Genomic DNA, 141,807 nt, shown 5'->3' on the forward strand with positions numbered 1-141,807 from the left:
GTCGCGGGCGCTAGGCCTACCCACACAAGTGAGGTACCATTTTTATTGGGAGACTTGGGGGAATGCTGGGTGGAAGGAAATTTGTGGCTCCTCTCAGATTCCAGAACTTTCTGTCACCGAAATAACAGGATAAAGTGGGTTTTTTGCCACATTTTGAGGTTTGCAAAGGATTCTGGGTAACAGAACCTGGTCAGAGCCCCACAAGTCACCCCATCTTGGATTCCCCTAGGTATCTAGTTTTTAAAAATGCGCAGGTTTGCTAGGTTTCCCCAGGTGCCGGCTGAGCTAGACGCTAAAATCCACAGCTAAGCCCTTTGTAAAAAACAGCTCTGTTTTCTTTCTGAAAATGTGATGTGTCCACGTCGTGTTTTGGGGTATATTCTGTCGCGGGCGCTAGGCCTACCCACACAAGTGAGGTACCACTTTTATCGGGAGACTTGGGGGAACGCTGGGTGTAAGGAAATGTGTGGCTCCTCTCAGATTTCAGAACTTTCTGTCACCGAAATGACAGGAAAAAGTGTTTTTTGGCCAGATTTTGAGGTTTGCAAAGGATTCTGGGTAACAGAACCTGGTCAGAACCCCACAGGTCACCCCATCTTGGATTCCCCTAGGTGTCTAGTTTTAAAAAATGTGCAAGTTTGCTAGGTTTCCTAAGGTGCCGGCTGAGCTAGAGGCCAAAATCCACAGCTATGCACTTTGTAAAAAACAGCTCTGTTTTCTTTCTGAAAATGTGATGTGTCCACGTCGTGTTTTGGGGCATATCCTGTCGCTGTCGCTAGGCCTACCCACACAAGTGAGGTACCATTTTTATTGGGAGACTTGGGGGAATGCTGGGTGGAAGGAAATTTGTGGCTCCTCTCAGATCCCAGAACTTTCTGTCACCGAAATGACAGGAAAAAGTGTTTTTTTGCCCAAATTTTGAGGTTTGCAAAGGATTCTGGGTAACAGAACCTGGTCAGAGCCCCACAAGTCACCCCATCTTGAATTCCCCTGGGTGTCTAGTTTTCAAAAATGCACAGGTTTGCTAGGTTTCCCCAGGTGCCTGCTGAGCTAGAGGCCAAAATCCACAGCTAGGCACTTTGTAAAAAACATCTCTGTTTTCTTTCTGAAAATGTGATGTGTCCACTTCGTGTTGTGGGGCATATCTTGTCGCGGGCGCTAGGCCTACCCACACAAGTGAGGTGCCATTTTTATTGGGAGACTTGGGGGAATGCTGGGTGGAAGGAAATTTGTGGCTCCTCTCGGATTGCAGAACTTTCTGTCACCGAAATAACAGGAAAAAGTGTTTTTTGGGCCAAATTTTGAGGTTTGCAAAGGATTATGGGTAACAGAACCTGGTCAGAGCCCCACAGGTCACCCATCTTGCGTTCCCCTACGTGTCTAGTTTTTAAAAATGTGCAAGTTTGCTAGTTTTCCTCAGGTGCCGGCTGAGCTAGAGGCCAAAATCCACAGCTATGCACTTTGTAAAAAACAGCTCTGTTTTCTTTCTGAAAATGTGATGTGTCCACGTCGTGTTTTGGGGCATATCCTGTCGCGGGCGCTAGGCCTACCCACACAAGTGAGGTACCATTTGTTATTGGGAGACTTGGGGTAACGCTGGGTGGAAGGAAATTTGTGGCTCCTCTCAGATCCCAGAACTTTCTGTCAACGAAATGACAGGAAAAAGTGTTTTTTTGCCCAAATTTTGAGGTTTGAAAAGGATTCTGGGTAACCGAACCTGGTCAGAGCCCCACAAGTCCCCCCCATCTTGAATTCCCCTGGGTGTCTAGTTTTCAAAAATGCACAGGTTTGCTAGGTTTCCCCAGGTGCCGGCTGAGCTAGAGGCCAAAATCCACAGCTAGGCACTATGTAAAAAACATCTCTGTTTTCTTTCTGAAAATGTGATGTGTCCACTTCGTGTTGTGGGGCATAGCTTGTCGCGGGCGCTAGGCCTACCCACACAAGTGAGGTACCATTTTTATTGGGAGACTTGGGGGAATGCTGGGTGGAAGGAAATTTGTGGCTCCTCTCAGATTCCAGAACTTTCTGTCACCGAAATAACAGGATAAAATGGGTTTTTTGCCACATTTTGAGGTTTGCAAAGGATTCTGGGTAACAGAACCTGGTCAGAGCCCCACAAGTCACCCCATCTTGGATTCCCCTAGGTATCTAGTTTTTAAAAATGCGCAGGTTTGCTAGGTTTCCCCAGGTGCCGGATGAGCTAGACGCTAAAATCCACAGCTAAGCCCTTTGTAAAAAACAGCTCTGTTTTCTTTCTGAAAATGTGATGTGTCCACGTCGTGTTTTGGGGTATATTCTGTCGCGGGCGCTAGGCCTACCCACACAAGTGAGGTACCACTTTTATCGGGAGACTTGGGGGAACGCTGGGTGTAAGGAAATGTGTGGCTCCTCTCAGATTCCAGAACTTTCTGTCACCGAAATGACAGGAAAAAGTGTTTTTTGGCCAGATTTTGAGGTTTGCAAAGGATTCTGGGTAACAGAACCTGGTCAGAACCCCACAGGTCACCCCATCTTGGATTCCCCTAGGTGTCTAGTTTTAAAAAATGTGCAAGTTTGCTAGGTTTCCTCAGGTGCCGGCTGAGCTAGAGGCCAAAATCCACAGCTATGCACTTTGTAAAAAACAGCTCTGTTTTCTTTCTGAAAATGTGATGTGTCCACTTCGTGTTGTGGGGCATATCTTGTCGCGGGCGCTAGGCCTACCCACACAAGTGAGGTGCCATTTTTATTGGGAGACTTGGGGGAATGCTGGGTGGAAGGAAATTTGTGGCTCCTCTCGGATTGCAGAACTTTCTGTCACCGAAATAACAGATAAAAGTGTTTTTTGGGCCAAATTTTGAGGTTTGCAAAGGATTATGGGTAACAGAACCTGGTCAGAGCCCCACAGGTCACCCATCTTGCGTTCCCCTACGTGTCTAGTTTTTAAAAATGTGCAAGTTTGCTAGTTTTCCTCAGGTGCCGGCTGAGCTAGAGGCCAAAATCCACAGCTATGCACTTTGTAAAAAACAGCTCTGTTTTCTTTCTGAAAATGTGATGTGTCCACGTCGTGTTTTGGGGCATATCCTGTCGCGGGCGCTAGGCCTACCCACACAAGTGAGGTACCATTTGTTATTGGGAGACTTGGGGTAACGCTGGGTGGAAGGAAATTTGTGGCTCCTCTCAGATCCCAGAACTTTCTGTCAACGAAATGACAGGAAAAAGTGTTTTTTTGCCCAAATTTTGAGGTTTGAAAAGGATTCTGGGTAACCGAACCTGGTCAGAGCCCCACAAGTCCCCCCCATCTTGAATTCCCCTGGGTGTCTAGTTTTCAAAAATGCACAGGTTTGCTAGGTTTCCCCAGGTGCCGGCTGAGCTAGAGGCCAAAATCCACAGCTAGGCACTATGTAAAAAACATCTCTGTTTTCTTTCTGAAAATGTGATGTGTCCACTTCGTGTTGTGGGGCATAGCTTGTCGCGGGCGCTAGGCCTACCCACACAAGTGAGGTACCATTTTTATTGGGAGACTTGGGGGAATGCTGGGTGGAAGGAAATTTGTGGCTCCTCTCAGATTCCAGAACTTTCTGTCACCGAAATAACAGGATAAAATGGGTTTTTTGCCACATTTTGAGGTTTGCAAAGGATTCTGGGTAACAGAACCTGGTCAGAGCCCCACAAGTCACCCCATCTTGGATTCCCCTAGGTATCTAGTTTTTAAAAATGCGCAGGTTTGCTAGGTTTCCCCAGGTGCCGGATGAGCTAGACGCTAAAATCCACAGCTAAGCCCTTTGTAAAAAACAGCTCTGTTTTCTTTCTGAAAATGTGATGTGTCCACGTCGTGTTTTGGGGTATATTCTGTCGCGGGCGCTAGGCCTACCCACACAAGTGAGGTACCACTTTTATCGGGAGACTTGGGGGAACGCTGGGTGTAAGGAAATGTGTGGCTCCTCTCAGATTCCAGAACTTTCTGTCACCGAAATGACAGGAAAAAGTGTTTTTTGGCCAGATTTTGAGGTTTGCAAAGGATTCTGGGTAACAGAACCTGGTCAGAACCCCACAGGTCACCCCATCTTGGATTCCCCTAGGTGTCTAGTTTTAAAAAATGTGCAAGTTTGCTAGGTTTCCTCAGGTGCCGGCTGAGCTAGAGGCCAAAATCCACAGCTATGCACTTTGTAAAAAACGGCTCTGTTTTCTTTCTGAAAATGTGATGTGTCCACGTCGTGTTTTGGGGCATATCCTGTCGCTGTCGCTAGGCCTACCCACACAAGTGAGGTAATATTTTTATTGGGAGACTTGGGGGAATGCTGGGTGGAAGGAAATTTGTGGCTCCTCTCAGATCCCAGAACTTTCTGTCACCGAAATGACAGGAAAAAGTGTTTTTTTGCCCAAATTTTGAGGTTTGCAAAGGATTCTGGGTAACAGAACCTGGTCAGAGCCCCACAAGTCCCCCCAATCTTGCATTCCCCTGGGTGTCTAGTTTTCAAAAATGCACAGGTTTGCTAGGTTTCCCCAGGTGCCGGCTGAGCTAGAGGCCAAAATCCACAGCTAGGCACGTTGTAAAAAACATCTCTGTTTTCTTTCTGAAAATGTGATGTGTCCACTTTGTGTTGTGGGGCACATCTTGTCGCGGGAGCTAGGCCTACCCACACAAGTGAGGTACCATTTTTATTGGGAGACTTGGGGGAATGCTGGGTGGAAGGAAATTTGTGGCTCCTCTCGGATTCCAGAACTTTCTGTCACCGAAATAACAGGAAAAAGTGTTTTTTTTTTGCCACATTTTGAGGTTTGCAAAGGATTCTGGGTAACAGAACCTGGTCAGAGCCCCACAAGTCACCCCATCTTGGATTCCCCAAGGTGTCTAGTTTTTAAAAATGTGCAAGTTTGCTAGTTTTCCTCAGGTGCCGGCTGAGCTAGAGGCCAAAATCCACAGCTATGCACTTTGTAAAAAACAGCTCTGTTTTCTTTCTGAAAATGTGATGTGTCCACGTCGTGTTTTGGGGCATATCCTGTCGCGGGCGCTAGGCCTACCCACACAAGTGAGGTGCCATTTTTATTGGGAGACTTGGGGGAATGCTGGGTGGAAGGAAATTTGTGGCTCCTCTCGGATTGCAGAACTTTCTGTCACCGAAATAACAGGAAAAAGTGTTTTTTGGGCCAAATTTTGAGGTTTGCAAAGGATTATGGGTAACAGAACCTGGTCAGAGCCCCACAGGTCACCCATCTTGCATTCCCCTACGTGTCTAGTTTTTAAAAATGTGCAAGTTTGCTAGTTTTCCTCAGGTGCCGGCTGAGCTAGAGGCCAAAATCCACAGCTATGCACTTTGTAAAAAACAGCTCTGTTTTCTTTCTGAAAATGTGATGTGTCCACGTCGTGTTTTGGGGCATATCCTGTCGCGGGCGCTAGGCCTACCCACACAAGTGAGGTACCATTTTTATCGGGAGACTTGGGGGAACGCTGGGTGGATGGAAATTTGTGGCTCCTCTCAGATTCCAGAACTTTCTGTCACCGAAATGACAGGAAAAAGTGTTTTTATGGCCAAATTTTGAGGTTTGCAAAGGATTCTGGGTAACAGAACCTGGTCAGAGCCCCACTAGTCACCCCATCTTGGATTTCCCTAGGTCTCTAGTTTTCAAAACTGCACAGGTTTGGTAGGTTTCCCCTGGTGCCGGCTGAGCTGGAGGCCAAAATCCACAGCTAGGCACTTTGTAAAAAACAGCTCTGTTTTCTTTCTGAAAATGTGATGTGTCCATGTCGTGTTTTGGGGAATATCCTGTCGCAGGCGCTAGTCCTACCCACACAAGTGAGGTACCATTTGTATCGTGAGACTTGGGGGAACGCTGGGTGGAAGTAAATTTGTGGCTCCTCTCAGATTCTAGAACTTTCTGTCACAGAAATGACAGGAAAAAGTGTTTTTATGGCCAAATTTTGATGTTTGCAAAGGATTCTGGGTAACAGAACCTGGTCCGAGCCCCACGGGTCACCCCATCTTGAATTCCCCTAGGTGTCTAGTTTTCAAAAATGCGCAGGTTTGCTAGGTTTCCCCAGGTGCCGGCTGAGTTAGAGGCCAAAATCCACAGCTAGCCACTTTGTAAAAAACAGCTGTTTTCTTTCTGAAAATGTGATGTGTCCACGTTGTGTTTTGGGGCATATCCTGTCGCGGGCGCTAGGCCTACCCACACAAGTGAGGTACCATTTTTATCGGGAGACTTGGGGGAACGCTGGGTGGAAGGAAATTTGTGGCTCCTCTCAGATTCCAGAACTTTCTGTCACCGAAATGACAGGAAAAGTGTTTTTTTGGCCAAATTGTGAGGTTTGCAAAGGATTCTGGGTAACAAAACCTGATCAGAGCCCCACAAGTCACCCCATCTTGGATTCCCCTAGGTGTCTAGTTTTTAAAAATGTGCAGGTTTGCTAGGTTTCCCCAGGTGCCGGCTGAGCTAGAGGCCAAAATCCACAGCTAAGCCCTTTGTGAAAAACAGCTCTGTTTTCTTTCTGAAAATGTGATGTGTCCACGTCGTCTTTTGGGGCATATTCTGTCGCGGGCGCTAGGCCTACCCACACAAGTGAGGTACCACTTTTATCGGGAGACTTGGGGGAACGCTGGGTTGAAGGAAATTTGTGGCTCCTCTCAGATTCCAGAACTTTCTGTCACAGAAATGACAGGAAAAAGTGTTTTGATGGTCAAATTTTGATGTTTGCAAAGGATTCTGGGTAACAAAACCTGATCAGAGCCCCACAAGTCACCCCATCTTGGATTCCCCTAGGTGTCTAGTTTTTAAAAATGCGCAGGTTTGCTAGGTTTCCCCAGGTGCCGGCTGAGCTAGAGGCCAAAATCCACAGCTAAGCCCTTTGTGAAAAACAGCTCTGTTTTCTTTCTGAAAATGTGATGTGTCCACGTCGTCTTTTGGGGCATATTCTGTCGCGGGCGCTAGGCCTACCCACACAAGTGAGGTACCACTTTTATCGGGAGACTTGGGGGAACGCTGGGTTGAAGGAAATTTGTGGCTCCTCTCAGATTCCAGAACTTTCTGTCACAGAAATGACAGGAAAAAGTGTTTTTATGGCCAAATTTTGATGTTTGCAAAGGATTCTGGGTAACAGAACCTGGTCAGAGCCCCACGGGTCACCCCATCTTGAATTCCCCTAGGTGTCTAGTTTTCAAAAATGCGCAGGTTTGCTAGGTTTCCCCAGGTGCCGGCTGAGCTAGAGGCCAAAATCCACAGCTAGGCACTTTGTAAAAAACAGCATTTTTCTTTCTGAAAATGTGATGTGTCCACGTCGTGTTGTGGGGCATATCCTGTTGCGGGCTCTAGGCCTACTCACACAAGTGAGGTACAATTTTTATCGGGAGACTTGGGTGAACGCTGGGTGGAAGGAAATTTGTGGCTCCTCTCAGATTCCAGAACTTTCTGTCACAGAAATGACAGGAAAAAGTGTTTTTTTTGGCAAGATTTTGAGGTTTGCAAAGGATTCTGGGTAACAGAACCTGGTCAGAGCCCCACAGGTCACCCCATCTTGGATTCCCCTAGGTGTCTAGTTTTAAAAAATTTGCAAGTTTGCTAGGTTTCCTCAGGTGCCGGCTGAGCTAGAGTCCAAAATCCACAGCTATGCACTTTGTAAAAAACAGCTCTGTTTTCTTTCTGAAAATGTGATGTGTCCACGTCGTGTTTTAGGGTATATTCTATTGCGGGCGCTAGGCCTACCCACACAAGTGAGGTACCACTATTATCAGGAGACTTGGGGGAACGCTGGGTGGAAGGAAATTTGTGGCTCCTCTCAGATTCCAGAACTTTCTGTCACCGAAATGACAGGAAAAAGTGTTTTTTGGCCGACTTTTTGAGGTTTGCAAAGGATTCTGGGTAACAGAACCTGGTCAGAACCCCACATGTCACCCCATCTTGGATTCCCCTAGGAGTCTAGTTTTAAAGAATGTGCAGGTTTGCTAGGTTTCCTCAGGTGCCGGCTGAGCTAGAAGGCAAACTCCACAGCTATGCACTTTGTAAAAAACAGCTCTGTTTCCTTTCTGAAAATGTGATGTGTCCACGTTGTGTTTTGGGGCATATCCTGTCTCGGGCGCTAGGCCTACCCACACAAGTGAGGTACCATTTTTATCGGGAGACTTGGGGGAACGCTGGGTGGAAGGAAATTTGTGGCTCCTTTCAGATTCCAGAACTTTCTGTCACCGAAATGACAGGAAAAATATTTTTTTGGGCCAAATTTTGAGGTTTGCAAAGGATTCTGGGTAACAGAACCTGGTCAGGGCCCCACAAGTCCCCCCATCTTTGATTCCCCTAGGTGTCTAGTTTTAAAGAATGTGCAGGTTTGCTAGGTTTCCTCAGCTGCCGGCTGAGCTAGAGACCAAACTCCACAGCTATGCACTTTGTAAAAAACAGCTCTGTTTTCTTTCTGAAAATGTGATGTGTCCACGTTGTGTTTTGGTGTATATCCTGTCGCGGGCGCAAGGCCTATCCACACAAGTGAGGTACCATTTTTATCGGGAGACTTGGGGGAAAGCTGGGTGGAAGGAAATTTGTGGCTCCTCTCAGATTCCAGAACTTTCTTTCACCGAAATAACAGGAAAAAGTGTTTTTTTTGCCACATTTTGAGGTTTGCAAAGGATTCTGGGTAACAGAACCTGGTCAGAGCCCCACAAGTCACCCCATCTTGGATTCCCCAAGGTGTCTAGTTTTTAAAAATCCGCAGGTTTGCTAAGTTTCCCCAGGTGCCGGCTGAGCTAGAGGCCAAAATCCACAGCTAAGCCCTTTGTAAAAAACAGCTCTGTTTTCTTTCTGAAAATGTGATGTGTCCACGTCGTCTTTTGGGGCATATTCTGTCGCGTGCGCAAGGCCTACCCACACAAGTGAGGTACCATTTTTATTGGGAGACTTGGGGGAACGCTGGGTTGAAGGAAATTTGTGGCTCCTCTCAGATCCCAGAACTTTCTGTCACAGAAATTACAGGAAAAAGTGTTTTTTGGCCAAATTTTGAGGTTTGCAAAGGATTCTGGGTAACAGAACCTGGTCAGAGCCCCACACGTCCCCCCATCTTGGATTCCCCTAGGTGTCTAGTTTTAAAGAATGTGCAGGTTTGCTAGGTTTCCCCAGGTGCCGGCTGAGCTAGAGGCCAAAATCCACAGCTAGGCACTTTGTAAAAAACAGCTGTTTTCTTTCTGAAAATGTGATGTGTCCACGTCGTGTTGTGGGGCATATCCTGTTGCGGGCTCTAGGCCTACTCAAACAAGTGAGGTACCATTTTTATCGGGAGACTTGGGGGAACGCTGGGTGGAAGGAAATTTGTGGCTCCTCTCAGATTCCAGAACTTTCTGTCACCGAAATGACAGGAAAAAGTGTTTTTTGGCCGACTTTTTGAGGTTTGCAAAGGATTCTGGGTAACAGAACCTGGTCAGAGCCCCACAGGTCACCCCATCTTGGATTCCCCTAGGTGTCTAGTTTTAAAAAATTTGCAAGTTTGCTAGGTTTCCTCAGGTGCCGGCTGAGCTAGAGTCCAAAATCCACAGCTATGCACTTTGTAAAAAACAGCTCTGTTTTCTTTCTGAAAATGTGATGTGTCCACGTCGTGTTTTAGGGTATATTCTGTTGCGGGCGCTAGGCCTACCCACACAAGTGAGGTACCACTATTATCAGGAGACTTGGGGGAACGCTGGGTGGAAGGAAATTTGTGGCTCCTCTCAGATTCCAGAACTTTCTGTCACCGAAATGACAGGAAAAAGTGTTTTTTGGCCGACTTTTTGAGGTTTGCAAAGGATTCTGGGTAACAGAACCTGGTCAGAACCCCACATGTCACCCCATCTTGGATTCCCCTAGGAGTCTAGTTTTAAAGAATGTGCAGGTTTGCTAGGTTTCCTCAGGTGCCGGCTGAGCTAGAAGGCAAACTCGACAGCTATGCACTTTGTAAAAAACAGCTCTGTTTCCTTTCTGAAAATGTGATGTGTCCACGTTGTGTTTTGGGGCATATCCTGTCGCGGGCGCTAGGCCTACCCACACAAGTGAGGTACCATTTTTATCGGGAGACTTGGGGGAACGCTGGGTGGAAGGAAATTTGTGGCTCCTTTCAGATTCCAGAACTTTCTGTCACCGAAATGACAGGAAAAATATTTTTTTGGGCCAAATTTTGAGGTTTGCAAAGGATTCTGGGTAACAGAACCTGGTCAGGGCCCCACAAGTCCCCCCATCTTTGATTCCCCTAGGTGTCTAGTTTTAAAGAATGTGCAGGTTTGCTAGGTTTCCTCAGCTGCCGGCTGAGCTAGAGGCCAAACTCCACAGCTATGCACTTTGTAAAAAACAGCTCTGTTTTCTTTCTGAAAATGTGATGTGTCCAGGTTGTGTTTTGGTGTATATCCTGTCGCGGGCGCAAGGCCTATCCACACAAGTGAGGTACCATTTTTATCGGGAGACTTGGGGGAAAGCTGGGTGGAAGGAAATTTGTGGCTCCTCTCAGATTCCAGAACTTTCTTTCACCGAAATAACAGGAAAAAGTGTTTTTTTTGCCACATTTTGAGGTTTGCAAAGGATTCTGGGTAACAGAACCTGGTCAGAGCCCCACAAGTCACCCCATCTTGGATTCCCCAAGGTGTCTAGTTTTAAAAAATGCGCAGGTTTGCTAAGTTTCCCCAGGTGCCGGCTGAGCTAGAGGCCAAAATCCACAGCTAAGCCCTTTGTAAAAAACAGCTCTGTTTTCTTTCTGAAAATGTGATGTGTCCACGTCGTCTTTTGGGGCATATTCTGTCGCGTGCGCAAGGCCTACCCACACAAGTGAGGTACCATTTTTATTGGGAGACTTGGGGGAACGCTGGGTTGAAGGAAATTTGTGGCTCCTCTCAGATCCCAGAACTTTCTGTCACAGAAATTACAGGAAAAAGTGTTTTTTGGCCAAATTTTGAGGTTTGCAAAGGATTCTGGGTAACAGAACCTGGTCAGAGCCCCACACGTCCCCCCATCTTGGATTCCCCTAGGTGTCTAGTTTTAAAGAATGTGCAGGTTTGCTAGGTTTCCCCAGGTGCCGGCTGAGCTAGAGGCCAAAATCCACAGCTAGGCACTTTGTAAAAAACAGCTGTTTTCTTTCTGAAAATGTGATGTGTCCACGTCGTGTTGTGGGGCATATCCTGTTGCGGGCTCTAGGCCTACTCACACAAGTGAGGTACCATTTTTATCGGGAGACTTGGGGGAACGCTGGGTGGAAGGAAATTTGTGGCTCCTCTCAGATTCCAGAACTTTCTGTCACCGAAATGACAGGAAAAAGTGTTTTTTGGCCGACTTTTTGAGGTTTGCAAAGGATTCTGGGTAACAGAACCTGGTCAGAACCCCACATGTCACCCCATCTTGGATTCCCCTAGGAGTCTAGTTTTAAAGAATGTGCAGGTTTGCTAGGTTTCCTCAGGTGCCGGCGGAGCTAGAAGGCAAACTCCACAGCTATGCACTTTGTAAAAAACAGCTCTGTTTCCTTTCTGAAAATGTGATGTGTCCACGTTGTGTTTTGGGGCATATCCTGTCGCGGGCGCTAGGCCTACCCACACAAGTGAGGTACCATTTTTATCGGGAGACTTGGGGGAACGCTGGGTGGAAGGAAATTTGTGGCTCCTTTCAGATTCCAGAACTTTCTGTCACCGAAATGACAGGAAAAATATTTTTTTGGGCCAAATTTTGAGGTTTGCAAAGGATTCTGGGTAACAGAACCTGGTCAGGGCCCCACAAGTCCCCCCATCTTTGATTCCCCTAGGTGTCTAGTTTTAAAGAATGTGCAGGTTTGCTAGGTTTCCTCAGCTGCCGGCTGAGCTAGAGGCCAAACTCCACAGCTATGCACTTTGTAAAAAACAGCTCTGTTTTCTTTCTGAAAATGTGATGTGTCCACGTTGTGTTTTGGTGTATATCCTGTCGCGGGCGCAAGGCCTATCCACACAAGTGAGGTACCATTTTTATCGGGAGACTTGGGCGAACGCTGGGTGGAAGGAAATTTGTGGCTCCTCTCAGATTCCAGAACTTTCTTTCACCGAAATAACAGGAAAAAGTGTTTTTTTTGCCACATTTTGAGGTTTGCAAAGGATTCTGGGTAACAGAACCTGGTCAGAGCCCCACAAGTCACCCCATCTTGGATTCCCCAAGGTGTCTAGTTTTTAAAAATGCGCAGGTTTGCTAAGTTTCCCCAGGTGCCGGCTGAGCTAGAGGCCAAAATCCACAGCTAAGCCCTTTGTAAAAAACAGCTCTGTTTTCTTTCTGAAAATGTGATGTGTCCACGTCGTCTTTTGGGGCATATTCTGTCGCGTGCGCAAGGCCTACCCACACAAGTGAGGTACCATTTTTATTGGGAGACTTGGGGGAACGCTGGGTTGAAGGAAATTTGTGGCTCCTCTCAGATCCCAGAACTTTCTGTCACAGAAATTACAGGAAAAAGTGTTTTTTGGCCAAATTTTGAGGTTTGCAAAGGATTCTGGGTAACAGAACCTGGTCAGAGCCCCACACGTCCCCCCATCTTGGATTCCCCTAGGTGTCTAGTTTTAAAGAATGTGCAGGTTTGCTAGGTTTCCCCAGGTGCCGGCTGAGCTAGAGGCCAAAATCCACAGCTAAGCCCTTTGTGAAAAACAGCTCTGTTTTCTTTCTGAAAATGTGATGTGTCCACGTCGTCTTTTGGGGCATATTCTGTCGCGGGCGCTAGGCCTACCCACACAAGTGAGGTACCACTTTTATCGGGAGACTTGGGGGAACGCTGGGTTGAAGGAAATTTGTGGCTCCTCTCAGATTCCAGAACTTTCTGTCACAGAAATGACAGGAAAAAGTGTTTTTATGGCCAAATTTTGATGTTTGCAAAGGATTCTGGGTAACAGAACCTGGTCAGAGCCCCACGGGTCACCCCATCTTGAATTCCCCTAGGTGTCTAGTTTTCAAAAATGCGCAGGTTTGCTAGGTTTCCCCAGGTGCCGGCTGAGCTAGAGGCCAAAATCCACAGCTAGGCACTTTGTAAAAAACAGCATTTTTCTTTCTGAAAATGTGATGTGTCCACGTCGTGTTGTGGGGCATATCCTGTTGCGGGCTCTAGGCCTACTCACACAAGTGAGGTACAATTTTTATCGGGAGACTTGGGTGAACGCTGGGTGGAAGGAAATTTGTGGCTCCTCTCAGATTCCAGAACTTTCTGTCACAGAAATGACAGGAAAAAGTGTTTTTTTGGCAAGATTTTGAGGTTTGCAAAGGATTCTGGGTAACAGAACCTGGTCAGAGCCCCACAGGTCACCCCATCTTGGATTCCCCTAGGTGTCTAGTTTTAAAAAATTTGCAAGTTTGCTAGGTTTCCTCAGGTGCCGGCTGAGCTAGAGTCCAAAATCCACAGCTATGCACTTTGTAAAAAACAGCTCTGTTTTCTTTCTGAAAATGTGATGTGTCCACGTCGTGTTTTAGGGTATATTCTGTTGCGGGCGCTAGGCCTACCCACACAAGTGAGGTACCACTATTATCAGGAGACTTGGGGGAACGCTGGGTGGAAGGAAATTTGTGGCTCCTCTCAGATTCCAGAACTTTCTGTCACCGAAATGACAGGAAAAAGTGTTTTTTGGCCGACTTTTTGAGGTTTGCAAAGGATTCTGGGTAACAGAACCTGGTCAGAACCCCACATGTCACCCCATCTTGGATTCCCCTAGGAGTCTAGTTTTAAAGAATGTGCAGGTTTGCTAGGTTTCCTCAGGTGCCGGCTGAGCTAGAAGGCAAACTCCACAGCTATGCACTTTGTAAAAAACAGCTCTGTTTCCTTTCTGAAAATGTGATGTGTCCACGTTGTGTTTTGGGGCATATCCTGTCTCGGGCGCTAGGCCTACCCACACAAGTGAGGTACCATTTTTATCGGGAGACTTGGGGGAACGCTGGGTGGAAGGAAATTTGTGGCTCCTTTCAGATTCCAGAACTTTCTGTCACCGAAATGACAGGAAAAATATTTTTTTGGGCCAAATTTTGAGGTTTGCAAAGGATTCTGGGTAACAGAACCTGGTCAGGGCCCCACAAGTCCCCCCATCTTTGATTCCCCTAGGTGTCTAGTTTTAAAGAATGTGCAGGTTTGCTAGGTTTCCTCAGCTGCCGGCTGAGCTAGAGACCAAACTCCACAGCTATGCACTTTGTAAAAAACAGCTCTGTTTTCTTTCTGAAAATGTGATGTGTCCACGTTGTGTTTTGGTGTATATCCTGTCGCGGGCGCAAGGCCTACCCACACAAGTGAGGTACCATTTTTATTGGGAGACTTGGGGGAACGCTGGGTGGAAGGAAATTTGTGGCTCCTCTCAGATCCCCGAACTTTCTGTCACCGAAATGACAGGAAAAAGTGTTTTTTGGCCAAATTTTGAAGTTTGCAAAGGATTCTGGGTAACAGAACCTGGTCAGAGCCCCACATGTCCCCCCATCTTGGATTCCCCTAGGTGTCTAGTTTTAAAGAATGTGCAGGTTTGCTAGGTTTCCTCAGGTGCCGGCTGAGCTAGAGGCCAAACTCCACAGCTATGCACTTTGTAAAAAAACTGCTCTGTTTTCTTTCTGAAAATGTGATGTGTCCACGTTGTGTTTTGGGGCATATCCTGTCGCGGGCGCTAGGCCTACCCACACAAGTGAGGTACCATTTTTATCGGGAGATTTGGGGGAACGCTGGGTGAAAGGAAATTTGTGGCTCCTCTCAGATTCCAGAACTTTCTGTCACCGAAATGACAGGAAAAAGTGTTTTTATGGCCAAATTTTGAGGTTTGCAAAGGATTCTGGGTAACAGAACCTGGTCAGAGCCCCACAAGTCCCCCCATCTTGGATTCCCCTAGGTGTCTAGTTTTAAAGAATGTGCAGGTTTGCTAAGTTTCCTCAGCTGCCGGCTGAGCTAGAGGCCAAACTCCACAGCTATGCACTTTGTAAAAAACAGCTCTGTTTTCTTTCTGAAAATGTGATGTGTCCACGTTGTGTTTTGGGGCATATCCTGTCGCGGGCGCAAGGCCTACCCACACAAGTGATATACGATTTTTATCGGGACACTTGGGGGAACGCTGGGTGGAAGGACATTTTTGGCTCCTCTCAGATTCCAGAACTTTCTTTCACCGAAATAACAGGAAAAAGTGTTTTTTTGCCACATTTTGAGGTTTGCAAAGGATTCTGGGTAACAGAACCTGGTCAGAGCCCCACAAGTCACCCCATCTTGGATTTCCCAAGGTGTCTAGTTTTTAAAAATGCGCAGGTTTGCTAAGTTTCCCCAGGTGCCGGCTGAGCTAGAGGCCAAAATCCACAGCTAAGCCCTTTGTAAAAAACAGCTCTGTTTTCTTTCTGAAAATGTGATGTGTCCACGTCGTCTTTTGGGGCATATTCTGTCGCGGGCGCTAGGCCTACCCACACAAGTGAGGTACCATTTTTATTGGGAGACTTGGGGGAACGCTGGGTGGAAGGAAATTTGTGGCTCCTCTCAGATCCCCGAACTTTCTGTCACCGAAATGACAGGAAAAAGTATTTTTTGGCCAAATTTTGAAGTTTGCAAAGGATTCTGGGTAACAGAACCTGGTCAGAGCCCCACATGTCCCCCCATCTTGGATTCCCCTAGGTGTCTAGTTTTAAAGAATGTGCAGGTTTGCTAGGTTTCCTCAGGTGCCGGCTGAGCTAGAGGCCAAACTCCACAGCTGTGCACTTTGTAAAAAAACTGCTCTGTTTTCTTTCTGAAAATGTGATGTGTCCACGTTGTGTTTTGGGGCATATCCTGTCGCGGGCGCTAGGCCTACCCACACAAGTGAGGTACCATTTTTATCGGGAGATTTGGGGGAACGCTGGGTGAAAGGAAATTTGTGGCTCCTCTCAGATTCCAGAACTTTCTGTCACCGAAATGACAGGAAAAAGTGTTTTTATGACCAAATTTTGAGGTTTGCAAAGGATTCTGGGTAACAGAACCTGGTCAGAGCCCCACAAGTCCCCCCATCTTGAATTCCCCTAGGTGTCTAGTTTTCAAAAATGCACAGGTTTGCTAGGTTTGCCCAGGTGCCGACTGAGCTAGAGGCCAAAATCCACAGCTAGGCACTTTGTTAAAAACATCTCTGTTTTCTTTCTGAAAACGTGATGTGTCCACGTCGTGTTGTGGGGCATATCTTGTCGCGGGCGCTAGCCCTACCCACACAAGTGAGGTACCATTTTTATCGGGAGACTTGGGGGAATGCTGGGAGGAAGGAAATTTGTGGCTCCTCTCAGATTCCAGAACTTTCTGTCACCGAAATAGCAGGAAAAAGTGTTTTTTTTGCCACATTTTGAGGTTTGCAAAGGATTCTGGGTAACAGAACCTGGTCAGAGCCCCACAAGTCCCCCCATCTTAGATTCCCCTAGGTGTCTAGTTTTTAAAAATGCGCAGGTTTGCTAGGTTTCCCCAGGTGCCGGCTGAGCTAGAGGCCAAAATCCACAGCTATGCACTTTGTAAAAAAACTGCTCTGTTTTCTTTCTGAAAATGTGATGTGTCCACGTTGTGTTTTGGGCCATATCCTGTCGCGGGCGCTAGGCCTACCCACACAAGTGAGGTACCATTTTTATCGGGAGACTTGGGGGAACGCTGGGTGGAAGGAAATTTGTGGCTCCTCTCAGATTCCAGAACTTTCTGTCACCGAAATGACAGGAAAAAGTGTTTTTTTTAGCCAAATTTTGAGGTTTGCAAAGGATTCTGGTTAACAGAACCTGGTCAGAGCCCCACAAGTCCCCCCATCTTAGATTCCCCTAGGTGTCTAGTTTTTAAAAATGCGCAGGTTTGTTAGGTTTCCCCAGGTGCCGGCTGAGCTAGAGGCCAAAATCCACAGCTAAGCCCTTTTTAAAAAACAGCTCTGTTTTCTTTCTGAAAATGTGATGTGTCCACGTCGTGTTTTGGGGCATATTCTGTTGCGGGCGCTAGGCCTACCCACACAAGTGAGGTACCACTTTTATCGGGAGACTTGGCGAAACGCTGGGTGGAAGGAAATTTGTGGCTCCTCTCAGATTCCAGAACTTTCTGTCACCGAAATGACAGGAAAAAGTGTTTTTTTGGCCAAATTTTGAGGTTTGCAAAGGATTCTGGGTAACAGAACATGGTCAGAGCCCCACAGGTCACCCCATCTTGGATTCCCCTAGGTGTCTAGTTTAAAAAAATGTGCAGGTTTGCTAGGTTTCCTCAGGTGCCAGCTGAGCTAGAGGCCAAAATCCACAGCTAAGCCCTTTGTAAAAAACAGCTCTGTTTTCTTTCTGAAAATGTGATGTGTCCACGTCGTCTTTTGGGGCATATTCTGTCGCGGGCGCTAGGCCTACCCACACAAGTGAGGTACCATTTTTATTGGGAGACTTGGGGGAACGCTGTGTGGAAGGAAATTTGTGGCTCCTCTCAGATCCCAGAACTTTCTGTCACCGAAATGACAGGAAAAAGTGTTTTTTGGCCAAATTTTGAGGTTTGCAAAGGATTCTGGGTAACAGAACCTGGTCAGAGCCCCACACGTCCCCCCATCTTGGATTCCCCTAGGTGACTAGTTTTAAAGAATGTGCAGGTTTGCTAGGTTTCCTCAGCTGCCGGCTGAGCTAGAGGCCAAACTCCACAGCTATGCACTTTGTAAAAAACAGCTCTGTTTTCTTTCTGAAAATGTGATGTGTCCACGTTGTGTTTTGGGGCATATCCTGTCGCAGGCGATAGGCCTACCCACACAAGTGAGGTACCATTTTTATCAGGAGACTTGGGGGAACGCTGGGAGGAAGGAAATTTGTGGCTCCTCTCAGATTCCAGAACTTTCTGTCACCGAAATGACAGGAAAAAGTGTTTTTTTGGCCAAATTTTGAGGTTTGCAAAGGATTCTGGGTAACAGAACCTGGTCAGAGCCCCACAAGTCACCCCATCTTGGATTCCCCTAGGTGTCTAGTTTTAAAAAATGCACAGGTTTGCTAGGTTTCCCCAGCTGCCGGCTGAGCTAGAGGCCAAAATCCACAGCTAGGCACTTTGTAAAAAACATCTGTTTTCTTTCTGAAAATGTGATGTGTCCACGTCGTGTTGTGGGGCATATCTTGTCGCGGGCGCTAGGCCTACCCACACAAGTGAGGTACCATTTTTATCGGGAGACTTGGGGGAATGCTGGGTGGAAGGAAATTTGTGGCTCCTCTCAGATTCCAGAACTTTCTGTCACCGAAATTACAGGAAAAAGTGTTTTTATGGCCAAATTTTGAGGTTTGCAAAGGATTCTGGGTAACAGAACCTGGTCAGAGCCCCACAAGTCCCCTCATCTTGGATTCCTCTAGGTGTCTAGTTTTTAAAAATGCGCAGGTTTGCTAGGTTTCCCCAGGTGCCGGCTGAGCTAGAGGCCAAAATCCACAGCTAAGCCCTTTGTAAAAAACAGCTCTGTTTTCTTTCTGAAAATGTGATGTGTCCACGTCGTGTTTTGGGGTATATTCTGTCGCGGCGCCAGGCCTACCCACACAAGTGAGGTACCACTTTTATCGGGAGACTTGGGGGAACGCTGGGTGGAAGGAAATTTGTGGCTCCTCTCAGATGCCAGAACTTTCTATCACCGAAATGATAGGAAAAAGTGTTTTTTGGCCAAATTTTGAGGTTTGCAAAGGATTCTGGGTAACAGAACCTGGTCAGAACCCCACAGGTCACCCCATCTTGGATTCCCCTAGGTGTCTAGTTTTAAAAAATGTGCAAGTTTGCTAGGTTTCCTCAGGTGCTGGCTGAGCTAGAGGCCAAAATCCACAGCTATGCACTTTGTAAAAAACAGCTCTGTTTTCTGTCTGAAAATGTGGTGTCCACATCGTGTTTTGGGGCATATCCTGTCGCTGGCGATAGGCCTACCCACACAAGTGAGGTACCATTTTTATTGGGAGACTTGGGGGAACGCTGGGTGGAAGGAAATTTGTGTCTCCTCTCAGATCCCAGAACTTTCTGTCACAGAAATGACAGGAAAAAGTGTTTTTTTGGCCAAATTTTGAGGTTTGCAAAGGATTCTGGGTAACAGAACCTGGTCAGAGCCCCACAAGTCCCCCCATCTTGGTTTCCCCTAGGTGTCTAGTTTTAAAGAATGTGCAGGTTTGCTAGGTTTCCTCAGGTGCCGGCTGAGCTAGAAGCCAAACTCCACAGCTATGCACTTTGTGAAAAACAGCTCTGTTTTCTTTCTGAAAATGTGATGTGTCCACGTTGTGTTTTGGGGCATATCCTGTCGCAGGCGCTAGGCCTACCCACACAAGTGAGGTACCATTTTTATCGGGAGACTTGGGGGAACGCTGGGAGGAAGGAAATTTGTGGCTCCTCTCAGATTCCAGAACTTTCTGTCACCGAAATGACAGGAAAAAGTGTTTTTTTTTGGACAAATTTTGAGGTTTGCAAAGGATTCTGGGTAACAGAACCTGGTCAGAGCCCCACAAGTCACCCCATCTTGGATTTCCCAAGGTGTCTAGTTTTTAAAAATGCGCAGGTTTGCTAAGTTTCCCCAGGTGCCGGCTGAGCTAGAGGCCAAAATCCACAGCTAAGCCCTTTGTAAAAAACAGCTCTGTTTTCTTCATGAAAATGTGATGTGTCCACGTCGTCTTTTGGGGCATATTCTGTCGCGGGCGCTAGGCCTACCCACACAAGTGAGGTACCATTTTTATTGGGAGACTTGGGGGAACGCTGGGTGAAAGGAAATTTGTGGCTCCTCTCAGATTCCAGAACTTTCTGTCACCGAAATGACAGGAAAAAGTGTTTTTATGGCCAAATTTTGAGGTTTGCAAAGGATTCTGGGTAACAGAACCTGGTCAGAGCCCCACAAGTCCCCCCATCTTGGATTCCCCTAGGTGTCTAGTTTTAAAGAATGTGCAGGTTTGCTAGGTTTCCTCAGCTGCCGGCTGAGCTAGAGGCCAAACTCCACAGCTATGCACTTTGTAAAAAACAGCTCTGTTTTCTTTCTGAAAATGTGATGTGTCCACGTTTTGTTTTGGGGCATATCCTGTCGCAGGCGCTAGGCCTACCCACACAAGTGAGGCACCATTTTTATTGGGAGACTTGGGGGAACGCTGGGAGGAAGGAAATTTGTGGCTCCTCTCAGATTTCAGAACGTTCTGTCACCGAAATGACAGGAAAAAGTGTTTTTTTGGCCAAATTTTGAGGTTTGCAAAGGATTCTGGGTAACAGAACCTGGTCAGAGCCCCACAAGTCCCCCCATCTTGAATTCCCCTAGGTGTCTAGTTTTCAAAAATGCACAGGTTTGCTAGGTTTGCCCAGGTGCCGACTGAGCTAGAGGCCAAAATCCACAGCTAGGCACTTTGTAAAAAACATCTGTTTTCTTTCTGAAAATGTGATGTGTCCACGTCGTGTTGTGGGGCATATCTTGTCGCGGGCGCTAGGCCTACCCACACAAGTGAGGTACCATTTTTATCGGGAGACTTGGGGGAATGCTGGGTGGAAGGAAATTTGTGGCTCCTCTCAGATTCCAGAACTTTCTGTCACCGAAATTACAGGAAAAAGTGTTTTTATGGCCAAATTTTGAGGTTTGCAAAGGATTCTGGGTAACAGAACCTGGTCAGAGCCCCACAAGTCCCCCCATCTTGGATTCCTCTAGGTGTCTAGTTTTAAAAAATGCGCAGGTTTGCTTGGTTTCCCCAGGTGCCGGCTGAGCTAGAGGCCAAAATCCACAGCTAAGCCCTTTGTAAAAAACAGCTCTGTTTTCTTTCTGAAAATGTGATGTGTCCACGTCGTGTTTTGGGGTATATTCTGTCGCGGCGCCAGGCCTACCCACACAAGTGAGGTACCACTTCTATCGGGAGACTTGGGGGAACGCTGGGTGGAAGGAAATTTGTGGCTCCTCTCAGATTCCAGAACTTTCTATCACCGAAATGATAGGAAAAAGTGTTTTTTGGCCAAATTTTGAGGTTTGCAAAGGATTCTGGGTAACAGAACCTGGTCAGAACCCCACAGGTCACCCCATCTTGGATTCCCCTAGGTGTCTAGTTTTCAAAAATGTGCAAGTTTGCTAGGTTTCCTCAGGTGCTGGCTGAGCTAGAGGCCAAAATCCACAGCTATGCACTTTGTAAAAAACAGCTCTGTTTTCTTTCTGAAAATGTGGTGTCCACATCGTGTTTTGGGGCATATCCTGTCGCTGGCGATAGGCCTACCCACACAAGTGAGGTACCATTTTTATTGGGAGACTTGGGGGAACGCTGGGTGGAAGGAAATTTGTGGCTCCTCTCAGATCCCAGAACTTTCTGTCACAGAAATGACAGGAAAAAGTATTTTTTTGGCCAAATTTTGAGGTTTGCAAAGGATTCTGGGTAACAGAACCTGGTCAGAGCCCCACAAGTCCCCCCATCTTGGTTTCCCCTAGGTGTCTAGTTTTAAAGAATGTGCAGGTTTGCTAGGTTTCCTCAGGTGCCGGCTGAGCTAGAAGCCAAACTCCACAGCTATGCACTTTGTAAAAAACAGCTCTGTTTTCTTTCTGAAAATGTGATGTGTCCAAGTTGTGTTTTGGGGCATATCCTGTCGCGGGCGCTAGGCCTACCCACACAAGTGAGGTACCATTTTTATCGGGAAACTTGGGGGAACGCTGGGTGGAAGAAAATTTGTGGCTCCTCTCAGATTCCAGAACTTTCTGTCACCGAAATGACAGGAAAAATAGTTTATTTGGCCAAATTTTGAGGTTTGCAAAGGATTCTGGGTAACAGAACCTGGTCAGGGCCCCACAAGTCCCCCCATCTTTGATTCCCCTAGGTGTCTAGTTTTAAAGAATGTGCAGGTTTGCTAGGTTTCCTCAGCTGCCGGCTGAGCTAGAGGCCAAACTCCACAGCTATACACTTTGTAAAAAACAGCTCTGTTTTCTTTCTGAAAATGTGATGTGTCCACGTTGTGTTTTGGTGTATATCCTGTCGCGGGCGCAAGGCCTACCCACACAAGTGATATACGATTTTTATCGGGAGACTTGGGGGAACGCTGGGTGGAAGGAAATTTTTGGCTCCTCTCAGATTCCAGAACTTTCTTTCACCGAAATAACAGGAAAAAGTGTTTTTTTGCCACATTTTGAGGTTTGCAAAGGATTCTGGGTAACAGAAGCTGGTCAGAGCCCCACAAGTCACCCCATCTTGGATTTCCCAAGGTGTCTAGTTTTTAAAAATGCGCAGGTTTGCTAAGTTTCCCCAGGTGCCGGCTGAGCTAGAGGCCAAAATCCACAGCTAAGCCCTTTGTAAAAAACAGCTCTGTTTTCTTTCTGAAAATGTGATGTGTCCACGTCGTCTTTTGGGGCATATTCTGTCGCGGGGGCTAGGCCTACCCACACAAGTGAGGTACCATTTTTATTGGGAGACTTGGGGGAACGCTGGGTGGAAGGAAATTTGTGGCTCCTCTCAGATCCCAGAACTTTCTGTCACCGAAATGACAGGAAAAAGTGTTTATTTGGCCAAATTTTGAGGTTTGCAAAGGATTCTGGGTAACAGAACCTGGTCAGGGCCCCACAAGTCCCCCCATCTTTGATTCCCCTAGGTGTCTAGTTTTAAAGAATGTGCTTGCTAGGTTTCCTCAGCTGCCGGCTGAGCTAGAGGCCAAACTCCACAGCTATGCACTTTGTAAAAAACAGCTCTGTTTTCTTTCTGAAAAATGTGATGTGTCCACGTTGTGTTTTGGTGTATATCCTGTCGCGGGCGCAAGGCCTACCCACACAAGTGATATACGATTTTTATCGGGACACTTGGGGGAACGCTGGGTGGAAGGACAGTTTTGGCTCCTCTCAGATTCCAGAACTTTCTTTCACCGAAATAACAGGAAAAAGTGTTTTTTTGCCACATTTTGAGGTTTGCAAAGGATTCTGGGTAACAGAACCTGGTCAGAGCCCCACAAGTCACCCCATCTTGGATTTCCCAAGGTGTCTAGTTTTTGAAAATGCGCAGGTTTGCTAAGTTTCCCCAGGTGCCGGCTGAGCTAGAGGCCAAAATCCACAGCTAAGCCCTTTGTAAAAAACAGCTCTGTTTTCTTTCTGAAAATGTGATGTGTCCACGTCGTCTTTTGGGGCATATTCTGTCGCGGGCGCTAGGCCTACCCACACAAGTGAGGTACCATTTTTATTGGGAGACTTGGGGGAACGCTGGGTGGAAGGAAATTTGTGGCTCCTCTCAGATCCCCGAACTTTCTGTCACCGAAATGACAGGAAAAAGTGTTTTTTGGCCAAATTTTGAAGTTTGCAAAGGATTCTGGGTAACAGAACCTGGTCAGAGCCCCACATGTCCCCCCATCTTGGATTCCCCTAGGTGTCTAGTTTTAAAGAATGTGCAGGTTTGCTAGGTTTCCTCAGGTGCCGGCTGACCTAGAGGCCAAACTCCACAGCTATGCACTTTGTAAAAAAACTGCTCTGTTTTCTTTCTGAAAATGTGATGTGTCCACGTTGTGTTTTTGGGGCATATCCTGTCGCGGGCGCTAGGCCTACCCACACAAGTGAGGTACCATTTTTATCGGGAGATTTGGGGGAACGCTGGGTGAAAGGAAATTTGTGGCTCCTCTCAGATTCCAGAACTTTCTGTCACCGAAATGACAGGAAAAAGTGTTTTTATGGCCAAATTTTGAGGTTTGCAAAGGATTCTGGGTAACAGAACCTGGTCAGAGCCCCACAAGTCCCCCCATCTTGGATTCCCCTAGGTGTCTAGTTTTAAAGAATGTGCAGGTTTGCTAAGTTTCCTCAGCTGCCGGCTGAGCTAGAGGCCAAACTCCACAGCTATGCACTTTGTAAAAAAACAGCTCTGTTTTCTTTCTGAAAATGTGATGTGTCCACGTTGTGTTTTGGGGCATATCCTGTCGCGGGCACAAGGCCTACCCACACAAGTGATATACGATTTTTATCGGGACACTTGGGGGGAACGCTGGGTGGAAGGACATTTTTGGCTCCTCTCAGATTCCAGAACTTTCTTTCACCGAAATAACAGGAAAAAGTGTTTTTTTGCCACATTTTGAGGTTTGCAAAGAATTCTGGGGTAACAGAACCTGGTCAGAGCCCCACAAGTCACCCCATCTTGGATTTCCCAAGGTGTCTAGTTTTTAAAAATGCGCAGGTTTGCTAAGTTTCCCCAGGTGCCGGCTGAGCTAGAGGCCAAAATCCACAGCTAAGCCCTTTGTAAAAAACAGCTCTGTTTTCTTTCTGAAATGTGATGTGTCCACGTCGTCTTTTGGGGCATATTCTGTCGCGGGCGCTAGGCCTACCCACACAAGTGAGGTACCATTTTTATTGGGAGACTTGGGGGAACGCTGGGTGGAAGGAAATTTGTGGCTCCTCTCAGATCCCCGAACTTTCTGTCACCGAAATGACAGGAAAAAGTATTTTTTGGCCAAATTTTGAAGTTTGCAAAGGATTCTGGGTAACAGAACCTGGTCAGAGCCCCACATGTCCCCCCATCTTGGATTCCCCTAGGTGTCTAGTTTTAAAGAATGTGCAGGTTTGCTAGGTTTCCTCAGGTGCCGGCTGAGCTAGAGGCCAAACTCCACAGCTGTGCACTTTGTAAAAAAACTGCTCTGTTTTCTTTCTGAAAATGTGATGTGTCCACGTTGTGTTTTGGGGCATATCCTGTCGCGGGCGCTAGGCCTACCCACACAAGTGAGGTACCATTTTTATCGGGAGATTTGGGGGAACGCTGGGTGAAAGGAAATTTGTGGCTCCTCTCAGATTCCAGAACTTTCTGTCACCGAAATGACAGGAAAAAGTGTTTTTATGACCAAATTTTGAGGTTTGGAAAGGATTCTGGGTAACAGAACCTGGTCAGAGCCCCACAAGTCCCCCCATCTTGAATTCCCCTAGGTGTCTAGTTTTCAAAAATGCACAGGTTTGCTAGGTTTGCCCAGGTGCCGACTGAGCTAGAGGCCAAAATCCACAGCTAGGCACTTTGTTAAAAACATCTCTGTTTTCTTTCTGAAAACGTGATGTGTCCACGTCGTGTTGTGGGGCATATCTTGTCGCGGGCGCTAGCCCTACCCACACAAGTGAGGTACCATTTTTATCGGGAGACTTGGGGGAATGCTGGTAGGAAGGAAATTTGTGGCTCCTCTCAGATTCCAGAACTTTCTGTCACCGAAATAGCAGGAAAAAGTGTTTTTTTTGCCACATTTTGAGGTTTGCAAAGGATTCTGGGTAACAGAACCTGGTCAGAGCCCCACAAGTCCCCCCATCTTAGATTCCCCTAGGTGTCTAGTTTTTAAAAATGCGCAGGTTTGCTAGGTTTCCCCAGGTGCCGGCTGAGCTAGAGGCCAAAATCCACAGCTATGCACTTTGTAAAAAAACTGCTCTGTTTTCTTTCTGAAAATGTGATGTGTCCACGTTGTGTTTTGGGCCATATCCTGTCGCGGGCGCTAGGCCTACCCACACAAGTGAGGTACCATTTTTATCGGGAGACTTGGGGGAACGCTGGGTGGAAGGAAATTTGTGGCTCCTCTCAGATTCCAGAACTTTCTGTCACCGAAATGACAGGAAAAAGTGTTTTTTTAGCCAAATTTTGAGGTTTGCAAAGGATTCTGGTTAACAGAACCTGGTCAGAGCCCCACAAGTCCCCCCATCTTAGATTCCCCTAGGTGTCTAGTTTTTAAAAATGCGCAGGTTTGTTAGGTTTCCCCAGGTGCCGGCTGAGCTAGAGGCCAAAATCCACAGCTAAGCCCTTTTTAAAAAACAGCTCTGTTTTCTTTCTGAAAATGTGATGTGTCCACGTCGTGTTTTGGGGCATATTCTGTTGCGGGCGCTAGGCCTACCCACACAAGTGAGGTACCACTTTTATCGGGAGACTTGGCGAAACGCTGGGTGGAAGGAAATTTGTGGCTCCTCTCAGATTCCAGAACTTTCTGTCACCGAAATGACAGGAAAAAGTGTTTTTTTGGCCAAATTTTGAGGTTTGCAAAGGATTCTGGGTAACAGAACATGGTCAGAGCCCCACAGGTCACCCCATCTTGGATTCCCCTAGGTGTCTAGTTTAAAAAAATTTGCAGGTTTGCTAGGTTTCCTCAGGTGCCAGCTGAGCTAGAGGCAAAATCCACAGCTAAGCCCTTTGTAAAAAAACAGCTCTGTTTTCTTTCTGAAAATGTGATGTGTCCACGTCGTCTTTTGGGGCATATTCTGTCGCGGGCGCTAGGCCTACCCACACAAGTGAGGTACCATTTTTATTGGGAGACTTGGGGGAACGCTGTGTGGAAGGAAATTTGTGGCTCCTCTCAGATCCCAGAACTTTCTGTCACCGAAATGACAGGAAAAAGTGTTTTTTGGCCAAATTTTGAGGTTTGCAAAGGATTCTGGGTAACAGAACCTGGTCAGAGCCCCACATGTCCCCCCATCTTGGATTCCCCTAGGTGACTAGTTTTAAAGAATGTGCAGGTTTGCTAGGTTTCCTCAGCTGCCGGCTGAGCTAGAGGCCAAACTCCACAGCTATGCACTTTGTAAAAAACAGCTCTGTTTTCTTTCTGAAAATGTGATGTGTCCACGTTGTGTTTTGGGGCATATACTGTCGCAGGCGATAGGCCTACCCACACAAGTGAGGTACCATTTTTATCAGGAGACTTGGGGGAACGCTGGGAGGAAGGAAATTTGTGGCTCCTCTCAGATTCCAGAACTTTCTGTCACCGAAATGACAGGAAAAAGTGTTTTTTTGGCCAAATTTTGAGGTTTGCAAAGGATTCTGGGTAACAGAACCTGGTCAGAGCCCCACAAGTCACCCCATCTTGGATTCCCCTAGGTGTCTAGTTTTAAAAAATGCACAGGTTTGCTAGGTTTCCCCAGCTGCCGGCTGAGCTAGAGGCCAAAATCCACAGCTAAGCCCTTTGTAAAAAACAGCTCTGGTTTCTTTCTGAAAATGTGATGTGTCCACGTCGTGTTTTGGGGCATATTCTGTTGCGGGCGCTAGGCCTACCCACACAAGTGAGGTACCACTTTTATCGGGAGACTTGGCGAAACGCTGGGTGGAAGGAAATTTGTGGCTCCTCTCAGATCCCAGAACTTTCTGTCACGGAAATGACAGGAAAAAGTGTTTTTTTGGCCAAATTTTGAGGTTTGCAAAGGATTCTGGGTAACAGACCATGGTCAGAGCCCCACAGGTCACCCCATCTTGGATTCCCCTAGGTGTCTAGTTTTAAAAAATGTGCAGGTTTGCTAGGTTTCCTCAGGTGCCGGCTGAGCTAGAGGCCAAAATCCACAGCTATGCACTTTGTAAAAAACAGCTCTGTTTTCTTTCTGAAAATGTGATGTGTCCACGTCATGTTTTGGGGCATATACTGTCGCGGGCGCTAGGCCTACCCACACAAGTGAGGTATCATTTTTATTGGGAGACTTGGGGGAACGCTGGGTGGAAGGAAATTTGTGGCTCCTTTCAGATTCCATAACTTTCTGTCACCGAAATGACAGGAAAAAGTGTTTTTTTGGCCAAATTTTGAGGTTTGCAAAGGATTCTGGGTAACAGAACCTGGTCAGAGCCCCACAAGTCCCCCCATCTTAGATTCCCCTAGGTGTCTAGTTTTTAAAAATGCGCAGGTTTGCTAGGTTTCCCCAGGTGCCGGCTGAGCTAGAGGCCAAAATCCACAGCTATGCACTTTGTAAAAAAACTGCTCTGTTTTCTTTCTGAAAATGTGATGTGTCCACGTTGTGTTTTGGGCCATATCCTGTCGCGGGCGCTAGGCCTACCCACACAAGTGAGGTACCATTTTTATCGGGAGACTTGGGGGAACGCTGGGTGGAAGGAAATTTGTGGCTCCTCTCAGATTCCAGAACTTTCTGTCACCGAAATGACAGGAAAAAGTGTTTTTTTAGCCAAATTTTGAGGTTTGCAAAGGATTCTGGTTAACAGAACCTGGTCAGAGCCCCACAAGTCCCCCCATCTTAGATTCCCCTAGGTGTCTAGTTTTTAAAAATGCGCAGGTTTGTTAGGTTTCCCCAGGTGCCGGCTGAGCTAGAGGCCAAAATCCACAGCTAAGCCCTTTTTAAAAAACAGCTCTGTTTTCTTTCTGAAAATGTGATGTGTCCACGTCGTGTTTTGGGGCATATTCTGTTGTGGGCGCTAGGCCTACCCACACAAGTGAGGTACCACTTTTATCGGGAGACTTGGCGAAACGCTGGGTGGAAGGAAATTTGTGGCTCCTCTCAGATTCCAGAACTTTCTGTCACCGAAATGACAGGAAAAAGTGTTTTTTTGGCCAAATTTTGAGGTTTGCAAAGGATTCTGGGTAACAGAACATGGTCAGAGCCCCACAGGTCACCCCATCTTGGATTCCCCTAGGTGTCTAGTTTAAAAAAATTTGCAGGTTTGCTAGGTTTCCTCAGGTGCCAGCTGAGCTAGAGGCCAAAATCCACAGCTAAGCCCTTTGTAAAAAACAGCTCTGTTTTCTTTCTGAAAATGTGATGTGTCCACGTCGTCTTTTGGGGCATATTCTGTCGCGGGCGCTAGGCCTACCCACACAAGTGAGGTACCATATTTATTGGGAGACTTGGGGGAACGCTGTGTGGAAGGAAATTTGTGGCTCCTCTCAGATCCCAGAACTTTCTGTCACCGAAATGACAGGAAAAAGTGTTTTTTGGCCAAATTTTGAGGTTTGCAAAGGATTCTGGGTAACAGAACCTGGTCAGAGCCCCACACGTCCCCCCATCTTGGATTCCCCTAGGTGACTAGTTTTAAAGAATGTGCAGGTTTGCTAGGTTTCCTCAGCTGCCGGCTGAGCTAGAGGCCAAACTCCACAGCTATGCACTTTGTAAAAAACAGCTCTGTTTTCTTTCTGAAAATGTGATGTGTCCACGTTGTGTTTTGGGGCATATCCTGTCGCAGGCGATAGGCCTACCCACACAAGTGAGGTATCATTTTTATCAGGAGACTTGGGGGAACGCTGGGAGGAAGGAAATTTGTGGCTCCTCTCAGATTCCAGAACTTTCTGTCACCGAAATGACAGGAAAAAGTGTTTTTTTGGCCAAATTTTGAGGTTTGCAAAGGATTCTGGGTAACAGAACCTGGTCAGAGCCCCAAAAGTCACCCCATCTTGGATTCCCCTAGGTGTCTAGTTTTAAAAAATGCACAGGTTTGCTAGGTTTCCCCAGCTGCCGGCTGAGCTAGAGGCCAAAATCCACAGCTAAGCCCTTTGTAAAAAACAGCTCTGGTTTCTTTCTGAAAATGTGATGTGTCCACGTCGTGTTTTGGGGCATATTCTGTTGCGGGCGCTAGGCCTACCCACACAAGTGAGGTACCACTTTTATCGGGAGACTTGGCGAAACGCTGGGTGGAAGGAAATTTGTGGCTCCTCTCAGATCCCAGAACTTTCTGTCACGGAAATGACAGGAAAAAGTGTTTTTTTGGCCAAATTTTGAGGTTTGCAAAGGATTCTGGGTAACAGACCATGGTCAGAGCCCCACAGGTCACCCCATCTTGGATTCCCCTAGGTGTCTAGTTTTAAAAAATGTGCAGGTTTGCTAGGTTTCCTCAGGTGCCGGCTGAGCTAGAGGCCAAAATCCACAGCTATGCACTTTGTAAAAAACAGCTCTGTTTTCTTTCTGAAAATGTGATGTGTCCACGTCATGTTTTGGGGCATATACTGTCGCGGGCGCTAGGCCTACCCACACAAGTGAGGTATCATTTTTATTGGGAGACTTGGGGGAACGCTGGGTGGAAGGAAATTTGTGGCTCCTCTCAGATTCCATAACTTTCTGTCACCGAAATGACAGGAAAAAGTGTTTTTTTGGCCAAATTTTGAGGTTTGCAAAGGATTCTGGGTAACAGAACCTGGTCAGAGCCCCACAAGTCACCCCATCTTGGATTCCCCTCGGTGTCTAGTTTTCAAAAATGCACAGGTTTGCTAGGTTTCCCCAGGTGCCGGCTGAGCTAGAGGCAAAAATCCACAGCTATGCACTTTGTAAAAAAACTGCTCTGATTTCTTTCTGAAAATGTGATGTGTCCACGTTGTGTTTTGGGCCATATCCTGTCGCGGGCGCTAGGCCTACCCACACAAGTGAGGTACCATTTTTATCGGGAGACTTGGGGGAACGCTGGGTAGAAGGAAATTTGTGGCTCCTCTCAGATTCCAGAACTTTCTGTCACCGAAATGACAGGAAAAAGTGTTTTTTTGGCCAAATTTTGAGGTTTGCAAAGGATTCTGGGTAACAGAACCAGGTCAGAGCCCCACAAGTCCCCCCATCATGGATTCCCCTAGGTGTCTAGTTTTAAAGAATGTGCAGGTTTGCTAGGTTTCCTCAGCTGCCGGCTGAGCTAGAGGCCAAACTCCACAGCTATGCACTTTGTAAAAAACAGCTCTGTTTTCTTTCTGAAAATGTGATGTGTCCACGTTGTGTTTTGGGGCATATCCTGTCGCAGGCGCTAGGCCTACCCACACAAGTGAGGTACCATTTTTATCGGGAGACTTGGGGGAACGCTGGGAGGAAGGACATTTGTGGCTCCTCTCAGATTTCAGAACTTTCTGTCACCGAAATGACAGGAAAAATTGTTTTTTTGGCCAAATTTTGAGGTTTGCAAAGGATTCTGGTTAACAGAACCTGGTCAGAGCCCCACAAGTCCCCCCATCTTGGATTCCCCTAGGTGTCTAGTTTTTAAAAATACACAGGTTTGCTAGGTTTCTCCAGGTGCCGGCTGAGCTAGAGGCCAAAATCCACAGCTAAGCCCTTTGTAAAAAACAGCTCTGTTTTCTTTCTGAAAATGTGATGTGTCCACGTCGTGTTTTGGGGCATATTCTGTTGCGGGCGCTAGGCCTACCCACACAAGTGAGGTACCACTTTTATCGGGAGACTTCGCGAAACGCTGGGTGGAAGGAAATTTGTGGCTCCTCTCAGATCCCAGAACTTTCTGTCACGGAAATGACAGGAAAAAGTTTTTTTGGGGCCAAATTTTGAGGTTTGCAAAGGATTCTGGGTAACAGAACATGGTCAGAGCCCCACAGGTCACCCCATCTTGGATTCCCCTAGGTGTCTAGTTTTAAAAAATTTGCAGGTTTGCTAGGTTTCCTCAGGTGCCGGCTGAGCTAGAGGCAAAAATCCACAGCTATGCACTTTGTAAAAAACAGCTCTGTTTTCTTTCTGAAAATGTGATGTGTCCACGTCATGTTTTGGCGCATATACTGTCGCGGGCGCTAGGCCTACCCACACAAGTGAGGTACCATTTTTAATGGGAGACTTGGGGGAACGCTGGGTGGAAGGAAATTTGTGGCTCCTTTCAGATTCCAGAACTTTCTGTCACCGAAATGACAGGAAAAAGTGTTTTTTTGGCCAAATTTTGAGGTTTGCAAAGGATTCTGGGTAACAGAACCTGGTCAGAGCCCCACAAGTCACCCCATCTTGGATTCCCCTAGGTGTCTAGTTTTCAAAAATGCACAGGTTTGCTAGGTTTCCCCAGGTGCCGGCTGAGCTAGAGGCAAAAATCCACAGCTATGCACTTTGTAAAAAAACTGCTCTGTTTTCTTTCTGAAAATGTGATGTGTCCACGTCGTGTTTTGGGCCATATCCTGTCGCAGGCGCTAGGCCTACCCACACAAGTGAGGTACCATTTTTATCGGGAGACTTGGGGGAACGCTGGGTAGAAGGAAATTTGGGGCTCCTCTCAGATTCCAGAACTTTCTGTCACCGAAATGACAGGAAAAAGTGTTTTTTTGGCCAAATTTTGAGGTTTGCAAAGGATTCTGGGAAACAGAACCTGGTCAGAGCCCCACAAGTCCCCCCATCTTAGATTCCCCTAGGTGTCTAGTTTTAAAGAATATGCAGGTTTGCTAGGTTTCCTCAGCTGCCGGCTGAGCTAGAGGCCAAACTCCACAGCTATGCACTTTGTAAAAAACAGCTCTGTTTTCTTTCTGAAAATGTGATGTGTCCACGTTGTGTTTTGGGGCATATCCTGTCGCAGGCGCTAGGCCTACCCACACAAGTGAGGTACCATTTTTATCGAGAGACTTGGGGGAACGCTGCGAGGAAGGAAATTTGTGGCTCCTCTCAGATTCCAGAACTTTCTGTCACCGAAATGACAGGAAAAATTGTTTTTTTGGCCAAATTTTGAGGTTTGCAAAGGATTCTGGTTAACAGAACCTGGTCAGAGCCCCACAAGTCCCCCATCTTGGATTCCCCTAGGTGTCTAGTTTTTAAAAATGCACAGGTTTGCTAGGTTTCCCCAGGTGCCGGCTGAGATAGAGGCCAAAATCCACAGCTAAACCCTTTGTAAAAAACAGCTCTGTTTTCTTTCTGAAAATGTGATGTGTCCACGTCGTGTTTTGGGGCATATTCTGTTGCGGGCGCTAGGCCTACCCACACAAGTGAGGTACCACTTTTATCGGGAGACTTGGCGAAACGCTGGGTGGAAGGAAATTTGTGGCTCCTCTCAGATCCCAGAACTTTCTGTCACGGAAATGACAGGAAAAAGTTTTTTTTTGGCCAAATTTTGAGGTTTGCAAAGGATTCTGGGTAACAGAACATGGTCAGAGCCCCACAGGTCACCCCATCTTGGATTCCCCTAGGTCTCTAGTTTTAAAAAATGTGCAGGTTTGCTAGGTTTCCTCAGGTGCCGGCTGAGCTAGAGGCAAAAATCCACAGCTATGCACTTTGTAAAAAACAGCTCTGTTTTCTTTCGGAAAATGTGATGTGTCCACGTCATGTTTTGGGGCATATACTGTCGCGGGCGCTAGGCCTACCCACACAAGTGAGGTACCATTTTTATTGGGAGACTTGGGGGAACGCTGGGTGGAAGGAAATTTGTGGCTCCTTTCAGATTCCAGAACTTTCTGTCACCGAAATGACAGGAAAAAGTGTTTTTTTGGCCAAATTTTGAGGTTTGCAAAGGATTCTGGGTAACAGAACCTGGTCAGAGCCCCACAAGTCCCCCCATCTTGGATTCCCCTAGGTGTCTAGTTTTAAAGAATATGCAGGTTTGCTAGGTTTCCTCAGCTGCCGGCTGAGCTAGAGGCCAAACTCCACAGCTATGCACTTTGTAAAAAACAGCTCTGTTTTCTTTCTGAAAATGTGATGTGTCCACGTTGTGTTTTGGGGCATATCCTGTCGCAGGCGCTAGGCCTACCCACACAAGTGAGGTACCATTATTATCGAGAGACTTGGGGGAACGCTGGGAGGAAGGAAATTTGTGGCTCCTCTCAGATTCCAGAACTTTCTGTCACCGAAATGACAGGAAAAACTTTTTTTTTGGCCAAATTTTGAGGTTTGCAAAGGATTCTGGTTAACAGAACCTGGTCAGAGCCCCACAAGTCCCCCATCTTGGATTCCCCTAGGTGTCTAGTTTTTAAAAATGCACAGGTTTGCTAGGTTTCCCCAGGTGCCGGCTGAGCTAGAGGCCAAAATCCACAGCTAAGCCCTTTGTAAAAAACAGCTCTGTTTTCTTTCTGAAAATGTGATGTGTCCACGTCGTGTTTTGGGGCATATTCTGTTGCGGGCGCTAGGCCTACCCACACAAGTGAGGTACCACTTTTATCGGGAGACTTGGCGAAACGCTGGGTGGAAGGAAATTTGTGGCTCCTCTCAGATCCCAGAACTTTCTGTCACGGAAATGACAGGAAAAAGTGTTTTTTTGGCCAAATTTTGAGGTTTGCAAAGGATTCTGGGTAACAGAACATGGTCAGAGCCCCACAGGTCACCCCATCTTGGATTCCCCTAGGTGTCTAGTTTTAAAAAATTTGCAGGTTTGCTAGGTTTCCTCAGGTGCCGGCTGAGCTAGAGGCAAAAATCCACAGCTATGCACTTTGTAAAAAACAGCTCTGTTTTCTTTCTGAAAATGTGATGTGTCCACGTCATGTTTTGGGGCATATACTGTCGCGGGCGCTAGGCCTACCCACACAAGTGAGGTACCATTTTTATTGGGAGACTTGGGGGAACGCTGGGTGGAAGGAAATTTGTGGCTCCTTTCAGATTCCAGAACTTTCTGTCACCGAAATGACAGGAAAAAGTGTTTTTTTGGCCAAATTTTGAGGTTTGCAAAGGATTCTGGGTAACAGAACCTGGTCAGAGCCCCACAAGTCACCCCATCTTGGATTCCCCTAGGTGTCTAGTTTTCAAAAATGCACAGGTTTGCTAGGTTTCCCCAGGTGCCGGCTGAGCTAGAGGCAAAAATCCACAGCTATGCACTTTGTAAAAAAACTGCTCTGTTTTCTTTCTGAAAATGTGATGTGTCCACGTCGTGTTTTGGGCCATATCCTGTCGCAGGCGCTAGGCCTACCCACACAAGTGAGGTACCATTTTTATATGGAGACTTGGGGGAACGCTGGGTGGAAGGAAATTTGTGGCTCCTCTCAGATTCCAGAACTTTCTGTCACCGAAATGACAGGAAAAAGTGTTTTTTTGGACAAATTTTGAGGTTTGCAAAGGATTCTGGGTAACAGAACCTGGTCAGAGCCCCAGATGTCCCCCCATCTTGGATTCCCCTAGGTGTCTAGTTTTGAAGAATGTGCAGGTTTGCTAGGTTTCCTCAGCTGCCGGCTGAGCTAGAGGCCAAACTCCACAGCTATGTACTTTGTAAAAAACAGCTCTGTTTTCTTTCTGAAAATGTGATGTGTCCACGTTGTGTTTTGGGGCATGTCCTGTCGCAGGCGCTAGGCCTACCAACACAAGTGAGGTACCATTTTTATCGGGAGACTTGGGGGAACGCTGGGAGGAAGGAAATTTGTGGCTCCTCTCAGATTCCAGAACTTTCTGTCACTGAAATGACAGGAAAAATAGTTTTTTTGGCCAAATTTTGAGGTTTGCAAAGGATTCTGGGTAACAGAACCTGGTCAGAGCCCAACAAGTCCCCCCATCTTGAATTCCCCTAGGTGTCTAGTTTTCAAAAATGCACAGGTTTGCTAGGTTTGCCCAGGTGCCGGCTGAGCTAGAGGCCAAAATCCACAGCTAGGCACTTTGTAAAAAATATCTCTGTTTTCTTTCTGAAAATGTGATGTGTCCACGTCGTGTTGTGGGGCATATCTTGTCGCGGGCGCTAGGCCTACCCACACAAGTGAGGTACCATTTTTATCGGGAGACTTGGGGGAATGCTGGGAGGAAGGAAATTTGTGGCTCCTCTCAGATTCCAGAACTTTCTGTCACCGAAATAGCAGGAAAAAGTGTTTTTTTTGCCACATTTTGAGGTTTGCAAAGGATTCTGGGTAACAGAACCTGGTCAGAGCCCCACAAGTCCCCCCATCTTGAATTCCCCTAGGTGTCTAGTTTTCAAAAATGCACAGGTTTGCTAGGTTTGCCCAGGTGCCGACTGAGCTAGAGGCCAAAATCCACAGCTAGGCACTTTGTTAAAAACATCTCTGTTTTCTTTCTGAAAACGTGATGTGTCCACGTCGTGTTGTGGGGCATATCTTGTCGCGGGCGCTAGCCCTACCCACACAAGTGAGGTACCATTTTTATCGGGAGACTTGGGGGAATGCTGGGAGGAAGGAAATTTGTGGCTCCTCTCAGATTCCAGAACTTTCTGTCACCGAAATAGCAGGAAAAAGTGTTTTTTTTGCCACATTTTGAGGTTTGCAAAGGATTCTGGGTAACAGAACCTGGTCAGAGCCCCACAAGTCCCCCCATCTTAGATTCCCCTAGGTGTCTAGTTTTTAAAAATGCGCAGGTTTGCTAGGTTTCCCCAGGTGCCGGCTGAGCTAGAGGCCAAAATCCACAGCTATGCACTTTGTAAAAAAACTGCTCTGTTTTCTTTCTGAAAATGTGATGTGTCCACGTTGTGTTTTGGGCCATATCCTGTCGCGGGCGCTAGGCCTACCCACACAAGTGAGGTACCATTTTTATCGGGAGACTTGGGGGAACGCTGGGTGGAAGGAAATTTGTGGCTCCTCTCAGATTCCAGAACTTTCTGTCACCGAAATGACAGGAAAAAGTGTTTTTTTAGCCAAATTTTGAGGTTTGCAAAGGATTCTGGTTAACAGAACCTGGTCAGAGCCCCACAAGTCCCCCCATCTTAGATTCCCCTAGGTGTCTAGTTTTTAAAAATGCGCAGGTTTGTTAGGTTTCCCCAGGTGCCGGCTGAGCTAGAGGCCAAAATCCACAGCTAAGCCCTTTTTAAAAAACAGCTCTGTTTTCTTTCTGAAAATGTGATGTGTCCACGTCGTGTTTTGGGGCATATTCTGTTGCGGGCGCTAGGCCTACCCACACAAGTGAGGTACCACTTTTATCGGGAGACTTGGCGAAACGCTGGGTGGAAGGAAATTTGTGGCTCCTCTCAGATTCCAGAACTTTCTGTCACCGAAATGACAGGAAAAAGTGTTTTTTTGGCCAAATTTTGAGGTTTGCAAAGGATTCTGGGTAACAGAACATGGTCAGAGCCCCACAGGTCACCCCATCTTGGATTCCCCTAGGTGTCTAGTTTAAAAAAATGTGCAGGTTTGCTAGGTTTCCTCAGGTGCCAGCTGAGCTAGAGGCCAAAATCCACAGCTAAGCCCTTTGTAAAAAACAGCTCTGTTTTCTTTCTGAAAATGTGATGTGTCCACGTCGTCTTTTGGGGCATATTCTGTCGCGGGCGCTAGGCCTACCCACACAAGTGAGGTACCATTTTTATTGGGAGACTTGGGGGAACGCTGTGTGGAAGGAAATTTGTGGCTCCTCTCAGATCCCAGAACTTTCTGTCACCGAAATGACAGGAAAAAGTGTTTTTTGGCCAAATTTTGAGGTTTGCAAAGGATTCTGGGTAACAGAACCTGGTCAGAGCCCCACACGTCCCCCCATCTTGGATTCCCCTAGGTGACTAGTTTTAAAGAATGTGCAGGTTTGCTAGGTTTCCTCAGCTGCCGGCTGAGCTAGAGGCCAAACTCCACAGCTATGCACTTTGTAAAAAACAGCTCTGTTTTCTTTCTGAAAATGTGATGTGTCCACGTTGTGTTTTGGGGCATATCCTGTCGCAGGCGATAGGCCTACCCACACAAGTGAGGTACCATTTTTATCAGGAGACTTGGGGGAACGCTGGGAGGAAGGAAATTTGTGGCTCCTCTCAGATTCCAGAACTTTCTGTCACCGAAATGACAGGAAAAAGTGTTTTTTTGGCCAAATTTTGAGGTTTGCAAAGGATTCTGGGTAACAGAACCTGGTCAGAGCCCCACAAGTCACCCCATCTTGGATTCCCCTAGGTGTCTAGTTTTAAAAAATGCACAGGTTTGCTAGGTTTCCCCAGCTGCCGGCTGAGCTAGAGGCCAAAATCCACAGCTAGGCACTTTGTAAAAAACATCTGTTTTCTTTCTGAAAATGTGATGTGTCCACGTCGTGTTGTGGGGCATATCTTGTCGCGGGCGCTAGGCCTACCCACACAAGTGAGGTACCATTTTTATCGGGAGACTTGGGGGAATGCTGGGTGGAAGGAAATTTGTGGCTCCTCTCAGATTCCAGAACTTTCTGTCACCGAAATTACAGGAAAAAGTGTTTTTATGGCCAAATTTTGAGGTTTGCAAAGGATTCTGGGTAACAGAACCTGGTCAGAGCCCCACAAGTCCCCTCATCTTGGATTCCTCTAGGTGTCTAGTTTTTAAAAATGCGCAGGTTTGCTAGGTTTCCCCAGGTGCCGGCTGAGCTAGAGGCCAAAATCCACAGCTAAGCCCTTTGTAAAAAACAGCTCTGTTTTCTTTCTGAAAATGTGATGTGTCCACGTCGTGTTTTGGGGTATATTCTGTCGCGGCGCCAGGCCTACCCACACAAGTGAGGTACCACTTTTATCGGGAGACTTGGGGGAACGCTGGGTGGAAGGAAATTTGTGGCTCCTCTCAGATGCCAGAACTTTCTATCACCGAAATGATAGGAAAAAGTGTTTTTTGGCCAAATTTTGAGGTTTGCAAAGGATTCTGGGTAACAGAACCTGGTCAGAACCCCACAGGTCACCCCATCTTGGATTCCCCTAGGTGTCTAGTTTTAAAAAATGTGCAAGTTTGCTAGGTTTCCTCAGGTGCTGGCTGAGCTAGAGGCCAAAATCCACAGCTATGCACTTTGTAAAAAACAGCTCTGTTTTCTGTTTGAAAATGTGGTGTCCACATCGTGTTTTGGGGCATATCCTGTCGCTGGCGATAGGCCTACCCACACAAGTGAGGTACCATTTTTATTGGGAGACTTGGGGGAACGCTGGGTGGAAGGAAATTTGTGTCTCCTCTCAGATCCCAGAACTTTCTGTCACAGAAATGACAGGAAAAAGTGTTTTTTTGGCCAAATTTTGAGGTTTGCAAAGGATTCTGGGTAACAGAACCTGGTCAGAGCCCCACAAGTCCCCCCATCTTGGTTTCCCCTAGGTGTCTAGTTTTAAAGAATGTGCAGGTTTGCTAGGTTTCCTCAGGTGCCGGCTGAGCTAGAAGCCAAACTCCACAGCTATGCACTTTGTGAAAAACAGCTCTGTTTTCTTTCTGAAAATGTGATGTGTCCACGTTGTGTTTTGGGGCATATCCTGTCGCAGGCGCTAGGCCTACCCACACAAGTGAGGTACCATTTTTATCGGGAGACTTGGGGGAACGCTGGGAGGAAGGAAATTTGTGGCTCCTCTCAGATTCCAGAACTTTCTGTCACCGAAATGACAGGAAAAAGTGTTTTTTTTTGGACAAATTTTGAGGTTTGCAAAGGATTCTGGGTAACAGAACCTGGTCAGAGCCCCACAAGTCACCCCATCTTGGATTTCCCAAGGTGTCTAGTTTTTAAAAATGCGCAGGTTTGCTAAGTTTCCCCAGGTGCCGGCTGAGCTAGAGGCCAAAATCCACAGCTAAGCCCTTTGTAAAAAACAGCTCTGTTTTCTTCATGAAAATGTGATGTGTCCACGTCGTCTTTTGGGGCATATTCTGTCGCGGGCGCTAGGCCTACCCACACAAGTGAGGTACCATTTTTATTGGGAGACTTGGGGGAACGCTGGGTGAAAGGAAATTTGTGGCTCCTCTCAGATTCCAGAACTTTCTGTCACCGAAATGACAGGAAAAAGTGTTTTTATGGCCAAATTTTGAGGTTTGCAAAGGATTCTGGGTAACAGAACCTGGTCAGAGCCCCACAAGTCCCCCCATCTTGGATTCCCCTAGGTGTCTAGTTTTAAAGAATGTGCAGGTTTGCTAGGTTTCCTCAGCTGCCGGCTGAGCTAGAGGCCAAACTCCACAGCTATGCACTTTGTAAAAAACAGCTCTGTTTTCTTTCTGAAAATGTGATGTGTCCACGTTTTGTTTTGGGGCATATCCTGTCGCAGGCGCTAGGCCTACCCACACAAGTGAGGCACCATTTTTATTGGGAGACTTGGGGGAACGCTGGGAGGAAGGAAATTTGTGGCTCCTCTCAGATTTCAGAACGTTCTGTCACCGAAATGACAGGAAAAAGTGTTTTTTTGGCCAAATTTTGAGGTTTGCAAAGGATTCTGGGTAACAGAACCTGGTCAGAGCCCCACAAGTCCCCCCATCTTGAATTCCCCTAGGTGTCTAGTTTTCAAAAATGCACAGGTTTGCTAGGTTTGCCCAGGTGCCGACTGAGCTAGAGGCCAAAATCCACAGCTAGGCACTTTGTAAAAAACATCTGTTTTCTTTCTGAAAATGTGATGTGTCCACGTCGTGTTGTGGGGCATATCTTGTCGCGGGCGCTAGGCCTACCCACACAAGTGAGGTACCATTTTTATCGGGAGACTTGGGGGAATGCTGGGTGGAAGGAAATTTGTGGCTCCTCTCAGATTCCAGAACTTTCTGTCACCGAAATTACAGGAAAAAGTGTTTTTATGGCCAAATTTTGAGGTTTGCAAAGGATTCTGGGTAACAGAACCTGGTCAGAGCCCCACAAGTCCCCCCATCTTGGATTCCTCTAGGTGTCTAGTTTTAAAAAATGCGCAGGTTTGCTTGGTTTCCCCAGGTGCCGGCTGAGCTAGAGGCCAAAATCCACAGCTAAGCCCTTTGTAAAAAACAGCTCTGTTTTCTTTCTGAAAATGTGATGTGTCCACGTCGTGTTTTGGGGTATATTCTGTCGCGGCGCCAGGCCTACCCACACAAGTGAGGTACCACTTCTATCGGGAGACTTGGGGGAACGCTGGGTGGAAGGAAATTTGTGGCTCCTCTCAGATTCCAGAACTTTCTATCACCGAAATGATAGGAAAAAGTGTTTTTTGGCCAAATTTTGAGGTTTGCAAAGGATTCTGGGTAACAGAACCTGGTCAGAACCCCACAGGTCACCCCATCTTGGATTCCCCTAGGTGTCTAGTTTTCAAAAATGTGCAAGTTTGCTAGGTTTCCTCAGGTGCTGGCTGAGCTAGAGGCCAAAATCCACAGCTATGCACTTTGTAAAAAACAGCTCTGTTTTCTTTCTGAAAATGTGGTGTCCACATCGTGTTTTGGGGCATATCCTGTCGCTGGCGATAGGCCTACCCACACAAGTGAGGTACCATTTTTATTGGGAGACTTGGGGGAACGCTGGGTGGAAGGAAATTTGTGGCTCCTCTCAGATCCCAGAACTTTCTGTCACAGAAATGACAGGAAAAAGTATTTTTTTGGCCAAATTTTGAGGTTTGCAAAGGATTCTGGGTAACAGAACCTGGTCAGAGCCCCACAAGTCCCCCCATCTTGGTTTCCCCTAGGTGTCTAGTTTTAAAGAATGTGCAGGTTTGCTAGGTTTCCTCAGGTGCCGGCTGAGCTAGAAGCCAAACTCCACAGCTATGCACTTTGTAAAAAACAGCTCTGTTTTCTTTCTGAAAATGTGATGTGTCCAAGTTGTGTTTTGGGGCATATCCTGTCGCGGGCGCTAGGCCTACCCACACAAGTGAGGTACCATTTTTATCGGGAAACTTGGGGGAACGCTGGGTGGAAGAAAATTTGTGGCTCCTCTCAGATTCCAGAACTTTCTGTCACCGAAATGACAGGAAAAATAGTTTATTTGGCCAAATTTTGAGGTTTGCAAAGGATTCTGGGTAACAGAACCTGGTCAGGGCCCCACAAGTCCCCCCATCTTTGATTCCCCTAGGTGTCTAGTTTTAAAGAATGTGCAGGTTTGCTAGGTTTCCTCAGCTGCCGGCTGAGCTAGAGGCCAAACTCCACAGCTATACACTTTGTAAAAAACAGCTCTGTTTTCTTTCTGAAAATGTGATGTGTCCACGTTGTGTTTTGGTGTATATCCTGTCGCGGGCGCAAGGCCTACCCACACAAGTGATATACGATTTTTATCGGGAGACTTGGGGGAACGCTGGGTGGAAGGAAATTTTTGGCTCCTCTCAGATTCCAGAACTTTCTTTCACCGAAATAACAGGAAAAAGTGTTTTTTTGCCACATTTTGAGGTTTGCAAAGGATTCTGGGTAACAGAAGCTGGTCAGAGCCCCACAAGTCACCCCATCTTGGATTTCCCAAGGTGTCTAGTTTTTAAAAATGCGCAGGTTTGCTAAGTTTCCCCAGGTGCCGGCTGAGCTAGAGGCCAAAATCCACAGCTAAGCCCTTTGTAAAAAACAGCTCTGTTTTCTTTCTGAAAATGTGATGTGTCCACGTCGTCTTTTGGGGCATATTCTGTCGCGGGGGCTAGGCCTACCCACACAAGTGAGGTACCATTTTTATTGGGAGACTTGGGGGAACGCTGGGTGGAAGGAAATTTGTGGCTCCTCTCAGATCCCAGAACTTTCTGTCACCGAAATGACAGGAAAAAGTGTTTATTTGGCCAAATTTTGAGGTTTGCAAAGGATTCTGGGTAACAGAACCTGGTCAGGGCCCCACAAGTCCCCCCATCTTTGATTCCCCTAGGTGTCTAGTTTTAAAGAATGTGCAGGTTTGCTAGGTTTCCTCAGCTGCCGGCTGAGCTAGAGGCCAAACTCCACAGCTATGCACTTTGTAAAAAACAGCTCTGTTTTCTTTCTGAAAATGTGATGTGTCCACGTTGTGTTTTGGTGTATATCCTGTCGCGGGCGCAAGGCCTACCCACACAAGTGATATACGATTTTTATCGGGACACTTGGGGGAACGCTGGGTGGAAGGACAGTTTTGGCTCCTCTCAGATTCCAGAACTTTCTTTCACCGAAATAACAGGAAAAAGTGTTTTTTTGCCACATTTTGAGGTTTGCAAAGGATTCTGGGTAACAGAACCTGGTCAGAGCCCCACAAGTCACCCCATCTTGGATTTCCCAAGGTGTCTAGTTTTTGAAAATGCGCAGGTTTGCTAAGTTTCCCCAGGTGCCGGCTGAGCTAGAGGCCAAAATCCACAGCTAAGCCCTTTGTAAAAAACAGCTCTGTTTTCTTTCTGAAAATGTGATGTGTCCACGTCGTCTTTTGGGGCATATTCTGTCGCGGGCGCTAGGCCTACCCACACAAGTGAGGTACCATTTTTATTGGGAGACTTGGGGGAACGCTGGGTGGAAGGAAATTTGTGGCTCCTCTCAGATCCCCGAACTTTCTGTCACCGAAATGACAGGAAAAAGTGTTTTTTGGCCAAATTTTGAAGTTTGCAAAGGATTCTGGGTAACAGAACCTGGTCAGAGCCCCACATGTCCCCCCATCTTGGATTCCCCTAGGTGTCTAGTTTTAAAGAATGTGCAGGTTTGCTAGGTTTCCTCAGGTGCCGGCTGACCTAGAGGCCAAACTCCACAGCTATGCACTTTGTAAAAAAACTGCTCTGTTTTCTTTCTGAAAATGTGATGTGTCCACGTTGTGTTTTGGGGCATATCCTGTCGCGGGCGCTAGGCCTACCCACACAAGTGAGGTACCATTTTTATCGGGAGATTTGGGGGAACGCTGGGTGAAAGGAAATTTGTGGCTCCTCTCAGATTCCAGAACTTTCTGTCACCGAAATGACAGGAAAAAGTGTTTTTATGGCCAAATTTTGAGGTTTGCAAAGGATTCTGGGTAACAGAACCTGGTCAGAGCCCCACAAGTCCCCCCATCTTGGATTCCCCTAGGTGTCTAGTTTTAAAGAATGTGCAGGTTTGCTAAGTTTCCTCAGCTGCCGGCTGAGCTAGAGGCCAAACTCCACAGCTATGCACTTTGTAAAAAACAGCTCTGTTTTCTTTCTGAAAATGTGATGTGTCCACGTTGTGTTTTGGGGCATATCCTGTCGCGGGCGCAAGGCCTACCCACACAAGTGATATACGATTTTTATCGGGACACTTGGGGGAACGCTGGGTGGAAGGACATTTTTGGCTCCTCTCAGATTCCAGAACTTTCTTTCACCGAAATAACAGGAAAAAGTGTTTTTTTGCCACATTTTGAGGTTTGCAAAGGATTCTGGGTAACAGAACCTGGTCAGAGCCCCACAAGTCACCCCATCTTGGATTTCCCAAGGTGTCTAGTTTTTAAAAATGCGCAGGTTTGCTAAGTTTCCCCAGGTGCCGGCTGAGCTAGAGGCCAAAATCCACAGCTAAGCCCTTTGTAAAAAACAGCTCTGTTTTCTTTCTGAAAATGTGATGTGTCCACGTCGTCTTTTGGGGCATATTCTGTCGCGGGCGCTAGGCCTACCCACACAAGTGAGGTACCATTTTTATTGGGAGACTTGGGGGAACGCTGGGTGGAAGGAAATTTGTGGCTCCTCTCAGATCCCCGAACTTTCTGTCACCGAAATGACAGGAAAAAGTATTTTTTGGCCAAATTTTGAAGTTTGCAAAGGATTCTGGGTAACAGAACCTGGTCAGAGCCCCACATGTCCCCCCATCTTGGATTCCCCTAGGTGTCTAGTTTTAAAGAATGTGCAGGTTTGCTAGGTTTCCTCAGGTGCCGGCTGAGCTAGAGGCCAAACTCCACAGCTGTGCACTTTGTAAAAAAACTGCTCTGTTTTCTTTCTGAAAATGTGATGTGTCCACGTTGTGTTTTGGGGCATATCCTGTCGCGGGCGCTAGGCCTACCCACACAAGTGAGGTACCATTTTTATCGGGAGATTTGGGGGAACGCTGGGTGAAAGGAAATTTGTGGCTCCTCTCAGATTCCAGAACTTTCTGTCACCGAAATGACAGGAAAAAGTGTTTTTATGACCAAATTTTGAGGTTTGCAAAGGATTCTGGGTAACAGAACCTGGTCAGAGCCCCACAAGTCCCCCCATCTTGAATTCCCCTAGGTGTCTAGTTTTCAAAAATGCACAGGTTTGCTAGGTTTGCCCAGGTGCCGACTGAGCTAGAGGCCAAAATCCACAGCTAGGCACTTTGTTAAAAACATCTCTGTTTTCTTTCTGAAAACGTGATGTGTCCACGTCGTGTTGTGGGGCATATCTTGTCGCGGGCGCTAGCCCTACCCACACAAGTGAGGTACCATTTTTATCGGGAGACTTGGGGGAATGCTGGTAGGAAGGAAATTTGTGGCTCCTCTCAGATTCCAGAACTTTCTGTCACCGAAATAGCAGGAAAAAGTGTTTTTTTTGCCACATTTTGAGGTTTGCAAAGGATTCTGGGTAACAGAACCTGGTCAGAGCCCCACAAGTCCCCCCATCTTAGATTCCCCTAGGTGTCTAGTTTTTAAAAATGCGCAGGTTTGCTAGGTTTCCCCAGGTGCCGGCTGAGCTAGAGGCCAAAATCCACAGCTATGCACTTTGTAAAAAAACTGCTCTGTTTTCTTTCTGAAAATGTGATGTGTCCACGTTGTGTTTTGGGCCATATCCTGTCGCGGGCGCTAGGCCTACCCACACAAGTGAGGTACCATTTTTATCGGGAGACTTGGGGGAACGCTGGGTGGAAGGAAATTTGTGGCTCCTCTCAGATTCCAGAACTTTCTGTCACCGAAATGACAGGAAAAAGTGTTTTTTTAGCCAAATTTTGAGGTTTGCAAAGGATTCTGGTTAACAGAACCTGGTCAGAGCCCCACAAGTCCCCCCATCTTAGATTCCCCTAGGTGTCTAGTTTTTAAAAATGCGCAGGTTTGTTAGGTTTCCCCAGGTGCCGGCTGAGCTAGAGGCCAAAATCCACAGCTAAGCCCTTTTTAAAAAACAGCTCTGTTTTCTTTCTGAAAATGTGATGTGTCCACGTCGTGTTTTGGGGCATATTCTGTTGCGGGCGCTAGGCCTACCCACACAAGTGAGGTACCACTTTTATCGGGAGACTTGGCGAAACGCTGGGTGGAAGGAAATTTGTGGCTCCTCTCAGATTCCAGAACTTTCTGTCACCGAAATGACAGGAAAAAGTGTTTTTTTGGCCAAATTTTGAGGTTTGCAAAGGATTCTGGGTAACAGAACATGGTCAGAGCCCCACAGGTCACCCCATCTTGGATTCCCCTAGGTGTCTAGTTTAAAAAAATTTGCAGGTTTGCTAGGTTTCCTCAGGTGCCAGCTGAGCTAGAGGCCAAAATCCACAGCTAAGCCCTTTGTAAAAAACAGCTCTGTTTTCTTTCTGAAAATGTGATGTGTCCACGTCGTCTTTTGGGGCATATTCTGTCGCGGGCGCTAGGCCTACCCACACAAGTGAGGTACCATTTTTATTGGGAGACTTGGGGGAACGCTGTGTGGAAGGAAATTTGTGGCTCCTCTCAGATCCCAGAACTTTCTGTCACCGAAATGACAGGAAAAAGTGTTTTTTGGCCAAATTTTGAGGTTTGCAAAGGATTCTGGGTAACAGAACCTGGTCAGAGCCCCACATGTCCCCCCATCTTGGATTCCCCTAGGTGACTAGTTTTAAAGAATGTGCAGGTTTGCTAGGTTTCCTCAGCTGCCGGCTGAGCTAGAGGCCAAACTCCACAGCTATGCACTTTGTAAAAAACAGCTCTGTTTTCTTTCTGAAAATGTGATGTGTCCACGTTGTGTTTTGGGGCATATACTGTCGCAGGCGATAGGCCTACCCACACAAGTGAGGTACCATTTTTATCAGGAGACTTGGGGGAACGCTGGGAGGAAGGAAATTTGTGGCTCCTCTCAGATTCCAGAACTTTCTGTCACCGAAATGACAGGAAAAAGTGTTTTTTTGGCCAAATTTTGAGGTTTGCAAAGGATTCTGGGTAACAGAACCTGGTCAGAGCCCCACAAGTCACCCCATCTTGGATTCCCCTAGGTGTCTAGTTTTAAAAAATGCACAGGTTTGCTAGGTTTCCCCAGCTGCCGGCTGAGCTAGAGGCCAAAATCCACAGCTAAGCCCTTTGTAAAAAACAGCTCTGGTTTCTTTCTGAAAATGTGATGTGTCCACGTCGTGTTTTGGGGCATATTCTGTTGCGGGCGCTAGGCCTACCCACACAAGTGAGGTACCACTTTTATCGGGAGACTTGGCGAAACGCTGGGTGGAAGGAAATTTGTGGCTCCTCTCAGATCCCAGAACTTTCTGTCACGGAAATGACAGGAAAAAGTGTTTTTTTGGCCAAATTTTGAGGTTTGCAAAGGATTCTGGGTAACAGACCATGGTCAGAGCCCCACAGGTCACCCCATCTTGGATTCCCCTAGGTGTCTAGTTTTAAAAAATGTGCAGGTTTGCTAGGTTTCCTCAGGTGCCGGCTGAGCTAGAGGCCAAAATCCACAGCTATGCACTTTGTAAAAAACAGCTCTGTTTTCTTTCTGAAAATGTGATGTGTCCACGTCATGTTTTGGGGCATATACTGTCGCGGGCGCTAGGCCTACCCACACAAGTGAGGTATCATTTTTATTGGGAGACTTGGGGGAACGCTGGGTGGAAGGAAATTTGTGGCTCCTTTCAGATTCCATAACTTTCTGTCACCGAAATGACAGGAAAAAGTGTTTTTTTGGCCAAATTTTGAGGTTTGCAAAGGATTCTGGGTAACAGAACCTGGTCAGAGCCCCACAAGTCCCCCCATCTTAGATTCCCCTAGGTGTCTAGTTTTTAAAAATGCGCAGGTTTGCTAGGTTTCCCCAGGTGCCGGCTGAGCTAGAGGCCAAAATCCACAGCTATGCACTTTGTAAAAAAACTGCTCTGTTTTCTTTCTGAAAATGTGATGTGTCCACGTTGTGTTTTGGGCCATATCCTGTCGCGGGCGCTAGGCCTACCCACACAAGTGAGGTACCATTTTTATCGGGAGACTTGGGGGAACGCTGGGTGGAAGGAAATTTGTGGCTCCTCTCAGATTCCAGAACTTTCTGTCACCGAAATGACAGGAAAAAGTGTTTTTTTAGCCAAATTTTGAGGTTTGCAAAGGATTCTGGTTAACAGAACCTGGTCAGAGCCCCACAAGTCCCCCCATCTTAGATTCCCCTAGGTGTCTAGTTTTTAAAAATGCGCAGGTTTGTTAGGTTTCCCCAGGTGCCGGCTGAGCTAGAGGCCAAAATCCACAGCTAAGCCCTTTTTAAAAAACAGCTCTGTTTTCTTTCTGAAAATGTGATGTGTCCACGTCGTGTTTTGGGGCATATTCTGTTGTGGGCGCTAGGCCTACCCACACAAGTGAGGTACCACTTTTATCGGGAGACTTGGCGAAACGCTGGGTGGAAGGAAATTTGTGGCTCCTCTCAGATTCCAGAACTTTCTGTCACCGAAATGACAGGAAAAAGTGTTTTTTTGGCCAAATTTTGAGGTTTGCAAAGGATTCTGGGTAACAGAACATGGTCAGAGCCCCACAGGTCACCCCATCTTGGATTCCCCTAGGTGTCTAGTTTAAAAAAATTTGCAGGTTTGCTAGGTTTCCTCAGGTGCCAGCTGAGCTAGAGGCCAAAATCCACAGCTAAGCCCTTTGTAAAAAACAGCTCTGTTTTCTTTCTGAAAATGTGATGTGTCCACGTCGTCTTTTGGGGCATATTCTGTCGCGGGCGCTAGGCCTACCCACACAAGTGAGGTACCATATTTATTGGGAGACTTGGGGGAACGCTGTGTGGAAGGAAATTTGTGGCTCCTCTCAGATCCCAGAACTTTCTGTCACCGAAATGACAGGAAAAAGTGTTTTTTGGCCAAATTTTGAGGTTTGCAAAGGATTCTGGGTAACAGAACCTGGTCAGAGCCCCACACGTCCCCCCATCTTGGATTCCCCTAGGTGACTAGTTTTAAAGAATGTGCAGGTTTGCTAGGTTTCCTCAGCTGCCGGCTGAGCTAGAGGCCAAACTCCACAGCTATGCACTTTGTAAAAAACAGCTCTGTTTTCTTTCTGAAAATGTGATGTGTCCACGTTGTGTTTTGGGGCATATCCTGTCGCAGGCGATAGGCCTACCCACACAAGTGAGGTATCATTTTTATCAGGAGACTTGGGGGAACGCTGGGAGGAAGGAAATTTGTGGCTCCTCTCAGATTCCAGAACTTTCTGTCACCGAAATGACAGGAAAAAGTGTTTTTTTGGCCAAATTTTGAGGTTTGCAAAGGATTCTGGGTAACAGAACCTGGTCAGAGCCCCAAAAGTCACCCCATCTTGGATTCCCCTAGGTGTCTAGTTTTAAAAAATGCACAGGTTTGCTAGGTTTCCCCAGCTGCCGGCTGAGCTAGAGGCCAAAATCCACAGCTAAGCCCTTTGTAAAAAACAGCTCTGGTTTCTTTCTGAAAATGTGATGTGTCCACGTCGTGTTTTGGGGCATATTCTGTTGCGGGCGCTAGGCCTACCCACACAAGTGAGGTACCACTTTTATCGGGAGACTTGGCGAAACGCTGGGTGGAAGGAAATTTGTGGCTCCTCTCAGATCCCAGAACTTTCTGTCACGGAAATGACAGGAAAAAGTGTTTTTTTGGCCAAATTTTGAGGTTTGCAAAGGATTCTGGGTAACAGACCATGGTCAGAGCCCCACAGGTCACCCCATCTTGGATTCCCCTAGGTGTCTAGTTTTAAAAAATGTGCAGGTTTGCTAGGTTTCCTCAGGTGCCGGCTGAGCTAGAGGCCAAAATCCACAGCTATGCACTTTGTAAAAAACAGCTCTGTTTTCTTTCTGAAAATGTGATGTGTCCACGTCATGTTTTGGGGCATATACTGTCGCGGGCGCTAGGCCTACCCACACAAGTGAGGTATCATTTTTATTGGGAGACTTGGGGGAACGCTGGGTGGAAGGAAATTTGTGGCTCCTCTCAGATTCCATAACTTTCTGTCACCGAAATGACAGGAAAAAGTGTTTTTTTGGCCAAATTTTGAGGTTTGCAAAGGATTCTGGGTAACAGAACCTGGTCAGAGCCCCACAAGTCACCCCATCTTCGATTCCCCTCGGTGTCTAGTTTTCAAAAATGCACAGGTTTGCTAGGTTTCCCCAGGTGCCGGCTGAGCTAGAGGCAAAAATCCACAGCTATGCACTTTGTAAAAAAACTGCTCTGATTTCTTTCTGAAAATGTGATGTGTCCACGTTGTGTTTTGGGCCATATCCTGTCGCGGGCGCTAGGCCTACCCACACAAGTGAGGTACCATTTTTATCGGGAGACTTGGGGGAACGCTGGGTAGAAGGAAATTTGTGGCTCCTCTCAGATTCCAGAACTTTCTGTCACCGAAATGACAGGAAAAAGTGTTTTTTTGGCCAAATTTTGAGGTTTGCAAAGGATTCTGGGTAACAGAACCAGGTCAGAGCCCCACAAGTCCCCCCATCATGGATTCCCCTAGGTGTCTAGTTTTAAAGAATGTGCAGGTTTGCTAGGTTTCCTCAGCTGCCGGCTGAGCTAGAGGCCAAACTCCACAGCTATGCACTTTGTAAAAAACAGCTCTGTTTTCTTTCTGAAAATGTGATGTGTCCACGTTGTGTTTTGGGGCATATCCTGTCGCAGGCGCTAGGCCTACCCACACAAGTGAGGTACCATTTTTATCGGGAGACTTGGGGGAACGCTGGGAGGAAGGACATTTGTGGCTCCTCTCAGATTTCAGAACTTTCTGTCACCGAAATGACAGGAAAAATTGTTTTTTTGGCCAAATTTTGAGGTTTGCAAAGGATTCTGGTTAACAGAACCTGGTCAGAGCCCCACAAGTCCCCCCATCTTGGATTCCCCTAGGTGTCTAGTTTTTAAAAATACACAGGTTTGCTAGGTTTCTCCAGGTGCCGGCTGAGCTAGAGGCCAAAATCCACAGCTAAGCCCTTTGTAAAAAACAGCTCTGTTTTCTTTCTGAAAATGTGATGTGTCCACGTCGTGTTTTGGGGCATATTCTGTTGCGGGCGCTAGGCCTACCCACACAAGTGAGGTACCACTTTTATCGGGAGACTTCGCGAAACGCTGGGTGGAAGGAAATTTGTGGCTCCTCTCAGATCCCAGAACTTTCTGTCACGGAAATGACAGGAAAAAGTTTTTTTGGGGCCAAATTTTGAGGTTTGCAAAGGATTCTGGGTAACAGAACATGGTCAGAGCCCCACAGGTCACCCCATCTTGGATTCCCCTAGGTGTCTAGTTTTCAAAAATGCACAGGTTTGCTAGGTTTCCCCAGGTGCCGGCTGAGCTAGAGGCAAAAATCCACAGCTATGCACTTTGTAAAAAAACTGCTCTGATTTCTTTCTGAAAATGTGATGTGTCCACGTTGTGTTTTGGGCCATATCCTGTCGCGGGCGCTAGGCCTACCCACACAAGTGAGGTACCATTTTTATCGGGAGACTTGGGGGAACGCTGGGTAGAAGGAAATTTGTGGCTCCTCTCAGATTCCAGAACTTTCTGTCACCGAAATGACAGGAAAAAGTGTTTTTTTGGCCAAATTTTGAGGTTTGCAAAGGATTCTGGGTAACAGAACCAGGTCAGAGCCCCACAAGTCCCCCCATCATGGATTCCCCTAGGTGTCTAGTTTTAAAGAATGTGCAGGTTTGCTAGGTTTCCTCAGCTGCCGGCTGAGCTAGAGGCCAAACTCCACAGCTATGCACTTTGTAAAAAACAGCTCTGTTTTCTTTCTGAAAATGTGATGTGTCCACGTTGTGTTTTGGGGCATATCCTGTCGCAGGCGCTAGGCCTACCCACACAAGTGAGGTACCATTTTTATCGGGAGACTTGGGGGAACGCTGGGAGGAAGGACATTTGTGGCTCCTCTCAGATTTCAGAACTTTCTGTCACCGAAATGACAGGAAAAATTGTTTTTTTGGCCAAATTTTGAGGTTTGCAAAGGATTCTGGTTAACAGAACCTGGTCAGAGCCCCACAAGTCCCCCCATCTTGGATTCCCCTAGGTGTCTAGTTTTTAAAAATACACAGGTTTGCTAGGTTTCTCCAGGTGCCGGCTGAGCTAGAGGCCAAAATCCACAGCTAAGCCCTTTGTAAAAAACAGCTCTGTTTTCTTTCTGAAAATGTGATGTGTCCACGTCGTGTTTTGGGGCATATTCTGTTGCGGGCGCTAGGCCTACCCACACAAGTGAGGTACCACTTTTATCGGGAGACTTCGCGAAACGCTGGGTGGAAGGAAATTTGTGGCTCCTCTCAGATCCCAGAACTTTCTGTCACGGAAATGACAGGAAAAAGTTTTTTTGGGGCCAAATTTTGAGGTTTGCAAAGGATTCTGGGTAACAGAACATGGTCAGAGCCCCACAGGTCACCCCATCTTGGATTCCCCTAGGTGTCTAGTTTTAAAAAATTTGCAGGTTTGCTAGGTTTCCTCAGGTGCCGGCTGAGCTAGAGGCAAAAATCCACAGCTATGCACTTTGTAAAAAACAGCTCTGTTTTCTTTCTGAAAATGTGATGTGTCCACGTCATGTTTTGGCGCATATACTGTCGCGGGCGCTAGGCCTACCCACACAAGTGAGGTACCATTTTTAATGGGAGACTCGGGGGAACGCTGGGTGGAAGGAAATTTGTGGCTCCTTTCAGATTCCAGAACTTTCTGTCACCGAAATGACAGGAAAAAGTGTTTTTTTGGCCAAATTTTGAGGTTTGCAAAGGATTCTGGGTAACAGAACCTGGTCAGAGCCCCACAAGTCACCCCATCTTGGATTCCCCTAGGTGTCTAGTTTTCAAAAATGCACAGGTTTGCTAGGTTTCCCCAGGTGCCGGCTGAGCTAGAGGCAAAAATCCACAGCTATGCACTTTGTAAAAAAACTGCTCTGTTTTCTTTCTGAAAATGTGATGTGTCCACGTCGTGTTTTGGGCCATATCCTGTCGCAGGCGCTAGGCCTACCCACACAAGTGAGGTACCATTTTTATCGGGAGACTTGGGGGAACGCTGGGTAGAAGGAAATTTGGGGCTCCTCTCAGATTCCAGAACTTTCTGTCACCGAAATGACAGGAAAAAGTGTTTTTTTGGCCAAATTTTGAGGTTTGCAAAGGATTCTGGGAAACAGAACCTGGTCAGAGCCCCACAAGTCCCCCCATCTTAGATTCCCCTAGGTGTCTAGTTTTAAAGAATATGCAGGTTTGCTAGGTTTCCTCAGCTGCCGGCTGAGCTAGAGGCCAAACTCCACAGCTATGCACTTTGTAAAAAACAGCTCTGTTTTCTTTCTGAAAATGTGATGTGTCCACGTTGTGTTTTGGGGCATATCCTGTCGCAGGCGCTAGGCCTACCCACACAAGTGAGGTACCATTTTTATCGAGAGACTTGGGGGAACGCTGCGAGGAAGGAAATTTGTGGCTCCTCTCAGATTCCAGAACTTTCTGTCACCGAAATGACAGGAAAAATTGTTTTTTTGGCCAAATTTTGAGGTTTGCAAAGGATTCTGGTTAACAGAACCTGGTCAGAGCCCCACAAGTCCCCCATCTTGGATTCCCCTAGGTGTCTAGTTTTTAAAAATGCACAGGTTTGCTAGGTTTCCCCAGGTGCCGGCTGAGATAGAGGCCAAAATCCACAGCTAAACCCTTTGTAAAAAACAGCTCTGTTTTCTTTCTGAAAATGTGATGTGTCCACGTCGTGTTTTGGGGCATATTCTGTTGCGGGCGCTAGGCCTACCCACACAAGTGAGGTACCACTTTTATCGGGAGACTTGGCGAAACGCTGGGTGGAAGGAAATTTGTGGCTCCTCTCAGATCCCAGAACTTTCTGTCACGGAAATGACAGGAAAAAGTTTTTTTTTGGCCAAATTTTGAGGTTTGCAAAGGATTCTGGGTAACAGAACATGGTCAGAGCCCCACAGGTCACCCCATCTTGGATTCCCCTAGGTCTCTAGTTTTAAAAAATGTGCAGGTTTGCTAGGTTTCCTCAGGTGCCGGCTGAGCTAGAGGCAAAAATCCACAGCTATGCACTTTGTAAAAAACAGCTCTGTTTTCTTTCGGAAAATGTGATGTGTCCACGTCATGTTTTGGGGCATATACTGTCGCGGGCGCTAGGCCTACCCACACAAGTGAGGTACCATTTTTATTGGGAGACTTGGGGGAACGCTGGGTGGAAGGAAATTTGTGGCTCCTTTCAGATTCCAGAACTTTCTGTCACCGAAATGACAGGAAAAAGTGTTTTTTTGGCCAAATTTTGAGGTTTGCAAAGGATTCTGGGTAACAGAACCTGGTCAGAGCCCCACAAGTCCCCCCATCTTGGATTCCCCTAGGTGTCTAGTTTTAAAGAATATGCAGGTTTGCTAGGTTTCCTCAGCTGCCGGCTGAGCTAGAGGCCAAACTCCACAGCTATGCACTTTGTAAAAAACAGCTCTGTTTTCTTTCTGAAAATGTGATGTGTCCACGTTGTGTTTTGGGGCATATCCTGTCGCAGGCGCTAGGCCTACCCACACAAGTGAGGTACCATTATTATCGAGAGACTTGGGGGAACGCTGGGAGGAAGGAAATTTGTGGCTCCTCTCAGATTCCAGAACTTTCTGTCACCGAAATGACAGGAAAAACTTTTTTTTTGGCCAAATTTTGAGGTTTGCAAAGGATTCTGGTTAACAGAACCTGGTCAGAGCCCCACAAGTCCCCCATCTTGGATTCCCCTAGGTGTCTAGTTTTTAAAAATGCACAGGTTTGCTAGGTTTCCCCAGGTGCCGGCTGAGCTAGAGGCCAAAATCCACAGCTAAGCCCTTTGTAAAAAACAGCTCTGTTTTCTTTCTGAAAATGTGATGTGTCCACGTCGTGTTTTGGGGCATATTCTGTTGCGGGCGCTAGGCCTACCCACACAAGTGAGGTACCACTTTTATCGGGAGACTTGGCGAAACGCTGGGTGGAAGGAAATTTGTGGCTCCTCTCAGATCCCAGAACTTTCTGTCACGGAAATGACAGGAAAAAGTGTTTTTTTGGCCAAATTTTGAGGTTTGCAAAGGATTCTGGGTAACAGAACATGGTCAGAGCCCCACAGGTCACCCCATCTTGGATTCCCCTAGGTGTCTAGTTTTAAAAAATTTGCAGGTTTGCTAGGTTTCCTCAGGTGCCGGCTGAGCTAGAGGCAAAAATCCACAGCTATGCACTTTGTAAAAAACAGCTCTGTTTTCTTTCTGAAAATGTGATGTGTCCACGTCATGTTTTGGGGCATATACTGTCGCGGGCGCTAGGCCTACCCACACAAGTGAGGTACCATTTTTATTGGGAGACTTGGGGGAACGCTGGGTGGAAGGAAATTTGTGGCTCCTTTCAGATTCCAGAACTTTCTGTCACCGAAATGACAGGAAAAAGTGTTTTTTTGGCCAAATTTTGAGGTTTGCAAAGGATTCTGGGTAACAGAACCTGGTCAGAGCCCCACAAGTCACCCCATCTTGGATTCCCCTAGGTGTCTAGTTTTCAAAAATGCACAGGTTTGCTAGGTTTCCCCAGGTGCCGGCTGAGCTAGAGGCAAAAATCCACAGCTATGCACTTTGTAAAAAAACTGCTCTGTTTTCTTTCTGAAAATGTGATGTGTCCACGTCGTGTTTTGGGCCATATCCTGTCGCAGGCGCTAGGCCTACCCACACAAGTGAGGTACCATTTTTATATGGAGACTTGGGGGAACGCTGGGTGGAAGGAAATTTGTGGCTCCTCTCAGATTCCAGAACTTTCTGTCACCGAAATGACAGGAAAAAGTGTTTTTTTGGACAAATTTTGAGGTTTGCAAAGGATTCTGGGTAACAGAACCTGGTCAGAGCCCCAGATGTCCCCCCATCTTGGATTCCCCTAGGTGTCTAGTTTTGAAGAATGTGCAGGTTTGCTAGGTTTCCTCAGCTGCCGGCTGAGCTAGAGGCCAAACTCCACAGCTATGTACTTTGTAAAAAACAGCTCTGTTTTCTTTCTGAAAATGTGATGTGTCCACGTTGTGTTTTGGGGCATGTCCTGTCGCAGGCGCTAGGCCTACCAACACAAGTGAGGTACCATTTTTATCGGGAGACTTGGGGGAACGCTGGGAGGAAGGAAATTTGTGGCTCCTCTCAGATTCCAGAACTTTCTGTCACTGAAATGACAGGAAAAATAGTTTTTTTGGCCAAATTTTGAGGTTTGCAAAGGATTCTGGGTAACAGAACCTGGTCAGAGCCCAACAAGTCCCCCCATCTTGAATTCCCCTAGGTGTCTAGTTTTCAAAAATGCACAGGTTTGCTAGGTTTGCCCAGGTGCCGGCTGAGCTAGAGGCCAAAATCCACAGCTAGGCACTTTGTAAAAAATATCTCTGTTTTCTTTCTGAAAATGTGATGTGTCCACGTCGTGTTGTGGGGCATATCTTGTCGCGGGCGCTAGGCCTACCCACACAAGTGAGGTACCATTTTTATCAGGAGACTTGGGGGAATGCTGGGTGGAAGGAAATTTGTGGCTCCTCTCAGATTCCGGAACTTTCTGTCACCGAAATAACAGGAAAAAGTGTTTTTTTTGCCACATTTTAAGGTTTGCAAAGGATTCTGGGTAACAGAACCTGGTCAGAGCCCCACAAGTCACCCCATCTTGGATTCCCCTAGGTGTCTAGTTTTCAAAAATGCACAGGTTTGCTAGGTTTGCCCAGGTGCCGGCTGAGCTAGAGGCAAAAATCCACAGCTATGCACTTTGTAAAAAACTGCTCTGTTTTCTTTCTGAAAATGTGATGTGTCCACGTTGTGTTTTGGGGCATATACTGTCGCGGGCGCTAGGCCTACCCACACAAGTGAGGTACAATTTTTATCGGGAGACTTGGGGGAACGCTGGGTGGAAGGAAATTTGTGGCTCCTCTCAGATTCCAGAACTTTCTGTCACCGAAATGACAGGAAAAAGTGTTTTTTTGGCCAAATTTTGAGGTTTGCAAAGGATTCTGGGTAACAGAACCTGGTCAGAGCCCCACACGTCCCCCCATCTTGGATTCCAATAGGTGTCTAGTTTTAAAGAATGTGCAGGTTTGCTAGGTTTCCTCAGCTGCCGGCTGAGATAGAGGCCAAACTCCACAGCTATGCACTTTGTAAAAAACAGCTCTGTTTTCTTTCTGAAAATGTGATGTGTCCACGTTGTGTTTTGGGGCATATCCTGTCGCGGGCGCTAGGCCTACCCACACAAGTGAGGTACCATTTTTATCGGGAGACTTGGGGGAACGCTGGGTGGAAGGAAATTGGTGGCTCCTCTCAGATTCCAGAACTTTCTGTCACCGAAATCACAGGAAAAAGTGTTTTTTTGGCCAAATTTTGAGGTTTGCAAAGGATTCTGGGTAACAGAACCTGGTCAGAGCCCCACAAGTCACCCCATCTTGAATTCCCCTAGGTGTCTAGTTTTCAAAAATGCACAGGTTTGCTAGGTTTCCCCAGGTGCCGGCTGAGCTAGAGGCCAAAATCCACAGCTAGGCACTTTGTAAAAAACATCTCTGTTTTCTTTCTGAAAATGTGATGTGTCCACGTCGTGTTGTGGGACATATCTTGTCGCGGGCGCTAGGCCTACCCACACAAGTGAGGTACCATTTTTATCAGGAGACTTGGGGGAATGCTGGGTGGAAGGAAATTTGTGGCTCCTCTCAGATTCCGGAACTTTCTGTCACCGAAATAACAGGAAAAAGTGTTTTTTTTGCCACATTTTAAGGTTTGCAAAGGATTCTGGGTAACAGAACCTGGTCAGAGCCCCACAAGTCACCCCATCTTGGATTCCCCTAGGTGTCTAGTTTTCAAAAATGCACAGGTTTGCTAGGTTTGCCCAGGTGCCGGCTGAGCTAGAGGCAAAAATCCACAGCTATGCACTTTGTAAAAAACTGCTCTGTTTTCTTTCTGAAAATGTGATGTGTCCACGTTGTGTTTTGGGGCATATACTGTCGCGGGCGCTAGGCCTACCCACACAAGTGAGGTACAATTTTTATCGGGAGACTTGGGGGAACGCTGGGTGGAAGGAAATTTGTGGCTCCTCTCAGATTCCAGAACTTTCTGTCACCGAAATGACAGGAAAAAGTGTTTTTTGGCCAAATTTTGAGGTTTGCAAAGGATTCTGGGTAACAGAACCTGGTCCGAGCCCCACACGTCCCCCCATCTTGGATTCCCCTAGGTGTCTAGTTTTAAAGAATGTGAAGGTTTGCTAGGTTTCCTCAGCTGCCGGCTGAGATAGAGGCCAAACTCCACAGCTATGCACTTTGTAAAAAACAGCTCTGTTTTCTTTCTGAAAATGTGATGTGTCCACGTTGTGTTTTGGGGCATATCCTGTCGCGGGCGCTAGGCCTACCCACACAAGTGAGGTACCATTTTGTATCGGGAGACTTGGGGGAACGCTGGGTGGAAGGAAATTGGTGGCTCCTCTCAGATTCCAGAACTTTCTGTCGTCGAAATCACAGGAAAAAGTGTTTTTTTGGCAAAATTTTGAGGTTTGCAAAGGATTCTGGGTAACAGAACCTGGTCAGAGCCCCACAAGTCACCCCATCTTGAATTCCCCTAGGTGTCTAGTTTTCAAAAATGCACAGGTTTGCTAGGTTTCCCCAGGTGCCGGCTGAGCTAGAGGCCAAAATCCACAGCTAGGCACTTTGTAAAAAACATCTCTGTTTTCTTTCTGAAAATGTGATGTGTCCACGTCGTGTTGTGGGGCATATCTTGTCGCGGGCGCTAGGCCTACCCACACAAGTGAGGTAACATTTTTATCGGGAGACTTGGGGGAATGCTGGGTGGAAGGAAATATGTGGCTCCTCTCAGATTCCAGAACTTTCTGTCACCGAAATAACAGGAAAAAGTGTTTTTTTGCCACATTTTGAGGTTTGCAAAGGATTCTGGGTAACAGAACCTGGTCAGAGCCCCACAAGTCACCCCATCTTGGATTCCCCGAGGTGTCTAGTTTTTGAAAATGCGCAGGTTTGCTAGCTTTCCCCAGGTGCCGGCTGAGCTAGAGGCCAAAATCCACAGCTAAGCCCTTTGTAAAAAACAGCTCTGTTTTCTTTCTGAAAATGTGATGTGTACACGTCGTGTTTTGGGGCATATTCTGTCGCGGGCGCTAGGCCTTACCCACACAAGTGAGGTACCACTTTTATCGGGAGACTTGGGTGAACGCTGGGTGGAAGGAAATTTGTGGCTCCTCTCACATCCCAGAACTTTCTGTCAATGAAATGACAGGAAAAAGTATTTTTTTTGCCACATTTTGAGGTTTGCAAAGGATTCTGGGTAACAGAACCTGGTCAGAGCCCCACAGGTCACCCCATCTTGGATTCCACTAGGTGTCTAGTTTTAAAAAATGTGCAGGTTTGCTAGGTTTCCTCAGGTGCCGTCTGAGCTAGAGGCCAAAATCCACAGCTATGCACTTTGTAAAAAACTGCTCTGTTTTCTTTCTGAAAATGTGATGTGTCCACGTTCTGTTTTGGGGCATATCCTGTCGCGGGCGCTAGGCCTACCCGCACAAGTGAGGTACAATTTTTATCGGGAGACTTGGGGGAACGCTGGGTGGAAGGAAATTTGTGGCTCCTCTCAGATTCCAGAACTTTCTGTCACCGAAATGACAGGAAAAAGTGTTTTTTTGGCCAAATTTTGAGGTTTGCAAAGGATTTTGGGTAACAGACCATGGTAAGAGCCCCACAGGTCAGCCCATCTTGGATTCCCCTAGGTGTCTAGTTTCAAAAAATGTGCAGGTTTGCTAGGTTTCCTCAGGTGCCGGCTGAGCTAGAGGCAAAATCCACAGCTATGCACTTTGTAAAAAACAGCTCTGTTTTCTTTCTGAAAATGTGATGTGTCCACGTCATGTTTTGGGGCATATACTGTCGCGGGCGCTAGGCCTACCCACACAAGTGAGGTACCATTTTTATTGGGAGACTTGGGGGAACGCTGGGTGGAAGGAAATTTGTGGCTCCTTTCAGATTCCAGAACTTTCTGTAACCGAAATGACAGGAAAAAGTGTTTTTTTGGCCAAATTGTGAGGTTTGCAAAGGATTCTGGGTAAGAGAACCTGGTCAGAGCCCCTCAAGTCACCCCATCTTGGATTCCCCTAGGTGTCTAGTTTTCAAAAATGCACAGGTTTGCTAGGTTTCCCAAGGTGCCGGCTGAGCTAGAGGCAAAAATCCACAGCTATGCACTTTGTAAAAAAACTGCTCTGTTTTCTTTCTGAAAATGTGATGTGTCCACGTTGTGTTTTGGGCCATATCCTGTTGCGGGCGCTAGGCCTACCCACACAAGTGAGGTACCATTTTTATCGGGAGACTTGGGGGAACGCTGGGTAGAAGGAAATTTGTGGCTCCTCTCAGATTCCAGAACTTTCTGTCACCGAAATGACAGGAAAAAGTGTTTTTTTGGCCAAATTTTGAGGTTTGCAAAGGATTCTGGGTAACAGAACCTGGTCAGAGCCCCACAAGTCCCCCCATCTTGGATTCCCCTAGGTGTCTAGTTTTAAAGAATGTGCAGGTTTGCTAGGTTTCCTCAGCTGCCGGCTGAGCTAGAGGCCAAACTCCACAGCTATGCACTTTGTAAAAAACAGCTCTGTTTTCTTTCTGAAAATGTGATGTGTCCACGTTGTGTTTTGGGGCATATCCTGTCGCAGGCGCTAGGCCTACCCACACAAGTGAGGTACCATTTTCATCGGGAGACTTGGGGGAACGCTGGGAGGAAGGAAATTTGTGGCTCCTCTCAGATTCCAGAACTTTCTGTCACCGAAATGACAGGAAAAATTGTTTTTTTGGCCAAAGTTTGAGGTTTGCAAAGGATTCTGGTTAACAGAACCTGGTCAGAGCCCCACAAGTCCCCCCATCTTGGATTCCCCTAGGTGTCTAGTTTTTAAAAATGCGCAGGTTTGCTAGGTTTCCCCAGGTGCCGGCTGAGCTAGAGGCCAAAATCCACAGCTAAGCCCTTTGTAAAAAACAGCTCTGGTTTCTTTCTGAAAATGTGATGTGTCCACGTCGTGTTTTGGGGCATATTCTGTTGCGGGCGCTAGGCCTACCCACACAAGTGAGGTACCACTTTTATCGGGAGACTTGGCGAAATGCTGGGTGGAAGGAAATTTGTGGCTCCTCTCAGATCCCAGAACTTTCTGTCACGGAAATGACAGGAAAAAGTGTTTTTTTGGCCAAATTTTGAGGTTTGCAAAGGATTCTGGGTAACAGACCATGGTCAGAGCCCCACAGGTCACCCCATCTTGGATTCCCCTAGGTGTCTAGTTTTAAAAAATGTGCAGGTTTGCTAGGTTTCCTCAGGTGCCGGCTGAGCTAGAGGCCAAAATCCACAGCTATGCACTTTGTAAAAAACAGCTCTGTTTTCTTTCTGAAAATGTGATGTGTCCACGTCATGTTTTGGGGCATATACTGTCGCGGGCGCTAGGCCTACCCACACAAGTGAGGTACCATTTTTATTGGGAGACTTGGGGGAACGCTGGGTAGAAGGAAATTTGTGGCTCCTCTCAGATTCCAGAACTTTCTGTCACCGAAATGACAGGAAAAAGTGTTTTTTTTGGCCAAATTTTGAGGTTTGCAAAGGATTCTGGGTAACAGAACCTGGTCAGAGCCCCACAAGTCCCCCCATCTTGGATTCCCCTAGGTGTCTAGTTTTAAAGAATGTGCAGGTTTGCTAGGTTTCCTCAGCTGCCGGCTGAGCTAGAGGCCAAACTCCACAGCTATGCACTTTGTAAAAAACAGCTCTGTTTTCTTTCTGAAAATGTGATGTGTCCACGTTGTGTTTTGGGGCATATCCTGTCGCAGGCGCTAGGCCTACCCACACAAGTGAGGTACCATTTTCATCGGGAGACTTGGGGGAACGCTGGAAGGAAGGAAATTTGTGGCTCCTCTCAGATTCCAGAACTTTCTGTCACCGAAATGACAGGAAAATTTTTTTTTTGGCCAAATTTTGAGGTTTGCAAAGGATTCTGGTTAACAGAACCTGGTCAGAGCCCCACAAGTCCCCCCATCTTGGATTCCCCTAGGTGTCTAGTTTTTAAAAATGCGCAGGTTTGCTAGGTTTCCCCAGGTGCCGGCTGAGCTAGAGGCCAAAATCCACAGCTAAGCCCTTTGTAAAAAACAGCTCTGGTTTCTTTCTGAAAATGTGATGTGTCCACGTCGTGTTTTGGGGCATATTCTGTTGCGGGCGCTAGGCCTACCCACACAAGTGAGGTACCACTTTTATCGGGAGACTTGGCGAAACGCTGGGTGGAAGGAAATTTGTGGCTCCTCTCAGATCCCAGAACTTTCTGTCACGGAAATGACAGGAAAAAGTGTTTTTTTGGCCAAATTTTGAGGTTTGCAAAGGATTCTGGGTAACAGACCATGGTCAGAGCCCCACAGGTCACCCCATCTTGGATTCCCCTAGGTGTCTAGTTTTAAAAAATGTGCAGGTTTGCTAGGTTTCCTCAGGTGCCGGCTGAGCTAGAGGCCAAAATCCACAGCTATGCACTTTGTAAAAAACAGCTCTGTTTTCTTTCTGAAAATGTGATGTGTCCACGTCATGTTTTGGGGCATATACTGTCGCGGGCGCTAGGCCTACCCACACAAGTGAGGTACCATTTTTATTGGGAGACTTGGGGGAACGCTGGGTGGAAGGAAATTTGTGGCTCCTTTCAGATTCCAGAACTTTCTGTCACCGAAATGACAGGAATAAGTGTTTTTTTTGCCAAATTTTGAGGTTTGCAAAGGATTCTGGGTAACAGAACCTGGTCAGAGCCCCACAAGTCACCCCATCTTGGATTCCCCTAGGTGTCTAGTTTTCTAAAAATGCACAGGTTTCCTAGGTTTCCCCAGGTGCCGGCTGAGCTAGAGGCAAAAATCCACAGCATAGCACTTTGTAAAAAAACTGCTCTGTTTTCTTTCTGAAAATGTGATGTGTCCACGTTGTGTTTTGGGCCATATCCTGTCGCGGGCGCTAGGCCTACCCACACAAGTGAGGTACCATTTTTATCAGGAGACTTGGGGGAACGCTGGGTAGAAGGAAATTCGTGGCTCCTCTCAGATTCCAGAACTTTCTGTCACCGAAATGACAGGAAAAAGTGTTTTTTTGGCAAAATTTTGAGGTTTGCAAAGGATTCTGGGTAACAGAACCTGGTCAGAGCCCCACAAGTCCCCCCATCTTGGATTCCCCTAGGTGTCTAGTTTTAAAGAATGTGCAGGTTTGCTAGGCTTCCTCAGCTGCCGGCTGAGCTAGAGGCCAAACTCCACAGCTATGCACTTTGTAAAAAACAGCTCTGTTTTCTTTCTGAAAATGTGATGTGTCCACGTTGTGTTTTGGGGCATATCCTGTCGCAGGCGCTAGGCCTACCCACACAAGTGAGGTACCATTTTTATCGGGAGACTTGGGGGAACGCTGGGAGGAAGGAAATTTGTGGCTCCTCTCAGATTCCAGAACTTTCTGTCACCGAAATGACAGGAAAAATTATTTTTTTGGCCAAATTTTGAGGTTTGCAAAGGATTCTGGTTAACAGAACCTGGTCAGAGCCCCACAAGTCCCCCCATCTTGGATTCCCCTAGGTGTCTAGTTTTAAAAAATGCGCAGGTTTGCTAGGTTTCCCCAGGTGCCGGCTGAGCTAGAGGCCAAAATCCACAGCTAAGCCCTTTGTAAAAAACAGCTCTGTTTTCTTTCTGAAAATGTGATGTGTCCACGTTGTGTTTTGGGGCATATCCTGTCGCGGGCGCTAGGCCTACCCACACAAGTGAGGTACCATTTTTATCGGGAGACTTTGGGGAACGCTGGGTGGAAGGAAATTGGTGGCTCCTCTCAGATTCCAGAACTTTCTGTCACCGAAATCACAGGAAAAAGTGTTTTTTTTGGCCAAATTTTGAGGTTTGCAAAGGATTCTGGGTAACAGAACATGGTCAGAGCCCCACAGGTCACCCCATCTTGGATTCCCCTAGGTGTCTAGTTTTAAAAAATGTGCAGGTTTGCTAGGTTTCCTCAGCTGCCGGCTGAGATAGAGGCCAAACTCCACAGCTATGCACTTTGTAAAAAACAGCTCTGTTTTCTTTCTGAAAATGTGATGTGTCCACGTTGTGTTTTGGGGCATATCCTGTCGCGGGCGCTAGGCCTACCCACACAAGTGAGGTACCATTTTTATCGGGAGACTTGGGGGAACGCTGGGTGGAAGGAAATTGGTGGCTCCTCTCAGATTCCAGAACTTTCTGTCACCGAAATCACAGGAAAAAGTGTTTTTTTGGCCAAATTTTGAGGTTTGCAAAGGATTCTGGGTAACAGAACCTGGTCAGAGCCCCACAAGTCACCCCATCTTGAATTCCCCTAGGTGTCTAGTTTTCAAAAATGCACAGGTTTGCTAGGTTTCCCCAGGTGCCGGCTGAGCTAGAGGCCAAAATCCACAGCTAGGCACTTTGTAAAAAACATCTCTGTTTTCTTTCTGAAAATGTGATGTGTCCACGTCGTGTTGTGGGGCATATCTTGTTGCGGGCGCTAGGCCTACCCACACAAGTGAGGTACCATTTTTATCAGGAGACTTGGGGGAATGCTGGGTGGAAGGAAATTTGTGGCTCCTCTCAGATTCCGGAACTTTCTGTCACCGAAATAACAGGAAAAAGTGTTTTTTTTGCCACATTTTAAGGTTTGCAAAGGATTCTGGGTAACAGAACCTGGTCAGAGCCCCACAAGCAACCCCATCTTGGATTCCCCTAGGTGTCTAGTTTTCAAAAATGCACAGGTTTGCTAGGTTTGCCCAGGTGCCGGCTGAGCTAGAGGCAAAAATCCACAGCTATGCACTTTGTAAAAAACTGCTCTGTTTTCTTTCTGAAAATGTGATGTGTCCACGTTGTGTTTTGGGGCATATACTGTCGCGGGCGCTAGGCCTACCCACACAAGTGAGGTACAATTTTTATCGGGAGACTTGGGGGAACGCTGGGTGGAAGGAAATTTGTGGCTCCTCTCAGATTCCAGAACTTTCTGTCACCGAAATGACAGGAAAAAGTGTTTTTTTGGCCAAATTTTGAGGTTTGCAAAGGATTCTGGGTAACAGAACCTGGTCAGAGCCCCACACGTCCCCCCATCTTGGATTCCCCTAGGTGTCTAGTTTTAAAGAATGTGAAGGTTTGCTAGGTTTCCTCAGCTGCCGGCTGAGATAGAGGCCAAACTCCACAGCTATGCACTTTGTAAAAAACAGCTCTGTTTTCTTTCTGAAAATGTGATGTGTCCACGTTGTGTTTTGGGGCATATCCTGTCGCGGGCGCTAGGCCTACCCACACAAGTGAGGTACCATTTTGTATCGGGAGACTTGGGGGAACGCTGGGTGGAAGGAAATTGGTGGCTCCTCTCAGATTCCAGAACTTTCTGTCAACGAAATCACAGGAAAAAGTGTTTTTTTGGCCAAATTTTGAGGTTTGCAATGGATTCTGGGTAACAGAACCTGGTCAGAGCCCCACAAGTCACCCCATCTTGGATTCCCCGAGGTGTCTAGTTTTTAAAAATGCACAGGTTTGCTAGGTTTCCCCAGGTGCCGGCTGAGCTAGAGGCCAAAATCCACAGCTAGGCACTTTGTAAAAAACATCTCTGTTTTCTTTCTGAAAATGTGATGTGTCCACGTCGTGTTGTGGGGCATATCTTGTCGCGGGCGCTAGGCCTACCCACACAAGTGAGGTAACATTTTTATCGGGAGACTTGGGGGAATGCTGGGTGGAAGGAAATATGTGGCTCCTCTCAGATTCCAGAACTTTCTGTCACCGAAATAACAGGAAAAAGTGTTTTTTTGCCACATTTTGAGGTTTGCAAAGGATTCTGGGTAACAGAACCTGGTCAGAGCCCCACAAGTCACCCCATCTTGGATTCCCCGAGGTGTCTAGTTTTTAAAAATGCGCAGGTTTGCTAGGTTTCCCCAGGTGCCGGCTGAGCTAGAGGCCAAAATCCACAGCTAAGCCCTTTGTAAAAAACAGCTCTGGTTTCTTTCTGAAAATGTGATGTGTCCACGTCGTGTTTTGGGGCATATTCTGTCGCGGGCGCTAGGCCTTACCCACACAAGTGAGGTACCACTTTTATCGGGAGACTTGGCGAAACGCTGGGTGGAAGGAAATTTGTGGCTCCTCTCAGATCCCAGAACTTTCTGTCACGGAAATGACAGGAAAAAGTGTTTTTTTGGCCAAATTTTGAGGTTTGCAAAGGATTCTGGGTAACAGACCATGGTCAGAGCCCCACAGGTCACCCCATCTTGGATTCCCCTAGGTGTCTAGTTTTAAAAAATGTGCAGGTTTGCTAGGTTTCCTCAGGTGCCGGCTGAGCTAGAGGCCAAAATCCACAGCTATGCACTTTGTAAAAAACAGCTCTGTTTTCTTTCTGAAAATGTGATGTGTCCACGTCATGTTTTGGGGCATATACTGTCGCGGGCGCTAGGCCTACCCACACAAGTGAGGTACCATTTTTATTGGGAGACTTGGGGGAACGCTGGGTGGAAGGACATTTGTGGCTCCTTTCAGATTCCAGAACTTTCTGTCACCGAAATGACCGGAATAAGTGTTTTTTTTGCCAAATTTTGAGGTTTGCAAAGGATTCTGGGTAACAGAACCTGGTCAGAGCCCCACAAGTCACCCCATCTTGGATTCCCCTAGGTGTCTAGTTTTCTAAAAATGCACAGGTTTCCTAGGTTTCCCCAGGTGCCGGCTGAGCTAGAGGCAAAAATCCACAGCATAGCACTTTGTAAAAAAACTGCTCTGTTTTCTTTCTGAAAATGTGATGTGTCCACGTTGTGTTTTGGGCCATATCCTGTCGCGGGCGCTAGGCCTACCCACACAAGTGAGGTACCATTTTTATCAGGAGACTTGGGGGAACGCTGGGTAGAAGGAAATTTGTGGCTCCTCTCAGATTCCAGAACTTTCTGTCACCGAAATGACAGGAAAAAGTGTTTTTTTGGCCAAATTTTGAGGTTTGCAAAGGATTCTGGGTAACAGAACCTGGTCAGAGCCCCACAAGTCCCCCCATCTTGGATTCCCCTAGGTGTCTAGTTTTAAAGAATGTGCAGGTTTGCTAGGCTTCCTCAGCTGCCGGCTGAGCTAGAGGCCAAACTCCACAGCTATGCACTTTGTAAAAAACAGCTCTGTTTTCTTTCTGAAAATGTGATGTGTCCACGTTGTGTTTTGGGGCATATCCTGTCGCAGGCGCTAGGCCTACCCACACAAGTGAGGTACCATTTTTATCGGGAGACTTGGGGGAACGCTGGGAGGAAGGAAATTTGTGGCTCCTCTCAGATTCCAGAACTTTCTGTCACCGAAATGACAGGAAAAATTATTTTTTGGGCCAAATTTTGAGGTTTGCAAAGGATTCTGGTTAACAGAACCTGGTCAGAGCCCCACAAGTCCCCCCATCTTGGATTCCCCTAGGTGTCTAGTTTTAAAAAATGCGCAGGTTTGCTAGGTTTCCCCAGGTGCCGGCTGAGCTAGAGGCCAAAATCCACAGCTAAGCCCTTTGTAAAAAACAGCTCTGTTTTCTTTCTGAAAATGTGATGTGTCCACGTCGTGTTTTGGGGCATATTCTGTTGCGGACGCTAGCCCTACCCACACAAGTGAGGTACCACTTTTATCGGGAGACTTGGCGAAACGCTGGGTGGAAGGAAATTTGTGGCTCCTCTCAGATCCCAGAACTTTCTGTCACGGAAATGACAGGAAAAAGTTTTTTTTTGGCCAAATTTTGAGGTTTGCAAAGGATTCTGGGTAACAGAACATGGTCAGAGCCCCACAGGTCACCCCATCTTGGATTCCCCTAGGTGTCTAGTTTTAAAAAATGTGCAGGTTTGCTAGGTTTCCTCAGGTGCCGGCTGAGCTAGAGGCCAAAATCCACAGCTATGCACTTTGTAAAAAACAGCTCTGTTTTCTTTCTGAAAATGTGATGTGTCCATGTCATGTTTTGGGGCATATACTGTTGCGGGCGCTAGGTCTACCCACACAAGTGAGGTACCATTTTTATTGGGAGACTTGGGGGAACGCTGGGTGGAAGGAAATTTGTGGCTCCTTTCAGATTCCAGAACTTTCTGTCACCGAAATGACAGGAAAAAGTGTTTTTTTGGCCAAATTTTGAGGTTTGCAAAGGATTCTGGGTAACAGAACCTGGTCAGAGCCCCACAAGTCACCCCATCTTGGATTCCCCTAGGTGTCTAGTTTTCATAAATGCACAGGTTTGCTAGGTTTCCCCAGGTGCCGGCTGAGCTAGAGGCAAAAATCCACAGCTATGCACTTTGTAAAAAAACTGCTCTGTTTTCTTTCTGAAAATGTGATGTGTCCACGTCGTGTTTTGGGCCATATCCTGTCGCGGGCGCTAGGCCTACCCACACAAGTGAGGTACCATTTTTATCGGGAGACTTGGGGGAACGCTGGGTGGAAGGAAATTTGTGGCTCCTCTCAGATTCCAGAACTTTCTGTCACCGAAATGACAGGAAAAAGTGTTTTTTTGGCCAAATTTTGAGGTTTGCAAAGGATTCTGGGTAACAGAACCTGGTCAGAGCCCCACAAGTCCCCCCATCTTGGATTCCCCTAGGTGTCTAGTTTTAAAGAATGTGCAGGTTTGCTAGGTTTCCTCAGCTGCCGGCTGAGCTAGAGGCCAAACTCCACAGCTATGTACTTTGTAAAAAACAGCTCTGTTTTCTTTCTGAAAATGTGATGTGTCCACGTTGTGTTTTGGGGCATATCCTGTTGCAGGCGCTAGGCCTACCAACACAAGTGAGGTACCATTTTTATCGGGAGACTTGGGGGAACGCTGGGAGGAAGGAAATTTGTGGCTCCTCTCAGATTCCAGAACTTTCTGTCACCGAAATGACAGGAAAAATAGTTTTTTGGGCCAAATTTTGAGGTTTGCAAAGGATTCTGGGTAACAGAACCTGGTCAGAGCCCAACAAGTCCCCCCATCTTGAATTCCCCTAGGTGTCTAGTTTTCAAAAATGCACAGGTTTGCTAGGTTTGCCCAGGTGCCGGCTAAGCTAGAGGCCAAAATCCACAGCTAGGCACTTTGTAAAAAACATCTCTGTTTTCTTTCTGAAAATGTGATGTGTCCACGTCATGTTTTGGGGTATATACTGTCGCGGGCGCTAGGCCTACCCACACAAGTGAGGTACCATTTTTATTGGGAGACTTGGGGGAACGCTGGGTGGAAGGAAATTTGTGGCTTCTTTCAGATTCCAGAACTTTCTGTCACCGAAATGACAGGAAAAAGTGTTTTTTTGGCCAAATTTTGAGGTTTGCAAAGGATTCTGGGTAACAGAACCTGTTCAGAGCCCCACAAGTCACCCCATCTTGGATTCCCCTAGGTGTCTAGTTTTCAAAAATGCACAGGTTTGCTAGGTTTCCCCAGGTGTCGGCTGAGCTAGAGGCCAAAATCCACAGCTATGCACTTTGTAAAAAAACTGCTCTGTTTTCTTTCTGAAAATGTGATGTGTCCACGTTGTGTTTTGGGCCATATCCTGTCGCGGGCGCTAGGCCTACCCACACAAGTGAGGTAACATTTTTATCGGGAGACTTGGGAGAACGCTGGGTGGGAGGAAATTTGTGGCTCCTCTCAGATTCCAGAACTTTCTGTCACCGAAATGACAGGAAAAAGTGTTTTTTTGGACAAATTTTGAGGTTTGCAAAGGATTCTGGGTAACAGAACCTGGTCAGAGCCCCACACGTCCCCCCATCTTGGATTCCCCTAGGTGTCTAGTTTTAAAGAATTTGCAGGTTTGCTAGGTTTCCTAGGCTGCCGGCTGAGCTAGAGGCCAAACTCCACAGCTATGCACTTTGTAAAAAACAGCTCTGTTTTCTTTCTGAAAATGTGATGTGTCCACGTTGTGTTTTGGGGCATATCCTGTCTCGGGCGCTAGGCCTACCCACACAAGTGAGGTACCATTTTTATCGGGAGACTTGGGGGAACGCTGGGTGGAAGGAAATTTGTGGCTCCTCTCAGATTCCAGAACTTTCTGTTACCGAAATGACAGGAAAAAGTGTTTTTTTGGCCAAATTTTGAGGTTTGCAAAGGATTCTGGGTAACAGAACCTGGTCAGAGCCCCACAAGTCACCCCATCTTGGATTCCCCTAGGTTTCTAGTTTTCAAAAATGCACAGGTTTGCTAGGTTTCCCCAGGTGCCGGCTGAGCTAGAGGCCAAAATCCACAGCTATGCACTTTGTAAAAAAACTGCTCTGTTTTCTATCTGAAAATGTGATGTGTCCACGTTGTGTTTTGGGCCATATCCTGTCGCGGGCGCTAGGCCTACCCACACAAGTGAGGTACCATTTTTATCGGGAGACTTGGGGGAACGCTGGGTGGAAGGAAATTTGTGGCTCCTCTCAGATTCCAGAACTTTCTGTCACCGAAATGACAGGAAAAAGTGTTTTTTGTTTGCCAAATTTTGAGGTTTGCAAAGGATTCTGGGTAACAGAACCTGGTCAGAGCCCCACACGTCCCCCCATCTTGGATTCCCCTAGGTGTCTAGTTTTCAAAAATGCACAGGTTTGCTAGGTTTACCCAGGTGCCGGCTGAGCTAGAGGCCAAAATCCACAGCTAGGCACTTTGTAAAAAACATCTCTGTTTTCTTTCTGAAAATGTGATGTGTCCACGTCGTGTTGTGGGGCATATCTTGTCGCGGGCGCTAGGCCTACCCACACAAGTGAGGTACCATTTTTATCGGGAGACTTGGGGGAATGCTGGGTGGAAGGAAATTTGTGGCTCCTCTCAGATCCCGGAACTTTCTGTCACCGAAATAACAGGAAAAAGTGTTTTTTTTGCCACATTTTGAGGTTTGCAAAGGATTCTGGGTAACAGAACCTGGTCAGAGCCCCACAAGTCACCCCATCTTGGATTCCCCTAGGTGTCTAGTTTTTAAAAATGCGCTGGTTTGCAAGGTTTCCCCAGGTGCCGGCTGAGCTAGAGGCCAAAATCCACAGCTAAGCCCTTTGTATAAAACAGCTCTGTTTTCTTTCTGAAAATATGATGTGTCCATGTCGTGTTTTGGGGCATATTCTGTTGCGGGCGCTAGGCCTACCCACACAAGTGAGGTACCACTTTTATCGGGAGACTTGGGGAAACGCTGGGTGGAAGGAAATTTGTGGCTCCTCTCAGATCCCAGAACTTTCTGTCACCGAAATGACAGGAAAAAGTGTTTGTTTGGCCAAATTTTGAGGTTTGCAAAGGATTCTGGGTAACAGAACATGGTCAGAGCCCCACAGGTCACCCCATCTTGGATTCCCCTAGGTGTCTAGTTTTAAAAAATGTGCAGGTTTGCTAGGTTTCCTCAGGTGCCGGCTGAGCTAGAGGCCAAAATCCACAGCTATGCACTTTGTAAAAAACAGCTCTGTTTTCTTTCTGAAAATGTGATGTGTCCACGTCATGTTTTGGGGCATATACTGTCGCGGGCGCTAGGCCTACCCACACAAGTGAGGTACCATTTTTATTGGGAGACTTGGGGGAACGCTGGGTGGAAGGAAATTTGTGGCTCCTTTCAGATTCCAGAACTTTCTGTCACCGAAATGACAGGAAAAAGTGTTTTTTTGGCCAAATTTCGAGGTTTGCAAAGGATTCTGGGTAACAGAACCTGGTCAGAGCCCCACAAGTCACCCCATCTTGGATTCCCCTAGGTGTCTAGTTTTAAAAAATGCACAGGTTTGCTAGGTTTCCCCAGGTGCCGGCTGAGCTAGAGGCCAAAATCCACAGCTATGCACTTTGTAAAAAAACTGCTCTGTTTTCTTTCTGAAAATGTGATGTGTCAACGTTGTGTTTTGGGCCATATCCTGTCGCGGGCGCTAGGCCTACCCACACAAGTGAGGTACCATTTTTATCGGGAGACTTGGGAGAACGCTGGGTGGGAGGAAATTTGTGGCTCCTCTCAGATTCCAGAACTTTCTGTCACCGAAATGACAGGAAAAAGTGTTTTTTTGGCCAAATTTTGAGGTTTGCAAAGGATTCTGGGTAACAGAACCTGGTCAGAGCCCCACACGTCCCCCCATCTTGGATTCTCCTAGGTGTCTAGTTTTAAAGAATTTGCAGGTTTGCTAGGTTTCCTCAGCTGCCGGCTGAGCTAGAGGCCAAACTCCACAACTATGCACTTTGTAAAAAACAGCTCTGTTTTCTTTCTGAAAATGTGATGTGTCCACGTTGTGTTTTGGGGCATATCCTGTCTCGGGCGCTAGGCCTACCCACACAAGTGAGGTACCATTTTTATCGGGAGACTTGGGGGAACGCTGCGTGGAAGGAAATTTGTGGCTCCTCTCAGATTCCAGAACTTTCTGTTACCGAAATGACAGGAAAATGTGTTTTTTTGGCCAAATTTTGAGGTTTGCAAAGGATTCTGGGTAACAGAACCTGGTCAGAGCCCCACAAGTCACCCCATCTTGGATTCCCCTAGGTGTCTAGTTTTCTAAAAATGCACAGGTTTCCTAGGTTTCCCCAGGTGCCGGCTGAGCTAGAGGCAAAAATCCACAGCTATGCACTTTGTAAAAAAACTGCTCTGTTTTCTTTCTGAAAATGTGATGTGTCCACGTTGTGTTTTGGGCCATATCCTGTCGCGGGCGCTAGGCCTACCCACACAAGTGAGGTACCATTTTTATCGGGAGACTTGGGGGAACGCTGGGTAGAAGGAAATTTGTGGCTCCTCTCAGATTCCAGAACTTTCTGTCACCGAAATGACAGGAAAAAGTGTTTTTTTGGCCAAATTTTGAGGTTTGCAAAGGATTCTGGGTAACAGAACCTGGTCAGAGCCCCACAAGTCCCCCCATCTTGGATTCCCCTAGGTGTCTAGTTTTAAAGAATGTGCAGGTTTGCTAGGCTTCCTCAGCTGCCGGCTGAGCTAGAGGCCAAACTCCACAGCTATGCACTTTGTAAAAAACAGCTCTGTTTTCTTTCTGAAAATGTGATGTGTCCACGTTGTGTTTTGGGGCATATCCTGTCGCAGGCGCTAGGCCTACCCACACAAGTGAGGTACCATTTTTATCGGGAGACTTGGGAGAACGCTGGGTGGGAGGAAATTTGTGGCTCCTCTCAGATTCCAGAACTTTCTGTCACCGAAATGACAGGAAAAAGTGTTTTTTTGGACAAATTTTGAGGTTTGCAAAGGATTCTGGGTAACAGAACCTGGTCAGAGCCCCACACGTCCCCCCATCTTGGATTCCCCTAGGTGTCTAGTTTTAAAGAATTTGCAGGTTTGCTAGGTTTCCTAGGCTGCCGGCTGAGCTAGAGGCCAAACTCCACAGCTATGCACTTTGTAAAAAACAGCTCTGTTTTCTTTCTGAAAATGTGATGTGTCCACGTTGTGTTTTGGGGCATATCCTGTCTCGGGCGCTAGGCCTACCCACACAAGTGAGGTACCATTTTTATCGGGAGACTTGGGGGAACGCTGGGTGGAAGGAAATTTGTGGCTCCTCTCAGATTCCAGAACTTTCTGTTACCGAAATGACAGGAAAAAGTGTTTTTTTGGCCAAATTTTGAGGTTTGCAAAGGATTCTGGGTAACAGAACCTGGTCAGAGCCCCACAAGTCACCCCATCTTGGATTCCCCTAGGTTTCTAGTTTTCAAAAATGCACAGGTTTGCTAGGTTTCCCCAGGTGCCGGCTGAGCTAGAGGCCAAAATCCACAGCTATGCACTTTGTAAAAAAACTGCTCTGTTTTCTATCTGAAAATGTGATGTGTCCACGTTGTGTTTTGGGCCATATCCTGTCGCGGGCGCTAGGCCTACCCACACAAGTGAGGTACCATTTTTATCGGGAGACTTGGGGGAACGCTGGGTGGAAGGAAATTTGTGGCTCCTCTCAGATTCCAGAACTTTCTGTCACCGAAATGACAGGAAAAAGTGTTTTTTGTTTGCCAAATTTTGAGGTTTGCAAAGGATTCTGGGTAACAGAACCTGGTCAGAGCCCCACACGTCCCCCCATCTTGGATTCCCCTAGGTGTCTAGTTTTCAAAAATGCACAGGTTTGCTAGGTTTACCCAGGTGCCGGCTGAGCTAGAGGCCAAAATCCACAGCTAGGCACTTTGTAAAAAACATCTCTGTTTTCTTTCTGAAAATGTGATGTGTCCACGTCGTGTTGTGGGGCATATCTTGTCGCGGGCGCTAGGCCTACCCACACAAGTGAGGTACCATTTTTATCGGGAGACTTGGGGGAATGCTGGGTGGAAGGAAATTTGTGGCTCCTCTCAGATCCCGGAACTTTCTGTCACCGAAATAACAGGAAAAAGTGTTTTTTTTGCCACATTTTGAGGTTTGCAAAGGATTCTGGGTAACAGAACCTGGTCAGAGCCCCACAAGTCACCCCATCTTGGATTCCCCTAGGTGTCTAGTTTTTAAAAATGCGCTGGTTTGCAAGGTTTCCCCAGGTGCCGGCTGAGCTAGAGGCCAAAATCCACAGCTAAGCCCTTTGTATAAAACAGCTCTGTTTTCTTTCTGAAAATATGATGTGTCCATGTCGTGTTTTGGGGCATATTCTGTTGCGGGCGCTAGGCCTACCCACACAAGTGAGGTACCACTTTTATCGGGAGACTTGGGGAAACGCTGGGTGGAAGGAAATTTGTGGCTCCTCTCAGATCCCAGAACTTTCTGTCACCGAAATGACAGGAAAAAGTGTTTGTTTGGCCAAATTTTGAGGTTTGCAAAGGATTCTGGGTAACAGAACATGGTCAGAGCCCCACAGGTCACCCCATCTTGGATTCCCCTAGGTGTCTAGTTTTAAAAAATGTGCAGGTTTGCTAGGTTTCCTCAGGTGCCGGCTGAGCTAGAGGCAAAAATCCACAGCTATGCACTTTGTAAAAAACAGCTCTGTTTTCTTTCTGAAAATGTGATGTGTCCACGTCATGTTTTGGGGCATATACTGTCGCGGGCGCTAGGCCTACCCACACAAGTGAGGTACCATTTTTATTGGGAGACTTGGGGGAACGCTGGGTGGAAGGAAATTTGTGGCTCCTTTCAGATTCCAGAACTTTCTGTCACCGAAATGACAGGAAAAAGTGTTTTTTTGGCCAAATTTTGAGGTTTGCAAAGGATTCTGGGTAACAGAACCTGGTCAGAGCCCCACAAGTCACCCCATCTTGGATTCCCCTAGGTGTCTAGTTTTAAAAAATGCACAGGTTTGCTAGGTTTCCCCAGGTGCCGGCTGAGCTAGAGGCCAAAATCCACAGCTATGCACTTTGTAAAAAAACTGCTCTGTTTTCTTTCTGAAAATGTGATGTGTCAACGTTGTGTTTTGGGCCATATCCTGTCGCGGGCGCTAGGCCTACCCACACAAGTGAGGTACCATTTTTATCGGGAGACTTGGGAGAACGCTGGGTGGGAGGAAATTTGTGGCTCCTCTCAGATTCCAGAACTTTCTGTCACCGAAATGACAGGAAAAAGTGTTTTTTTGGCCAAATTTTGAGGTTTGCAAAGGATTCTGGGCAACAGAACCTGGTCAGAGCCCCACACGTCCCCCCATCTTGGATTCTCCTAGGTGTCTAGTTTTAAAGAATTTGCAGGTTTGCTAGGTTTCCTCAGCTGCCGGCTGAGCTAGAGGCCAAACTCCACAACTATGCACTTTGTAAAAAACAGCTCTGTTTTCTTTCTGAAAATGTGATGTGTCCACGTTGTGTTTTGGGGCATATCCTGTCTCGGGCGCTAGGCCTACCCACACAAGTGAGGTACCACTTTTATCGGGAGACTTGGCGAAACGCTGGGTGGAAGGAAATTTGTGGCTCCTCTCAGATCCCAGAACTTTCTGTCACGGAAATGACAGGAAAAAGTGTTTTTTTGGCCAAATTTTGAGGTTTGCAAAGGATTCTGGGTAACAGACCATGGTCAGAGCCCCACAGGTCACCCCATCTTGGATTCCCCTAGGTGTCTAGTTTTAAAAAATGTGCAGGTTTGCTAGGTTTCCTCAGGTGCCGGCTGAGCTAGAGGCCAAAATCCACAGCTATGCACTTTGTAAAAAACAGCTCTGTTTTCTTTCTGAAAATGTGATGTGTCCACGTCATGTTTTGGGGCATATACTGTCGCGGGCGCTAGGCCTACCCACACAAGTGAGGTACCATTTTTATTGGGAGACTTGGGGGAACGCTGGGTGGAAGGAAATTTGTGGCTCCTTTCAGATTCCAGAACTTTCTGTCACCGAAATGACAGGAATAAGTGTTTTTTTTGCCAAATTTTGAGGTTTGCAAAGGATTCTGGGTAACAGAACCTGGTCAGAGCCCCACAAGTCACCCCATCTTGGATTCCCCTAGGTGTCTAGTTTTCTAAAAATGCACAGGTTTCCTAGGTTTCCCCAGGTGCCGGCTGAGCTAGAGGCAAAAATCCACAGCATAGCACTTTGTAAAAAAACTGCTCTGTTTTCTTTCTGAAAATGTGATGTGTCCACGTTGTGTTTTGGGCCATATCCTGTCGCGGGCGCAAGGCCTACCCACACAAGTGAGGTACCATTTTTATCAGGAGACTTGGGGGAACGCTGGGTAGAAGGAAATTTGTGGCTCCTCTCAGATTCCAGAACTTTCTGTCACCGAAATGACAGGAAAAAGTGTTTTTTTGGCCAAATTTTGAGGTTTGCAAAGGATTCTGGGTAACAGAACCTGGTCAGAGCCCCACAAGTCCCCCCATCTTGGATTCCCCTAGGTGTCTAGTTTTAAAGAATGTGCAGGTTTGCTAGGCTTCCTCAGCTGCCGGCTGAGCTAGAGGCCAAACTCCACAGCTATGCACTTTGTAAAAAACAGCTCTGTTTTCTTTCTGAAAATGTGATGTGTCCACGTTGTGTTTTGGGGCATATCCTGTCGCAGGCGCTAGGCCTACCCACACAAGTGAGGTACCATTTTTATTGGGAGACTTGGGGGAACGCTGGGAGGAAGGAAATTTGTGGCTCCTCTCAGATTCCAGAACTTTCTGTCACCGAAATGACAGGAAAAATTATTTTTTGGGCCAAATTTTGAGGTTTGCAAAGGATTCTGGTTAACAGAACCTGGTCAGAGCCCCACAAGTCCCCCCATCTTGGATTCCCCTAGGTGTCTAGTTTTAAAAAATGCGCAGGTTTGCTAGGTTTCCCCAGGTGCCGGCTGAGCTAGAGGCCAAAATCCACAGCTAAGCCCTTTGTAAAAAACAGCTCTGTTTTCTTTCTGAAAATGTGATGTGTCCACGTCGTGTTTTGGGGCATATTCTGTTGCGGACGCTAGGCCTACCCACACAAGTGAGGTACCACTTTTATCGGGAGACTTGGCGAAACGCTGGGTGGAAGGAAATTTGTGGCTCCTCTCAGATCCCAGAACTTTCTGTCACGGAAATGACAGGAAAAAGTTTTTTTTTGGCCAAATTTTGAGGTTTGCAAAGGATTCTGGGTAACAGAACATGGTCAGAGCCCCACAGGTCACCCCATCTTGGATTCCCCGAGGTGTCTAGTTTTAAAAAATGTGCAGGTTTGCTAGGTTTCCTCAGGTGCCGGCTGAGCTAGAGGCCAAAATCCACAGCTATGCACTTTGTAAAAAACAGCTCTGTTTTCTTTCTGAAAATGTGATGTGTCCATGTCATGTTTTGGGGCATATACTGTCGCGGGCGCTAGGTCTACCCACACAAGTGAGGTACCATTTTTATTGGGAGACTTGGGGGAACGCTGGGTGGAAGGAAATTTGTGGCTCCTTTCAGATTCCAGAACTTTCTGTCACCGAAATGACAGGAAAAAGTGTTTTTTTGGCCAAATTTTGAGGTTTGCAAAGGATTCTGGGTAACAGAACCTGGTCAGAGCCCCACAAGTCACCCCATCTTGGATTCCCCTAGGTGTCTAGTTTTCATAAATGCACAGGTTTGCTAGGTTTCCCCAGGTGCCGGCTGAGCTAGAGGCAAAAATCCACAGCTATGCACTTTGTAAAAAAACTGCTCTGTTTTCTTTCTGAAAATGTGATGTGTCCACGTCGTGTTTTGGGCCATATCCTGTCGCGGGCGCTAGGCCTACCCACACAAGTGAGGTACCATTTTTATCGGGAGACTTGGGGGAACGCTGGGTGGAAGGAAATTTGTGGCTCCTCTCAGATTCCAGAACTTTCTGTCACCGAAATGACAGGAAAAAGTGTTTTTTTGGCCAAATTTTGAGGTTTGCAAAGGATTCTGGGTAACAGAACCTGGTCAGAGCCCCACAAGTCCCCCCATCTTGGATTCCCCTAGGTGTCTAGTTTTAAAGAATGTGCAGGTTTGCTAGGTTTCCTCAGCTGCCGGCTGAGCTAGAGGCCAAACTCCACAGCTATGTACTTTGTAAAAAACAGCTCTGTTTTCTTTCTGAAAATGTGATGTGTCCACGTTGTGTTTTGGGGCATATCCTGTTGCAGGCGCTAGGCCTACCAACACAAGTGAGGTACCATTTTTATCGGGAGACTTGGGGGAACGCTGGGAGGAAGGAAATTTGTGGCTCCTCTCAGATTCCAGAACTTTCTGTCACCGAAATGACAGGAAAAATAGTTTTTTGGGCCAAATTTTGAGGTTTGCAAAGGATTCTGGGTAACAGAACCTGGTCAGAGCCCAACAAGTCCCCCCATCTTGAATTCCCCTAGGTGTCTAGTTTTCAAAAATGCACAGGTTTGCTAGGTTTGCCCAGGTGCCGGCTAAGCTAGAGGCCAAAATCCACAGCTAGGCACTTTGTAAAAAACATCTCTGTTTTCTTTCTGAAAATGTGATGTGTCCACGTCATGTTTTGGGGTATATACTGTCGCGGGCGCTAGGCCTACCCACACAAGTGAGGTACCATTTTTATTGGGAGACTTGGGGGAACGCTGGGTGGAAGGAAATTTGTGGCTTCTTTCAGATTCCAGAACTTTCTGTCACCGAAATGACAGGAAAAAGTGTTTTTTTGGCCAAATTTTGAGGTTTGCAAAGGATTCTGGGTAACAGAACCTGTTCAGAGCCCCACAAGTCACCCCATCTTGGATTCCCCTAGGTGTCTAGTTTTCAAAAATGCACAGGTTTGCTAGGTTTCCCCAGGTGTCGGCTGAGCTAGAGGCCAAAATCCACAGCTATGCACTTTGTAAAAAAACTGCTCTGTTTTCTTTCTGAAAATGTGATGTGTCCACGTTGTGTTTTGGGCCATATCCTGTCGCGGGCGCTAGGCCTACCCACACAAGTGAGGTAACATTTTTATCGGGAGACTTGGGAGAACGCTGGGTGGGAGGAAATTTGTGGCTCCTCTCAGATTCCAGAACTTTCTGTCACCGAAATGACAGGAAAAAGTGTTTTTTTGGACAAATTTTGAGGTTTGCAAAGGATTCTGGGTAACAGAACCTGGTCAGAGCCCCACACGTCCCCCCATCTTGGATTCCCCTAGGTGTCTAGTTTTAAAGAATTTGCAGGTTTGCTAGGCTTCCTAGGCTGCCGGCTGAGCTAGAGGCCAAACTCCACAGCTATGCACTTTGTAAAAAACAGCTCTGTTTTCTTTCTGAAAATGTGATGTGTCCACGTTGTGTTTTGGGGCATATCCTGTCTCGGGCGCTAGGCCTACCCACACAAGTGAGGTACCATTTTTATCGGGAGACTTGGGGGAACGCTGGGTGGAAGGAAATTTGTGGCTCCTCTCAGATTCCAGAACTTTCTGTTACCGAAATGACAGGAAAAAGTGTTTTTTTGGCCAAATTTTGAGGTTTGCAAAGGATTCTGGGTAACAGAACCTGGTCAGAGCCCCACAAGTCACCCCATCTTGGATTCCCCTAGGTTTCTAGTTTTCAAAAATGCACAGGTTTGCTAGGTTTCCCCAGGTGCCGGCTGAGCTAGAGGCCAAAATCCACAGCTATGCACTTTGTAAAAAAACTGCTCTGTTTTCTATCTGAAAATGTGATGTGTCCACGTTGTGTTTTGGGCCATATCCTGTCGCGGGCGCTAGGCCTACCCACACAAGTGAGGTACCATTTTTATCGGGAGACTTGGGGGAACGCTGGGTGGAAGGAAATTTGTGGCTCCTCTCAGATTCCAGAACTTTCTGTCACCGAAATGACAGGAAAAAGTGTTTTTTGTTTGCCAAATTTTGAGGTTTGCAAAGGATTCTGGGTAACAGAACCTGGTCAGAGCCCCACACGTCCCCCCATCTTGGATTCCCCTAGGTGTCTAGTTTTCAAAAATGCACAGGTTTGCTAGGTTTACCCAGGTGCCGGCTGAGCTAGAGGCCAAAATCCACAGCTAGGCACTTTGTAAAAAACATCTCTGTTTTCTTTCTGAAAATGTGATGTGTCCACGTCGTGTTGTGGGGCATATCTTGTCGCGGGCGCTAGGCCTACCCACACAAGTGAGGTACCATTTTTATCGGGAGACTTGGGGGAATGCTGGGTGGAAGGAAATTTGTGGCTCCTCTCAGATCCCGGAACTTTCTGTCACCGAAATAACAGGAAAAAGTGTTTTTTTTGCCACATTTTGAGGTTTGCAAAGGATTCTGGGTAACAGAACCTGGTCAGAGCCCCACAAGTCACCCCATCTTGGATTCCCCTAGGTGTCTAGTTTTTAAAAATGCGCTGGTTTGCAAGGTTTCCCCAGGTGCCGGCTGAGCTAGAGGCCAAAATCCACAGCTAAGCCCTTTGTATAAAACAGCTCTGTTTTCTTTCTGAAAATATGATGTGTCCATGTCGTGTTTTGGGGCATATTCTGTTGCGGGCGCTAGGCCTACCCACACAAGTGAGGTACCACTTTTATCGGGAGACTTGGGGAAACGCTGGGTGGAAGGAAATTTGTGGCTCCTCTCAGATCCCAGAACTTTCTGTCACCGAAATGACAGGAAAAAGTGTTTGTTTGGCCAAATTTTGAGGTTTGCAAAGGATTCTGGGTAACAGAACATGGTCAGAGCCCCACAGGTCACCCCATCTTGGATTCCCCTAGGTGTCTAGTTTTAAAAAATGTGCAGGTTTGCTAGGTTTCCTCAGGTGCCGGCTGAGCTAGAGGCCAAAATCCACAGCTATGCACTTTGTAAAAAACAGCTCTGTTTTCTTTCTGAAAATGTGATGTGTCCACGTCATGTTTTGGGGCATATACTGTCGCGGGCGCTAGGCCTACCCACACAAGTGAGGTACCATTTTTATTGGGAGACTTGGGGGAACGCTGGGTGGAAGGAAATTTGTGGCTCCTTTCAGATTCCAGAACTTTCTGTCACCGAAATGACAGGAAAAAGTGTTTTTTTGGCCAAATTTCGAGGTTTGCAAAGGATTCTGGGTAACAGAACCTGGTCAGAGCCCCACAAGTCACCCCATCTTGGATTCCCCTAGGTGTCTAGTTTTAAAAAATGCACAGGTTTGCTAGGTTTCCCCAGGTGCCGGCTGAGCTAGAGGCCAAAATCCACAGCTATGCACTTTGTAAAAAAACTGCTCTGTTTTCTTTCTGAAAATGTGATGTGTCAACGTTGTGTTTTGGGCCATATCCTGTCGCGGGCGCTAGGCCTACCCACACAAGTGAGGTACCATTTTTATCGGGAGACTTGGGAGAACGCTGGGTGGGAGGAAATTTGTGGCTCCTCTCAGATTCCAGAACTTTCTGTCACCGAAATGACAGGAAAAAGTGTTTTTTTGGCCAAATTTTGAGGTTTGCAAAGGATTCTGGGTAACAGAACCTGGTCAGAGCCCCACACGTCCCCCCATCTTGGATTCTCCTAGGTGTCTAGTTTTAAAGAATTTGCAGGTTTGCTAGGTTTCCTCAGCTGCCGGCTGAGCTAGAGGCCAAACTCCACAACTATGCACTTTGTAAAAAACAGCTCTATTTTCTTTCTGAAAATGTGATGTGTCCACGTTGTGTTTTGGGGCATATCCTGTCTCGGGCGCTAGGCCTACCCACACAAGTGAGGTACCATTTTTATCGGGAGACTTGGGGGAACGCTGCGTGGAAGGAAATTTGTGGCTCCTCTCAGATTCCAGAACTTTCTGTTACCGAAATGACAGGAAAATGTGTTTTTTTGGCCAAATTTTGAGGTTTGCAAAGGATTCTGGGTAACAGAACCTGGTCAGAGCCCCACAAGTCACCCCATCTTGGATTCCCCTAGGTGTCTAGTTTTCTAAAAATGCACAGGTTTCCTAGGTTTCCCCAGGTGCCGGCTGAGCTAGAGGCCAAAATCCACAGCTATGCACTTTGTAAAAAACAGCTCTGTTTTCTTTCTGAAAATGTGATGTGTCCACGTCATGTTTTGGGGCATATACTGTCGCGGGCGCTAGGCCTACCCACACAAGTGAGGTACCATTTTTATTGGGAGACTTGGGGGAACGCTGGGTGGAAGGAAATTTGTGGCTCCTTTCAGATTCCAGAACTTTCTGTCACCGAAATGACAGGAATAAGTGTTTTTTTTGCCAAATTTTGAGGTTTGCAAAGGATTCTGGGTAACAGAACCTGGTCAGAGCCCCACAAGTCACCCCATCTTGGATTCCCCTAGGTGTCTAGTTTTCTAAAAATGCACAGGTTTCCTAGGTTTCCCCAGGTGCCGGCTGAGCTAGAGGCCAAAATCCACAGCTATGCACTTTGTAAAAAACAGCTCTGTTTTCTTTCTGAAAATGTGATGTGTCCACGTCATGTTTTGGGGCATATACTGTCGCGGGCGCTAGGCCTACCCACACAAGTGAGGTACCATTTTTATTGGGAGACTTGGGGGAACGCTGGGTGGAAGGAAATTTGTGGCTCCTTTCAGATTCCAGAACTTTCTGTCACCGAAATGACAGGAATAAGTGTTTTTTTTGCCAAATTTTGAGGTTTGCAAAGGATTCTGGGTAACAGAACCTGGTCAGAGCCCCACAAGTCACCCCATCTTGGATTCCCCTAGGTGTCTAGTTTTCTAAAAATGCACAGGTTTCCTAGGTTTCCCCAGGTGCCGGCTGAGCTAGAGGCCAAACTCCACAGCTATGCACTTTGTAAAAAACAGCTCTGTTTTCTTTCTGAAAATGTGATGTGTCCACGTTGTGTTTTGGGGCATATCCTGTCGCAGGCGCTAGGCCTACCCACACAAGTGAGGTACCATTTTTATCGGGAGACTTGGGGGAACGCTGGGAGGAAGGAAATTTGTGGCTCCTCTCAGATCCCAGAACTTTCTGTCACGGAAATGACAGGAAAAAGTTTTTTTTTGGCCAAATTTTGAGGTTTGCAAAGGATTCTGGGTAACAGAACATGGTCAGAGCCCCACAGGTCACCCCATCTTGGATTCCCCTAGGTGTCTAGTTTTAAAAAATGTGCAGGTTTGCTAGGTTTCCTCAGGTGCCGGCTGAGCTAGAGGCCAAAATCCACAGCTATGCACTTTGTAAAAAACAGCTCTGTTTTCTTTCTGAAAATGTGATGTGTCCATGTCATGTTTTGGGGCATATACTGTCGCGGGCGCTAGGTCTACCCACACAAGTGAGGTACCATTTTTATTGGGAGACTTGGGGGAACGCTGGGTGGAAGGAAATTTGTGGCTCCTTTCAGATTCCAGAACTTTCTGTCACCGAAATGACAGGAAAAAGTGTTTTTTTGGCCAAATTTTGAGGTTTGCAAAGGATTCTGGGTAACAGAACCTGGTCAGAGCCCCACAAGTCACCCCATCTTGGATTCCCCTAGGTGTCTAGTTTTCATAAATGCACAGGTTTGCTAGGTTTCCCCAGGTGCCGGCTGAGCTAGAGGCAAAAATCCACTGCTATGCACTTTGTAAAAAAACTGCTCTGTTTTCTTTCTGAAAATGTGATGTGTCCACGTCGTGTTTTGGGCCATATCCTGTCGCGGGCGCTAGGCCTACCCACACAAGTGAGGTACCATTTTTATCGGGAGACTTGGGGGAACGCTGGGTGGAAGGAAATTTGTGGCTCCTCTCAGATTCCAGAACTTTCTGTCACCGAAATGACAGGAAAAAGTGTTTTTTTGGCCAAATTTTGAGGTTTGCAAAGGATTCTGGGTAACAGAACCTGGTCAGAGCCCCACAAGTCCCCCCATCTTGGATTCCCCTAGGTGTCTAGTTTTAAAGAATGTGCAGGTTTGCTAGGTTTCCTCAGCTGCCGGCTGAGCTAGAGGCCAAACTCCACAGCTATGTACTTTGTAAAAAACAGCTCTGTTTTCTTTCTGAAAATGTGATGTGTCCACGTTGTGTTTTGGGGCATATCCTGTTGCAGGCGCTAGGCCTACCAACACAAGTGAGGTACCATTTTTATCGGGAGACTTGGGGGAACGCTGGGAGGAAGGAAATTTGTGGCTCCTCTCAGATTCCAGAACTTTCTGTCACCGAAATGACAGGAAAAATAGTTTTTTGGGCCAAATTTTGAGGTTTGCAAAGGATTCTGGGTAACAGAACCTGGTCAGAGCCCAACAAGTCCCCCCATCTTGAATTCCCCTAGGTGTCTAGTTTTCAAAAATGCACAGGTTTGCTAGGTTTGCCCAGGTGCCGGCTAAGCTAGAGGCCAAAATCCACAGCTAGGCACTTTGTAAAAAACATCTCTGTTTTCTTTCTGAAAATGTGATGTGTCCACGTCATGTTTTGGGGTATATACTGTCGCGGGCGCTAGGCCTACCCACACAAGTGAGGTACCATTTTTATTGGGAGACTTGGGGGAACGCTGGGTGGAAGGAAATTTGTGGCTTCTTTCAGATTCCAGAACTTTCTGTCACCGAAATGACAGGAAAAAGTGTTTTTTTGGCCAAATTTCGAGGTTTGCAAAGGATTCTGGGTAACAGAACCTGTTCAGAGCCCCACAAGTCACCCCATCTTGGATTCCCCTAGGTGTCTAGTTTTCAAAAATGCACAGGTTTGCTAGGTTTCCCCAGGTGTCGGCTGAGCTAGAGGCCAAAATCCACAGCTATGCACTTTGTAAAAAAACTGCTCTGTTTTCTTTCTGAAAATGTGATGTGTCCACGTTGTGTTTTGGGCCATATCCTGTCGCGGGCGCTAGGCCTACCCACACAAGTGAGGTAACATTTTTATCGGGAGACTTGGGAGAACGCTGGGTGGGAGGAAATTTGTGGCTCCTCTCAGATTCCAGAACTTTCTGTCACCGAAATGACAGGAAAAAGTGTTTTTTTGGACAAATTTTGAGGTTTGCAAAGGATTCTGGGTAACAGAACCTGGTCAGAGCCCCACACGTCCCCCCATCTTGGATTCCCCTAGGTGTCTAGTTTTAAAGAATTTGCAGGTTTGCTAGGCTTCCTAGGCTGCCGGCTGAGCTAGAGGCCAAACTCCACAGCTATGCACTTTGTAAAAAACAGCTCTGTTTTCTTTCTGAAAATGTGATGTGTCCACGTTGTGTTTTGGGGCATATCCTGTCTCGGGCGCTAGGCCTACCCACACAAGTGAGGTACCATTTTTATCGGGAGACTTGGGGGAACGCTGGGTGGAAGGAAATTTGTGGCTCCTCTCAGATTCCAGAACTTTCTGTTACCGAAATGACAGGAAAAAGTGTTTTTTTGGCCAAATTTTGAGGTTTGCAAAGGATTCTGGGTAACAGAACCTGGTCAGAGCCCCACAAGTCACCCCATCTTGGATTCCCCTAGGTTTCTAGTTTTCAAAAATGCACAGGTTTGCTAGGTTTCCCCAGGTGCCGGCTGAGCTAGAGGCCAAAATCCACAGCTATGCACTTTGTAAAAAAACTGCTCTGTTTTCTATCTGAAAATGTGATGTGTCCACGTTGTGTTTTGGGCCATATCCTGTCGCGGGCGCTAGGCCTACCCACACAAGTGAGGTACCATTTTTATCGGGAGACTTGGGGGAACGCTGGGTGGAAGGAAATTTGTGGCTCCTCTCAGATTCCAGAACTTTCTGTCACCGAAATGACAGGAAAAAGTGTTTTTTGTTTGCCAAATTTTGAGGTTTGCAAAGGATTCTGGGTAACAGAACCTGGTCAGAGCCCCACACGTCCCCCCATCTTGGATTCCCCTAGGTGTCTAGTTTTAAAAAATGCACAGGTTTGCTAGGTTTACCCAGGTGCCGGCTGAGCTAGAGGCCAAAATCCACAGCTAGGCACTTTGTAAAAAACATCTCTGTTTTCTTTCTGAAAATGTGATGTGTCCACGTCGTGTTGTGGGGCATATCTTGTCGCGGGCGCTAGGCCTACCCACACAAGTGAGGTACCATTTTTATCGGGAGACTTGGGGGAATGCTGGGTGGAAGGAAATTTGTGGCTCCTCTCAGATCCCGGAACTTTCTGTCACCGAAATAACAGGAAAAAGTGTTTTTTTTGCCACATTTTGAGGTTTGCAAAGGATTCTGGGTAACAGAACCTGGTCAGAGCCCCACAAGTCACCCCATCTTGGATTCCCCTAGGTGTCTAGTTTTTAAAAATGCGCTGGTTTGCAAGGTTTCCCCAGGTGCCGGCTGAGCTAGAGGCCAAAATCCACAGCTAAGCCCTTTGTATAAAACAGCTCTGTTTTCTTTCTGAAAATATGATGTGTCCATGTCGTGTTTTGGGGCATATTCTGTTGCGGGCGCTAGGCCTACCCACACAAGTGAGGTACCACTTTTATCGGGAGACTTGGGGAAACGCTGGGTGGAAGGAAATTTGTGGCTCTTCTCAGATCCCAGAACTTTCTGTCACCGAAATGACAGGAAAAAGTGTTTGTTTGGCCAAATTTTGAGGTTTGCAAAGGATTCTGGGTAACAGAACATGGTCAGAGCCCCACAGGTCACCCCATCTTGGATTCCCCTAGGTGTCTAGTTTTAAAAAATGTGCAGGTTTGCTAGGTTTCCTCAGGTGCCGGCTGAGCTAGAGGCCAAAATCCACAGCTATGCACTTTGTAAAAAACAGCTCTGTTTTCTTTCTGAAAATGTGATGTGTCCACGTCATGTTTTGGGGCATATACTGTCGCGGGCGCTAGGCCTACCCACACAAGTGAGGTACCATTTTTATTGGGAGACTTGGGGGAACGCTGGGTGGAAGGAAATTTGTGGCTCCTTTCAGATTCCAGAACTTTCTGTCACCGAAATGACAGGAAAAAGTGTTTTTTTGGCCAAATTTTGAGGTTTGCAAAGGATTCTGGGTAACAGAACCTGGTCAGAGCCCCACAAGTCACCCCATCTTGGATTCCCCTAGGTGTCTAGTTTTAAAAAATGCACAGGTTTGCTAGGTTTCCCCAGGTGCCGGCTGAGCTAGAGGCCAAAATCCACAGCTATGCACTTTGTAAAAAAACTGCTCTGTTTTCTTTCTGAAAATGTGATGTGTCAACGTTGTGTTTTGGGCCATATCCTGTCGCGGGCGCTAGGCCTACCCACACAAGTGAGGTACCATTTTTATCGGGAGACTTGGGAGAACGCTGGGTGGGAGGAAATTTGTGGCTCCTCTCAGATTCCAGAACTTTCTGTCACCGAAATGACAGGAAAAAGTGTTTTTTTGGCCAAATTTTGAGGTTTGCAAAGGATTCTGGGTAACAGAACCTGGTCAGAGCCCCACACGTCCCCCCATCTTGGATTCTCCTAGGTGTCTAGTTTTAAAGAATTTGCAGGTTTGCTAGGTTTCCTCAGCTGCCGGCTGAGCTAGAGGCCAAACTCCACAACTATGCACTTTGTAAAAAACAGCTCTGTTTTCTTTCTGAAAATGTGATGTGTCCACGTTGTGTTTTGGGGCATATCCTGTCTCGGGCGCTAGGCCTACCCACACAAGTGAGGTACCATTTTTATCGGGAGACTTGGGGGAACGCTGCGTGGAAGGAAATTTGTGGCTCCTCTCAGATTCCAGAACTTTCTGTTACCGAAATGACAGGAAAATGTGTTTTTTTGGCCAAATTTTGAGGTTTGCAAAGGATTCTGGGTAACAGAACCTGGTCAGAGCCCCACAAGTCACCCCATCTTGGATTCCCCTAGGTGTCTAGTTTTCTAAAAATGCACAGGTTTCCTAGGTTTCCCCAGGTGCCGGCTGAGCAAGAGGCAAAAATCCACAGCTATGCACTTTGTAAAAAAACTGCTCTGTTTTCTTTCTGAAAATGTGATGTGTCCACGTTGTGTTTTGGGCCATATCCTGTCGCGGGCGCTGGGCCTACCCACACAAGTGAGGTACCATTTTTATCGGGAGACTTGGGGGAACGCTGGGTAGAAGGAAATTTGTGGCTCCTCTCAGATTCCAGAACTTTCTGTCACCGAAATGACAGGAAAAAGTGTTTTTTTGGCCAAATTTTGAGGTTTGCAAAGGATTCTGGGTAACAGAACCTGGTCAGAGCCCCACAAGTCCCCCCATCTTGGATTCCCCTAGGTGTCTAGTTTTAAAGAATGTGCAGGTTTGCTAGGCTTCCTCAGCTGCCGGCTGAGCTAGAGGCCAAACTCCACAGCTATGCACTTTGTAAAAAACAGCTCTGTTTTCTTTCTGAAAATGTGATGTGTCCACGTTGTGTTTTGGGGCATATCCTGTCGCAGGCGCTAGGCCTACCCACACAAGTGAGGTACCATTTTTATCGGGAGACTTGGGAGAACGCTGGGTGGGAGGAAATTTATGGCTCCTCTCAGATTCCAGAACTTTCTGTCACCGAAATGACAGGAAAAAGTGTTTTTTTGGACAAATTTTGAGGTTTGCAAAGGATTCTGGGTAACAGAACCTGGTCAGAGCCCCACACGTCCCCCCATCTTGGATTCCCCTAGGTGTCTAGTTTTAAAGAATTTGCAGGTTTGCTAGGTTTCCTAGGCTGCCGGCTGAGCTAGAGGCCAAACTCCACAGCTATGCACTTTGTAAAAAACAGCTCTGTTTTCTTTCTGAAAATGTGATGTGTCCACGTTGTGTTTTGGGGCATATCCTGTCTCGGGCGCTAGGCCTACCCACACAAGTGAGGTACCATTTTTATCGGGAGACTTGGGGGAACGCTGGGTGGAAGGAAATTTGTGGCTCCTCTCAGATTCCAGAACTTTCTGTTACCGAAATGACAGGAAAAAGTGTTTTTTTGGCCAAATTTTGAGGTTTGCAAAGGATTCTGGGTAACAGAACCTGGTCAGAGCCCCACAAGTCACCCCATCTTGGATTCCCCTAGGTTTCTAGTTTTCAAAAATGCACAGGTTTGCTAGGTTTCCCCAGGTGCCGGCTGAGCTAGAGGCCAAAATCCACAGCTATGCACTTTGTAAAAAAACTGCTCTGTTTTCTATCTGAAAATGTGATGTGTCCACGTTGTGTTTTGGGCCATATCCTGTCGCGGGCGCTAGGCCTACCCACACAAGTGAGGTACCATTTTTATCGGGAGACTTGGGGGAACTCTGGGTGGAAGGAAATTTGTGGCTCCTCTCAGATTCCAGAACTTTCTGTCACCGAAATGACAGGAAAAAGTGTTTTTTGTTTGCCAAATTTTGAGGTTTGCAAAGGATTCTGGGTAACAGAACCTGGTCAGAGCCCCACACGTCCCCCCATCTTGGATTCCCCTAGGTGTCTAGTTTTCAAAAATGCACAGGTTTGCTAGGTTTACCCAGGTGCCGGCTGAGCTAGAGGCCAAAATCCACAGCTAGGCACTTTGTAAAAAACATCTCTGTTTTCTTTCTGAAAATGTGATGTGTCCACGTCGTGTTGTGGGGCATATCTTGTCGCGGGCGCTAGGCCTACCCACACAAGTGAGGTACCATTTTTATCGGGAGACTTGGGGGAATGCTGGGTGGAAGGAAATTTGTGGCTCCTCTCAGATCCCGGAACTTTCTGTCACCGAAATAATAGGAAAAAGTGTTTTTTTTGCCACATTTTGAGGTTTGCAAAGGATTCTGGGTAACAGAACCTGGTCAGAGCCCCACAAGTCACCCCATCTTGGATTCCCCTAGGTGTCTAGTTTTTAAAAATGCGCTGGTTTGCAAGGTTTCCCCAGGTGCCGGCTGAGCTAGAGGCCAAAATCCACAGCTAAGCCCTTTGTATAAAACAGCTCTGTTTTCTTTCTGAAAATATGATGTGTCCATGTCGTGTTTTGGGGCATATTCTGTTGCGGGCGCTAGGCCTACCCACACAAGTGAGGTACCACTTTTATCGGGAGACTTGGGGAAACGCTGGGTGGAAGGAAATTTGTGGCTCCTCTCAGATCCCAGAACTTTCTGTCACCGAAATGACAGGAAAAAGTGTTTGTTTGGCCAAATTTTGAGGTTTGCAAAGGATTCTGGGTAACAGAACATGGTCAGAGCCCCACAGGTCACCCCATCTTGGATTCCCCTAGGTGTCTAGTTTTAAAAAATGTGCAGGTTTGCTAGGTTTCCTCAGGTGCCGGCTGAGCTAGAGGCCAAAATCCACAGCTATGCACTTTGTAAAAAACAGCTCTGTTTTCTTTCTGAAAATGTGATGTGTCCACGTCATGTTTTGGGGCATATACTGTCGCGGGCGCTAGGCCTACCCACACAAGTGAGGTACCATTTTTATTGGGAGACTTGGGGGAACGCTGGGTGGAAGGAAATTTGTGGCTCCTTTCAGATTCCAGAACTTTCTGTCACCGAAATGACAGGAAAAAGTGTTTTTTTGGCCAAATTTTGAGGTTTGCAAAGGATTCTGGGTAACAGAACCTGGTCAGAGCCCCACAAGTCACCCCATCTTGGATTCCCCTAGGTGTCTAGTTTTAAAAAATGCACAGGTTTGCTAGGTTTCCCCAGGTGCCGGCTGAGCTAGAGGCCAAAATCCACAGCTATGCACTTTGTAAAAAAACTGCTCTGTTTTCTTTCTGAAAATGTGATGTGTCAACGTTGTGTTTTGGGCCATATCCTGTCGCGGGCGCTAGGCCTACCCACACAAGTGAGGTACCATTTTTATCGGGAGACTTGGGAGAACGCTGGGTGGGAGGAAATTTGTGGCTCCTCTCAGATTCCAGAACTTTCTGTCACCGAAATGACAGGAAAAAGTGTTTTTTTGGCCAAATTTTGAGGTTTGCAAAGGATTCTGGGTAACAGAACCTGGTCAGAGCCCCACACGTCCCCCCATCTTGGATTCTCCTAGGTGTCTAGTTTTAAAGAATTTGCAGGTTTGCTAGGTTTCCTCAGCTGCCGGCTGAGCTAGAGGCCAAACTCCACAACTATGCACTTTGTAAAAAACAGCTCTGTTTTCTTTCTGAAAATGTGATGTGTCCACGTTGTGTTTTGGGGCATATCCTGTCTCGGGCGCTAGGCCTACCCACACAAGTGAGGTACCATTTTTATCGGGAGACTTGGGGGAACGCTGCGTGGAAGGAAATTTGTGGCTCCTCTCAGATTCCAGAACTTTCTGTTACCGAAATGACAGGAAAATGTGTTTTTTTGGCCAAATTTTGAGGTTTGCAAAGGATTCTGGGTAACAGAACCTGGTCAAAGCCCCACAAGTCACCCCATCTTGGATTCCCCTAGGTGTCTAGTTTTCTAAAAATGCACAGGTTTCCTAGGTTTCCCCAGGTGCCGGCTGAGCTAGAGGCAAAAATCCACAGCTATGCACTTTGTAAAAAAACTGCTCTGTTTTCTTTCTGAAAATGTGATGTGTCCACGTTGTGTTTTGGGCCATATCCTGTAGCGGGCGCTAGGCCTACCCACACAAGTGAGGTACCATTTTTATCGGGAGACTTGGGTGAACGCTGGGTAGAAGGAAATTTGTGGCTCCTCTCAGATTCCAGAACTTTCTGTCACCGAAATGACAGGAAAAAGTGTTTTTTTGGCCAAATTTTGAGGTTTGCAAAGGATTCTGGGTAACAGAACCTGGTCAGAGCCCCACAAGTCCCCCCATCTTGGATTCCCCTAGGTGTCTAGTTTTAAAGAATGTGCAGGTTTGCTAGGCTTCCTCAGCTGCCGGCTGAGCTAGAGGCCAAACTCCACAGCTATGCACTTTGTAAAAAACAGCTCTGTTTTCTTTCTGAAAATGTGATGTGTCCACGTTGTGTTTTGGGGCATATCCTGTCGCAGGCGCTAGGCCTACCCACACAAGTGAGGTACCATTTTTATCGGGAGACTTGGGGGAACGCTGGGAGGAAGGAAATTTGTGGCTCCTCTCAGATTCCAGAACTTTCTGTCACCGAAATGACAGGAAAAATTATTTTTTTGGCCAAATTTTGAGGTTTGCAAAGGATTCTGGTTAACAGAACCTGGTCAGAGCCCCACAAGTCCCCCCATCTTGGATTCCCCTAGGTGTCTAGTTTTAAAAAATGCGCAGGTTTGCTAGGTTTCCCCAGGTGCCGGCTGAGCTAGAGGCCAAAATCCACAGCTAAGCCCTTTGTAAAAAACAGCTCTGTTTTCTTTCTGAAAATGTGATGTGTCCACGTCGTGTTTTGGGGCATATTCTGTTGCGGACGCTAGGCCTACCCACACAAGTGAGGTACCACTTTTATCGGGAGACTTGGCGAAACGCTGGGTGGAAGGAAATTTGTGGCTCCTCTCAGATCCCAGAACTTTCTGTCACGGAAATGACAGGAAAAAGTTTTTTTTTGGCCAAATTTTGAGGTTTGCAAAGGATTCTGGGTAACAGAACATGGTCAGAGCCCCACAGGTCACCCCATCTTGGATTCCCCTAGGTGTCTAGTTTTAAAAAATGTGCAGGTTTGCTAGGTTTCCTCAGGTGCCGGCTGAGCTAGAGGCCAAAATCCACAGCTATGCACTTTGTAAAAAACAGCTCTGTTTTCTTTCTGAAAATGTGATGTGTCCATGTCATGTTTTGGGGCATATACTGTGGCGGGCGCTAGGTCTACCCACACAAGTGAGGTACCATTTTTATTGGGAGACTTGGGGGAACGCTGGGTGGAAGGAAATTTGTGGCTCCTTTCAGATTCCAGAACTTTCTGTCACCGAAATGACAGGAAAAAGTGTTTTTTTGGCCAAATTTTGAGGTTTGCAAAGGATTCTGGGTAACAGAACCTGGTCAGAGCCCCACAAGTCACCCCATCTTGGATTCGTCTAGGTGTCTAGTTTTCATAAATGCACAGGTTTGCTAGGTTTCCCCAGGTGCCGGCTGAGCTAGAGGCAAAAATCCACAGCTATGCACTTTGTAAAAAAACTGCTCTGTTTTCTTTCTGAAAATGTGATGTGTCCATGTCGTGTTTTGGGCCATATCCTGTCGCGGGCGCTAGGCCTACCCACACAAGTGAGGTACCATTTTTATCGGGAGACTTGGGGGAACGCTGGGTGGAAGGAAATTTGTGGCTCCTCTCAGATTCCAGAACTTTCTGTCACCGAAATGACAGGAAAAAGTGTTTTTTTGGCCAAATTTTGAGGTTTGCAAAGGATTCTGGGTAACAGAACCTGGTCAGAGCCCCACAAGTCCCCCCATCTTGGATTCCCCTAGGTGTCTAGTTTTAAAGAATGTGCAGGTTTGCTAGGTTTCCTCAGCTGCCGGCTGAGCTAGAGGCCAAACTCCACAGCTATGTACTTTGTAAAAAACAGCTCTGTTTTCTTTTTGAAAATGTGATGTGTCCACGTTGTGTTTTGGGGCATATCCTGTCGCAGGCGCTAGGCCTACCAACACAAGTGAGGTACCATTTTTATCGGGAGACTTGGGGGAACGCTGGGAGGAAGGAAATTTGTGGCTCCTCTCAGATTCCAGAACTTTCTGTCACCGAAATGACAGGAAAAATAGTTTTTTGGGCCAAATTTTGAGGTTTGCAAAGGATTCTGGGTAACAGAACCTGGTCAGAGCCCAACAAGTCCCACCATCTTGAATTCCCCTAGGTGTCTAGTTTTCAAAAATGCACAGGTTTGCTAGGTTTGCCCAGGTGCCGGCTAAGCTAGAGGCCAAAATCCACAGCTAGGCACTTTGTAAAAAACATCTCTGTTTTCTTTCTGAAAATGTGATGTGTCCACGTCATGTTTTGGGGTATATACTGTCGCGGGCGCTAGGCCTACCCACACAAGTGAGGTACCATTTTTATCGGGAGACTTGGGGGAACGCTGGGTGGAAGGAAATTTGTGGCTCCTCTCAGATTCCAGAACTTTCTGTTACCGAAATGACAGGAAAAAGTGTTTTTTTGGCCAAATTTTGAGGTTTGCAAAGGATTCTGGGTAACAGAACCTGGTCAGAGCCCCACAAGTCACCCCATCTTGGATTCCCCTAGGTTTCTAGTTTTCAAAAATGCACAGGTTTGCTAGGTTTCCCCAGGTGCCGGCTGAGCTAGAGGCCAAAATCCACAGCTATGCACTTTGTAAAAAAACTGCTCTGTTTTCTATCTGAAAATGTGATGTGTCCACGTTGTGTTTTGGGCCATATCCTGTCGCGGGCGCTAGGCCTACCCACACAAGTGAGGAACCATTTTTATCGGGAGACTTGGGGGAACGCTGGGTGGAAGGAAATTTGTGGCTCCTCTCAGATTCCAGAACTTTCTGTCACCGAAATGACAGGAAAAGTGTTTTTTGTTTGCCAAATTTTGAGGTTTGCAAAGGATTCTGGGTAACAGAACCTGGTCAGAGCCCCACACGTCCCCCCATCTTGGATTCCCCTAGGTGTCTAGTTTTCAAAAATGCACAGGTTTGCTAGGTTTACCCAGGTGCCGGCTGAGCTAGAGGCCAAAATCCACAGCTAGGCACTTTGTAAAAAACATCTCTGTTTTCTTTCTGAAAATGTGATGTGTCCACGTCGTGTTGTGGGGCATATCTTGTCGCGGGCGCTAGGCCTACCCACACAAGTGAGGTACCATTTTTATCGGGAGACTTGGGGGAATGCTGGGTGGAAGGAAATTTGTGGCTCCTCTCAGATCCCGGAACTTTCTGTCACCGAAATAACAGGAAAAAGTGTTTTTTTTGCCACATTTTGAGGTTTGCAAAGGATTCTGGGTAACAGAACCTGGTCAGAGCCCCACAAGTCACCCCATCTTGGATTCCCCTAGGTGTCTAGTTTTTAAAAATGCGCTGGTTTGCAAGGTTTCCCCAGGTGCCGGCTGAGCTAGAGGCCAAAATCCACAGCTAAGCCCTTTGTATAAAACAGCTCTGTTTTCTTTCTGAAAATGTGATGTGTCCATGTCGTGTTTTGGGGCATATTCTGTTGCGGGCGCTAGGCTTACCCACACAAGTGAGGTACCACTTTTATCGGGAGACTTGGGGAAACGCTGGGTGGAAGGAAATTTGTGGCTCCTCTCAGATCCCAGAACTTTCTGTCACCGAAATGACAGGAAAAAGTGTTTGTTTGGCCAAATTTTGAGGTTTGCAAAGGATTCTGGGTAACAGAACATGGTCAGAGCCCCACAGGTCACCCCATCTTGGATTCCCCTAGGTGTCTAGTTTTAAAAAATGTGCAGGTTTGCTAGGTTTCCTCAGGTGCCGGCTGAGCTAGAGGCCAAAATCCACAGCTATGCACTTTGTAAAAAACAGCTCTGTTTTCTTTCTGAAAATGTGATGTGTCCACGTCATGTTTTGGGGCATATACTGTCGCGGGCGCTAGGCCTACCCACACAAGTGAGGTACCATTTTTATTGGGAGACTTGGGGGAACGCTGGGTGGAAGGAAATTTGTGGCTCCTTTCAGATTCCAGAACTTTCTGTCACCGAAATGACAGGAAAAAGTGTTTTTTTGGCCAAATTTTGAGGTTTGCAAAGGATTCTGGGTAACAGAACCTGGTCAGAGCCCCACAAGTCACCCCATCTTGGATTCCCCTAGGTGTCTAGTTTTAAAAAATGCACAGGTTTGCTAGGTTTCCCCAGGTGCCGGCTGAGCTAGAGGCCAAAATCCACAGCTATGCACTTTGTAAAAAAACTGCTCTGTTTTCTTTCTGAAAATGTGATGTGTCAACGTTGTGTTTTGGGCCATATCCTGTCGCGGGCGCTAGGCCTACCCACACAAGTGAGGTACCATTTTTATCGGGAGACTTGGGAGAACGCTGGGTGGGAGGAAATTTGTGGCTCCTCTCAGATTCCAGATCTTTCTGTCACCGAAATGACAGGAAAAAGTGTTTTTTTGGCCAAATTTTGAGGTTTGCAAAGGATTCTGGGTAACAGAACCTGGTCAGAGCCCCACACGTCCCCCCATCTTGGATTCCCCTAGGTGTCTAGTTTTAAAGAATTTGCAGGTTTGCTAGGTTTCCTCAGCTGCCGGCTGAGCTAGAGGCCAAACTCCACAACTATGCACTTTGTAAAAAACAGCTCTGTTTTCTTTCTGAAAATGTGATGTGTCCACGTTGTGTTTTGGGGCATATCCTGTCTCGGGCGCTAGGCCTACCCACACAAGTGAGGTACCATTTTGTATCGGGAGACTTGGGGGAACGCTGGGTGGAAGGAAATTGGTGGCTCCTCTCAGATTCCAGAACTTTCTGTCGTCGAAATCACAGGAAAAAGTGTTTTTTTGGCCAAATTTTGAGGTTTGCAAAGGATTCTGGGTAACAGAACCTGGTCAGAGCCCCACAAGTCACCCCATCTTGGATTCCCCTAGGTGTCTAGTTTTCTAAAAATGCACAGGTTTCCTAGGTTTCCCCAGGTGCCGGCTGAGCTAGAGGCAAAAATCCACAGCTATGCACTTTGTAAAAAAACTGCTCTGTTTTCTTTCTGAAAATGTGATGTGTCCACGTTGTGTTTTGGGCCATATCCTGTCGCGGGCGCTAGGCCTACCCACACAAGTGAGGTACCATTTTTATCGGGAGACTTGGGGGAACGCTGGGTGGAAGGAAATTGGTGGCTCCTCTCAGATTCCAGAACTTTCTGTCGTCGAAATCACAGGAAAAAGTGTTTTTTTGGCCAAATTTTGAGGTTTGCAAAGGATTCTGGGTAACAGAACCTGGTCAGAGCCCCACAAGTCACCCCATCTTGGATTCCCCTAGGTGTCTAGTTTTCTAAAAATGCACAGGTTTCCTAGGTTTCCCCAGGTGCCGGCTGAGCTAGAGGCAAAAATCCACAGCTATGCACTTTGTAAAAAAACTGCTCTGTTTTCTTTCTGAAAATGTGATGTGTCCACGTTGTGTTTTGGGCCATATCCTGTCGCGGGCGCTAGGCCTACCCACACAAGTGAGGTACCATTTTTATCGGGAGACTTGGGGGAACGCTGGGTAGAAGGAAATTTGTGGCTCCTCTCAGATTCCAGAACTTTCTGTCACCGAAATGACAGGAAAAAGTGTTTTTTTGGCCAAATTTTGAGGTTTGCAAAGGATTCTGGGTAACAGAACCTGGTCAGAGCCTCACAAGTCCCCCCATCTTGGATTCCCCTAGGTGTCTAGTTTTAAAGAATGTGCAGGTTTGCTAGGCTTCCTCAGCTGCCGGCTGAGCTAGAGGCCAAACTCCACAGCTATGCACTTTGTAAAAAACAGCTCTGTTTTCTTTCTGAAAATGTGATGTGTCCACGTTGTGTTTTGGGGCATATCCTGTCGCAGGCGCTAGGCCTACCCACACAAGTGAGGTACCATTTTTATCGGGAGACTTGGGGGAACGCTGGGAGGAAGGAAATTTGTGGCTCCTCTCAGATTCCAGAACTTTCTGTCACCGAAATGACAGGAAAAAAAAAATTTTGGGCCAAATTTTGAGGTTTGCAAAGGATTCTGGTTAACAGAACCTGGTCAGAGCCCCACAAGTCCCCCCATCTTGGATTCCCCTAGGTGTCTAGTTTTAAAAAATGCGCAGGTTTGCTAGGTTTCCCCAGGTGCCGGCTGAGCTAGAGGCCAAAATCCACAGCTAAGCCCTTTGTAAAAAACAGCTCTGTTTTCTTTCTGAAAATGTGATGTGTCCACGTCGTGTTTTGGGGCATATTCTGTTGCGGACGCTAGGCCTACCCACACAAGTGAGGTACCACTTTTATCGGGAGACTTGGCGAAACGCTGGGTGGAAGGAAATTTGTGGCTCCTCTCAGATCCCAGAACTTTCTGTCACGGAAATGACAGGAAAAAGTTTTTTTTTGGCCAAATTTTGAGGTTTGCAAAGGATTCTGGGTAACAGAACATGGTCAGAGCCCCACAGGTCACCCCATCCTGGATTCCCCTAGGTGTCTAGTTTTAAAAAATTTGCAGGTTTGCTAGGTTTCCTCAGGTGCCGGCTGAGCTAGAGGCCAAAATCCACAGCAATGCACTTTGTAAAAAACAGCTCAGTTTTCTTTCTGAAAATGTGATGTGTCCATGTCATGTTTTGGGGCATATACTGTCGCGGGCGCTAGGCCTACCCACACAAGTGAGGTACCATTTTTATTGGGAGACTTGGGGGAACGCTGGGTGGAAGGAAATTTGTGGCTCCTTTCAGATTCCAGAACTTTCTGTCACCGAAATGACAGGAAAAAGTGTTTTTTTGGCCAAATTTTGAGGTTTGCAAAGGATTCTGGGTAACAGAACCTGGTCAGAGCCCCACAAGTCACCCCATCTTGGATTCCCCTAGGTGTCTAGTTTTCATAAATGCACAGGTTTGCTAGGTTTCCCCAGGTGCCGGCTGAGCTAGAGGCAAAAATCCACAACTATGCACTTTGTAAAAAAACTGCTCTGTTTTCTTTCTAAAAATGTGATGTGTCCACGTCGTGTTTTGGGCCATATCCTGTCGCGGGCGCTAGGCCTACCCACACAAGTGAGGTACCATTTTTATCGGGAGACTTGGGGGAACGCTGGGTGGAAGGAAATTTGTGGCTCCTCTCAGATTCCAGAACTTTCTGTCACCGAAATGACAGGAAAAAGTGTTTTTTTGGCCAAATTTTGAGGTTTGCAAAGGATTCTGGGTAACAGAACCTGGTCAGAGCCCCACAAGTCCCCCCATCTTGGATTCCCCTAGGTGTCTAGTTTTAAAGAATGTGCAGGTTTGCTAGGTTTCCTCAGCTGCCGGCTGAGCTAGAGGCCAAACTCCACAGCTATGCACTTTGTAAAAAAACTGCTCTGTTTTCTTTCTGAAAATGTGATGTGTCCACGTTGTGTTTTGGGCCATATCCTGTCGCGGGCGCTAGGCCTACCCACACAAGTGAGGTAACATTTTTATCGGGAGACTTGGGAGAACGCTGGGTGGGAGGAAATTTGTGGCTCCTCTCAGATTCCAGAACTTTCTGTCACCGAAATGACAGGAAAAAGTGTTTTTTTGGACAAATTTTGAGGTTTGCAAAGGATTCTGGGTAACAGAACCTGGTCAGAGCCCCACACGTCCCCCCATCTTGGATTCCCCTAGGTTTCTAGTTTTCAAAAATGCACAGGTTTGCTAGGTTTCCCCAGGTGCCGGCTGAGCTAGAGGCCAAAATCCACAGCTATGCACTTTGTAAAAAAACTGCTCTGTTTTCTATCTGAAAATGTGATGTGTCCACGTTGTGTTTTGGGCCATATCCTGTCGCGGGCGCTAGGCCTACCCACACAAGTGAGGTACCATTTTTATCGGGAGACTTGGGGGAACGCTGGGTAGAAGGAAATTTGTGGCTCCTCTCAGATTCCAGAACTTTCTGTCACCGAAATGACAGGAAAAAGTGTTTTTTTGGCCAAATTTTGAGGTTTGCAAAGGATTCTGGGTAACAGAACCTGGTCAGAGCCTCACAAGTCCCCCCATCTTGGATTCCCCTAGGTGTCTAGTTTTAAAGAATGTGCAGGTTTGCTAGGCTTCCTCAGCTGCCGGCTGAGCTAGAGGCCAAACTCCACAGCTATGCACTTTGTAAAAAACAGCTCTGTTTTCTTTCTGAAAATGTGATGTGTCCACGTTGTGTTTTGGGGCATATCCTGTCGCGGGCGCTAGGCCTACCCACACAAGTGAGGTACCATTTTGTATCGGGAGACTTGGGGGAACGCTGGGTGGAAGGAAATTGGTGGCTCCTCTCAGATTCCAGAACTTTCTGTCGTCGAAATCACAGGAAAAAGTGTTTTTTTGGCCAAATTTTGAGGTTTGCAAAGGATTCTGGGTAACAGAACCTGGTCAGAGCCCCACAAGTCACCCCATCTTGGATTCCCCTAGGTGTCTAGTTTTCTAAAAATGCACAGGTTTCCTAGGTTTCCCCAGGTGCCGGCTGAGCTAGAGGCAAAAATCCACAGCTATGCACTTTGTAAAAAAACTGCTCTGTTTTCTTTCTGAAAATGTGATGTGTCCACGTTGTGTTTTGGGCCATATCCTGTCGCGGGCGCTAGGCCTACCCACACAAGTGAGGTACCATTTTTATCGGGAGACTTGGGGGAACGCTGGGTAGAAGGAAATTTGTGGCTCCTCTCAGATTCCAGAACTTTCTGTCACCGAAATGACAGGAAAAAGTGTTTTTTTGGCCAAATTTTGAGGTTTGCAAAGGATTCTGGGTAACAGAACCTGGTCAGAGCCTCACAAGTCCCCCCATCTTGGATTCCCCTAGGTGTCTAGTTTTAAAGAATGTGCAGGTTTGCTAGGCTTCCTCAGCTGCCGGCTGAGCTAGAGGCCAAACTCCACAGCTATGCACTTTGTAAAAAACAGCTCTGTTTTCTTTCTGAAAATGTGATGTGTCCACGTTGTGTTTTGGGGCATATCCTGTCGCAGGCGCTAGGCCTACCCACACAAGTGAGGTACCATTTTTATCGGGAGACTTGGGGGAACGCTGGGAGGAAGGAAATTTGTGGCTCCTCTCAGATTCCAGAACTTTCTGTCACCGAAATGACAGGAAAAAAAAAAATTTGGGCCAAATTTTGAGGTTTGCAAAGGATTCTGGTTAACAGAACCTGGTCAGAGCCCCACAAGTCCCCCCATCTTGGATTCCCCTAGGTGTCTAGTTTTAAAAAATGCGCAGGTTTGCTAGGTTTCCCCAGGTGCCGGCTGAGCTAGAGGCCAAAATCCACAGCTAAGCCCTTTGTAAAAAACAGCTCTGTTTTCTTTCTGAAAATGTGATGTGTCCACGTCGTGTTTTGGGGCATATTCTGTTGCGGACGCTAGGCCTACCCACACAAGTGAGGTACCACTTTTATCGGGAGACTTGGCGAAACGCTGGGTGGAAGGAAATTTGTGGCTCCTCTCAGATCCCAGAACTTTCTGTCACGGAAATGACAGGAAAAAGTTTTTTTTTGGCCAAATTTTGAGGTTTGCAAAGGATTCTGGGTAACAGAACATGGTCAGAGCCCCACAGGTCACCCCATCTTGGATTCCCCTAGGTGTCTAGTTTTAAAAAATTTGCAGGTTTGCTAGGTTTCCTCAGGTGCCGGCTGAGCTAGAGGCCAAAATCCACAGCAATGCACTTTGTAAAAAACAGCTCAGTTTTCTTTCTGAAAATGTGATGTGTCCATGTCATGTTTTGGGGCATATACTGTCGCGGGCGCTAGGCCTACCCACACAAGTGAGGTACCATTTTTATTGGGAGACTTGGGGGAACGCTGGGTGGAAGGAAATTTGTGGCTCCTTTCAGATTCCAGAACTTTCTGTCACCGAAATGACAGGAAAAAGTGTTTTTTTGGCCAAATTTTGAGGTTTGCAAAGGATTCTGGGTAACAGAACCTGGTCAGAGCCCCACAAGTCACCCCATCTTGGATTCCCCTAGGTGTCTAGTTTTCATAAATGCACAGGTTTGCTAGGTTTCCCCAGGTGCCGGCTGAGCTAGAGGCAAAAATCCACAACTATGCACTTTGTAAAAAAACTGCTCTGTTTTCTTTCTAAAAATGTGATGTGTCCACGTCGTGTTTTGGGCCATATCCTGTCGCGGGCGCTAGGCCTACCCACACAAGTGAGGTACCATTTTTATCGGGAGACTTGGGGGAACGCTGGGTGGAAGGAAATTTGTGGCTCCTCTCAGATTCCAGAACTTTCTGTCACCGAAATGACAGGAAAAAGTGTTTTTTTGGCCAAATTTTGAGGTTTGCAAAGGATTCTGGGTAACAGAACCTGGTCAGAGCCCCACAAGTCCCCCCATCTTGGATTCCCCTAGGTGTCTAGTTTTAAAGAATGTGCAGGTTTGCTAGGTTTCCTCAGCTGCCGGCTGAGCTAGAGGCCAAACTCCACAGCTATGCACTTTGTAAAAAAACTGCTCTGTTTTCTTTCTGAAAATGTGATGTGTCCACGTTGTGTTTTGGGCCATATCCTGTCGCGGGCGCTAGGCCTACCCACACAAGTGAGGTAACATTTTTATCGGGAGACTTGGGAGAACGCTGGGTGGGAGGAAATTTGTGGCTCCTCTCAGATTCCAGAACTTTCTGTCACCGAAATGACAGGAAAAAGTGTTTTTTTGGACAAATTTTGAGGTTTGCAAAGGATTCTGGGTAACAGAACCTGGTCAGAGCCCCACACGTCCCCCCATCTTGGATTCCCCTAGGTTTCTAGTTTTCAAAAATGCACAGGTTTGCTAGGTTTCCCCAGGTGCCGGCTGAGCTAGAGGCCAAAATCCACAGCTATGCACTTTGTAAAAAAACTGCTCTGTTTTCTTTCTGAAAATGTGATGTGTCCACGTTGTGTTTTGGGCCATATCCTGTCGCGGGCGCTAGGCCTACCCACACAAGTGAGGTACCATTTTTATCGGGAGACTTGGGGGAACGCTGGATGGAAGGAAATTTGTGGCTCCTCTCAGATTCCAGAACTTTCTGTCACCGAAATGACAGGAAAAAGTGTTTTTTGTTTGCCAAATTTTGAGGTTTGCAAAGGATTCTGGGTAACAGAACCTGGTCAGAGCCCCACACGTCCCCCCATCTTGGATTCCCCTAGGTGTCTAGTTTTCAAAAATGCACAGGTTTGCTAGGTTTACCCAGGTGCCGGCTGAGCTAGAGGCCAAAATCCACAGCTAGGCACTTTGTAAAAAACATCTCTGTTTTCTTTCTGAAAATGTGATGTGTCCACGTCGTGTTGTGGGGCATATCTTGTCGCGGGCGCTAGGCCTACCCACACAAGTGAGGTACCATTTTTATCGGGAGACTTGGGGGAACGCTGGGTGGAAGGAAATTTGTGGCTCCTCTCAGATTCCAGAACTTTCTGTCACCGAAATAACAGGAAAAAGTGTTTTTTTTGCCACATTTTGAGGTTTGCAAAGGATTCTGGGTAACAGAACCTGGTCAGAGCCCCACAAGTCACCCCATCTTGGATTCCCCTAGGTGTCTAGTTTTTAAAAATGCGCTGGTTTGCAAGGTTTCCCCAGGTGCCGGCTGAGCTAGAGGCCAAAATCCACAGCTAAGCCCTTTGTATAAAACAGCTCTGTTTTCTTTCTGAAAATGTGATGTGTCCACGTCGTGTTTTGGGGCATATTCTGTTGCGGGCGCTAGGCCTACCCACACAAGTGAGGTACCACTTTTATCGGGAGACTTGGGGAAACGCTGGGTGGAAGGAAATTTGTGGCTCCTCTCAGATCCCAGAACTTTCTGTCACCGAAATGACAGGAAAAAGTGTTTTTTTGGCCAAATTTTGAGGTTTGCAAAGGATTCTGGGTAACAGAACATGGTCAGAGCCCCACAGGTCACCCCATCTTGGATTCCCCTAGGTGTCTAGTTTTAAAAAATGTGCAGGTTTGCTAGGTTTCCTCAGGTGCCGGCTGAGCTAGAGGCCAAAATCCACAGCTATGCACTTTGTAAAAAACAGCTCTGTTTTCTTTCTGAAAATGTGATGTGTCCACGTCATGTTTTGGGGCATATACTGTCGCGGGCGCTAGGCCTACCCACACAAGTGAGGTACCATTTTTATTGGGAGACTTGGGGGAACGCTGGGTGGAAGGAAATTTGTGGCTCCTTTCAGATTCCAGAACTTTCTGTCACTGAAATGACAGGAAAAAGTGTTTTTTTGGCCAAATTTTGAGGTTTGCAAAGGATTCTGGGTAACAGAACCTGGTCAGAGCCCCACAAGTCACCCCATCTTGGATTCCCCTAGGTGTCTAGTTTTAAAAAATGCACAGGTTTGCTAGGTTTCCCCAGGTGCCGGCTGAGCTAGAGGCCAAAATCCACAGCTATGCACTTTGTAAAAAAACTGCTCTGTTTTCTTTCTGAAAATGTGATGTGTCAACGTTGTGTTTTGGGCCATATCCTGTCGCGGGCGCTAGGCCTACCCACACAAGTGAGGTACCATTTTTATCGGGAGACTTGGGAGAACGCTGGGTGGGAGGAAATTTGTGGCTCCTCTCAGATTCCAGAACTTTCTGTCACCGAAATGACAGGAAAAAATGTTTGTTTGGCCAAATTTTGAGGTTTGCAAAGGATTCTGGGTAACAGAACCTGGTCAGAGCCCCACACGTCCCCCCATCTTGGATTCTCCTAGGTGTCTAGTTTTAAAGAATTTGCAGGTTTGCTAGGTTTCCTCAGCTGCCGGCTGAGCTAGAGGCCAAACTCCACAACTATGCACTTTGTAAAAAACAGCTCTGTTTTCTTTCTGAAAATGTGATGTGTCCACGTTGTGTTTTGGGGCATATCCTGTCTCGGGCGCTAGGCCTACCCACACAAGTGAGGTACCATTTTTATCGGGAGACTTGGGGGAACGCTGGGTGGAAGGAAATTTGTGGCTCCTCTCAGATTCCAGAACTTTCTGTTACCGAAATGACAGGAAAATGTGTTTTTTTGGCCAAATTTTGAGGTTTGCAAAGGATTCTGGGTAACAGAACCTGGTCAGAGCCCCACAAGTCACCCCATCTTGGATTCCCCTAGGTGTCTAGTTTTCTAAAAATGCACAGGTTTCCTAGGTTTCCCCAGGTGCCGGCTGAGCTAGAGGCAAAAATCCACAGCTATGCACTTTGTAAAAAAACTGCTCTGTTTTCTTTCTGAAAATGTGATGTGTCCACGTTGTGTTTTGGGCCATATCCTGTCGCGGGCGCTAGGCCTACCCACACAAGTGAGGTACCATTTTTATCGGGAGACTTGGGGGAACGCTGGGTAGAAGGAAATTTGTGGCTCCTCTCAGATTCCAGAACTTTCTGTCACCGAAATGACAGGAAAAAGTGTTTTTTTGGCCAAATTTTGAGGTTTGCAAAGGATTCTGGGTAACAGAACCTGGTCAGAGCCCCACAAGTCCCCCCATCTTGGATTCCCCTAGGTGTCTAGTTTTAAAGAATGTGCAGGTTTGCTAGGCTTCCTCAGCTGCCGGCTGAGCTAGAGGCCAAACTCCACAGCTATGCACTTTGTAAAAAACAGCTCTGTTTTCTTTCTGAAAATGTGATGTGTCCACGTTGTGTTTTGGGGCATATCCTGTCGCAGGCGCTAGGCCTACCCACACAAGTGAGGTACCATTTTTATCGGGAGACTTGGGGGAACGCTGGGAGGAAGGAAATTTGTGGCTCCTCTCAGATTCCAGAACTTTCTGTCACCGAAATGACAGGAAAATTTTTTTTTTTGGCCAAATTTTGAGGTTTGCAAAGGATTCTGGTTAACAGAACCTGGTCAGAGCCCCACAAGTCCCCCCATCTTGGATTCCCCTAGGTGTCTAGTTTTAAAAAATGCGCAGGTTTGCTAGGTTTCCCCAGGTGCCGGCTGAGCTAGAGGCCAAAATCCACAGCTAAGCCCTTTGTAAAAAACAGCTCTGTTTTCTTTCTGAAAATGTGATGTGTCCACGTCGTGTTTTGGGGCATATTCTGTTGCGGACGCTAGGCCTACCCACACAAGTGAGGTACCACTTTTATCGGGAGACTTGGCGAAACGCTGGGTGGAAGGAAATTTGTGGCTCCTCTCAGATCCCAGAACTTTCTGTCACGGAAATGACAGGAAAAAGTTTTTTTTTGGCCAAATTTTGAGGTTTGCAAAGGATTCTGGGTAACAGAACATGGTCAGAGCCCCACAGGTCACCCCATCTTGGATTCCCCTAGGTGTCTAGTTTTAAAAAATGTGCAGGTTTGCTAGGTTTCCTCAGGTGCCGGCTGAGCTAGAGGCCAAAATCCACAGCTATGCACTTTGTAAAAAACAGCTCAGTTTTCTTTCTGAAAATGTGATGTGTCCATGTCATGTTTTGGGGCATATACTGTCGCGGGCGCTAGGCCTACCCACACAAGTGAGGTACCATTTTTATTGGGAGACTTGGGGGAACGCTGGGTGGAAGGAAATTTGTGGCTCCTTTCAGATTCCAGAACTTTCTGTCACCGAAATGACAGGAAAAAGTGTTTTTTTGGCCAAATTTTGAGGTTTGCAAAGGATTCTGGGTAACAGAACCTGGTCAGAGCCCCACAAGTCACCCCATCTTGGATTCCCCTAGGTGTCTAGTTTTCATAAATGCACAGGTTTGCTAGGTTTCCCCAGGTGCCGGCTGAGCTAGAGGCAAAAATCCACAGCTATGCACTTTGTAAAAAAACTGCTCTGTTTTCTTTCTAAAAATGTGATGTGTCCACGTCGTGTTTTGGGCCATATCCTGTCGCGGGCGCTAGGCCTACCCACACAAGTGAGGTACCATTTTTATCGGGAGACTTGGGGGAACGCTGGGTGGAAGGAAATTTGTGGCTCCTCTCAGATTCCAGAACTTTCTGTCACCGAAATGACAGGAAAAAGTGTTTTTTTGGCCAAATTTTGAGGTTTGCAAAGGATTCTGGGTAACAGAACCTGGTCAGAGCCCCACAAGTCCCCCCATCTTGGATTCCCCTAGGTGTCTAGTTTTAAAGAATGTGCAGGTTTGCTAGGTTTCCTCAGCTGCCGGCTGAGCTAGAGGCCAAACTCCACAGCTATGTACTTTGTAAAAAACAGCTCTGTTTTCTTTCTGAAAATGGGATGTGTCCACGTTGTGTTTTGGGGCATATCCTGTCGCAGGCGCTAGGCCTACCAACACAAGTGAGGTACCATTTTTATCGGGAGACTTGGGGGAACGCTGGGAGGAAGGAAATTTGTGGCTCCTCTCAGATTCCAGAACTTTCTGTCACCGAAATGACAGGAAAAATAGTTTTTTTGGCCAAATTTTGAGGTTTGCAAAGGATTCTGGGTAACAGAACCTGGTCAGAGCCCAACAAGTCCCCCCATCTTGAATTCCCCTAGGTGTCTAGTTTTCAAAAATGCACAGGTTTGCTAGGTTTGCCCAGGTGCCGGCTAAGCTAGAGGCCAAAATCCACAGCTAGGCACTTTGTAAAAAACATCTCTGTTTTCTTTCTGAAAATGTGATGTGTCCACGTCATGTTTTGGGGCATATACTGTCGCGGGCGCTAGGCCTACCCACACAAGTGAGGTACCATTTTTATTGGGAGACTTGGGAGAACGCTGGGTGGGAGGAAATTTGTGGCTCCTCTCAGATTCCAGAACTTTCTGTCACCGAAATGACAGGAAAAAGTGTTTTTTTGGCCTAATTTTGAGGTTTGCAAAGGATTCTGGGTAACAGAACCTGGTCAGAGCCCCACACGTCCCCGCATCTTGGATTCCCCTAGGTGTCTAGTTTTAAAGAATTTGCAGGTTTGCTAGGTTTCCTCAGCTGCCGGCTGAGCTAGAGGCCAAACTCCACAGCTATGCACTTTGTAAAAAACAGCTCTGTTTTCTTTCTGAAAATGTGATGTGTCCACGTTGTGTTTTGGGGCATATCCTGTCTCGGGCGCTAGGCCTACCCACACAAGTGAGGTACCATTTTTATCGGGAGACTTGGGGGAACGCTGGGTGGAAGGAAATTTGTGGCTCCTCTCAGATTCCAGAACTTTCTGTTACCGAAATGACAGGAAAAAGTGTTTTTTTGGCCAAATTTTGAGGTTTGCAAAGGATTCTGGGTAACAGAACCTGGTCAGAGCCCCACAAGTCACCCCATCTAGGATTCCCCTAGGTTTCTAGTTTTCAAAAATGCACAGGTTTGCTAGGTTTCCCCAGGTGCCGGCTGAGCTAGAGGCCAAAATCCACAGCTATGCACTTTGTAAAAAAACTGCTCTGTTTTCTATCTGAAAATGTGATGTGTCCACGTTGTGTTTTGGGCCATATCCTGTCGCGGGCGCTAGGCCTACCCACACAAGTGAGGTACCATTTTTATCGGGAGACTTGGGGGAACGCTGGGTGGAAGGAAATTTGTGGCTCCTCTCAGATTCCAGAACTTTCTGTCACCGAAATGACAGGAAAAAGTGTTTTTTTTTGCCAAATTTTGAGGTTTGCAAAGGATTCTGGGTAACAGAACCTGGTCAGAGCCCCACACGTCCCCCCATCTTGGATTCCCCTAGGTGTCTAGTTTTCAAAAATGCACAGGTTTGCTAGGTTTACCCAGGTGCCGGCTGAGCTAGAGGCCAAAATCCACAGCTAGGCACTTTGTAAAAAACATCTCTGTTTTCTTTCTGAAAATGTGATGTGTCCACGTCGTTTTGTGGGGCATATCTTGTCGCGGGCGCTAGGCCTACCCACACAAGTGAGGTATCATTTTTATCGGGAGACTTGGGGGAATGCTGGGTGGAAGGAAATTTGTGGCTCCTCTCAGATCCCGGAACTTTCTGTCACCGAAATAACAGGAAAAAGTGGTTTTTTTGCCACATTTTGAGGTTTGCAAAGGATTCTGGGTAACAGAACCTGGTCAGAGCCCCACACGTCCCCCCATCTTGGATTCCCCTAGGTGTCTAGTTTTTAAAAATGTGCTGGTTTGCTAGGTTTCCCCAGGTGCCGGCTGAGCTAGAGGCCAAAATCCACAGCTAAGCCCTTTGTAAAAAACAGCTCTGTTTTCTTTCTGAAAATGTGATGTGTCCACGTCGTGTTTTGGGGCATATTCTGTTGCGGGCGCTAGGCCTACCCACACAAGTGAGGTACCACTTTTATCGGGAGACTTGGGGAAACGCTGGGTGGAAGGAAATTTGTGGCTCCTCTCAGATCCCAGAACTTTCTGTCACCGAAATGACAGGAAAAAGTGTTTTTTTGGCCAAATTTTGAGGTTTGCAAAGGATTCTGGGTAACAGAACATGGTCAGAGCCCCACAGGTCACCCCATCTTGGATTCTCCTAGGTGTCTAGTTTTAAAAAATGTGCAGGTTTGCTAGGTTTCCTCAGGTGCCGGCTGAGCTAGAGGCCAAAATCCACAGCTATGCACTTTGTAAAAAACAGCTCTGTTTTCTTTCTGAAAATGTGATGTATCCACGTCATGTTTTGGGGCATATACTGTTGCGGGCGCTAGGCCTACCCACACAAGTGAGGTACCATTTTTATTGGGAGACTTGGGGGAACGCTGGGTGGAAGGAAATTTGTGGCTCCTTTCAGATTCCAGAACTTTCTGTCACCGAAATGACAGGAAAAAGTGTTTTTTTGGCCAAATTTTGAGGTTTGCAAAGGATTCTGGGTAACAGAACCTGGTCAGAGCCCCACAAGTCACCCCATCTTGGATTCCCCTGGTGTCTAGTTTTAAAAAATGCACAGGTTTGCTAGGTTTCCCCAGGTGCCGGCTGAGCTAGAGGCCAAAATCCACAGCTATGCACTTTGTAAAAAAACTGCTCTGTTTTCTTTCTGAAAATGTGATGTGTCAACGTTGTGTTTTGGGCCATATCCTGTCGCGGGCACTAGGCCTACCCACACAAGTGAGGTACCATTTTTATCGGGAGACTTGGGAGAACGCTTGGTGGGAGGAAATTTGTGTCTCCTCTCAGATTCCAGAACTTTCTGTCACCGAAATGACAGGAAAAAGTGTTTTTTTGGCCAAATTTTGAGGTTTGCAAAGGATTCTGGGTAACAGAACCTGGTCAGAGCCCCACACGTCCCCCCATCTTGGATTCCCCTAGGTGTCTAGTTTTAAAGAATTAGCAGGTTTGCTAGGTTTCCTCAGCTGCCGGCTGAGCTAGAGGCCAAAATCCACAGCTATGCACTTTGTAAAAAACAGCTCTGTTTTCTTTCTGAAAATGTGATGTGTCCACGTTGTGTTTTGGGGCATATCCTGTCTCGGGCGCTAGGCCTACCCACACAAGTGAGGTACCATTTTTATCGGGAGACTTGGGGGAACGCTGGGTGGAAGGAAATTTGTGGCTCCTCTCAGATTCCAGAACTTTCTGTTACCGAAATGACAGGAAAAAGTGTTTTTTTGGCCAAATTTTGAGGTTTGCAAAGGATTCTGGGTAACAGAACCTGGTCAGAGCCCCACAAGTCACCCCATCTTGGATTCCCCTAGCTGTCTAGTTTTCTAAAAATGCACAGGTTTCCTAGGTTTCCCCAGGTGCCGGCTGAGCTAGAGGCAAAAATCCACAGCTATGCACTTTGTAAAAAAACTGCTCTGTTTTCTTTCTGAAAATGTGATGTGTCCACGTTGTGTTTTGGGCCATATCCTGTCGCGGGCGCTAGGCCTACCCACACAAGTGAGGTACCATTTTTATCGGGAGACTTGGGGGAACGCTGGGTAGAAGGAAATTTGTGGCTCCTCTCAGATTCCAGAACTTTCTGTCACCGAAATGACAGGAAAAAGTGTTTTTTTGGCCAAATTTTGAGGTTTGCAAAGGATTCTGGGTAACAGAACCTGGTCAGAGCCCCACAAGTCCCCCCATCTTGGATTCCCCTAGGTGTCTAGTTTTAAAGAATGTGCAGGTTTGCTAGGCTTCCTCAGCTGCCGGCTGAGCTAGAGGCCAAACTCCACAGCTATGCACTTTGTAAAAAACAGCTCTGTTTTCTTTCTGAAAATGTGATGTGTCCACGTTGTGTTTTGGGGCATATCCTGTCGCAGGCGCTAGGCCTACCCACACAAGTGAGGTACCATTTTTATCGGGAGACTTGGGGGAACGCTGGGAGGAAGGAAATTTGTGGCTCCTCTCAGATTCCAGAACTTTCTGTCACTGAAATGACAGGAATTTTTTTTTTTTGGCCAAATTTTGAGGTTTGCAAAGGATTCTGGTTAACAGAACCTGGTCAGAGCCCCACAAGTCCCCCCATCTTGGATTCCCCTAGGTGTCTAGTTTTAAAAAATGCGCAGGTTTGCTAGGTTTCCCCAGGTGCCGGCTGAGCTAGAGGCCAAAATCCACAGCTAAGCCCTTTGTAAAAAACAGCTCTGTTTTCTTTCTGAAAATGTGATGTGTCCACGTCGTGTTTTGGGGCATATTCTGTTGCGGACGCTAGGCCTACCCACACAAGTGAGGTACCACTTTTATCGGGAGACTTGGCGAAACGCTGGGTGGAAGGAAATTTGTGGCTCCTCTCAGATCCCAGAACTTTCTGTCACGGAAATGACAGGAAAAAGTTTTTTTTTGGCCAAATTTTGAGGTTTGCAAAGGATTCTGGGTAACAGAACATGGTCAGAGCCCCACAGGTCACCCCATCTTGGATTCCCCTAGGTGTCTAGTTTTAAAAAATGTGCAGGTTTGCTAGGTTTCCTCAGGTGCCGGCTGAGTTAGAGGCCAAAATCCACAGCTATGCACTTTGTAAAAAACAGCTCAGTTTTCTTTCTGAAAATGTGATGTGTCCATGTCATGTTTTGGGGCATATACTGTCGCGGGAGCTAGGCCTACCCACACAAGTGAGGTACCATTTTTATTGGGAGACTTGGGGGAACGCTGGGTGGAAGGAAATTTGTGGCTCCTTTCAGATTCCAGAACTTTCTGTCACCGAAATGACAGGAAAAAGTGTTTTTTTGGCCAAATTTTGAGGTTTGCAAAGGATTCTGGGTAACAGAACCTGGTCAGAGCCCCACAAGTCACCCCATCTTGGATTCCCCTAGGTGTCTAGTTTTCATAAATGCACAGGTTTGCTAGGTTTCCCCAGGTGCCGGCTGAGCTAGAGGCAAAAATCCACAGCTATGCACTTTGTAAAAAAACTGCTCTGTTTTCTTTCTAAAAATGTGATGTGTCCACGTCGTGTTTTGGGCCATATCCTGTCGCGGGCGCTAGGCCTACCCACACAAGTGAGGTACCATTTTTATCGGGAGACTTGGGGGAACGCTGGGTGGAAGGAAATTTGTGGCTCCTCTCAGATTCCAGAACTTTCTGTCACCGAAATGACAGGAAAAAGTATTTTTTTGGCCAAATTTTGAGGTTTGCAAAGGATTCTGGGTAACAGAACCTGGTCAGAGCCCCACAAGTCCCCCCATCTTGGATTCCCCTAGGTGTCTAGTTTTAAAGAATGTGCAGGTTTGCTAGGTTTCCTCAGCTGCCGGCTGAGCTAGAGGCCAAACTCCACAGCTATGCACTTTGTAAAAAAACTGCTCTGTTTTCTTTCTGAAAATGTGATGTGTCCACGTTGTGTTTTGGGCAATATCCTGTCGCGGGCGCTAGGCCTACCCACACAAGTGAGGTAACATTTTTATCGGGAGACTTGGGAGAACGCTGGGTGGGAGGAAATTTGTGGCTCCTCTCAGATTCCAGAACTTTCTGTCACCGAAATGACAGGAAAAAGTGTTTTTTTGGACAAATTTTGAGGTTTGCAAAGGATTCTGGGTAACAGAACCTGGTCAGAGCCCCACACGTCCCCCCATCTTGGATTCCCCTAGGTGTCTAGTTTTAAAGAATTTGCAGGTTTGCTAGGTTTCCTAGGCTGCCGGCTGAGCTAGAGGCCAAACTCCACAGCTATGCACTTTGTAAAAAACAGCTCTGTTTTCTTTCTGAAAATGTGATGTGTCCACGTTGTGTTTTGGGGCATATCCTGTCTCGGGCGCTAGGCCTACCCACACAAGTGAGGTACCATTTTTATCGGGAGACTTGGGGGAACGCTGGGTGGAAGGAAATTTGTGGCTCCTCTCAGATTCCAGAACTTTCTGTTACCGAAATGACAGGAAAAAGTGTTTTTTTGGCCAAATTTTGAGGTTTGCAAAGGATTCTGGGTAACAGAACCTGGTCAGAGCCCCACAAGTCACCCCATCTTGGATTCCCCTAGGTTTCTAGTTTTCAAAAATGCACAGGTTTGCTGGGTTTCCCCAGGTGCCGGCTGAGCTAGAGGCCAAAATCCACAGCTATGCACTTTGTAAAAAAACTGCTCTGTTTTCTATCTGAAAATGTGATGTGTCCACGTTGTGTTTTGGGCCATATCCTGTCGCAGGCGCTAGGCCTACCCACACAAGTGAGGTACCATTTTTATCGGGAGACTTGGGGGAACGCTGGGTGGAAGAAAATTTGTGGCTCTTTTCAGATTCCAGAACTTTCTGTCACCGAAATGACAGGAAAAAGTGTTTTTTTGGCCAAATTTTGAGGTTTGCAAAGGATTCTGGGTAACAGAACCTGGTCAGAGCCCCACAAGTCCCCCCATCTTGGATTCCCCTAGGTGTCTAGTTTTAAAGAATGTGCAGGTTTGCTAGGTTTCCTCAGCTGCCGGCTGAGCTAGAGGCCAAACTCCACAGCTATGCACTTTGTAAAAAAACTGCTCTGTTTTCTTTCTGAAAATGTGATGTGTCCACGTTGTGTTTTGGGCCATATCCTGTCGCGGGCGCTAGGCCTACCCACACAAGTGAGGTAACATTTTTATCGGGAGACTTGGGAGAACGCTGGGTGGGAGGAAATTTGTGGCTCCTCTCAAAATTCCAGAACTTTCTGTCACCGAAATGACAGGAAAAAGTGTTTTTTTGGACAAATTTTGAGGTTTGCAAAGGATTCTGGGTAACAGAACCTGGTCAGAGCCCCACACGTCCCCCCATCTTGGATTCCCCTAGGTGTCTAGTTTTAAAGAATTTGCAGGTTTGCTAGGTTTCCTAGGCTGCCGGCTGAGCTAGAGGCCAAACTCCACAGCTATGCACTTTGTAAAAAACAGCTCTGTTTTCTTTCTGAAAATGTGATGTGTCCACGTTGTGTTTTGGGGCATATCCTGTCTCGGGCGCTAGGCCTACCCACACAAGTGAGGTACCATTTTTATCGGGAGACTTGGGGGAACGCTGGGTGGAAGGAAATTTGTGGCTCCTCTCAGATTCCAGAACTTTCTGTTACCGAAATGACAGGAAAAAGTGTTTTTTTGGCCAAATTTTGAGGTTTGCAAAGGATTCTGGGTAACAGAACCTGGTCAGAGCCCCACAAGTCACCCCATCTTGGATTCCCCTAGGTTTCTAGTTTTCAGAAATGCACAGGTTTGCTAGGTTTCCCCAGGTGCCGGCTGAGCTAGAGGCCAAAATCCACAGCTATGCACTTTGTAAAAAAACTGCTCTGTTTTCTATCTGAAAATGTGATGTGTCCACGTTGTGTTTTGGGCCATATCCTGTCGCGGGCGCTAGGCCTACCCACACAAGTGAGGTACCATTTTTATCGGGAGACTTGGGGGAACGCTGGGTGGAAGGAAATTTGTGGCTCCTCTCAGATTCCAGAACTTTCTGTCACCGAAATGACAGGAAAAAGTGTTTTTTGTTTGCCAAATTTTGAGGTTTGCAAAGGATTCTGGGTAACAGAACCTGGTCAGAGCCCCACACGTCCCCCCATCTTGGATTCCCCTAGGTGTCTAGTTTTCAAAAATGCACAGGTTTGCTAGGTTTACCCAGGTGCCGGCTGAGCTAGAGGCCAAAATCCACAGCTAGGCACTTTGTAAAAAACATCTCTGTTTTCTTTCTGAAAATGTGATGTGTCCACGTCGTGTTGTGGGGCATATCTTGTCGCGGGCGCTAGGCCTACCCACACAAGTGAGGTACCATTTTTATCGGGAGACTTGGGGGAACTCTGGGTGGAAGGAAATTTGTGGCTCCTCTCAGATTCCAGAACTTTCTGTCACCGAAATAACAGGAAAAAGTGTTTTTTTTGCCACATTTTGAGGTTTGCAAAGGATTCTGGGTAACAGAACCTGGTCAGAGCCCCACAAGTCACCCCATCTTGGATTCCCCTAGGTTTCTAGTTTTCAAAAATGCACAGGTTTGCTAGGTTTCCCCAGGTGCCGGCTGAGCTAGAGGCCAAAATCCACAGCTATGCACTTTGTAAAAAAACTGCTCTGTTTTCTATCTGAAAATGTGATGTGTCCACGTTGTGTTTTGGGCCATATCCTGTCGCGGGCGCTAGGCCTACCCACACAAGTGAGGTACCATTTTTATCGGGAGACTTGGGGGAACGCTGGGTGGAAGGAAATTTGTGGCTCCTTTCAGATTCCAGAACTTTCTGTCACCGAAATGACAGGAAAAAGTGTTTTTTTGGCCAAATTTTGAGGTTTGCAAAGGATTCTGGGTAACAGAACCTGGTCAGAGCCCCACAAGTCACCCCATCTTGGATTCCCCTAGGTGTCTAGTTTTCATAAATGCACAGGTTTGCTAGGTTTCCCCAGGTGCCGGCTGAGCTAGAGGCAAAAATCCACAGCTATGCACTTTGTAAAAAAACTGCTCTGTTTTCTTTCTAAAAATGTGATGTGTCCACGTCGTGTTTTGGGCCATATCCTGTCGCGGGCGCTAGGCCTACCCACACAAGTGAGGTACCATTTTTATCGGGAGACTTGGGGGAACGCTGGGTGGAAGGAAATTTGTGGCTCCTCTCAGATTCCAGAACTTTCTGTCACCGAAATGACAGGAAAAAGTGTTTTTTTGGCCAAATTTTGAGGTTTGCAAAGGATTCTGGGTAACAGAACCTGGTCAGAGCCCCACAAGTCCCCCCATCTTGGATTCCCCTAGGTGTCTAGTTTTAAAGAATGTGCAGGTTTGCTAGGTTTCCTCAGCTGCCGGCTGAGCTAGAGGCCAAACTCCACAGCTATGCACTTTGTAAAAAAACTGCTCTGTTTTCTTTCTGAAAATGTGATGTGTCCACGTTGTGTTTTGGGCCATATCCTGTCGCGGGCGCTAGGCCTACCCACACAAGTGAGGTAACATTTTTATCGGGAGACTTGGGGGAACGCTGGGTGGAAGGAAATTTGTGGCTCCTCTCAGATTCCAGAACTTTCTGTCACCGAAATGACAGGAAAAAGTGTTTTTTTGGACAAATTTTGAGGTTTGCAAAGGATTCTGGGTAACAGAACCTGGTCAGAGCCCCACACGTCCCCCCATCTTGGATTCCCCTAGGTGTCTAGTTTTCAAAAATGCACAGGTTTGCTAGGTTTACCCAGGTGCCGGCTGAGCTAGAGGCCAAAATCCACAGCTAGGCACTTTGTAAAAAACATCTCTGTTTTCTTTCTGAAAATGTGATGTGTCCACGTCGTGTTGTGGGGCATATCTTGTCGCGGGCGCTAGGCCTACCCACACAAGTTAGGTACCATTTTTATCGGGAGACGTGGGGGAACGCTGGGTGGAAGGAAATTTGTGGCTCCTCTCAGATTCCAGAACTTTCTGTCACCGAAATAACAGGAAAAAGTGTTTTTTTTGCCACATTTTGAGGTTTGCAAAGGATTCTGGGTAACAGAACCTGGTCAGAGCCCCACAAGTCACCCCATCTTGGATTCCCCTAGGTTTCTAGTTTTCAAAAATGCACAGGTTTGCTAGGTTTCCCCAGGTGCCGGCTGAGCTAGAGGCCAAAATCCACAGCTATGCACTTTGTAAAAAAACTGCTCTGTTTTCTATCTGAAAATGTGATGTGTCCACGTTGTGTTTTGGGCCATATCCTGTCGCGGGCGCTAGGCCTACCCACACAAGTGAGGTACCATTTTTATCGGGAGACTTGGGGGAACGCTGGGTGGAAGGAAATTTGTGGCTCCTTTCAGATTCCAGAACTTTCTGTCACCGAAATGACAGGAAAAAGTGTTTTTTTGGCCAAATTTTGAGGTTTGCAAAGGATTCTGGGTAACAGAACCTGGTCAGAGCCCCACAAGTCACCCCATCTTGGATTCCCCTAGGTGTCTAGTTTTCATAAATGCACAGGTTTGCTAGGTTTCCCCAGGTGCCGGCTGAGCTAGAGGCAAAAATCCACAGCTATGCACTTTGTAAAAAAACTGCTCTGTTTTCTTTCTAAAAATGTGATGTGTCCACGTCGTGTTTTGAGCCATATCCTGTCGCGGGCGCTAGGCCTACCCACACAAGTGAGGTACCATTTTTATCGGGAGACTTGGGGGAACGCTGGGTGGAAGGAAATTTGTGGCTCCTCTCAGATTCCAGAACTTTCTGTCACCGAAATGACAGGAAAAAGTGTTTTTTTGGCCAAATTTTGAGGTTTGCAAAGGATTCTGGGTAACAGAACCTGGTCAGAGCCCCACAAGTCCCCCCATCTTGGATTCCCCTAGGTGTCTAGTTTTAAAGAATGTGCAGGTTTGCTAGGTTTCCTCAGCTGCCGGCTGAGCTAGAGGCCAAACTCCACAGCTATGCACTTTGTAAAAAAACTGCTCTGTTTTCTTTCTGAAAATGTGATGTGTCCACGTTGTGTTTTGGGCCATATCCTGTCGCGGGCGCTAGGCCTACCCACACAAGTGAGGTAACATTTTTATCGGGAGACTTGGGAGAACGCTGGGTGGGAGGAAATTTGTGGCTCCTCTCAGATTCCAGAACTTTCTGTCACCGAAATGACAGGAAAAAGTGTTTTTTTGGACAAATTTTGAGGTTTGCAAAGGATTCTGGGTAACAGAACCTGGTCAGAGCCCCACACGTCCCCCATCTTGGATTCCCCTAGGTGTCTAGTTTTAAAGAATTTGCAGGTTTGCTAGGTTTCCTAGGCTGCCGGCTGAGCTAGAGGCCAAACTCCACAGCTATGCACTTTGTAAAAAACAGCTCTGTTTTCTTTCTGAAAATGTGATGTGTCCACGTTGTGTTTTGGGGCATATCCTGTCTCGGGCGCTAGGCCTACCCACACAAGTGAGGTACCATTTTTATCGGGAGACTTGGGGGAACGCTGGGTGGAAGGAAATTTGTGGCTCCTCTCAGATTCCAGAACTTTCTGTTACCGAAATGACAGGAAAAAGTGTTTTTTTGGCCAAATTTTGAGGTTTGCAAAGGATTCTGGGTAACAGAACCTGGTCAGAGCCCCACAAGCCACCCCATCTTGGATTCCCCTAGGTTTCTAGTTTTCAAAAATGCACAGGTTTGCTAGGTTTCCCCAGGTGCCGGCTGAGCTAGAGGCCAAAATCCACAGCTATGCACTTTGTAAAAAAACTGCTCTGTTTTCTATCTGAAAATGTGATGTGTCCACGTTGTGTTTTGGGCCATATCCTGTCGCGGGCGCTAGGCCTACCCACACAAGTGAGGTACCATTTTTATCGGGAGACTTGGGGGAACGCTGGGTGGAAGGAAATTTGTGGCTCCTCTCAGATTCCAGAACTTTCTGTCACCGAAATGACAGGAAAAAGTGTTTTTTGTTTGCCAAATTTTGAGGTTTGCAAAGGATTCTGGGTAACAGAACCTGGTCAGAGCCCCACACGTCCCCCCATCTTGGATTCCCCTAGGTGTCTAGTTTTCAAAAATGCACAGGTTTGCTAGGTTTACCCAGGTGCCGGCTGAGCTAGAGGCCAAAATCCACAGCTAGGCACTTTGTAAAAAACATCTCTGTTTTCTTTCTGAAAATGTGATGTGTCCACGTCGTGTTGTGGGGCATATCTTGTCGCGGGCGCTAGGCCTACCCACACAAGTGAGGTACCATTTTTATCGGGAGACTTGGGGGAACGCTGGGTGGAAGGAAATTTGTGGCTCCTCTCAGATTCCAGAACTTTCTGTCACCGAAATAACAGGAAAAAGTGTTTGTTTTGCCACATTTTGAGGTTTGCAAAGGATTCTGGGTAACAGAACCTGGTCAGAGCCCCACAAGTCACCCCATCTTGGATTCCCCTAGGTGTCTAGTTTTTAAAAATGCGCTGGTTTGCAAGGTTTCCCCAGGTGCCGGCTGAGCTAGAGGCCAAAATCCACAGCTAAGCCCTTTGTATAAAACAGCTCTGTTTTCTTTCTGAAAATGTGATGTGTCCACGTCGTGTTTTGGGGCATATTCTGTTGCGGGCGCTAGGCCTACCCACACAAGTGAGGTACCACTTTTATCGGGAGACTTGGGGAAACGCTGGGTGGAAGGAAATTTGTGGCTCCTCTCAGATCCCAGAACTTTCTGTCACCGAAATGACAGGAAAAAGTGTTTGTTTGGCCAAATTTTGAGGTTTGCAAAGGATTCTGGGTAACAGAACATGGTCAGAGCCCCACAGGTCACCCCATCTTGGATTCCCCTAGGTGTCTAGTTTTAAAAAATGTGCAGGTTTGCTAGGTTTCCTCAGGTGCAGGCTGAGCTAGAGGCCAAAATCCACAGCTATGCACTTTGTAAAAAACAGCTCTGTTTTCTTTCTGAAAATGTGATGTGTCCACGTCATGTTTTGGGGCATATACTGTCGCGGGCGCTAGGCCTACCCACACAAGTGAGGTACCATTTTTATTGGGAGACTTGGGGGAACGCTGGGTGGAAGGAAATTTGTGGCTCCTTTCAGATTCCAGAACTTTCTGTCACCGAAATGACAGGAAAAAGTGTTTTTTTGGCCAAATTTTGAGGTTTGCAAAGGATTCTGGGTAACAGAACCTGGTCAGAGCCCCACAAGTCACCCCATCTTGGATTCCCCTAGGTGTCTAGTTTTAAAAAATGCACAGGTTTGCTAGGTTTCCCCAGGTGCCGGCTGAGCTAGAGGCCAAAATCCACAGCTATGCACTTTGTAAAAAAACTGCTCTGTTTTCTTTATGAAAATGTGATGTGTCAACGTTGTGTTTTGGCCCATATCCTGTCGCGGGCGCTAGGCCTACCCACACAAGTGAGGTACCATTTTTATCGGGAGACTTGGGAGAACGCTGGGTGGGAGGAAATTTGTGGCTCCTCTCAGATTCCAGAACTTTCTGTCACCGAAATGACAGGAAAAAGTGTTTTTTTGGCCAAATTTTGAGGTTTGCAAAGGATTCTGGGTAACAGAACCTGGTCAGAGCCCCACACGTCCCCCCATCTTGGATTCCCCTAGGTGTCTAGTTTTAAAGAATTTGCAGGTTTGCTAGGTTTCCTCAGCTGCCGGCTGAGCTAGAGGCCAAACTCCACAACTATGCACTTTGTAAAAAACAGCTCTGTTTTCTTTCTGAAAATGTGATGTGTCCACGTTGTGTTTTGGGGCATATCCTGTCTCGGGCGCTAGGCCTACCCACACAAGTGAGGTACCATTTTTATCAGGAGACTTGGGGGAACGCTGGGTGGAAGGAAATTTGTGGCTCCTCTCAGATTCCAGAACTTTCTGTTACCGAAATGACAGGAAAAAGTGTTTTTTTGGCCAAATTTTGAGGTTTGCAAAGGATTCTGGGTAACAGAACCTGGTCAGAGCCCCACAAGTCACCCCATCTTGGATTCCCCTAGGTGTCTAGTTTTCTAAAAATGCACAGGTTTCCTAGGTTTCCCCAGGTGCCGGCTGAGCTAGAGGCAAAAATCCACAGCTATGCACTTTGTAAAAAAACTGCTCTGTTTTCTTTCTGAAAATGTGATGTGTCCACGTTGTGTTTTGGGCCATATCCTGTCGCGGGCGCTAGGCCTACCCACACAAGTGAGGTACCATTTTTATCGGGAGACTTGGGGGAACGCTGGGTAGAAGGAAATTTGTGGCTCCTCTCAGATTCCAGAACTTTCTGTCACCGAAATGACAGGAAAAAGTGTTTTTTTGGCCAAATTTTGAGGTTTGCAAAGGATTCTGGGTAACAGAACCTGGTCAGAGCCCCACAAGTCCCCCCATCTTGGATTCCCCTAGGTGTCTAGTTTTAAAGAATGTGCAGGTTTGCTAGGCTTCCTCAGCTGCCGGCTGAGCTAGAGGCCAAACTGCACAGCTATGCACTTTGTAAAAAACAGCTCTGTTTTCTTTCTGAAAATGTGATGTGTCCACGTTGTGTTTTGGGGCATATCCTGTCGCAGGCGCTAGGCCTACCCACACAAGTGAGGTACCATTTTTATCGGGAGACTTGGGGGAACGCTGGGAGGAAGGAAATTTGTGGCTCCTCTCAGATTCCAGAACTTTCTGTCACCGAAATGACAGGAAAAAATTTTTTTTTGGCCAAATTTTGAGGTTTGCAAAGGATTCTGGTTAACAGAACCTGGTCAGAGCCCCACAAGTCCCCCCATCTTGGATTCCCCTAGGTGTCTAGTTTTCAAAAATGCGCAGGTTTGCTAGGTTTCCCCAGGTGCCGGCTGAGCTAGAGGCCAAAATCCACAGCTAAGCCCTTTGTAAAAAACAGCTCTGTTTTCTTTCTGAAAATGTGATGTGTCCACGTTGTGTTTTGGGGCATATCCTGTCTCGGGCGCTAGGCCTACACACACAAGTGAGGTACCATTTTTATCGGGAGACTTGGGGGAACGCTGGGTGGAAGTAAATTTGTGGCTCCTCTCAGATTCCAGAACTTTCTGTCACCGAAATGACAGGAAAAAGTGTTTTTTTGGCCAAATTTTGAGGTTTGCAAAGGATTCTGGGTAACAGAACCTGGTCAGAGCCCCACACGTCCCCCCATCTTGGATTCCCCTAGGTGTCTAGTTTTCTAAAAATGCACAGGTTTCCTAGGTTTCCCCAGGTGCCGGCTGAGCTAGAGGCAAAAATCCACAGCTATGCACTTTGTAAAAAAACTGCTCTGTTTTCTTTCTGAAAATGTGATGTGTCCACGTTGTGTTTTGGGCCATATCCTGTCGCGGGCGCTAGGCCTACCCACACAAGTGAGGTACCATTTTTATCGGGAGACTTGGGGGAACGCTGGGTAGAAGGAAATTTGTGGCTCCTCTCAGATTCCAGAACTTTCTGTCACCGAAATGACAGGAAAAAGTGTTTTTTTGGCCAAATTTTGAGGTTTGCAAAGGATTCTGGGTAACAGAACCTGGTCAGAGCCCCACAAGTCCCCCCATCTTGGATTCCCCTAGGTGTCTAGTTTTAAAGAATGTGCAGGTTTGCTAGGCTTCCTCAGCTGCCGGCTGAGCTAGAGGCCAAACTGCACAGCTATGCACTTTGTAAAAAACAGCTCTGTTTTCTTTCTGAAAATGTGATGTGTCCACGTTGTGTTTTGGGGCATATCCTGTCGCAGGCGCTAGGCCTACCCACACAAGTGAGGTACCATTTTTATCGGGAGACTTGGGGGAACGCTGGGAGGAAGGAAATTTGTGGCTCCTCTCAGATTCCAGAACTTTCTGTCACCGAAATGACAGGAAAAAATTTTTTTTTGGCCAAATTTTGAGGTTTGCAAAGGATTCTGGTTAACAGAACCTGGTCAGAGCCCCACAAGTCCCCCCATCTTGGATTCCCCTAGGTGTCTAGTTTTCAAAAATGCGCAGGTTTGCTAGGTTTCCCCAGGTGCCGGCTGAGCTAGAGGCCAAAATCCACAGCTAAGCCCTTTGTAAAAAACAGCTCTGTTTTCTTTCTGAAAATGTGATGTGTCCACGTTGTGTTTTGGGGCATATCCTGTCTCGGGCGCTAGGCCTACACACACAAGTGAGGTACCATTTTTATCGGGAGACTTGGGGGAACGCTGGGTGGAAGTAAATTTGTGGCTCCTCTCAGATTCCAGAACTTTCTGTCACCGAAATGACAGGAAAAAGTGTTTTTTTGGCCAAATTTTGAGGTTTGCAAAGGATTCTGGGTAACAGAACCTGGTCAGAGCCCCACACGTCCCCCCATCTTGGATTCCCCTAGGTGTCTAGTTTTAAAGAATTTGCAGGTTTGCTAGGTTTCCTCAGCTGCCGGCTGAGCTAGAGGCCAAACTCCACAGCTATGCACTTTGTAAAAAACAGCTCTGTTTTCTTTCTGAAAATGTGATGTGTCCACGTTGTGTTTTGGGGCATATCCTGTCTCGGGCGCTAGGCCTACCCGCACAAGTGAGGTACCATTTTTATCGGGAGACTTGGGGGAACGCTGGGTGGAAGGAAATTGGTGGCTCCTCTCAGATTCCAGAACTTTCTGTCACCGAAATGACAGGAAAAAGTGTTTTTTTGGCCAAATTTTGATGTTTGCAAAGGATTCTGGGTAACAGAACCTGGTCAGAGCCCCACAAGTCACCCCATCTTGAATTCCCCTAGGTGTCTAGTTTTCAAAAATGCACAGGTTTGCTATGTTTCCCCAGGTGCCGGCTGAGCTAGAGGCCAAAATCCACAGCTAGGCACTTTGTAAAAAACATCTCTGTTTTCTTTCTGAAAATGTGATGTGTCCACGTCGTGTTGTGGGGCATATCTTGTCGCGGGCGCTAGGCCTACCCACACAAGTGAGGTACCATTTTTATCGGGAGACTTGGGGGAATGCTGGGAGGAAGGAAATATGTGGCTCCTCTCAGATTCCAGAACTTTCTGTCACCGAAATAACAGGAAAAAGTGTTTTTTTTGCCACATTTTGAGGTTTGCAAAGGATTCTGGGTAACAGAACATGGTCAGAGCCCCACAAGTCACCCCATCTTGGATTCCCCGAGGTGTCTAGTTTTTAAAAATGCGCAGGTTTGCTAGGTTTCCCCAGGTGCCGGCTGAGCTAGAGGCCAAAATCCACAGCTAAGCCCTTTGTAAAAAAACAGCTCTGTTTTCTTTCTGAAAATGTGATGTGTCCACATCGTGTTTTGGGGCATATTCTGTCGCGGGCGCTAGGCCTTACCCACACAAGTGAGGTACCACTTTTATCGGGAGACTTGGGGGAACCCTGGGTGGAAGGAAATTTGTGGCTCCTCTCAGATCCCAGAACTTTCTGTCAATGAAATGACAGGAAAAAGTGTTTTTTTTGCCACATTTTGAGGTTTGCAAAGGATTCTGGGTAACAGAACCTGGTCAGAGCCCCACAGGTCACCCCATCTTGGATTCCACTAGGTGTCTAGTTTTAAAAAATGTGCATATTTGCTAGGTTTCCTCAGGTGCCGGCTGAGCTAGAGGCCAAAATCCACAGCTATGCACTTTGTAAAAAACTGCTCTGTTTTCTTTCTGAAAATGTGATGTGTCCACGTTGTGTTTTGGGGCATATCCTGTCGCGGGCGCTAGGCCTACCCACACAAGTGAGGTACAATTTTTATCGGGAGACTTGGGGGAATGCTGGGAGGAAGGAAATATGTGGCTCCTCTCAGATTCCAGAACTTTCTGTCACCGAAATAACAGGAAAAAGTGTTTTTTTTGCCACATTTTGAGGTTTGCAAAGGATTCTGGGTAACAGAACATGGTCAGAGCCCCACAAGTCACCCCATCTTGGATTCCCCGAGGTGTCTAGTTTCTAAAAATGCGCAGGTTTGCTAGGTTTCCCCAGGTGCCGGCTGAGCTAGAGGCCAAAATCCACAGCTAAGCCCTTTGTAAAAAACAGCTCTGTTTTCTTTCTGAAAATGTGATGTGTCCACGTCGTGTTTTGGGGCATATTCTGTCGCGGGCGCTAGGCCTTACCCACACAAGTGAGGTACCACTTTTATCGGGAGACTTGGGGGAACCCTGGGTGGAAGGAAATTTGTGGCTCCTCTCAGATCCCAGAACTTTCTGTCAATGAAATGACAGGAAAAAGTGTTTTTTTTGCCACATTTTGAGGTTTGCAAAGGATTCTGGGTAACAGAACCTGGTCAGAGCCCCACAGGTCACCCCATCTTGGATTCCACTAGGTGTCTAGTTTTAAAAAATGTGCATATTTGCTAGGTTTCCTCAGGTGCCGGCTGAGCTAGAGGCCAAAATCCACAGCTATGCACTTTGTAAAAAACTGCTCTGTTTTCTTTCTGAAAATGTGATGTGTCCACGTTGTGTTTTGGGGCATATCCTGTCGCGGGCGCTAGGCCTACCCACACAAGTGAGGTACAATTTTTATCGGGAGACTTGGGGGAACGCTGGGTGGAAGGAAATTTGTGGCTCCTCTCAGATTCCAGAACTTTCTGTCACCGAAATGACAGGAAAAAGTGTTTTTTTGGCCTAATTTTGAGGTTTGCAAAGGATTCTGGGTAACAGAACCTGGTCAGAGCCCCACACGTCCCCCCATCTTGGATTTCCCTAGGTGTCTAGTTTTAAAGAATTTTCAGGTTTGCTAGGTTTCCTCAGCTGCCGGCTGAGATAGAGGCCAAACTCCACAGCTATGCACTTTGTAAAAAACAGCTCTGTTTTCTTTCTGAAAATGTGATGTGTCCACGTTGTGTTTTGGGGCATATCCTGTCTCGGGCGCTAGGCCTACCCACACAAGTGAGGTACCATTTTTATCGGGAGACTTGGGGGAACGCTGGGTGGAAGGAAATTTGTGGCTCCTCTCAGATTCCAGAACTTTCTGTCACCGAAATGACAGTAAAAAGTGTTTTTTTGGCCAAATTTTGAGGTTTGCAAAGGATTCTGGTTAACAGAACCTGGTCAGAGCCCCACAAGTCCCCCCATCTTGAATTCCCCTAGGTGTCTAGTTTTTAAAAATGCGCAGGTTTGCTAGGTTTCCCCAGGTGCCGGCTGAGCTAGAGGCCAAAATCCACAGCTAAGCCCTTTGTAAAAAACAGCTCTGGTTTCTTTCTGAAAATGTGATGTGTCCACGTCGTGTTTTGGGGCATATTCTGTTGCGGGCGTTAGGCCTACCCACACAAGTGAGGTACCACTTTTATCGGGAGACTTGACGAAACGCTGGGTGGAAGGAAATTTGTGGCTCCTCTCAGATCCCAGAACTTTCTGTCACGGAAATGACAGGAAAAAGTGTTTTTTTGGCCAAATTTTGAGGTTTGCAAAGGATTCTGGGTAACAGACCATGGTCAGAGCCCCACAGGTCACCCCATCTTTGATTCCCCTAGGTGTCTAGTTTTAAAAAATGTGCAGGTTTGCTAGGTTTCCTCAGGTGCCGGCTGAGCTAGAGGCCAAAATCCACAGCTATGCACTTTGTAAAAAACAGCTCTGTTTTCTTTCTGAAAATGTGATGTGTCCACGTCATGTTTTGGGGCATATACTGTTGCGGGCGCTAGGCCTACCCACACAAGTGAGGTACCATTTTTATTGGGAGACTTGAGGGAACTCTGGGTGGAAGGACATTTGTGGCTCTTTTCAGATTCCATAACTTTCTGTCACCGAAATGACAGGAAAAAGTGTTTTTTTGGCCAAATTGTGAGGTTTGCAAAGGATTCTGGGTAACAGAACCTGGTCAGAGCCCCACAAGTCACCCCATCTTGGATTCCCCTAGGTGTCTAGTTTTCAAAAATGCACAGGTTTGCTAGGTTTCCCCAGGTGCCGGCTGAGCTAGAGGCAAAAATCCACAGCTATGCACTTTGTAAAAAAACTGCTCTGTTTTCTTTCTGAAAATGTGATGTGTCCACGTTGTGTTTTGGGCCATATCCTGTTGCGGGCGCTAGGCCTACCCACACAAGTGAGGTGCCATTTTTATCGGGAGACTTGGGGGAACGCTGGGTGGAAGGAAATTTGTGGCTCCTCTCAGATTCCAGAACTTTCTGTCACCGAAATGAAAGGAAAAAGTGTTTTTTTGGCCAAATTTTGAGGTTTGCAAAGGATTCTGGGTAACAGAACCTGGTCAGAGCCCCACAAGTCCCCCCATCTTGGATTCCCCTAGGTGTCTAGTTTTAAAGAATGTGCAGGTTTGCTAGGTTTCCTCAGGTGCCGGCTGAGCTAGAGGCCAAAATCCACAGCTATGCACTTTGTAAAAAACAGCTCTGTTTTCTTTCTGAAAATGTGATGTGTCCACGTCATGTTTTGGGGCATATACTGTTGCGGGCGCTAGGCCTACCCACACAAGTGAGGTACCATTTTTATTGGGAGACTTGAGGGAACGCTGGGTGGAAGGACATTTGTGGCTCCTTTCAGATTCCAGAACTTTCTGTCACCGAAATGACAGGAAAAAGTGTTTTTTTGGCCAAATTTTGAGGTTTGCAAAGGATTCTGGGTAACAGAACCTGGTCAGAGCCCCACAAGTCACCCCATCTTGGATTCCCCTAGGTGTCTAGTTTTCAAAAATGCACAGGTTTGCTAGGTTTCCCCAGGTGCCGGCTGAGCTAGAGGCAAAAATCCACAGCTATGCACTTTGTAAAAAAACTGCTCTGTTTTCTTTCTGAAAATGTGATGTGTCCACGTTGTGTTTTGGGGCATATCCTGTTGCAGGCGCTAGGCCTACCCACACAAGTGAGGTACCATTTTTATCGGGAGACTTGGGGGAACGCTGGGAGGAAGGAAATTTGTGGCTCCTCTCAGATTCCAGAACTTTCTGTCACCGAAATGACATGAAAAATTGTTTTATTGGCCAAATTTTGAGGTTTGCAAAGGATTCTGGGTAACAGAACCAGGTCAGAGCCCCACAAGTCCCCCTATCTTGAATTCCCCTAGGTGTCTAGTTTTCAAAAATGCACAGGTTTGCTAGGTTTGCCCAGGTGCCGGCTGAGCTAGAGGCCAAAATCCACAGCTAGGCACTTTGTAAAAACCATCTCTGTTTTGTTTCTGAAAATGTGATGTGTCAACGTCGTGTTGTGGGGCATATCTTGTCGCGGGCGCTAGGCCTACCCACACAAGTGAGGTACCATTTTTATTGGGAGACTTGAGGGAACGCTGGGTGGAAGGAAATTTGTGGCTCCTCTCAGATTCCAGAACTTTCTGTCACCGAAATGACAGGAAAAAGTGTTTTTTTGGCCAACTTTTGAGGTTTGCAAAGGATTCTGGGTAACAGAACCTGGTCAGAGCCCCACACGTCCCCCGATCTTGGATTCCCCTAGGTGTCTAGTTTTAAAGAATTTTCAGGTTTGCTAGGTTTCCTCAGCTGCCGGCTGAGATAGAGGCCAAACTCCACAGCTATGCACTTTGTAAAAAACAGCTCTGTTTTCTTTCTGAAAATGTGATGTGTCCACGTTGTGTTTTGGGGCATATCCTGTCTCGGGCGCTAGGCCTACCCACACAAGTGAGGTACCATTTTTATCGGGAGACTTGGGGGAACGCTGGGTGGAAGGAAATTTGTGGCTCCTCTCAGATTCCAGAACTTTCTGTCACCGAAATGACAGGAAAAAGTATTTTTTGTGGCCAAATTTTGAGGTTTGCAAAGGATTCTGGTTAACAGAACCTGGTCAGAGCCCCACAAGTCCCCCCATCTTGGATTCCCCTAGGTGTCTAGTTTTTAAAAATGCGCAGGTTCGCTAGGTTTCCCCAGGTGCCGGCTGAGCTAGAGGCCAAAATCCACAGCTAAGCCCTTTGTAAAAAACAGCTCTGGTTTCTTTCTGAAAATGTGATGTGTCCACGTCGTGTTTTGGGGCATATTCTGTTGCGGGCGCTAGGCCTACCCACACAAGTGAGGTACCACTTTTATCGGGAGACTTGGCGAAACGCTGGGTGGAAGGAAATTTGTGGCTCCTCTCAGATCCCAGAACTTTCTGTCACGGAAATGACAGGAAAAAGTGTTTTTTTGGCCAGATTTTGAGGTTTGCAAAGGATTCTGGGTAACAGACCATGGTCAGAGCCCCACAGGTCACCCCATCTTGGATTCCACTAGGTGTCTAGTTTTAAAAAATGTGCAGGTTTGCTAGGTTTCCTCAGGTGCCGGCTGAGCTAGAGGCCAAAATCCACAGCTATGCACTTTGTAAAAAACTGCTCTGTTTTCTTTCTGAAAATGTGATGTGTCCACGTTGTGTTTTGGGGCATATCCTGTCGCGGGCGCTAGGCCTACCCACACAAGTGAGGTACCATTTTTATCGGGAGACTTGGGGGAACGCTGGGTGGAAGGAAATTTGTGGCTCCTCTCAGATTCCAGAACTTTCTGTCACCGAAATGACAGGAAAAAGTGTTTTTTTGGCTAGATTTTGAGGTTTGCAAAGGATTCTGGGTAACAGAACCTGGTCCGAGCCCCACAAGTCACCCCATCTTGAATTCCCCTAGGTGTCTAGTTTTCAAAAATGCACAGGTTTGCTAGGTTTCCCCAGGTGCCGGCTGAGCTAGAGGCCAAAATCCACAGCTAGGCACTTTGTAAAAAACATCTCTGTTTTCTTTCTGAAAATGTGATGTGTCCACGTCGTGTTGTGGGGCATATCTTGTCGCGGGCGCTAGGCCTACCCACACAAGTGAGGTACCATTTTTATCGGGAGACTTGGGGAATGCTGGGAGGAAGGAAATATGTGGCTCCTCTCAGATTCCAGAACTTTCTGTCACCGAAATAACAGGAAAAAGTGTTTTATTTGCCACATTTTGAGGTTTGCAAAGGATTCTGGGTAACAGAACCTGGTCAGAGCCCCACAAGTCACCCCATCTTGGATTCCCCGAGGTGTCTAGTTTTAAAAAATGCGCAGGTTTGCTAGGTTTCCCCAGGTGCCGGCTGAGCTAGAGACCAAAATCCACAGCTAAGCCCTTTGTAAAAAACAGCTCTGTTTTCTTTCTGAAAATGTGATGTGTCCACGTCGTGTTTTGGGGCATATTCTGTCGCGGGCGCTAGGCCTTACCCACACAAGTGAGGTACCACTTTTATCGGGAGACTTGGGGGAACCCTGGGTGGAAGGAAATTTGTGGCTCCTCTCAGATCCCAGAACTTTCTGTCAATGAAATGACAGCAAAAAGTGTTTTTTTTGCCACATTTTGAGGTTTGCAAAGGATTCTGGGTAACAGAACCTGGTCAGAGCCCCACAGGTCACCCCATCTTGGATTCCACTAGGTGTCTAGTTTTAAAAAATGTGCATATTTGCTAGGTTTCCTCAGGTGCCGGCTGAGCTAGAGGCCAAAATCCACAGCTATGCACTTTGTAAAAAACTGCTCTGTTTTCTTTCTGAAAATGTGATGTGTCCACGTTGTGTTTTGGGGCATATCCTGTCGCGGGCGCTAGGCCTACCCACACAAGTGAGGTACAATTTTTATCGGGAGACTTGGGGGAACGCTGGGTGGAAGGAAATTTGTGGCTCCTCTCAGATTCCAGAACTTTCTGTCACCGAAATGACAGGAAAAAGTGTTTTTTTGGCCAAATTTTGAGGTTTGCAAAGGATTCTGGGTAACAGAACCTGGTCAGACCCCCACACGTCCCCCCATCTTGGATTCCCCTAGGTGTCTAGTTTTAAAGAATTTTCAGGTTTGCTAGGCTTCCTCAGCTGCCGGCTGAGCTAGAGGCCAAACTCCACAGCTATGCACTTTGTAAAAAACAGCTCTGTTTTCTTTCTGAAAATGTGATGTGTCCACGTTGTGTTTTGGGGCATATCCTGTCTCGGGCGCTAGGCCTACCCACACAAGTGAGGTACCATTTTTATCGGGAGACTTGGGGGAACGCTGGGTGGAAGGAAATTTGTGGCTCCTCTCAGATTCCAGAACTTTCTGTCACCGAAATGACAGGAAAAAGTGTTTTTTTGGCCAAATTTTGAGGTTTGCAAAGGATTCTGGTTAACAGAACCTGGTCAGAGCCCCACAAGTCCCCCCATCTTGAATTCCCCTAGGTGTCTAGTTTTTAAAAATGCGCAGGTTTGCTAGGTTTCCCCAGGTGCCGGCTGAGCTAGAGGCCAAAATCCACAGCTAAGCCCTTTGTAAAAAACAGCTCTGGTTTCTTTCTGAAAATGTGATGTGTCCACGTCGTGTTTTGGGGCATATTCTGTTGCGGGCGTTAGGCCTACCCACACAAGTGAGGTACCACTTTTATCGGGAGACTTGACGAAACGCTGGGTGGAAGGAAATTTGTGGCTCCTCTCAGATCCCAGAACTTTCTGTCACGGAAATGACAGGAAAAAGTGTTTTTTTGGCCAAATTTTTAGGTTTGCAAAGGATTCTGGGTAACAGACCATGGTCAGAGCCCCACAGGTCACCCCATCTTTGATTCCCCTAGGTGTCTAGTTTTAAAAAATGTGCAGGTTTGCTAGGTTTCCTCAGGTGCCGGCTGAGCTAGAGGCCAAAATCCACAGCTATGCACTTTGTAAAAAACAGCTCTGTTTTCTTTCTGAAAATGTGATGTGTCCACGTCATGTTTTGGGGCATATACTGTTGCGGGCGCTAGGCCTACCCACACAAGTGAGGTACCATTTTTATTGGGAGACTTGAGGGAACGCTGGGTGGAAGGACATTTGTGGCTCCTTTCAGATTCCAGAACTTTCTGTCACCGAAATGACAGGAAAAGGTGTTTTTTTGACCAAATTTTGAGGTTTGCAAAGGATTCTGGGTAACAGAACCTGGTCAGAGCCCCACAAGTCACCCCATCTTGGATTCCCCTAGGTGTCTAGTTTTCAAAAATGCACAGGTTTGCTAGGTTTCCCCAGGTGCCGGCTGAGCTAGAGGCAAAAATCCACAGCTATGCACTTTGTAAAAAAACTGCTCTGTTTTCTTTCTGAAAATGTGATGTGTCCACGTTGTGTTTTGGGCCATATCCTGTTGCGGGCGCTAGGCCTACCCACACAAGTGAGGTACCATTTTTATCGGGAGACTTGGGGGAACGCTGGGTGGAAGGAAATTTGTGGCTCCTCTCAGATTCCAGAACTTTCTGTCACCGAAATGACAGGAAAAAGTGTTTTTTTGGCCAAATTTTGAGGTTTGCAAAGGATTCTGGGTAACAGAACCTGGTCAGAGCCCCACAAGTCCCCCCATCTTGGATTCCCCTAGGTGTCTAGTTTTAAAGAATGTGCAGGTTTGCTAGGTTTCCTCAGGTGCCGGCTGAGCTAGAGGCCAAAATCCACAGCTATGCACTTTGTAAAAAACAGCTCTGTTTTCTTTCTGAAAATGTGATGTGTCCACGTCATGTTTTGGGGCATATACTGTTGCGGGCGCTAGGCCTACCCACACAAGTGAGGTACCATTTTTATTGGGAGACTTGGGGGAACGCTGGGTGGAAGGAAATTTGTGGCTCCTCTCAGATTCCAGAACTTTCTGTCACCGAAATGACAGGAAAAAGTGTTTTTTTGGCCAACTTTTGAGGTTTGCAAAGGATTCTGGGTAACAGAACCTGGTCAGAGCCCCACACGTCCCCCGATCTTGGATTCCCCTAGGTGTCTAGTTTTAAAGAATTTTCAGGTTTGCTAGGTTTCCTCAGCTGCCGGCTGAGATAGAGGCCAAACTCCACAGCTATGCACTTTGTAAAAAACAGCTCTGTTTTCTTTCTGAAAATGTGATGTGTCCACGTTGTGTTTTGGGGCATATCCTGTCTCGGGCGCTAGGCCTACCCACACAAGTGAGGTACCATTTTTATCGGGAGACTTGGGGGAACGCTGGGTGGAAGGAAATTTGTGGCTCCTCTCAGATTCCAGAACTTTCTGTCACCGAAATGACAGGAAAAAGTATTTTTTGTGGCCAAATTTTGAGGTTTGCAAAGGATTCTGGTTAACAGAACCTGGTCAGAGCCCCACAAGTCCCCCCATCTTGGATTCCCCTAGGTGTCTAGTTTTTAAAAATGCGCAGGTTTGCTAGGTTTCCCCAGGTGCCGGCTGAGCTAGAGGCCAAAATCCACAGCTAAGCCCTTTGTAAAAAACAGCTCTGGTTTCTTTCTGAAAATGTGATGTGTCCACGTCGTGTTTTGGGGCATATTCTGTTGCGGGCGCTAGGCCTACCCACACAAGTGAGGTACCACTTTTATCGGGAGGCTTGGCGAAACGCTGGGTGGAAGGAAATTTGTGGCTCCTCTCAGATCCCAGAACTTTCTGTCACGGAAATGACAGGAAAAAGTGTTTTTTTGGCCAGATTTTGAGGTTTGCAAAGGATTCTGGGTAACAGACCATGGTCAGAGCCCCACAGGTCACCCCATCTTGGATTCCACTATGTGTCTAGTTTTAAAAAATGTGCAGGTTTGCTAGGTTTCCTCAGGTGCCGGCTGAGCTAGAGGCCAAAATCCACAGCTATGCACTTTGTAAAAAACTGCTCTGTTTTCTTTCTGAAAATGTGATGTGTCCACGTTGTGTTTTGGGGCATATCCTGTCGCGGGCGCTAGGCCTACCCACACAAGTGAGGTACCATTTTTATCGGGAGACTTGGGGGAACGCTGGGTGGAAGGAAATTTGTGGCTCCTCTCAGATTCCAGAACTTTCTGTCACCGAAATGACAGGAAAAAGTGTTTTTTTGGCTAGATTTTGAGGTTTGCAAAGGATTCTGGGTAACAGAACCTGGTCCGAGCCCCACAAGTCACCCCATCTTGGATTCCCCTAGCTGTCTAGTTTTAAAAAATGCACAGGTTTGCTAGGTTTCCCCAGGTGCCGGCTGAGCTAGAGGCCAAAATCCACAGCTAGGCACTTTGTAAAAAACATCTCTGTTTTCTTTCTGAAAATGTGATGTGTCCACGTCGTGTTGTGGGGCATATCTTATCGCGGGCGCTAGGCCTACCCACACAAGTGAGGTACCATTTTTATCGGGAGACTTGGGGGAATGCTGGGAGGAAGGAAATATGTGGCTCCTCTCAGATTCCAGAACTTTCTGTCACCGAAATAACAGGAAAAAGTGTTTTTTTTGCCACATTTTGAGGTTTGCAAAGGATTCTGGGTAACAGAACCTGGTCAGAGCCCCACAAGTCACCCCATCTTGGATTCCCGAGGTGTCTAGTTTTTAAAAATGCGCAGGTTTGCTAGGTTTCCCCAGGTGCCGGCTGAGCTAGAGGCCAAAATCCACAGCTAAGCCCTTTGTAAAAAACAGCTCTGTTTTCTTTCTGAAAATGTGATGTGTCCACGTCGTGTTTTGGGGCATATTCTGTCGCGGGCGCTAGGCCTTACCCACACAAGTGAGGTACCACTTTTATCGGGAGACTTGGGGGAACCCTGGGTGGAAGGAAATTTGTGGCTCCTCTCAGATCCCAGAACTTTCTGTCAATGAAATGACAGGAAAAAGTGTTTTTTTTGCCACATTTTGAGGTTTGCAAAGGATTCTGGGTAACAGAACCTGGTCAGAGCCCCACAGGTCACCCCATCTTGGATTCCACTAGGTGTCTAGTTTTAAAAAATGTGCATATTTGCTAGGTTTCCTCAGGTGCCGGCTGAGCTAGAGGCCAAAATCCACAGCTATGCACTTTGTAAAAAACTGCTCTGTTTTCTTTCTGAAAATGTGATGTGTCCACGTTGTGTTTTGGGGCATATCCTGTCGCGGGCGCTAGGCCTACCCACACAAGTGAGGTACAATTTTTATCGGGAGACTTGGGGGAACGCTGGGTGGAAGGAAATTTGTGGCTCCTCTCAGATTCCAGAACTTTCTGTCACCGAAATGACAGGAAAAAGTGTTTTTTTGGCCAAATTTTGAGGTTTGCAAAGGATTCTGGGTAACAGAACCTGGTCAGACCCCCACACGTCCCCCCATCTTGGATTCCCCTAGGTGTCTAGTTTTAAAGAATTTTCAGGTTTGCTAGGCTTCCTCAGCTGCCGGCTGAGCTAGAGGCCAAACTCCACAGCTATGCACTTTGTAAAAAACAGCTCTGTTTTCTTTCTGAAAATGTGATGTGTCCACGTTGTGTTTTGGGGCATATCCTGTCTCGGGCGCTAGGCCTACCCACACAAGTGAGGTACCATTTTTATCGGGAGACTTGGGGGAACGCTGGGTGGAAGGAAATTTGTGGCTCCTCTCAGATTCCAGAACTTTCTGTCACCGAAATGACAGGAAAAAGTGTTTTTTTGGCCAAATTTTGAGGTTTGCAAAGGATTCTGGTTAACAGAACCTGGTCAGAGCCCCACAAGTCCCCCCATCTTGAATTCCCCTAGGTGTCTAGTTTTTAAAAATGCGCAGGTTTGCTAGGTTTCCCCAGGTGCCGGCTGAGCTAGAGGCCAAAATCCACAGCTAAGCCCTTTGTAAAAAACAGCTCTGGTTTCTTTCTGAAAATGTGATGTGTCCACGTCGTGTTTTGGGGCATATTCTGTTGCGGGCGTTAGGCCTACCCACACAAGTGAGGTACCACTTTTATCGGGAGACTTGACGAAACGCTGGGTGGAAGGAAATTTGTGGCTCCTCTCAGATCCCAGAACTTTCTGTCACGGAAATGACAGGAAAAAGTGTTTTTTTGGCCAAATTTTGAGGTTTGCAAAGGATTCTGGGTAACAGACCATGGTCAGAGCCCCACAGGTCACCCCATCTTTGATTCCCCTAGGTGTCTAGTTTTAAAAAATGTGCAGGTTTGCTAGGTTTCCTCAGGTGCCGGCTGAGCTAGAGGCCAAAATCCACAGCTATGCACTTTGTAAAAAACAGCTCTGTTTTCTTTCTGAAAATGTGATGTGTCCACGTCATGTTTTGGGGCATATACTGTTGCGGGCGCTAGGCCTACCCACACAAGTGAGGTACCATTTTTATTGGGAGACTTGAGGGAACGCTGGGTGGAAGGACATTTGTGGCTCCTTTCAGATTCCAGAACTTTCTGTCACCGAAATGACAGGAAAAGGTGTTTTTTTGACCAAATTTTGAGGTTTGCAAAGGATTCTGGGTAACAGAACCTGGTCAGAGCCCCACAAGTCACCCCATCTTGGATTCCCCTAGGTGTCTAGTTTTCAAAAATGCACAGGTTTGCTAGGTTTCCCCAGGTGCCGGCTGAGCTAGAGGCAAAAATCCACAGCTATGCACTTTGTAAAAAAACTGCTCTGTTTTCTTTCTGAAAATGTGATGTGTCCACGTTGTGTTTTGGGCCATATCCTGTTGCGGGCGCTAGGCCTACCCACACAAGTGAGGTACCATTTTTATCGGGAGACTTGGGGGAACGCTGGGTGGAAGGAAATTTGTGGCTCCTCTCAGATTCCAGAACTTTCTGTCACCGAAATGACAGGAAAAAGTGTTTTTTTGGCCAAATTTTGAGGTTTGCAAAGGATTCTGGGTAACAGAACCTGGTCAGAGCCCCACAAGTCCCCCCATCTTGGATTCCCCTAGGTGTCTAGTTTTAAAGAATGTGCAGGTTTGCTAGGTTTCCTCAGGTGCCGGCTGAGCTAGAGGCCAAAATCCACAGCTATGCACTTTGTAAAAAACAGCTCTGTTTTCTTTCTGAAAATGTGATGTGTCCACGTCATGTTTTGGGGCATATACTGTTGCGGGCGCTAGGCCTACCCACACAAGTGAGGTACCATTTTTATTGGGAGACTTGGGGGAACGCTGGGTGGAAGGAAATTTGTGGCTCCTCTCAGATTCCAGAACTTTCTGTCACCGAAATGACAGGAAAAAGTGTTTTTTTGGCCAACTTTTGAGGTTTGCAAAGGATTCTGGGTAACAGAACCTGGTCAGAGCCCCACACGTCCCCCGATCTTGGATTCCCCTAGGTGTCTAGTTTTAAAGAATTTTCAGGTTTGCTAGGTTTCCTCAGCTGCCGGCTGAGATAGAGGCCAAACTCCACAGCTATGCACTTTGTAAAAAACAGCTCTGTTTTCTTTCTGAAAATGTGATGTGTCCACGTTGTGTTTTGGGGCATATCCTGTCTCGGGCGCTAGGCCTACCCACACAAGTGAGGTACCATTTTTATCGGGAGACTTGGGGGAACGCTGGGTGGAAGGAAATTTGTGGCTCCTCTCAGATTCCAGAACTTTCTGTCACCGAAATGACAGGAAAAAGTATTTTTTGTGGCCAAATTTTGAGGTTTGCAAAGGATTCTGGTTAACAGAACCTGGTCAGAGCCCCACAAGTCCCCCCATCTTGGATTCCCCTAGGTGTCTAGTTTTTAAAAATGCGCAGGTTTGCTAGGTTTCCCCAGGTGCCGGCTGAGCTAGAGGCCAAAATCCACAGCTAAGCCCTTTGTAAAAAACAGCTCTGGTTTCTTTCTGAAAATGTGATGTGTCCACGTCGTGTTTTGGGGCATATTCTGTTGCGGGCGCTAGGCCTACCCACACAAGTGAGGTACCACTTTTATCGGGAGGCTTGGCGAAACGCTGGGTGGAAGGAAATTTGTGGCTCCTCTCAGATCCCAGAACTTTCTGTCACGGAAATGACAGGAAAAAGTGTTTTTTTGGCCAGATTTTGAGGTTTGCAAAGGATTCTGGGTAACAGACCATGGTCAGAGCCCCACAGGTCACCCCATCTTGGATTCCACTAGGTGTCTAGTTTTAAAAAATGTGCAGGTTTGCTAGGTTTCCTCAGGTGCCGGCTGAGCTAGAGGCCAAAATCCACAGCTATGCACTTTGTAAAAAACTGCTCTGTTTTCTTTCTGAAAATGTGATGTGTCCACGTTGTGTTTTGGGGCATATCCTGTCGCGGGCGCTAGGCCTACCCACACAAGTGAGGTACCATTTTTATCGGGAGACTTGGGGGAACGCTGGGTGGAAGGAAATTTGTGGCTCCTCTCAGATTCCAGAACTTTCTGTCACCGAAATGACAGGAAAAAGTGTTTTTTTGGCTAGATTTTGAGGTTTGCAAAGGATTCTGGGTAACAGAACCTGGTCCGAGCCCCACAAGTCACCCCATCTTGGATTCCCCTAGCTGTCTAGTTTTAAAAAATGCACAGGTTTGCTAGGTTTCCCCAGGTGCCGGCTGAGCTAGAGGCCAAAATCCACAGCTAGGCACTTTGTAAAAAACATCTCTGTTTTCTTTCTGAAAATGTGATGTGTCCACGTCGTGTTGTGGGGCATATCTTATCGCGGGCGCTAGGCCTACCCACACAAGTGAGGTACCATTTTTATCGGGAGACTTGGGGGAATGCTGGGAGGAAGGAAATATGTGGCTCCTCTCAGATTCCAGAACTTTCTGTCACCGAAATAACAGGAAAAAGTGTTTTTTTTGCCACATTTTGAGGTTTGCAAAGGATTCTGGGTAACAGAACCTGGTCAGAGCCCCACAAGTCACCCCATCTTGGATTCCCGAGGTGTCTAGTTTTTAAAAATGCGCAGGTTTGCTAGGTTTCCCCAGGTGCCGGCTGAGCTAGAGGCCAAAATCCACAGCTAAGCCCTTTGTAAAAAACAGCTCTGTTTTCTTTCTGAAAATGTGATGTGTCCACGTCGTGTTTTGGGGCATATTCTGTCGCGGGCGCTAGGCCTTACCCACACAAGTGAGGTACCACTTTTATCGGGAGACTTGGGGGAACCCTGGGTGGAAGGAAATTTGTGGCTCCTCTCAGATCCCAGAACTTTCTGTCAATGAAATGACAGGAAAAAGTGTTTTTTTTGCCACATTTTGAGGTTTGCAAAGGATTCTGGGTAACAGAACCTGGTCAGAGCCCCACAGGTCACCCCATCTTGGATTCCACTAGGTGTCTAGTTTTAAAAAATGTGCATATTTGCTAGGTTTCCTCAGGTGCCGGCTGAGCTAGAGGCCAAAATCCACAGCTATGCACTTTGTAAAAAACTGCTCTGTTTTCTTTCTGAAAATGTGATGTGTCCACGTTGTGTTTTGGGGCATATCCTGTCGCGGGCGCTAGGCCTACCCACACAAGTGAGGTACAATTTTTATCGGGAGACTTGGGGGAACGCTGGGTGGAAGGAAATTTGTGGCTCCTCTCAGATTCCAGAACTTTCTGACACCGAAATGACAGGAAAAAGTGTTTTTTTGGCCAAATTTTGAGGTTTGCAAAGGATTCTGGGTAACAGAACCTGGTCAGACCCCCACACGTCCCCCCATCTTGGATTCCCCTAGGTGTCTAGTTTTAAAGAATTTTCAGGTTTACTAGGTTTCCTCAGCTGCCGGCTGAGATAGAGGCCAAACTCCACAGCTATGCACTTTGTAAAAAACAGCTCTGTTTTCTTTCTGAAAATGTGATGTGTCCACGTTGTGCTTTGGGGCATATCCTGTCTCGGGCGCTAGGCCTACCCACACAAGTGAGGTACCATTTTTATCGGGAGACTTGGGGGAACGCTGGGTGGAAGGAAATTTGTGGCTCCTCTCAGATTCCAGAACTTTCTGTCACCGAAATGACAGGAAAAAGTGTTTTTTTGGCCAAATTTTGAGGTTTGCAAAGGATTCTGGTTAACAGTACCTGGTCAGAGCCCCACAAGTCCCCCCATCTTGAATTCCCCTAGGTGTCTAGTTTTTAAAAATGCGCAGGTTTTCTAGGTTTCCCCAGGTGCCGGCTGAGCTAGAGGCCAAAATCCACAGCTAAGCCCTTTGTAAAAAACAGCTCTGGTTTCTTTCTGAAAATGTGATGTGTCCACGTCGTGTTTTGGGGCATATTCTGTTGCGGGCGTTAGGCCTACCCACACAAGTGAGGTACCACTTTTATCGGGAGAGTTGACGAAACGCTGGGTGGAAGGAAATTTGTGGCTCCTCTCAGATCCCAGAACTTTCTGTCACGGAAATGACGGAAAAAGTGTTTTTTTGGCCAAATTTTGAGGTTTGCAAAGGATTCTGGGTAACAGACCATGGTCAGAGCCCCACAGGTCACCCCATCTTTGATTCCCCTAGGTGTCTAGTTTTAAAAAATGTGCAGGTTTGCTAGGTTTCCTCAGGTGCCGGCTGAGCTAGAGGCCAAAATCCACAGCTATGCACTTTGTAAAAAACAGCTCTGTTTTCTTTCTGAAAATGTGATGTGTCCACGTCATGTTTTGGGGCATATACTGTTGCGGGCGCTAGGCCTACCCACACAAGTGAGGTACCATTTTTATTGGGAGACTTGAGGGAACGCTGGGTGGAAGGACATTTGTGGCTCCTTTCAGATTCCAGAACTTTCTGTCACCGAAATGACAGGAAAAAGTGTTTTTTTGGCCAAATTTTGAGGTTTGCAAAGGATTCTGTGTAACAGAACCTGGTCAGAGCCCCACAAGTCACCCCATCTTGGATTCCCCTAAGTGTCTAGTTTTCAAAAATGCACAGGTTTGCTAGGTTTCCCCAGGTGCCGGCTGAGCTAGAGGAAAAAATCCACAGCTATGCACTTTGTAAAAAAACTGCTCTGTTTTCTTTCTGAAAATGTGATGTGTCCACGTTGTGTTTTGGGCCATATCCTGTTGCAGGCGCTAGGCCTACCCACACAAGTGAGGTACCATTTCTATCGGGAGACTTGGGGGAACGCTGGGTGGAAGGAAATTTGTGGCTCCTCTCAGATTCCAGAACTTTCTGTCACCGAAATGACAGGAAAAAGTGTTTTTTTGGCCAAATTTTGAGGTTTGCAAAGGATTCTGGGTAACAGAACCTGGTCAGAGCCCCACAAGTCCCCCCATCTTGGATTCCCCTAGGTGTCTAGTTTTAAAGAATGTGCAGGTTTGCTAGGTTTCCTCAGGTGCCGGCTGATCTAGAGGCCAAAATCCACAGCTATGCACTTTGTAAAAAACAGCTCTGTTTTCTTTCTGAAAATTTGATGTGTCCACGTCATGTTTTGGGGCATATACTGTTGCGGGCGCTAGGCCTACCCACACAAGTGAGGTACCATTTTTATTGGGAGACTTGAGGGAACGCTGGGTGGAAGGACATTTGTGGCTCCTTTCAGATTCCAGAACATTCTGTCACCGAAATGACAGGAAAAAGTGTTTTTTTGGCCAAATTTTGAGGTTTGCAAAGGATTCTGGGTAACAGAACCTGGTCAGAGCCCCACAAGTCACCCCATCTTGGATTCCCCTAGGTGTCTAGTTTTCAAAAATGCACAGGTTTGCTAGGTTTCCCCAGGTGCCGGCTGAGCTAGAGGCAAAAATCCACAGCTATGCACTTTGTAAAAAAACTGCTCTGTTTTCTTTCTGAAAATGTGATGTGTCCACGTTGTGTTTTGGGGCATATCCTGTTGCAGGCGCTAGGCCTACCCACACAAGTGAGGTACCATTTTTATCGGGAGACTTGGGGGAACGCTGGGAGGAAGGAAATTTGTGGCTCCTCTCAGATTCCAGAACTTTCTGTCACCGAAATGACATGAAAAATTGTTTTTTTGGCCAAATTTTGAGGTTTGCAAAGGATTCTGGGTAACAGAACCAGGTCAGAGCCCCACAAGTCCCCCTATCTTGAATTCCCCTAGGTGTCTAGTTTTCAAAAATGCACAGGTTTGCTAGGTTTGCCCAGGTGCCGGCTGAGCTAGAGGCCAAAATCCACAGCTAGGCACTTTGTAAAAACCATCTCTGTTTTGTTTCTGAAAATGTGATGTGTCAACGTCGTGTTGTGGGGCATATCTTGTCGCGGGCGCTAGGCCTACCCACACAAGTGAGGTACCATTTTTATCGGGAGACTTGGGGGAATGCTGGGTGGAAGGAAATTTGTGGCTCCTCTCAGATTCCGGAACTTTCTGTCACCGAAATAACAGGAAAAAGTGTTTTTTTTGCCACATTTTGAGGTTTGCAAAGGATTCTGGGTAACAGAACCTGGTCAGAGCCCCACAAGTCACCCCATCTTGTATTCCCCTAGGTGTCTAGTTTTTAAAAATGCGCAGGTTTGCTACGTTTCCCCAGGTGCCGGCTGAGCTAGAGGCCAAAATCCACAGCTAAGCCCTTTGTAAAAAACAGCTCTGTTTTCTTTCTGAAAATGTGATGTGTCCACGTTGTGTTTTGGGGCATATTCTGTTGCGGGCGCTAGGCCTACCCACACAAGTGAGGTACCATTTTTATTGGGAGACTTGGGGGAACGCTGGGTGGAAGGAAATTTGTGGCTCCTCTCAGATTCCAGAACTTTCTGTCACCGAAATGACAGGAAAAAGTGTTTTTTTGGCCAACTTTTGAGGTTTGCAAAGGATTCTGGGTAACAGAACCTGGTCAGAGCCCCACACGTCCCCCGATCTTGGATTCCCCTAGGTGTCTAGTTTTAAAGAATTTTCAGGTTTGCTAGGTTTCCTCAGCTGCCGGCTGAGATAGAGGCCAAACTCCACAGCTATGCACTTTGTAAAAAACAGCTCTGTTTTCTTTCTGAAAATGTGATGTGTCCACGTTGTGTTTTGGGGCATATCCTGTCTCGGGCGCTAGGCCTACCCACACAAGTGAGGTACCATTTTTATCGGGAGACTTGGGGGAACGCTGGGTGGAAGGAAATTTGTGGCTCCTCTCAGATTCCAGAACTTTCTGTCACCGAAATGACAGGAAAAAGTATTTTTTGTGGCCAAATTTTGAGGTTTGCAAAGGATTCTGGTTAACAGAACCTGGTCAGAGCCCCACAAGTCCCCCCATCTTGGATTCCCCTAGGTGTCTAGTTTTTAAAAATGCGCAGGTTCGCTAGGTTTCCCCAGGTGCCGGCTGAGCTAGAGGCCAAAATCCACAGCTAAGCCCTTTGTAAAAAACAGCTCTGGTTTCTTTCTGAAAATGTGATGTGTCCACGTCGTGTTTTGGGGCATATTCTGTTGCGGGCGCTAGGCCTACCCACACAAGTGAGGTACCACTTTTATCGGGAGACTTGGCGAAACGCTGGGTGGAAGGAAATTTGTGGCTCCTCTCAGATCCCAGAACTTTCTGTCACGGAAATGACAGGAAAAAGTGTTTTTTTGGCCAGATTTTGAGGTTTGCAAGGGATTCTGGGTAACAGACCATGGTCAGAGCCCCACAGGTCACCCCATCTTGGATTCCACTAGGTGTCTAGTTTTAAAAAATGTGCAGGTTTGCTAGGTTTCCTCAGGTGCCGGCTGAGCTAGAGGCCAAAATCCACAGCTATGCACTTTGTAAAAAACTGCTCTGTTTTCTTTCTGAAAATGTGATGTGTCCACGTTGTGTTTTGGGGCATATCCTGTCGCGGGCGCTGGGCCTACCCACACAAGTGAGGTACCATTTTTATCGGGAGACTTGGGGGAACGCTGGGTGGAAGGAAATTTGTGGCTCCTCTCAGATTCCAGAACTTTCTGTCACCGAAATGACAGGAAAAAGTGTTTTTTTGGCTAGATTTTGAGGTTTGCAAAGGATTCTGGGTAACAGAACCTGGTCCGAGCCCCACAAGTCACCCCATCTTGGATTCCCCTAGCTTTCTAGTTTTAAAAAATGCACAGGTTTGCTAGGTTTCCCCAGGTGCCGGCTGAGCTAGATGCCAAAATCCACAGCTATGCACTTTGTAAAAAAACTGCTCTGTTTTCTTTCTGAAAATGTGATGTGTCCACGTTGTGTTTTGGGGCATATCCTGTCGCGGGCGCTAGGCCTACCCACACAAGTGAGGTACCATTTTTATCGGGAGACTTGGGGGAACGCTGGGTGGAAGGAAATTGGTGGCTCCTCTCAGATTCCAGAACTTTCTGTCACCGAAATGACAGGAAAAAGTGTTTTTTTGGCCAAATTTTGAGGTTTGCAAAGGATTCTGGGTAACAGAACCTGGTCAGAGCCCCACAAGTCCCCCATCTTGAATTCCCCTAGGTGTCTAGTTTTCAAAAATGCACAGGTTTGCTAGGTTTCCCCAGGTGCCGGCTGAGCTAGAGGCCAAAATCCACAGCTAGGCACTTTGTAAAAAACATCTCTCTTTTCTTTCTGAAAATGTGATGTGTCCACGTCGTGTTGTGGGGCATATCTTGTCGCGGGCGCTAGGCCTACCCACACAAGTGAGGTACCATTTTTATCGGGAGACTTGGGGGAATGCTGGGAGGAAGGAAATATGTGGCTCCTCTCAGATTCCAGAACTTTCTGTCACCGAAATAACAGGAAAAAGTGTTTTTTTTTGCCACATTTTGAGGTTTGCAAAGGATTCTGGGTAACAGAACCTGGTCAGAGCCCCACAAGTCACCCCATCTTGGATTCCCCGAGGTGTCTAGTTTTTAAAAATGCGCAGGTTTGCTAGGTTTCCCCAGGTGCCGGCTGAGCTAGAGGCCAAAATCCACAGCTAAGCCCTTTGTAAAAAACAGCTCTGTTTTCTTTCTGAAAATGTGATGTGTCCACGTCGTGTTTTGGGGCATATTCTGTCGCGGGCGCTAGGCCTTACCCACACAAGTGAGGTACCACTTTTATCAGGAGACTTGGGGGAACCCTGGGTGGAAGGAAATTTGTGGCTCCTCTCAGATCCCAGAACTTTCTGTCAATGAAATGACAGGAAAAAGTGTTTTTTTTGCCACATTTTGAGGTTTGCAAAGGATTCTGGGTAACAGAACCTGGTCAGAGCCCCACAGGTCACCCCATCTTGGATTCCACTAGGTGTCTAGTTTTAAAAAATGTGCATATTTGCTAGGTTTCCTCAGGTGCCGGCTGAGCTAGAGGCCAAAATCCACAGCTATGCACTTTGTAAAAAACTGCTCTGTTTTCTTTCTGAAAATGTGATGTGTCCACGTTGTGTTTTGGGGCATATCCTGTCGCGGGCGCTAGGCCTACCCACACA

Source organism: Pleurodeles waltl, chromosome 8 (genome assembly GCF_031143425.1).
Source record: "Pleurodeles waltl isolate 20211129_DDA chromosome 8, aPleWal1.hap1.20221129, whole genome shotgun sequence".
Taxonomy (NCBI): domain Eukaryota; kingdom Metazoa; phylum Chordata; class Amphibia; order Caudata; family Salamandridae; genus Pleurodeles; species Pleurodeles waltl.